The following is a 143,177-nucleotide window of genomic DNA, read 5'->3' on the forward strand; positions in this document are numbered from 1 at the left end:
TTCTAGCAAAGACAATCCAACCATACAGTTCTGTATTTGTAAATGATTTCAACATTTCTCAATAATAAAATACCTACTCAGGAGAAAACTAAGAAATTAAAGAAAAGCACTGTTTTTTGAAAAATAACAACCTTAACGATTTCTCCCGTCAACTCAAATAAACTTATGTTAAACCACAAACACCACACTGGACTACAAATCAGAACTCATGTGAACTCTGCCCAGTCTAGATGGGGTTCCCCTCTCGTGTCGTACAAATGCCCACCCCCGGCCCCGTGTATACCCTTCTCTGTAATCCCTGCTTCAAAGTCACCCACGATGGCAAGACCCACTATGTCCATAGACGCTAGAACAATGCTCAGCACCTACTACTTGATTTCTGGAATAAATGAATGATCCCAATGAGTACAGCTGTAAAATTACATGATGGCAAGCTACCAATGTGCCTTTGGAATAGACTGAAGCCACACAGCATTAAAATTAATGCACTTCACTGAAGGCTGATTTCTGGAAAACTGATGAGATAGCATAATCTATGTATTATATGTACATACCTAAATACCCATTAATCACCACCGATTTGTGTACTCTAGTAACCGGATACACTTCCAAATGAGCCAAATTTAACAAAAGAAAAGTCTTCTGGCTGCATGAATCAAAATCACCAAGTTTCATAAAATGTCACAATAATCACTTGTCAATTTTTAAAATGTAATACATTTTAAATTTTCTTAATAGTTATGTTCCTTAACTCTACGTAGCAACAGCAGAATGGCAGGTCAGCTGTGCAAGAGAAAGAGCCAGGAATTCTTTCGCACTACAGCGTAACCAAGAACGGGGAAAATTCCCATCCACAGGTTTAAAGAATAGTGCTGGTCACAATAATCTTTGGACCGTATCAGGGAAGTGAATTCTAAATTCTTGGAGAGATCAAGAAATTCCTGGAGACCCCTCTCTGGGAAGAGCACAGGTAAAGGCCGTGGGCTAGGAATAAGGAGCCAGAGTTGTGGTCTTGGCTCTCTAACCACAGGCTGTGCTGCCTCGGAATGTGTCACGCATCCCTCTGGGCCTCGGGGTTCTCTCTGTACAACGAAGGAACCAGGCTGAATGATCTCTAAGAAGTCTTCCAGCATGGCGTTTCTAGATTCCGAAACTATTACCACATGAGTAATTACATTCAATGCACTTTACGTACAAATGGGCAGGAACAACCATTACTTCCTCTTCTCGCCATTAACCTGGTCGTGGACCTAATGCTGCTTTTCCTTGAGAACCTCCCAGATGGCCTCCTTAATTTCAGACTTTCCATTCACTAGTGCATCCTTCTGTTGCCTCCCTTTCATCCTCTCATGCTCAAAAATTAAACACGCTCTTCCTCAAACTGCAACAATCTCACCTAGCTTTCACAGTTTGGCCTTTTTAAACCAGGCCCTAGAAACAGGTTGAGGGGAAAAGTGAGACTCTGAAAAAACTCACTTGCTGAAGGACCCAGGGCTAATGACGGCAGAGGAGGGATTTGAACCCAGGTCTGTCTGACTCCACAGCCATTTCACTATCACATTTTTGTGTAATACACTGCAGACCAATGATCCAGGCTGTAAGAATTTGTTAAGACCTGGGAAACTTTCAAGTGTTATATTATTAATGAAACTTAACTCCTCTAAGGGTCGCAGGACCATTAATAAAATGACAAATAAAGGAGCTGCGGTTTCACACCTTTGTTTTGAACCAGTCTTCACAGCTTCATCTGGACTTAATTTTGCATGAAAGGCAAAGAGCACAGAAGGCACACAGCCTGAAAAGTGGTCCTGGGACTCAATAAAATGGTATCATTATTCAGTTAAAGCCCACGAATACCTGTTTTGGAGGAAGTGCATCCTGAGAGACGGGATCAAGAGTCATAAATTTTTTATCTCTAACAATACTAAGGACATCATAGAGAACACACATCTCTGTCAAGGCACTTCTCAAATTGTTCCTCACGGAGTCCCAGGGCCAAAGAGAAGGTTGAAATTTTACCAGCCCTAAAAAGAGAAAGAAAAAAAGAAACACACAAGGTATGAGTTACACTGACTAGAAGGCAGAAATCTCACTGAGATGTTGTAAGTACTAAAAGAACAATGACTTTCGTTTCAAATCGCTTCCTGTTTTATCCCATTCCACGTACCCTTTCTTATTAAAATCTTTGCGTTAATATTTAAGCTAGCATTCCTACAATGGCAAAACAAACATGATATCTAATTTCCACAGCTTAAATCTAACATTCCAACATTACAGGTAAGCATTTCAGTATTTTTTTTTTCAATATATGCAAGACTTTTAAATAACCCTTTTCTTCCAGCTTTTAAAACTTGAGTAACTGGAAGGGTGCCTGGGTGGCTCAGTCGGTTAAATGTCCAATCTCGGCTCAGGTCATGATCTCACGGTTCGTAGATTTGAGCCCCGTGTCAGGCTCTGTGCTGACAGCTCAGAGCCTGGAGCCTGCTTCAGATTCTGTGTCTCCCTCTCTCTGCCCCTCCCCTACCCACACTCTGTGTCTCTCTCTCAAAAAGAAACATTAAAAAAAAAACCAAAAGTTGAATAACGAGAGAATTTCCAAAATACATTAAAGTACAAACATAAAAGTGACCTACAGGGGCACCTGGGTGGCTCAGTCAGACAAATGACTTGACTCTTGATTTTGCTTCAGGCCAAGGTTTGGCTCAGGTAGGCTTGGGTAACATTCCTGAGTTCAACCCCACTTTGGGCTCTCTGCTGACAGGGAGGAGCCTGCTTGGGATTCTCTCCCTCGGCCCTTCTCCCCGCACTGCCACACACATGCGGGCTCTCTCTCTCTCCCTCAAAATAAACCTTAAAAAAGTTTTTTTAAATGATCTATAAGGGCAGCATTCCGATATTAAAAACTGTTAACATGCCTTCCAACCTCACTTCATTAAATTCCACCAAATACATGCTCATTATATAGAGTTCAAATAGAGTTATAGAGTAAAAAAGTAAAAGTCTTCCTTTGTTCCCCATCCCTAGTTCTTTCCCATCCTGAGAAGTAATCAATATTAACAGTTGAGGTGTATCCATCCAACTGTTTTTCGATGCATTTATATACATTTACTTCCATGTTTCTATTACTTGGTTTTTTTTCCTCACTTAATATGTCCTACGGCTACTTCCATGTCAGTACATAGATCTGTTTCATTCTTTTAATGCTATTTGACATTCTGGAGCATAGCTGTACAGTAAGTTTAACCATTCCTATTTAACGGACATGTACGTTGCTTTCCATAATGTCAGTAATGGTAAACATGCTGAACACACATCTGTGTACATGGACAACTTTTTCTGTAGGTTAAATTCCTAGCCATGATTTAGTAGGTCAAAGGAGATACACATTTAACATTTTTGACATACTGAACTGCTAAACCTTCCAAAAAGGCTTTACCAATTCACATTTCCAACACTGGATACTATGTTGCTAATGCACCAGAATAGTGTTTTAATTTGCCTCTCCCTAATTGTGAGATCTGAAGTCTTTTCCTGTGAGCTGTTTATGCCTTTGGGCTGTTTTTCCAGTGCCTTGTCTCCCCCCCAGTTGGAAGGGAATCTTTGAATAGCAGGGATATTGACTACTATGTGTCCTGTATGTTGCAAATACTTTTCCCAGACATTTATTTTCTCACTTTGTTCATAGCACCTTTCTCCATTATTATTTTAAATTTTTATGTAATGAATCTGTCTCTTTGGGTTTATATTTTCTGTATTTCCTATCTTGATTAGGAAGGTATCTTCTACTCCCAAAGTTTTATGATTATAGTTTCCTTCCAATTTTTACTTTATTCTCTTCATTTGTATTTCAATCCTTGTGGAACTAATCTGAGTGTGAAGTAGGAGGCAGTATTTGCTTTTTAATCCCAAATGGACCCCCAGTTATCCTAACACCACTGTTTTGAAATGCCATCTTTAAATTCCCATTTACACAGGGTCTGTTGCACATACCTAAATCATTGTGACTATTTTTTATCCCTGACAATAATGAAAATCCAAAACCCATTCACACTTTTTCTATAGTTCTCTCCTAACCAGTCTCCCTCCTTCCGGTTTCATTTTCCCTGTAACCCATTCGCTACATAGGATCCAGAATAATCTTTTTTTTTTTTTCTTAATTTTTAAAAAATGTTCATTTGTTTTTGAGAGAGAGAGAGGGAGACAGAGCACGAGCAGGGGAGGGCAGAGAGAGAGGGAGACACAGAATCCCAAGCAGGCTCCAGGCTTTGAGTTGTCAGCACAGAGATCCACGCAGGGCTGGAACTCAGGGAGCTGTGATAACGTGACCTGAGCCCAAGTTGGACGCTTAACCCAGTGAGCTACCCAGGTGCCCCCAAATCATCTTTTTTAAAACAGAATCATCAGTCTACTTAAAATCCTTCAAAAGCTTTCAGCTGGCTTTCTAATAAAAGTCACATGCTTATCTTGGCCTACTGGCTGTACACGATTTGGTCCCAGCCTACCTCTTAGACTTTATCTTATATTCCAGTCAATACAGACCTCTCTCTCTTTTCAGTAGGTGTAATTAGCATCATCCACATTGCAAAGGGAAGCAAAGTAACTCGACTAGACGTGGCAGAGCCGCGATATGAACCGCAGGCTTCTTCACCAAGTATGCCCCATAACAGACTTAAACGCTTCATCAGTGACAGTGCCTCAAATGCTCCAATTCAAGAAAACGTGCAGAAGGATAAGGAGTATTAGGAGGCAGGCAGCGCCCTAAATCGTAAGGCTGTGAAAAGACCACAGTGAGCACGATCACTCTTCCGCACTGAAGTTACTTTCAAAGTTCGCCCACGCACCGCATCTCGTCTAGCACGGGAGACGCAGGGTGGCATTACCTGGGCGGGTACCGGGGTCCCCAGACCGGCCCGCGGACTGGAGTAGCACACACGGGCCTTACCTTCCTCGTCGTCCTGGTCTGCGCTGGACCCGGCGCCAGCCCAGTCCTGCGCGTCCCCCTCGGCCCCCGCCGCCTCCTCCTCCTCGGAGCCCGAACCCTGGCTGAAGTCGATCCGCTGGGCCAGGCGCGCCAGGTTCTGCGACATGGACAGCGGCTGCAGGTACGTTTCAGTGCCATCCAGGCCCACCTCCTGGACCTGCTTCTCGCAGGCCGACTCGATGCTGATCCGCACAGCGCGCACCCCAGACATGCTGGCGGCGTCGGGAGGACTGCCGCGCGAGCCAAAACCCGAGGTGGGAAGGCGAGGCGCCTCCGAGGAAAGCCCGCAAGCCGGGAACCGCAGTGCTTCTGCGGACCTCCGGAAACCAAACGCCGCGCTGGGGCAGGAAACAAAGCCGAGGGCTTGGAGGCTTTCCCAGAATGCACTGCAGCTCCCCGCCCCCGCTCGGAGTCTCCCGGAACCCGACTGGCAGGCGCTGGCTCTCCACGCTTCCGGGGGGAGCGCTTCCGGTGAATCCCAGTGCAGCGCCGGGAAAAACTTCCTCGTCTGTAAGGAGGCGTGGCCGGCAGAGGGCGGTGGGGAGGGATCTTAGTGCCGAGGGCGCGGGCGGGCTGGTCTGCGTTTTGAAAGTTACTTGCTTGAAGCGATGGAAGGTGGAAAGCTGGAGAAGGCCGGAAAGAAGTCGGGAAAAGGAAATGAATGGGTCCCTGGGTCTTAGCAATGAGCGTCCTTCTGTGAATGTGAGATTTGAGGGATTACACCTCAAGAAACATGTCTGAAGAGTGATAAAACCGAAGACGTAATTTGAGGAAAACAATACATTGTGCTTATCCCTACTTAAAAATGTACCGCAGGGGCGCCTGGGTGGCGCAGTCGGTTAAGCGTCCGACTTCAGCCAGGTCACGATCTCTCGGTCCGTGAGTTCGAGCCCCGCGTCAGGCTCTGGGCTGATGGCTCGGAGCCTGGAGCCTGTTTCCGATTCTGTGTCTCTCCCTCTCTCTCTCTGCCCCTCCCCCATTCATGCTCTGTCTCTCTCTGTCCCAAAAATAAATTAAAAAAAAGTTGAAAAAAAAAATTAAAAAAAAAAATGTACCGCATAGTTTATTATGTTTTCCCATTAGTGGTAAACTCCTGGAGAGGGACTATCTCCAGCAAGCTTAATAATAGACACTGGCATGTAATATGAGCTTAATTTTTACTTTATGCCTGAGTAATGGAGATCAGCAATACTTAAAGGGTTAAGAAGCAGTGGTAAAACTTAACAGTCTGAGTGCCCGACACTATGTCATAAGTATTAATTCCACAGAGGAGGACAGATATCGTTCATTCTTCTTGGACTAGCAGGCCGCTCAGGGTGTGTTCTTACGGTGATGGCCGAGGTACAAGAGAGAGGTTTTGCCTGCATTACATGTCTAACAATCACATGGCCCATGGCCAAGCCTAAAAGTCAAGGATAGGAGAGGGGACACTCAGCCTTTGCAGTTGCAGAAACTGCAGAGTTACATGGAAAGGGGGTATGGATAAACGGAGGATCAAGGCCAACAATCTGTCACATATGGAAAATAATCCAGTTACATTCCATCTCACACCATAAATAAAAATTCCAATTGGATTAAAGATCTAAGTATAAAAAAAAAGTGAAGTCTTCTGCAGACTCAGATATATATATGAGGCTAAGTCCTGCTTAAAGAGAAGTGTTCTATGAAAAATTATTTGTCACATTTTGAGGGTTCATGGAGCTCAAATCTTCCAAAGGGAAGAGATGAACCATCCTTAAGGGGTGAGGAGACAGAGATCTGCTAGGCTCTCAATTAAAACTCCACAGAACACAAGGAATAACAGGCTATAAGCAGGGGTGGCCTGAGTCTTCTTTAAAATGTAACCCAGAGTGCCTCGGTGGCTCAGTCAGTTAAGCAACTGACTTTTGATTTCAGTACCTGACTCTTGATTTCAGCTCAGGTCTCACGGTTCATGGGATTGAGCCCCATCCATGTCAGGCTCCACCCTGACAGCTCGGAATCTGCTTGGGATTCTCTCTCTCCCTCTCTCTCTGCCCCTCCCTCGCTCACGGGTACTCTAAGTAAATAAATAAACTTAAAAAAGTAAAATGCAGCCCTACCCTATTCCAGCTCAGTCTCTGATTACACTGAGGAAATGGGTCTCTCACTTTATCTACCTAACAAAAGAAAGATGGAAACCCTCACCATGGAAGATACCTGAACACACAATAACCAGCATATAATAGCAGTAAATGTAAAAAGGCAGGCAAGAGTGACTGATAATAAAAACCTAAAACAATAGGAACATATCCATGGATGATCAAAACATTGGAGATGGTAGGCAAGAACTTTAAAATAACTGAACAATAATGTTAAATGAAAATGGAGAAAATGGATGAAAGGTTTCAACAGAAACTGGAAATGATTTTCTAGGCTATTGGTTTGATTGTCATCACTGTGCCAAAACCACACTCTTACTTTCACAAGTTTATAAATAAATTTTGATATCAAATGCCCTTGACCTTGTCGTCTTGAAAATCACCTTTGTTTATCTTGGCCCTTTGCTATCCCATACATTTTCCAATCAACTGGTTCTATGGAAAGGCCCACTGGCATTCGACTGGCATTGAATTGAATTTATAGATTTGACAAGAAAGGCTTCTGATGCTTCTATGATATTGCATTTTCCTAGATAGAAGTATTTATTTTTCATGTTTTTAGGTTTTCAGCAGTTTTATAATGTTCCCCATGATGGTTATATATAATTTTTGGTAAATGAAAATATTGCTATGTACTTTTGAGAGCATTGTAATTGATATCTTTTTCAAATTTACATTTTTAACTATTTCTTATTGGTATGAAGAAATGTAACGCATTATTATACATTGATTTTATACTTTGGAATCTTCTTGAATACAGTCTAGTAATTTCACTATAAACTCTCTTGGGTTTTCTAAGAATCAATCATGCTTTCTGCCAAAAATGTTTGTCTTCCTTTTCAGTCATTATTCTTTCTTGTTTGCTTTTCCTGGCTAGAACCTCCAATAGTTGATGATATTGGACATACTTGTCACGTTTCGAATTTTAAAGTAAACATGGCATTAACATAAAACCTTAGGGGCAGAGAGAGAGGGAGACGCAGAAGCAGAAGCAGGCTCCAGGCTCTGAGCTGTCAGCACAGAGTCCGACACAGGGCTCAAACTCACGAGCTGTGAGATCATGACCTGAGCCGAAGTTGGATGCTCAACCGACTGAGCCACCCAGGCGCCCCAGCCTCTTACTGCTTCTTAAACATACCAAATCCCCTCCTATTCCTGGACCTTTGAATCTGCCAAGAAGGATGTTTCTCCAAATAACTTCATAGCTCACTTTCTCATTTCTTTCAGGTCTTTGCTCAAGTGTCTCTTTATCAGAGTCTTTTTCTGATCTCCCTATATAAAATGTGTAATAAGGAAACTAATTCCACTTTTTATGTTTGACTGCTGACCGCTGTTAGGCCTCACTCCCCTCTCTTCCCATTCTGCTCCATATTTGAGCAAGCCTGGCTCCTCCTTCTTTGACACTTGTGGGAAATTTAAACTGCATATGGAACTATCACCTTGGCCCTAACTGTTCATTACCACAGAAACCCCAAATCAGGCTCCTTTCTCTGTTCTCTCAGCCATTTTTGGACCTGCTTGGGAGCTGTCCTGCTTTCCCCAGAAAGCCTCATTATGTAAGCAGCAAATCCTTTCATACCCTGTTGGGGTGTATGTGACTTTATCAGTCTTGACACCCAAACCTAATTTGGGGTGATGAGTCCATCCTGTCTCATGTGGGATGGACTCAACAAAATAGCATCCTCCTTGGGGGCGCCTGTGTGGCTCTGTCGGTTAAGCGTCCAACTCTTGATTTTGGCTCAGGTCATGGCTCAGGTCATGATCTCACGGTTTGTGAGATTGAGTCCCACCTCGGGCTTTGCAATGACAGCATGGCTCGGGATTCTCTCTCCCTTTCCCTCTGCCCCTCCCCTGCCCACGTTGTCTCTTTCTGTCTCTCAAAAATAAATTGACTTTAAAAAAAATAGCCTACTCTTTTACAATCCATCCTGTGTTTTATTTTTCTTCATAGGACTTAATACTACCTGTCATATAACATATTTGTTTACTGTTAGTTTCCCACCCCCCCCCCCCCCCATATAAACGATTGAATGATAGAGGCCCGCATCTGGTGAAGTGTCTGACATAATCTTCTATACACTCATTCATTCAACAAATATTTATTGAGTGCCTGCTTTGGCCAGGCACTATTAAAGGCATTAGTGCTACACTGGTAAACAAAGCTCTTTTTTTTCTGTCTGGAGGCAAGATATTAAAAAGACACATCATATTGTGAATATACACTTTTTATTCATTTTTTGCTTCAAACTAGTGCTTCTTGTAAAAATAACATTTACAAATTTCTACTCACAGGACAGGTTATAGGTAACATCCAAAGAAGACAATCAAAAAATATTTTTTGAAGATTTAGTATGTGTTTGCTATTAAAGAGCTCCTAAATCTGCACATGCTTAGCATTAGCAAGATTACGATTAGACAGTTGATTTCTGGCTAATGATTATTAAAGAAGAATACTGAGGATAATGTCAACAATTTCAATCAGTAAAAGAGTATAATTTTTTATTTCACAAAGGACAGTGTCATGTGTACCAACGGCCTCACTTATAAATTAAAGTATACCCACTTCAGTGTTGTATTTGGATGTTTCTTTTCCCTTTCCTTCTGGCAAATAGCCGGCAAGATACAAACTGCTTCCAACTGGCAACCCAAACAAAGGAGGCATCATGGCTAACCACCTAGTTGACAATGTTTGTGAAAGTCAAATTGCGAACTCCTGAGTATGGTTCAACCCCACCAAAAGGGGGAAACTTGCTTCCTCTGCCCACCTTATTCCACGAAAATAAAAAAGTATACTCTGATTTTTGAAATGGATTTTTAAAATTTAATACTATAGATTCAATAACTATCAGCATTTGCAACACTGATTTTTCTAATACCCAGAAACATCCACTTAGGACTTGTGAGAGTATTTTGAAAAATTTAATAATGTTATACAAATATAAGTTATTACCGGTAGATAGTAGGTATAATCACGTGATTCCTGATCATGTTATATTTAAGGTATAAACATAAGACTGATTTTGCTGTGAATAAAGAATAAAAAAATGAACACTTTCATTATGTATGTTGGTTCCCAATAATCTCTAAGATATATCAGATAATACAGAGTACAGAGGTCAACATACCTTTCAGTTAATGGCCAAAACAATGGGATTTAAGTCGTGAGATCATTTCTACTGGATTTTATGTTAGTATCAATTAATGAGTTGACTACTTAACCTTAATTATTTCTTTTTCATTTGATTTAATCTCGCCCAATTAAATGGGTCTCTTTTGGTTGATCAATGCGATACAGAAACTCTGCAGGCAAGAAGTATCCAAGATATTCCACTGTGTCTGGGGTAGTGTCATAATGGTAGTGTCCACCTTCTCCATGATGACTGAAACAATGGGTGTGCTCCAATCGCAAATCAAACCCCTAGGACAACAGACAAGCTATCTGTCAGTATTTAAATTATCTTGGATAGGAATTGTTTAAGGGGCAGGGAGACCTTTTTATTTGTTATAATAGTTTTTATTTTATTTTCTAAGTAAGCAATATATATACTTAATTCAAAATTCAAAGAGTGAAAAAGGATATATTCCATAAAGTGTGTCTTTCCACCTTCTGCCTTTACTACTTCCTTCCTTCCTTTCCTTGCAGGCACCCGGTGTAAGGAGTTTCTTATATATCCTTCCAGAAATATTAACTTTTGTAATTTTTACTCCAATTTGCACGCTGTACATACTGTGATGAGTATTGCTTTTCTTCATTTAAAAATATAGCTTGAGATCTTAGTGTATTAGATCATAAAAGAGCTTCTGCTTTCTTTTATACCTACATGGCATTCTATTGTACACACATACCGATTCCACCATTCTCAACTAACATTTAGATTATGTCCAATTCTGCTATTATAGTAATGCTATTATGGATAACCTTTTAACTAATAATTTTAAATACTTACACATATATTTAAGGATACATTCCTAGACACGTAATCGCTGGATCAAAAGTCAGTATTGCGGTAGCTACTTTCTCTGAATTGGTCTCTCTCATATCTTTTTCTAGTGTCTAGTGTTAGAATATAAGGAATGGTATGGTGAGCAACAAATAAGGTGATAGGAGACCCGAATCATGGTCTTGATTCTACTATTTAATAACATGACTTTGGGTGTCATGTAAAATACCTGTGCCTTGATTTGCTCGAAGGTAAAATCTGCCCTGCCTAACTAACTCATAGGGGCGTTAGCCACCTGCTCCCTCATCTTTCAAGATAATTCCGGAGACTATCCTAGTTCTTAAATGACAACTCAGAAAGTGCCTAATTTTAAAAGAATATCCTAAAACCTAAGCATAATCACTGTATTATACTGCAATATAAAAGATAGACATAAACTTACTGGGTCTCTGGAGACAAAAACTGGCAGACAAACCAAAGGAGCTTTCATCTCATAAAAGTGCAACCATTTATTCACCTCCTCATCAGAGTTCAAAGGGCAGGAAGAAAATTCTGTGGGCTACAATAAAAGATCATTCTAAATATATAGAATATTATTGAGAATTAAAATGTAAATTATATCTAACTTCATTACATTAGAAATGTAAGCCTTCTTATACATTTGACTATTTTTAGAATCAAAACAAATTATATACCATAGTTTTCAAAAGGATCACCAATCAAGTGTATAAGCTAAAATGCATGAATGAATAAATGAAAGAATGAGCCTACTACTATCTTTTTATTTTTCATAGCTTCTCAGTTTTCCTGGAAATATATCCTCGTCCTAATTTTAAATCTCATTACTGCTACCAGTACATCGAGGGGTGTGTGGGTGGGGAACAAGGCACTAGAAGTTGGTAGAAGCATCAAAACGAATAAAATAAACTTATTCAAGGAAGCAAAAACAAAACAAACAAAAACTTGTACTACAAAGCACTGCGAAAAGAAATTTGGGAAGACTCCGTGAGTTTGAGCCCTGTGTTGGGCTCGGTGCTGACGGCTCAGAGCCTGGAGCCTGCTTCGGATTCTGTGTCTCCCTCTCTCTCTGTCCCTCCCCTGCTGGCACTCTGTCTCTCTCTCTCTCTCAAAAATAAAGCATTTAAAAAAAAAAGAAATTTAAAAAGACTCCAATAAATGGAGAAATATCCTGTGTTCATGAATCGAACAATATTGTTAAGATATTAATACTACCAAAAGCAATCTAAAGATTTAATGCCACCCCTATTAAAATCCCAATAAAGTTTTTTGCTGAAATAGAAGAATCCATTGTAAAATTCATGTGGAATCTCAAGAGACCCTGAAGAACCAAACCAATCTTCGGGGAAAAGAGAAAAGTTGGAGGCCTAGCACTTCCCGCTATCAAACTTACTACAAGTAATCAAAACGGTGTAACATTGGCATAAAGGCAGACATACAAATCAGTGGAATAGCACAGAGATCCCAGAAATAAACCCTTGCGTATATGGTCAAATAATTTTCTTTTTTTTTTTTTAATTTTTTTTAATGTTTTTATTTATTTTTGAGACAGAGAGAGACAGAGCATGAGCAGGGGAGGGACAGAGAGAGAGGGAGACACAGAATCCGAAACAGGCTCTGGGCTCTGAGCTGTCAGCACAGAGCCTGACGCAGGGCTCGAACTCACAGACTGTGAGATCATGCCCTGAGCTGAAGTCGGATGCTAACCAACTGAGCCACCCAGGTGCCCCATGGTCAAATAATTTTCAGTAAGGGTGTCAAAACCATTCAATGGAAAATGGACTATCTTTTCAAAAAATGGTGCTGGGAAAACTGGATATTCATGTGCAAAAGAGTGAAGTCGGCCCCTTAATTTATACATGTACAAAAAAAGAACTCAAAATGGATCAAAGACCTAGCTGTAAGAGCTAAAATATAAAACTTAGAAGAAAATTTAAGGGAAAAGTTTCAGAACGTGGGATTTTCACCATAATTTCTTGCATATGACATAAAAACTACAGGCAACAAAAGGAATAATAAACAAGTGGGACTATATCAAATTACAAACGTCTGCACTGTAAAGGAAACAAGCTGCAAAATGAAAAGGCAATCTATGGAATGGGAAAAAATATTTATCCAATAAGGGGTTAATATGCACAATATACAAGGAACTCCTACAACTCAATAGCAAAAAACAACCAACTTAAAAAATGGGCAAAGGAACTAAATTAGACATTTCTCCAAATAAGACATACAAATGGCCAGCAGGTATATGAAAAAGTGCTCAATATCATCAGGGAAGGGAAATGCAAGTCAAAACCATGAGATATCACCTCATTCCTGTGAGGATGGTTGCTATCAAAAAAGCAAGGGATAACAAGTGTTGACAAGGATGTGGAGAAAAAGGGACACTTGTATGCTGTTAGTAGGTATGTAAACCGGTGCAATCATTATGGAAAACAGTATGAAGGTTCCTCAAAAAATAGAACCCTATGATCCAGTAATCCCACTTCTGGGTCTATCAATGGATGAATGGATAAAGAAACTGCTGTGTGTGTGTGTGTGTGTGTATGTATATACGTATATATATATATATATATATATATATATATACGTATATACATATATACATATATATATGTATATACATGTGTGATTTGATTATATATATGTGTGTGTAAATATGCAAAATTATGACATATGTATACACACACATATACAAGGAATGTTATCCAGGCTTAGGAAGGAAGGAAATCCTGCAACATGGATGTAACAACATGGATGAACTTGAAGGACATTATGCTAAAATGAAATAAGCCACACACAAATATTGCATGGTATCACTTACTGGAATCTAAAGAGTCCAATTTAGAGAAACAGACACATAAAGTGGTGGTTGCCAGGAGCTGGGGAATGGGGAAAATGAGGTGAAGGTCAAAGGGTACAAACATTTTTCAGTTACAAGACGGGTAAGTTTTAGAGATATAATGCACATTATGGTTAACTACAGGCATACCTTGGAGATATTGCGGGTTTAGTTCCAGACCACTGCAATAAAATAGGGGCAAGTCAAATGAATTTTTTAGTTTCCCATTGCATGTAAAAGTGATGTTTGCATTATACTGTGGTCTATCAAGTGTGCATTATATCTTAAAAAATGTACATACCTAAATTTAAAAATACTTTATTGCCAAAAAACGCTGACAATCATTTGAGCTTTCAGCAAGTCATAAACTTGTTTTTTCAAGGCATAAACTCTTGCCTCAGTGTTGATGGCTCAGGGTTGAGTGATCAGGGTGCTACAGTGGTGAACAGTGCTGTTCTGTAGCATTTTACCCACAGAACTTTCAAAATTGGAGTCAATCCTCTCAAACCCTCCAGCTGCTTGGGCAACTTAGTTCATGTAATGTTCTAAATCCCTTGTTGTCATTTCAACAATCTTCACAGCATCTTCACCAGCAGATTCCATCTCAAGAAGCCACTTTTTTTGTTCATCCCTAAGAAGCAACTCCTCATCTGTTCAAGTTTGATCATGAGATTGCAGTAATTTAGCCCCACCTTCAGGCTCCACTTCTAGTTCTCTTGCTGTTTCTACCACTTCTGCAGTTACTTCCTCCACTTACGTCTTGAACCCCTCGAAGTCATCTATGGGAATTGTAATCAACTTCTTCCAAACTCCTATTTATGCTGACATTTTGACCTCTTCTCATGAATCACAAATGTTCTTAATAGCATCTAGAATGGTGAATCCTTTCTAGGTTTTCAACTGACTTCTCCCTGAGCTGCCATATGTCTATGGAAGCTATAATCTTATGAAATGTATTGTTTTTAATTTTTTAATGTTTATTTATTTCTAAGAGAGAGACAGAGTGCCTGCAGGGGAGAGGCAGAGAGAGAGGAAGACACAGAACCCAAAGCAGACTCCAGGCTCCGAGCTGTCAGCACAGAGCATGACATGGGGCTTGAACACACGAACCATGAGATCATGACCTGAGCCAAAGTCAGATGGTTAAGCGACTGAGCCACCCAGGCGCCCCTGAAATGTATTTCTCATATAATAAAACTTGAAAGCTGAAATTACTCCTTGATCCATGGGTTGCAGAATGGATGCGATGTTAGCAGGCATGAAAGCATGAATCTCATTGTACATCTCCATCAGACCTCTTGGGTGACCAGGTGCATTGTCAATGAGCAGTAATATTTTGCAAGGAATATGTTTTTCTGAGCAGTTTGTGTCAAAAGCATGCTAAAAATATTCAGTAACCCATTTTGTAAACGGATGTGCTATCGTCTGGGCTCTGCTGTTCCATTGATAGAGCACAGGCAGAGTAGATTTAGCATAATTCGTAAGGACCCTAGGATTTTCAGGATGGTAAATGAGCACTGGCTTCAACTTAAAGCCACAAGCTGCATTAGCCCTTAACAGAAGAGTCAGACTGTCCTTTGCAGCTTTGGAGCAAAGCATTGACTTCTCTATAGGTGTGAAAATCCTAGACGGTATCTTCTTCCAATAGAAGGCTGTTTTGTCTACCTTGAAAATCTGTTGTTTCGTGTAGCCACCTTCATTAATTACCTTAGCTAGATCTCTGGAGGATAACTTGCTGCAGCTTCTACATCAGCATTTGCTGCTTCACCTTGCATTGCTATGTTATGGAGATGGCTTCTTTTCTTAAACCTCATGAACCAACCTCTGCTAGTTTCGAACTTTTCTTCTGCAGCTCCCTCACCCGTTTCGGCCTTCATAGAATTGAAGAAGGGCTTTGCTCTGGATTAGGCTTTGGCTTAAGGGAATGTTAGGGCTTGTCTGATCTTCCATCCAGACCACTAAAACTTTCTCCATATCAGCAACAAGGCTATTTTTGCTTTCTTACCATTTGTGGTAACACTTCTAATTTTCCATCAAGGACTCTTCCTTTACATTCACACCTTGGCTATTTGGATGGGAGGTCCAGCTTTTGGTCTTCCTTGGCTTTTGACATGCCTGCCTCGCTAAGCTTAATCATGTCTAGCTTTTAATTTAAAGTGAGAGACGTGTGATTCTTCCTTTCACTTGAACACTGAGAGGCCACTGTAGGGTTAGTAACTGGCCTAAATTTAATATTGTTGTGTCTCAGGGAATAGGAAGGCCTGAGGAGAGGGAGAGACACAGGGCTGGTTGGTGGAAAAGTCAAAACAGACCAACATTTATTAAGGTGACCATCTTACATGGGTGCCGTTTGTAGCACCCCAAAGCAAGTACAATCATTACTTCAAAGATCACTGATGACAGACTGCCATAACAAATATAATAAGAACAATGAAAAAGTTTGCAATATTGCGAGAATTACCAAAATGTGACACAGAGAGGGGAAGTGAGCAAATGCTGTTGGAAATTTGGTGCCAAAAGACTTGCTTGATGCAGTGCTGCCACAAACTAACGTATGAAAAATGCAGTATTTGCGAATGCAATAATGTGAAACACAATAAAATGAGATATGCCCATAGTTAATAATAAAGTATTGTGTACTTGAGTTTTAAAAATTCCTGTAATTATTTGGTATTTGCAATTAGATTTATCTATAATTCTGTTTTTAACAATTTGGAAAATTAAGTAGTTTCGTAAATGTTGTGTCTTTCTTTGCAAAATCAGCTGACTTGCCATTTAAAATTATCAGGGTAAAAAACATTAAAACCAAACATTTTTGATGAGTTTAGTGACAGAATGAAAAGGAAATTAAGTTGTAATTACTTTTACACTTGATTCATTCATTCACCCACAAAACATTATTTTAAAACCTCGGGGTGCCTGTGTGGCTCAGTTGGTTAAGCGTCTGACTTCAGCTTGGGTCATAATCTCATGGTTTGTGGGTTCGAGCCCCACATTGGGCCCTGTGCTGACAGCTCAGAGCCTGGGGCCTGCTTCAGATTCTGTGTCTCCCTCTCTCTCTGCCCCTCCCCCACTCATGCGCGTGTGCACACGCGCTCTCTCTCAAGAATAAACATTAAAAAAAATAAAAATTAAAAAAAAAATGCCCTGGGTCTTGCTTCATACGGTATTCCATCCTTATTGTCTTATAAACTTATATAATTAGCCCATAAGATTATAATTTTCACAATGACTCCTTTCCCCAAAACCACAACCATCTAGATAGCAAAGTCAACATATGCAGTTTGGGATTCTGGCAATAAAAATGATAATCCAAAAAAAATTGATAATCTATTTCTAAGGCTTATACTCATATCTATCTACATCTTAAAAACACAAAGTTCCAATATATTAACATAAAGAAAGGACTCCAGTTAGACATTATCTTACAGTATGATTTACAGTATTGTTTGTCACTTAAGTTTTAAAGTAATACATGGGGCACCTGGGTGGCTCAGTCAGGTAAGCGTCCAACTATTGATTTCCACTCAGGTCGTAATTTCACGGTTTGTGAGATCGAGCCCTGTGTCGGGCTCTGCACTGAGCATGGAGCTGGTTTGGGATTCTCAATTCTCCCTCTCTCTCTCTGCCCCTCCGCTGCTCTTTCTCTCAAAATAAAATAAACTTAAAGGATCAAATAAATAAATAAATAAGTAAAATTAATACAATCATAGTAAAAGCATTCAGGGTGTTTTAAGGGTAGAATTCTCAATGTATATTAAAAAATCTCAAGATCTTAAGTATGTGCACATACATACCCATATATACATGTACACAAAGACTCTTACCATTATGTGAGTCTTCGCTTTTCCCTTCTGAATTACGAAAGTACCTCCCATCCCTACAGGCTTATCTCCATAATGTTTTTCAAGAGTCTGTCTCATACAAGTCACAAAGTTAAGTTTTCCAGTTCTTCTTTTGGCTTTCACCTCAATGACCTAGAGAGGACATAAATATGCATTCCATTGCTCTAAGCTGCAAAATTTTATGTGAATAACTATCAAAATGAAACATATAATCTAATGCCATGAAGCAGTCACTTGTTTGCTTGGAGCACACACATAGGAGTTGAGCGAGATGTCTCAATCCTGTCTTGATCAACAATACATAGCGTGCGTGCGTGCGTGTGTGTGTGTGTGTGTGCATGTGTGTGTGTATGATGAGTTATCATTTACTCTAACAAGTCTTATTCATGTTTTCTGGGACAGAGAGAGTTATAGCGAAGTCTTCTACTGAGCTCTAGAGATTCTTATCATTTACATGTCAAGGCGGCAAAAGGTTGAGAATTCCTGGCTCAAAGGGGTTAACCTCTGGTAATTCAGAAGGGAGGAGAAAGCGATTACATCTTTTCCTTTCCCTTAAAATTCTGGACTTGTGTTACTTCCACTTAATTAGGTCTTTTTACTTCACTACCTGGCTTCTCAAAGTAGCCGAAGTAGCTCCCTCTATTTAAAAATCTGAGCGTTCTCACAACTGCTAACATTGAAATGATCTTTTCGTGTTCTAACGGGAAGTAAATACGAGGTGAGGCATTAATTTTTTTTACCTCTTTCTTGATGTAATATTTTGCTACCACAATTTCTGTCTAGCTCAACCAATGTCTGATCAAAATCAGCAATGAACAAATTACCTACATAGTAACTGCAGGTAGGTAGTATCTGTCTATTTCAGCTGCGTGGTTCATCTATTTGACTCACTCCGCACATGAATAGCATTACCTTTTATTCCTCAGAAAACAAGGTATTGCTTACTAAGTACTCTTCACCTCAGTTTTAAATAAGACTTTCACTTACTTGTAGTACTCTCTGAATCTGTAATAAAATTTGGCTCAGCTGGTTTTGACTTTTAAGAAGACCGTACTTGTGGCAGTTAAAGTTCAAATTTTTAGCTATCTGAGAACTTCTGGAGAATACTGTGTTTTTGTGAACAAAAAATCACCTTTCCAGGTTGGCCCTCACTGGCAAAAAGATTAGCCAGTAATGCACACCCAAAATCGTGATATTTCTCACTGTATTTCTCGAGCAGGCACCCTCCATCTGCAGGGTTAACATGGGCAAAGTAACTTCCATTTACTGGAGATTTGTGTTCACTTTCTGTTTGAATAATTGGCATAAACTGAAAAGAAATGTAAATAAGAAAAGTAAATTAGTCAATCCTGGCATCAATATCCGAAGAGAATATCTTGAGGATCCTTGACTTAAGATATTTTATTTCAGGACCTATTAAGAAAACATGAAGTATGAAATATTTAATTTTAGATTCAAAATGTTGAAGATTTACAAACATCAAAAAGTTGAAAAAACATTTTATAAAATGTCTAGTATTTCTTACAGTGTTTCAAAAACCTTGTAAACTGGGCTTTAAATTTTAGACTTTTTTTTCTATCTTGAACACTAGGTAAATTATATTACTCTTTCTACAAAAGAACCTGTATGACTATCGAGTAATGGTCACATCTGAAGAGATGAGGGAATGGGCAGACTTAAGAGGTCTTTTACTTTTCTGGTCCAGAGATGGGAAGAGACCGTGGTGTTTTTATGTTGTAAATATACTAACACACACAGGAATCAATAGTATCCTTTGTAAATAATCATTATACCACTGGGGTAGGTCCTTGCTATTTAGTCTGAAAGAGGGAATTGATGAGATCATTAAATATTCCATTCATCTTCTCATCAAAAGCTGCTTTCATATCAAAAGGAAAGATTTACAGTGAAGGCAGCAATTCTCTGATGGATAAAGGATTAAAATATTGCACAATCCAGGGACCTCAGCAGACCACATTAGGATGTTAGACTCATCTAACACGGAGTGCATACCCTAGAAAATCTGAAATTAGGGGCTGGTGCTCCATTATAGTGGAGCATAGGCTATAGTCCAAATCGGTACCAAACAATATCAAATCCATAAAGAAAGAGGATACCAATTCATTCAGAAAGCAGACTTTCGGGTAGGGCAATAAAAGAAAAATAGGTAGACTAAACGTCAAATCAATAAAATAAAATAATAAAATAATAAAACAATTAAAAAAATAATAAAATAAAGTAAAATAATTATATGTATGCTGACCTCACAGTTGAACCCAACAGTCTGAAATGGGCCTGCTCCTGCTCCAAGAATAAAAGCTCCAGGAAGCTTCATTTCTTTTGCAATCTTATTTACATCATAAACCTATACAAGAAGAAAAAATATTATTTAAATCACAACTTATACAAATCTGTACTTTTTTTCACTGAGTCCATTAATACTTCCATGCCACATTGGTCAATGGGTCTTCTAATAATAAAAAGAGGAATCAACTCAACTTCTAATAATCTTCATGTGAATGTGAAGAGTAAAAGTACACTTACTTTTTCTTTATTTGCAAGAGGCAATAAGTAAGGCACACCTCCTACTTCTGCAATTCTAGTTTTCCCACAGATGCCTAAAAAAAAAGTAACTTTAAAAATAGGCAAACCTCTAACTTAAGTGTAAAATGCCAAAAGGCACTAACTTATTTATTATTTAAAGGGTACATAACTCTTCCATTCTTATAGTTTTACAAATAGTAGGGATTGAAAGACAAAAATAGCTATGATCCCTATCCTATTCTAACTACTTATATATCTAATACTGTCATTACCAAGCATAAAGGCAACGGAAAGTTGATAATAGAGCAAGGGCTAGAATTGAAGCCGAAGTTCAGATAGGATGAGAATTCTACAATTAGTCTGTAATGACCTATTCCTTTAAAAATCTGTGCTTTGGGGGCACCTGGGTGGCTCAGTCGGTTAAGCATCTGACTTTGGCTCAGGTCATGATCTCACTGCTGGTGGGATCGAGCCCTGCGTCAGGCTCTGTGCTGACAGCTTGTGGCTCAGAGTCTGGAGCCTGCTTAGGATTCTGTCTCCCTCTCTCTGCCCTTCCCCCTCTTGTGCTCTGTCTCTGTCTCTCTCTCAAATATAAATAAACATTTAAAAAAATGAAAAAAAAATCTGTGCTTTTGGTAGAGGGGGAGTTGACTAAGATTGTACTTTAGTATAACATATTTTGCTCCAGGAGAATATTAGTTCTTTAAGAAATCCATATTGGGTGGGTCACCTGGGTGGCTCAGTCCCCCGCTCACGCTCTGTCTCTCTCTCTGGGTCAAAAATAAATAAACATTAAAAAAAATTTTTAAACAAATCCATATTGGGAGATCCTCTTGTCAAAGTTGTTTATTCCCAAGGTTGTTTATAGAAATGCAAGTAATTAGAGATAACTTCAGACGTTGGGAACTTCCTACTCACACTTTTTTTTTTTTTTTTTTTTTTTTTACTGACACTTTTAATTAACATCACAGGTACAGCTAGACACAACTTGGGAAAGGCACCTTCTTTTTTTTTAATGTAAAGTAGAAAATAATTACTTTTTGTTTGAAAAAAAAGTAGTCTTGTCAGTTTTATACTAACATTATCACAAAATAAAGTATACACATACGTCGCTATTTCTTTAGCTATGCAGAAGGAAGATGTACAGGATTTTTATACATCCCATTTATAATTAGGGATTTTAGAAATTTCTTCCATGGGATCAGCAGAAATTACTCATGGATAAGAGTCTTTCTCATAAGTGATAGTAATACTGAAATTTAAAGAAACCATTAGAGGACTATTTTAGTAGTCCTGGGAAAAGACAAGTAATGTGCTAAAAATGGGGACTGTAGAGATGGAGAAGAGTAGATTAAGAAACAGGACAAGGGAGAATAGACAACTATGGTGAAGGATTGAGCTAAATTTTAGACATGCTGACCTCAAGTTGTCCTTAGCATATATAGGTGGGGATGTCCTGTGGACAGCTGGAATTACTCATCTATAGCCAAGAAAAAGACAGACCTACCTAGGTGAGATGTGCAGATTTCAAGTTCTTGTATCCACACAGTAATTTAAAATCATAGGAGTAAATGGAAAAATGCAGAGAGACTGTACAGAATAAGAAGAGGTTGAGGAAAGAATTCCAGAAAATGTCAGGATTTAAGAGCCTGCCAGAAAGAGAAAGGAGCTAGGAAAAATGAGGAAGAAAGAACATCATGGAAGTCGGAAAGGTACCAAGGAAGAGAAGGCAAAAGAATCAAGGAAAAAGGAGAGAGAACTAAGGGGAGACAGAATGTCAGGCAGCCATGGCCGAATACTATGAAATATGTGAGAAACCAAATAATACTAGTAAACATATCAAAGTCATTGGTGACTTCAGTCAGACCAAGTAGAAAGTACCTAACACTTGTAAAAGATAAGATACATATAAATGTACATCTCTAGCTTCCGTAGTGTTGCAATTTAAAGGCTTACAAGTTATCATCTAGAAACCTCTTTGGGTGACAGAATTAAGATGAATCATTTTTCCTTTTCCTTGTACTATTCTGTGTTTTCTGATTTTTTAATTTTACTTTCATTGACTACTTATTTACTGGGGAGAATATATTACCTCTGGTACACAAAACTTCCAGAATTTACAAGTATACTTAGTGCTTGTTTATTTATTTTGAGACACAGAGAGAGACTGCATGAGTGGGAGAGGGCAGAGGCGGGGGGGAGGACCCAGAATATGAAATATGAAGCAGGCTCCAGGCTCTGAGCTGTCAGCACAGAGCCCAACGTGGGGCTCGAACTCACGAGCCGTGAGATCATGTAGAATTTACAAGAATACTTAAAATTAGAGACTGTTGAAGCTGGAAAGACCCAGAAAGAGAATGAAAGCCAAATCTCTCCATTTTAATATATCTGAAGCCCAAATATATTATTTGGCTTCCTTAGGGTAATGAAATCTGTGCATGGCCGAGAAAGAAGCAGAGTCTAGAACTTCTGTGTAAAATTACTTTTTAACAAAAAATTATAATTATGTCAGTAACATAATCAAAGAGGAAGTGTGAGTGTTTATCTCCAAATTCCTCATCACAATAGGACATAATGGGAGAAGGTCAGACTTTCAGAACAGATAGACTTGGATTTGAATCCTGATTATGATTACTGTTGATCTTGCCTAGCCTCTCTGAGCTTCAGTCTTCTCATCCCTAGACTGGGGCGAGCACTTACTTTGCAGGGTTATTGTCAAAATTAAGTCACCAAATATAGGTGTTTATCTATCATACAAATTATATTTACTCAACCAATATTTTTTCCCTTCCTTCTTACTTTAAACATCGGCTGGATGATCACTTGGCAAATAAGAATTTAACAGACGACTCAAATACAAGGCTTTCAGGATTCCTTCTGGTCTTGAATAAATAAATATAAACAGCGAAATTGACATTTCCTTAACAGTCGCTCCAACAGTTAAAAAACAAAACTCTCATGTGATATCAAGGATTCTAGCCTACTGAATATCGATGATAGAACCTGTGAAAATAACATATGTGCATAAAACAGCATTTTCCCACAAAGGAATAAAACGAAATTTGCTCAATTTAAGAAAACTGCACAGAAATTCAGCACAATTTAGTCTAAAATTTGGGACAATATCCTTTATTTGTAGGTAATTTAAGACAATCCTTCATAATAATTTTAGTTTCAGAAGAAGATGGGGACTGAAAAAAGTGAATTGCAAAAACTGTTTACCTTTTACAGGAAAGGTAAATGGCTCCTTAGTCAAATCAGGGCAATCGACCACAGACACCTGGACATCAGCAAAGTTATCTTTGAGGCCCTTCTGCAGAACTGACAGAAAAGGAAAAGGGTTAACATCAGGTAAAAATTTGCCACCATATAGCAAACCTTCCCTCAACATTTTGGGTATCACGCTCTCAGTCTAAATTTGTATAATTAAAAGGCGGGGGAGGGAGAGGGCAAGGGGAGGGGCCTGGTTCAGTTGGTAGAGCAAGGGACTCTTCATCTTGGGGTCATGAGTTCAAGCCCCATGTTGGGCAGGGCTTACTTTAATTAAAAAAAAAAGAGAGAGAGAGAGAGAGGAGCACTTGGGTGACTCAGTTGGCTAAGCGTCCGACTTGGGCTCAAGTCATGATTTCACGGTTCTTGGGTTTGAGCCCCACATTGGGCTCTGTGCTGACAGCTTGGAGCCTGGAACCTGCTTCGGATTCTGTGTCTCCCTCTCTCTTTTCCCTTCCCCCACCTGCGTTTTTTCTCTCTCTCTCAAAAATAAATAAGCATTAAAAAAAAGAGGGAAATGGTCTTACTAATGAATATAACTAAACATTAGACACACAATCACAAGGTCTTATTAATTAATATAATTAGACACCAACACACAATTAATCACAAGACAGAATTAAACACAAATAATCCCCATCAAAATCACTCTAGATCTGTAGAGATTTAAACACTGCACTAAGGTGAGGACTACTTTTCTTTTGCAGACAGAATTCCAAAGACCTATTGAAATGTCTATATTTAAATTGTTAGACAGTAAGCAATTACATGTAACAACTGCATGGACACTTGAAGAGAAAACGTTGAGCAAAAGGAGTAAGACACAAAACACTTTATAGGACTTCACTTACACATACTTCAAAATCGGGCAACTCATCTAAGGTGACAGAAGTCAGAACGGTGGTTACCTCTTTGGGTAGAGATAGTGACTGGCTAAATACCTGAAGGAGTCTTCTGGAATGCCAAAGTATTTTATATCTCAGTCTGGGTGGTAGTGACATGAGTGTAAGCATGTTAAAATTCATCAAGATGTACACTTAAGATTAGTGCACTTTACTGCAGACATATTGTAACTCAATACAAAAAGGGAAAAAAGAAACATATTTCAAACTTATAATGCTAGGAGAAATGTACTTCTAAGGATGGAAAGTTTCCATAAAAACTTCTCTGATTAGTGTCAGTCATTAGTTTAAGTTTTGTAGAATCAACCTCTCCAAAACATGAAGTCACATGAAATCTAGCCACATAGACATTCCATACCAGATCTTTTATCCATATGAAAACAGAAACCAAATTGCCTGGAAAATTCCCCTAGCTAAACTAATGACAGCAGACTTATCAATATGTAAATTATAATATTTCAGCATGTGGAAATACAGTTAAATCTATTTTTTACTAATTTCAAAGAGACCAAATTCTTGCTGTAGGACTTTATGTAAAATTGAAAATCAATTGCAAGCCAAAAAACTTAGATTCCAATCTATTTTGTACTGAAAATATCCTGTACATATAGAAAGAACGTATAGAAACACAGACACACAAGCGAAGATAGATGTAGAAAGGCCCTCAAAGAAAAGATTCCTAGCTGTCCTCTCCTAACAGGGAAGACAGAAAGACTGACAGAAAGAAAATACAAGCAAAGAATACTAGTCATACAGATGATTTGTTAGCCGCCATCCAACTGAGGAAAAACTAGGAAGGTCAGGAGAAGAGAGTCACAACCAAGCAAAACCCGAGTACGCTTCTTGACTTCAACCTTAACCAGGAAGACAGATGAACTGTCAGGATGGGTGCACTTTGAAAAGTAAGGGTAGGTTTTATTTTTATTTATTTATTTATTTATTTATTTATTTAATTTAAACTTTTTTTTTTTTTTTTAACGTTTTATTTATTTTTGAGACAGGGAGAGACAGAGCATGAACAGGGGAGGGTCAGAGAGAGAGGGAGACACAGAATCTGAAACAGGCTCCAGGATCTGAGCTGTCAGCACAGAGCCCGACGTGGGACTCGAACTCAAGACCGCGAGATCGTGACCTGAGCCAAAGTCGGCCGCTTAACCGACTGAGCCACCCAGGCGCCCCAGTAAGGGTAGGTTTTATACTCGCCGTCAGAATACAAGCTAGAGGCCATCAATCAAATGTTAGCTTTCTGACAGGCTATACGGTTTTGGCTTAGTACTATTGCTGGCTTCATTTCGTAGTCCTATTTTTACCTTCTTTTTCTTACCTGTCACCCCACCTAATTCATCTTGCGAAGCTGCCTTAAATTCCTATTTGAACAAGGGGAAATGCAGAAAAATATATACAGAAATCTAAGCGAGTTTATTGGCAGTCTATCATATCAGGAGAAGGGGAAAAAGTAGTAATGTTAGGAACATGGTTAATATACCACAGATTTTATACTTAAAGAATATTGTAACTGGTAAAAAGCTAAAACGGTGTGACTTTTCGGGCATCACACATACTTAAATATTGGATTACTATATTCATTTTCACTCTGTAAAGTTGGTATCTTAACAAGAATCTTCAAGTGGTGAGTTTACTTTTTTTTTTTTTTTGGAGGGGCATAATTTTGGACTTTCTCAATAAAAATAGTACAGGAGATGGGGCGCCTGGGTGGCTCAGTCGGCTAAGCGTCCGACTTCGGCTCAGGTCACGATCTCACTGTCCGTGGGTTCGAGCCCCGCGTCGGGCTCTGTGCTGAGGGCTCAGAGCCTGGAGCCTGTTTCGGATTCTGTGTCTCCCTCCCTCTGACCCTCCCCCGTTCATGCTCTGTCTCTGTCTGTCTCAAAAATAAATAAATGTTAAAAAATTAAAAAAAAAAAATAGTACAGGAGAGACACCGAAAAGGAAAATGAGCTCTGCATTGAAAACACTATCACATAAATTATGTCTTACAATATTTTTATTTTTAATTGCTTTCCTTAGAATGATTTAAAAACCCTTCAGGTACTATTGTATTTACCTCCAACAAGCTCCTCAAGACTTGGCACGTGAAAAGAATACTCAGCGCAAGCCATTTCTTCTTGAGGTGCAAGGATGTACACGTAAAGCTATGGGAGGCTAATGGTCACAAGAGTTCCCCGTAAACGAAGCATGAACAGCTGTTGTTCTGGAAAGAAACACTAAGAGTTCAGTTATATAAAAAGGGCAGAAGGGCATTTGGTTTCTATCCTCATAGAAAGGCAATCACAACTTCTGGTATTTAATATTCCAAGCGAGAAATGCACAAGTAACCTTTTTTAATACTGATTCTTTAAACAGTCAACACTTAAAATAGACAAGAGGAAATGCCAAACCAAGAAGGCACATGATTCTTTAGTCATATATGTGAATTTAACACGTAGTTTTCTAATGGTTGATCTAAGGAATATAGGTCCTGAGGCAAAAAGTAGGTTTTAAGGTTTATAGATAACTGTTTAAACGGTTAGAAATAACAGTATAAGATGCTCAAGGAATTAATTCTCTCATAGATAAGTTGTGTCATCTATATTTAACATATAGGCTAAAAATTAAACAAGTTTCTTAGACTACCACTTTTACAAAAGAAATTTTAAATTACTAAGAAAAGTGCAAAATTCTGCAAACGAGTAGCTACTGAAATTCAAAGTATTACTTTTACTTACAAATAAACATACTTTCTTGGTAAGCAGCTTTAACGTTCAATTATTCTAACCTGATTATAGTTTGATGTTTTAAAAATATATGCTAAGTATATTTTACAATAGGGAAACATATACACAGAGATTAGTATCTTACCTTAAGAGTTCGGGTGAGGTGATGAAGCGTGCAAGCAGAGGGAGGTAAATAAAATGAAGGGAAAAAAAAAACCCCTAAAACCCAAGCAAAAATAATGTAAGGTGGGCAGGGGATCCCGCTCTAGGCCAACTGCAACAAAGAATGCTGGTAACATTCTTAAGGGTGTTTCTAAGAGCACTATTCAGATTCTCATTAAAATTGTTAATGGAACATCTCATTAATTATTAACCTGAACAGTCTTGATACAGGCTTGCTTAGTAAGTGGAAGGTGGTCTTTCAACATCACTTGAAAAATTCTCCCTCCCCATTTTTTTTTTTTTTTTTTTTTTTTTAATTTTCCAAAGTTTCGCAGGTTTCTTAGAAACTGGGCTTCTGGTTTTGGTGGTGATTTCAAACAACATGTCCTCAACAAACATGCTAGCGCATACATGTAGGACTTAACGTTCACATAAGTACTTCATCAAATACCAACTTTTATTACCCTTTAATTATATGCATAATCTAGTCTCCCAAATAAAATATAAACTGTTGATAATGGGCCCTGAGTCCTATATAATCATATTTCAATGATCTCAAGCATGTTTTTCAGTTGAACAATTTATAATTATTCAGGAATGAGACATTTTAACTTTTTCTCTGGAAATTAATTTCAGATGGACAGAAAACACACACAGATATTCCTGTATACCTTCACCTAGATTTTCCAAATGTTAACATCTTACGTTTTTTCAGAAAGCAGCAAGTAATAATCAAGAACATGTCAAAATCTGCTCAATACTATATTTATAATGAGGAAAATAAAAGCACTCTAGATATTTTTATTTATAGTAGGAATAATAAAGACAAGTTTAAATTCAAATATAATCCTAATTTTATACTTTGTGCTACCTTGAAAAGGTCAGGGGTTTTTTTTGTTGTCGTTTTTTTTTTTGTTTGTTTGTTTTTCTTTCCTCACCAAAACAGAAACAAAGTCCAAACCCAGGAGGCTACAGCTGAATAATTGGTTTGGAAATGTAGAACTTCAGGTTAGCCAACAGCCTAGAAGGCAGTGGTAGTGTGTGTGTAAGTGTTTATGTGGGAGGTAGGGCTGGAGGTTGGAGTTGGGAGTGATGAGAGAAAGGGGTTAGAAAAGGTTTTTTTTTTTTAATGTTTATTTTTGAGAAAGAGGCAGAGTGTGAGCAGGGGAGGGGCAGAGAGAGGGGGGGACAGAATCTGAAGCAGGCTCCAGGCTCTGAACTGTCAGCACAGAGCCTGACGTGGGGCTTGAGCTCACGAACTGAGCGATCATGACCTGAGCAGAAGTCAGAAGCTTAACTGACTGAGCCACCCAGGAACTCCAGAAAAGTTTTAATACAGGGGCACCCGGGTGGCTCATTTCGTTAAGCGTTCGACTTTGGCTCAGGTAATGATCTCATGGTTTGTGAGTTCGAGCTCTGCTTTCCACACAGAGCCCACTTCAGATCCTCTGTTTCTCTCTCAAAAATAAATAAACATTAAAAAAAAAAAAAGGTTCTAATACAAACTCAAGAGTGGCTCTAGGAGGACAGCTTTGGGAGCACAGGATATTTACCCTCCAGATTCCATTGCTGGGAGTCAGTGGCCCAGCAGTAGGGCCTGGAGATGGAAAAAATATAAATAGAAGGCAGTTGGGTAAGTGGAACTGCAGAGACAATGCCTAACAGGGTAGAACTGTAGCAACCAAGCTGATAACTTTTTATTGAGTGCATGCTATATTAACAGGTATGTACGATATGCCACTTTGCATTCTCTCAAAGCCTCTCACTCCAAAGAGATAATACATTTCTCATTCTACAAAAGAGGAATAGGCCAGAGAGAATGTATTATTTGAGATCACCCAGCTATTAAAAGAAAGATTAAAAAAAAATAATTGAAAATCAAATGTAGCCCACTGTAAAGCCAGAACTCTGAGGTTAACCTGAGATAGAATGACACAGCTCAGCTCACAGACGGAAGAATTTGCATACAGTCATCTTGAGAGCACTCAGAGGTGTCATCTGTTTGCTTTGTTTCTTCCGGCTAGGCAGCGATCTTTTTGAAGATAGGACTAGGGCTCTCTTATCCGTCTTCCGAGTGGGCACCATTTCAGCCTTAACTATTTATTGAACGTTTACAACGTGTCAGACACATAAGTCTCTGGGATAGGGCTGGCTTGTGGGTGTGCAACCAGTATAATTGCACAGGGCCATGTATTCAGAATGGCACTTGGTTTAGTGCTCTGCTGTCCACCACCCTGCAATTCTTAACTTTATATTTGAACTTTTAGGACCACTAGGACAATGGAGCACGTGCAGGATCAGAGGCCGGAGGTGCATCGGGCATGTCCACCACCACCATTCCTTGCTACTTCACTCCCATAATGCATTTGTGAAGCCCCAAGAACACAGAAATCTAGTGGACCCACCACCTGTGGGAGTTCAGGGAGACAAGACTTAAGGTCCCCAGATTCCATAGTGTTGGTGTTGCATACATCAAGAAGTAAAAAAAATATAGGTTAGTTTTGTGCAGTTTCCACTGTTCTGGTAAGAACAAAATACATGTTTGTATGAGCTACAAAATACATATCGTGAAATTTAAGCAATTCTGCATACGAGTTGACTTATTTCATCTGTATTTAAAACTGGCATTGCACGATAGAAGAAGTAAAACATGCTAATAATTTAAATTAAAAAATTTTTTAATGTTTATTTATTTTTGAGAGAGCCACCAAGCGCAAATGGGGGTGGGGGTGGGGGGTGGGCAGAGAAAGACAGACAGAGACACAGAATCTGAAGCAGGCTCCAGGCTCCAAACCGTCAGCAACAGAGCCCAATGCATCGGGCTTGAACTCACAAACTGGGAGATCATAACCCGAGCCGAAGTCCGATGCTTAACGGACTGAGTCACCCAGGCGCCCCCAAATTTTTATTTTGACATTAAATAGCAAATTTCTATTAACAAATTAATACTAACATGCTGTTATAATTAATAGAAAGTTGATGCTATTAGTTGAAACACTGTGACAAGCCAAAGGAGATACTACAGAAGAAAGGAGAGAGCTTACTTTTTAGTACCTTCAGTGGCGCTTCGCCCTGTTTGAACAAGGGAGCCTGTATTTTTATTTTGTACTGAGTCTCACAAATTACATAGCCAGGGCTGCTCTCAAATATAACAGCGAGTAACACGACCATACCTGTCGTGGCGTTTCCAAGTAATTCATAGACTTGTGGAAATGCCCGCCTACCTAAGGGATTCGACTTTTATGCCTGGAATTTTTCAGTATGTAGAGAGAAACTGTGTAAAGAGATCAGTTTACCTTCAAGGTCTGTTCAATCCTGAGATCACACTGACTCTACGGGACTAGGCAACTTTACGGGTCTATCATATGATACAAGAGATCTGAAAGTGGACACACCAAACCAGCTCATTCCTTTTTGTAACTCCTTTAGGAGAAAAAAAAAAAACCACCCAAACTAGACTAGTTGAAACTGTTTTAACACTCAGTAGCCGTTCGGGGAACGAAGTCAAAAACCCAGAAGAAAAAAACAATCCACCGCTGGTGTCTCTTGCGATACGCTGCCCAGCTCCAGGAGGCTGACCCTCAGTTTGGAGGGAAAGAGTGAGCTAACAAAACAAGTCCAAAGGTGGAGAGGGGAACCGGGTGTGCAATGGAGTAACACCGGCTTCCAGTACAAAGGTTACACATTTTGAGTCACGGTCAAGGCAGGGATCTGTCACAGTTGCACACAGGAGAGATTTCTGAAGACAGAAGTAGATCTAACAACACAGCCGGCACCACACTCACCTCCACGCACACACCCCCGACCAGGCTTTAGGAAATCAGACGGCGGCTCAGCAAATGCGAGACACCGGAAACAGATCAGGCTGAGTGGCTGCCTCCTGGCAGTTCACACCCACTCCGAAAAGTTGACCCCATTTGCCGAAAAGTTCTTGGCTATTCCATTTACCTATTCAGTTAGCCGAGCCGACTCCCGAACCCCGAGAAATGCGTCTGTCAACCCCGCCTCCTCCGCGTTAGGGAGCTCAGGCACCGCCCACCCCAATCGCCCCGCCCCTCGCGGCGATCAAAATGGCGCTCCCGCATCTTGCTGCTTCCCACCTTTCACGTTCCGCGTGGCGTAAAGTGTTCTCGCGAGATTTTGGGCCCACTATTAGCTGGGTGGTGCGATGGGCCATTCTTTTCTTTCGAGAGGCCGTGGAGGTAGGTGGTCCTCGGCGCGTTGGGGTGCTGCGGTCAGGAGGTTGCTGGATGCGGACCTCCGAGGCCTGGGTTGCTCATCCCGTGCCGAGCCGGCGCTCTTGGTGCAAGCCATTTGCCAGTTTGCGTGGGTAGGAAGAGGACGTGATCGTCCGGGCCTGGTGAGCGAGGGAGGAGCTAGGTTTCCCCGGGATCCTCGCGTTGCTCGGCAGGTTGCAGCCACAGCGCAGAAGGCAGGCCCTGAGGGTGGTGGGCTCGCGGCTGTGGGCCTAGTGGCTGGATGGCGGCCCACATCTACGCGTTTGTAGGCGTGCTCCGTTGTATGTTAGTGAAGTTGTTAAAATTAAGTATTACGGGCGAGCACACGTTTTGTTAATCTTCGTAAGTTGCGAGGTAACCATTTCTGACGCCATTTTCCTTGCATGAGGTTGGGTGCTTCCTGGAGACATTCTGCTCGAAGGTCAGGCATAGTGAGTGGTTGAAGGGGTTGTTACCACCACGCAAGAGCGCCGGATCGTGGGACGGAAGCGACACTTAGGGGTGCTTTCTTTAAAAATTTATTTTAATGGTTATTTATTTTTGAGAGAGAGTGTCGAGTAGGGGAGTGGCAGAGTCGGGAGACAGGATGGGGCTCGAGCTCAGGAACGGTGAGATTATGACCTGAGCTGAAGTGTACAACCGACTGAGCCCCTCAGGGGCCCCAGGAATGCTTTCTAAACCGTTTCCGAAAAAGTGGTTTTTGAGTTAATGCCACTGTGATATTTAAAAGGCAGATTTAACCTCCGGTATATCCCATCAGTGCCATTGGACCCAATTTTTGTTAAATTGCTGTTTTTGAGCAATTCATGAATTCGTAGATTTTGCATTTTGAAAATGCAAGCTGCAACAAGACATATCCTGAAAATTACCACGAGTCCGTTGGGTATTTTGCAGATACAAGATCTGTGTGACTTTAAGGATTTCCTGAGTTGAGATATTTTGCCATTTAATTCTAGGATTCCTTTCTTCCTTACTCAGTTGTCCTTCCCAAGTAAAGACTAAACACAAGAGCGGAAGAATGTAGGCATCACCTATGGGGGAGATGAGGTAGTAAACTAATAAGACAGTTTTTGCTTTGTTATTGTAAGAGCTTCCAAGGAGATTAAAACGAGAGATGAAGGGCTCCATTGTGTAGTCTGTTAGCCTTGAAAAGTTTGAGAATTCAGGACTTATCAGGAAATCCTATATGCCGAGGTAGAAATTTCACAGTGACTTGGAATCACAGTATGAATGAGAAGAGGCTACAAATAAAAAAATGAGGCCAGCGGTTTGGATTGACAGAGTAAATCGTGGGGATTATTTCTCCTGATACGCTGAGGCAGCATTGCCTCTTGCCTTCGTATGTAGTTTTTCCTGGGAGTGCTCATCTGCTCTTAACAAGTGGCTTTTTGGCTATTAACGGTGTGTTAATACTTGCACACAATATGGCTAGTGAATTTACCTTCTGTATTACGGGAAGATATTTAATACTTTTTTTTGGAAATGTACTATAATCTTATTCCACTTGGATAGATTGAGAAGACACAACTGAAAGATGGAAACCATGAATTCACTTTCCAGATTTTAGAATTTTTGATTTGAAATGGATAGTTCCTATATAAAAATATTAAAGGCCTTGTATTTGATTTTTTCCTTAATTTACATAAAATGGCATTATCTGACTACGTGAAATTTTGTTTAGATAATAGCTGTTTATGTTAGCATTCGTTCGGAGAAGCCACATCATGTTTGCCGAGTTGTCGGAAATCTGAAGCAAGTAATAAGTGATGAATAATTTGGAGAGGGGCTTGGAGAATACATAACAGGAATGAATTCTCTGAACCCTATAATGGCATCTGATTCAGCTGTGGAAATTGAAAATCACAGGTAAGTGCTTTTTAAGTTTTTTAATCAGCCATTACTAGATTTTTATCGCAAAGCTGACTAAATTTGATGGCAGTGTTTACTGTATTTGAATTACCTAGTAAGCAGTAAAGGCAATTTTCAAGAATTAGAAAAGAAAAGGAAAACCTGTTACAGGCCTTCGGCTTGTTTATATAATTAACAGTGGGACACATTCTTAACCAGGGAAGCAATACTCTTGGCCAGTTTGGTGTCTCTTCCTGACGAAATTACTCCTAGAAACGGGCAATGGACATCAGTGGGTGATCTTGCTTAAAAATTACTTTGTGATACTGCACATTATCGAAAATGCTGGCATGTATATGTATATATATGATGGAAATATCTAGTTAACAGAGAAATGAAATGGGCATTTATACTGTATTCAAGTCAAATGTTTACTTTCTTCCTCTAGTTTTATTTAGAGCAAGTTCTAGCAGTAAACAAGACCGTCTTTGGAAATTAATATTCTTTCTTTTGGAAGATCATTTTTTGGTAAATGCTATGAGATCATGGCACTATAGGCCATTTTCAGTAGTTAGAACTAAATAGTTGGCTTAGTTATGAGCCCATCTTTTTAAAAATTATTCTGAACATGTTTTCCTGCTTTTGGTCTGTGGAAGAAAAGTATATTACAGTAATCAGTATTCAGTAATAGGGTGTGATTAATTTTTCCCCTTTTTTTTTCCAGTGATAATTCTTCATCTGGTAGCAGCTTATTTAAAACTCAGTGTGTCCCTTCCTCACCTAAACCGAGGCAAAGAAACCCTATCAGAAAATTTGTTTATTCACCTGAAAGTGTTCAAGCAAAGGATTCCTCTAGTGACTCATCTTTAGAACCAAGACCATTGACTTTAAAAGCTATTTTTGAAAGGTTCAAAAAAAAGAAACGTAAAAAGAGGAAATACAAGCCAACAGGAAGACCAAGGGGAAGACCAAAAGGAAGAAAAAATACTAGACGCTCCCAAATAAATAGGAAACAAGTTAGAGACAAAGGATCTGGGTTCCCATTTGTAGAATCAGAGAATGGAAGAAAACCACTACCTTGGAGGAAGATTTTAACCTTTGAGGTCAGTATTTTATAAATGTGGATACACATAGCCAAAATGCCTGAAATGATTTGTTGGCCACTTTTAAGTGCCCCCCCCCCCTTTTTGTAAAGTTTATTTTTTTAAATGTTTACTTTTGAGACAGAGCATGAGTGGGGGAGGGACAGAGAGAGAGGGAGACGTAGAATCTGAAGCAGGCTCCAGGCTCTGAGCTGTCAGCACAGAGCCCTACGCAGGGCTCGAACTCATCAACTGTGAGATCATGACCTGAACTGAAGTCAACCGCTCAACCAACTGAGCCACCCAGGTGCCCCTGTAAAGTTTATTTTTGAGTGAAGGAGCCCACAAGCGAGCTGGGGAGAGGTATAGAGAGGAGGAGAGAGAATCCCAAGCAGTCTCTGCTGTCAGTGGTGAGCCGGAAAAAGGTGGGGCTCAATCTCAACGTTTGCCAGCCCCGTTCCAGGGAGTTTGACACAAGCATTCCAGGAGATGTCTGGATTTAAATTTCTCTAGAACTTAGCCCTGCTTGATTTAGGATAAATAAGGTCAGACAATACTTTGCTTTCAACTGTATCTCTCTATTCTTTTGGTAGTCTCTTCCAGAGTTAACTACTTGTGTTTATAGGTGACGAAATGTGTAAGGAATTCATGTCTAATATTGGCACAGCTATAAGCATGGTCTTTCTTGAACAGAGTTAAGACTTGTGGTTCTTGTTTTTTATATTCTATTCCCAGAAGTAGTTTTCACTGTAGAAGTTATCTGCAGTCGGTCTTAGGCTTTCTAGCAGTAATCTACAGCCAGTCTCCCATGACCTTGAGCCTAAATCCAGAATTAGATTCTCCACCAACTGAGCCACCCAGGCTCCCCTTGGTGGCCACTTTTAGAATTGAGATGTACCTGGAACATAAAATCTGCAACTTTGTTAATACTCTTCTGTACTAACTGCCACTTCAAGACCACAACCCATCCTTCAGCACAAATACCACTTGGGTTCCTGGGTGGATTCTTCACTGGTCTGTCCAGTGAACATATCCATATATGAGGTGTTTCAAGGCTGTTTATATAAAATCACTTGATGTAATCAGGCCTTTAAACATTCCTAAAACTGAAATGATTCCCAGTGGTTTTATGGTAACCTAAGCCAAACCTATCCACACCTTCCATGTGCAGTGGCTTTAGAATAGGCCATTTTCTTCTGATACCAAATACTCAATTTCTGATAGAACTGCCCAACAATTACTTAGCAGTAAACTCTCAAATATTTTAGTTAAATGACTGCATAATTCATAAGTCTCTTGCTCTAGAGTTGATGATATATTTGAAAGAATATTCTCTAAGCTTTTGTTTTAAGCTAATTCTCTTATAGAGATTTGTTTCTTTGGGAGCGTCTAAAGACATTTTTTAATGGAAACAAGATTTGTGCTTAGGTTTTCTTGGTATACCAATGTAGGTAAATTTGATAATGTGCTAGGTAGACCATGAATTCCTTTTAAAACCAGCATCTGGCATATGTGGTCCACATATGGCAGAGTAACTAAATCAAGATCATATAAGAGTTTTTAGCAGAGGGATCCTTTCTATTTTGGAACATAAGGCATCTGCTGAGTCAGGAAAGTTTTTTATTTTGTGAGGCCATTACTTACAATACAGCGTTTTTATGTAGCAAGCAGTGGCAAGAGGATTTTTCAACTACCTTGAAAAGCTGAAGTATGAATACTACCTCAAGGAATCCTTGAAACAAATGAATGTTGGTGAAGATTTAGAAAAAGAAGATTTTGACAGTCGTAGATATAAATACTTGGATGATGATGGATCTCTCTCTCCTATTGAGTCAGAGTAAGTTTACTCACGTGAAATAATTCTGGTCATAGGTTTTGTCGAATTAAATGTTTTTGAACTTTAATGTTCCATATCATGCTATCAATTTGTTTATATTTTACAGTAAACCATTTGGGTTGGTAGTTGAGCTATGAGTTTGGCACACGAGACATCCATTTTGGGGTGTTACACATGATAGCGTAAATTTTCTTTTTAATCAGTATTGATGTTTCAGTTGTACATCATGATAGTATACTACTAATGGGTTCTAGAAGTTTTTGTCATCTGAGTGAGGATATATTTTAATGTTACAGAGCAGAGGATGATCTTGCAACAAATCTTGAACATGATGACGAATGTGATATCAAATTGGTGGTAAGTGATATTTTTGTCTCATTTCGTCTTAGAATAGCAGTTGGTACAGGAAGAATTTATTCTACTAGTTAACTGTCTTAGATTCTGAATTTAGTTTTTGAAAAGCTCAATAGATTTGGTGCAGGAAATAAAAATAGGGATTATTTGGATACTTACCTGGTGAGAACATGGGCTTTTCAGTAATTGCTATTAGGATGTCTAGTGAGGAAAAGAAGCTGAATTTGGATTTTTAACATTTAGACCGTCTCCAGGTTTTTTCAGTAACCTAGAGTTATGTGGGATAACAAAAGCAGTAAAATTTAGTTGTTGCTCAATATGGATGTTTTTTATGCAGGACCATAATTATTTCATAGTAAGTTCTGAAGTACCAAAGAAGAAGAATGTGTATTTAGAACAAGAGGAATATACCGAAGAAGCAGCTGTGTCTAAAAGGAGAACATCAAGGTCCAAAAACATTGGACAGAGGATAGAATGGCCTGAAAAGGAGATAGGAATATGAATGTTAAGGTAAACAGCACAGAGAAAAACAGCTTTTCGTAGAAAATAAAGATGATAAATGCAAATATATATGTCAGTGATAAAAATGAATCTAAGGAGAAAATAAAAAGAACCTGAACAAATTAGTGAAACTCTGAATTATCAGGAAAAGCATTTTAAAGCTGTGGAATAGTTTACATGTAGAAAAGAATTAAGGCTTGTATAGCAAAAATAATCACCTGATAAATAATAAACCAGGATCCTACTGTTTTTGCCCATACTTTGTTTCAGACCAAGAGCTTAAAGGTGTCATTTTGAGCAAAGAAGTATGGAGATTATCTCCTGAAAACCTTTATTATAAATGTAATCACTAATGATTGACATCTCCTCAGGATACCTGAAGCCGTTTTTATCCCAGTTTTATTCAAACAAAGACCTTTAGTGTCAAACGTGTTACTGTAATAAGAACTTCCTAACTACCTAGACTGTCAACTATTTTCTTCTCATCACCACTGTATATTGCTGATTATGCCACTAAATACGCTGTATTGATTGCACTTGTGCTTGTTTTTGTTCAGTTTTGTGGACAAAGACTTAGACCTAAGTGCAGAAAATAAATCCTCTTTTGCAACCCAGAACTCATGGCTCAATATGAGTTTTGATACATGTAAGAAGGAACAAGATCCCTACAACCAACTAAAGTGATGGTGGGGGGTTTGATAAACTTGAAAGTTGGTTTCAGGACTGTAGAATAACTAAAGCACAAGACAAAAGGGAATTCTCAACTATGGTGAATTAGTATTACAATTTTAATGTTGACATAAAACAAAGATGCCTTCTTGTTGTAGGCTTTTCATTTGAGAGCACAATGTCTGGACTTAAAGGTATGTCTTCTGCTTTCAGTGAAGGAATGTCTTTTGGTGAATTTTTGGATCAGATTTATTTAAATGTACTTTATCAGATAATATAAACCTCTACAGGTTTCATTGTGGAAAGACATTTGCCCAGTTTTGTCTATGACGTGATTTCAGAAAAAGATTTGAGTTCATACATTTTATAGTGACAAATGCAAGCTTTACTTCACTTGCACGAAGGGGTCCCCAAACTGTAACTTAGGTTAGGCAATAATCAGAATACAGGATATTCCCACTTTAAGTATCTGCGTTAGCTTAAACTAATGCATAATCTAAAATGAGGTTTAGGACTTAATAGTGTAATGTTAGAAATGATTACACGAGATTTCCTAAATCTGAATGATGGAAAGGTTAATTCACAATCATCCAATTTGTTTTATTATCTTCCAGGGATTCCTAAATGGGAAGAACATAAGTAAAGCCATATTAATATTTTCCTGAAATTTTTTAAGTCAAATAACTGTAGTTCTTAAAATGAGGCAGAATCTTAAACATTTTGCTGTAATCCTGGGAATTTCATTGGAGTTTGTAAAAGTCAAGACTTTAGACATGGAAATCTTTTTCCTTTGGTGGTTCTAGAATAGCTACTTGGTACTTTGCATGTCTGTCTCAGTATACACTCTTGTAACCAACCATTCAGAAAATCCTTATCATGCGATTAAATTATGGAATAAGTTTGTTGTAAATAGGATGTTTGGCTTTTTGCACAATTTTGAACTCAGATTTAGAGCAGATCACAGGTCTAATTGTTTTCTTGTGGAATCTTCAGTTTTAAAACTGTAAAACAGTGGTTGAGGTCTATCCCGATGGGGCTTTTTCTGTAGACCTACATCGTTGGAAACGCCTCATAGAGTATATGTGTGGTTTCCTTTATTCACAGAACTATGTGTTAGATCTGTGGGAAAGAACTACAAGACATCTATCTGCTAAAACATTGAAAGACCTAATGGTCATATATTTTAAATCTTAGGTATTGGAGTATCCCAAGAATCTGTATAGTTCAGGGCGTGCTAGTTTAGGTAAGTTTTTGTTGGGGACAGTGTAATCTTGGGGGCACCGTTACAGTTCACATGATGAATTTAACTGTTCAACTGCTGAATGATTACAGACATGAACTAAAACTTGATTCTGACGGAGCTGACAATAGCTTAAAAAAAAAACCCCATGGTTGTCAATTTGGATGCTAAGCACCTATTTTAGATTTTAATCACACATTTAAATTGTTCTTAATCTTTTATTTGGTATTTTATCTGTAGGGGTGAATATGATTTGAACTCATTTACGTTTAGAGGTAGGTGGAATGTTTAATTTTTGTTGAAATTTATTAAGAATTCAAAAGTACTGAAAAAATGTGAGTTGTGAGTACGGTATCCCATTACTGTTGTGCCTCGTAGTTATTTGGGTATGCCACAGAAGTATTAGATCTTAGGGTGCCTAGGTGGTTCAGTCAGTTGAGCAGTCCGACTCAATTTTGGCTCAGGTCATGATCCCAGGGTCATAGGATTGAGCCTTGTGTCAGGCTCTGCGCTGAGCGTGGAGCCTGCTTGAGGTTTTCTTTCTCTCTCTCCCTCTGCCCATCTCCCCCACTTGTGTGTTCTCTAAAATTAAAAAGGTATCGAGATCTTGGCAAAGGTACTTGCCATGATATTTATACACCGAATTGGACAAACTGAGGAGACTGCATGTCTAGGGAATAACATGAAAATGCCCCCTCCCGTCTTGTATCCTTATGAAACCATTGCTATGGTTCATCCTAATAACCTGTGTATTTGGATATGTTACAGTACAGATATTGAATTTAAATTCTGCCTAATAGCAATCTGAGAAGCCACAATCTTGATTTCTAATGCATCATTTCTTTTAGTATTTGACTTAATAGTTCCGTATGTATAGTATAGAGACAGGATAAAGATAATGGGGACTAGATTTATAATTTCAGATGCAGTTAATGTAGTTGCCTCATTGGAATGATAAATTAGGAATAAAAGTCAAATTACATATTACAGGAACTTAAATCTCTAGAGGTAAGTTTCTCAGTGGTATTGCAACCTTGAAGTACAGGGGTTTACAATTCAGTCATGATTGCACTGCATGGTATCTGCATTCAGCAGCTTGTTCCTGCTGGGTGTTCAAAGGACAGTGCAATATCAATTCAGTATCTGGCATCGTTGGTTTTCTTGGCTTCGTGCATGTTAAACCTGGTATTTTTATTGAAACAGTATTCCTATAGTTTTTCATATTACTGAATTTGAGATCATCTTTGATAGGAACTAACGCTTCTCTTTTTTTCTAGGGTGTTTGAAATTGAGAACCAGGGGTCCATCTAGTCTGACCCTAAACATGTAAGGCTTTCTATTTCGGTTGCTTCTGGTGGGTGCTTTTATTGCTAGCAAACAGTAGGACTTCTATACGGAATCAGAAACCTTTGTATAGCTTATACATAAGCTTGAGAGGAAATTTTTAAAAGCCTCATTCATTCTAAGGTGGAAATGGGCACTATCATTCATGGTGTCCAGGAATTGTTAATGTGGCTACATTGAGACACAGGTAATGCTTGCATCACAGCAAGTTTATTGCAGTGGTGACAATGAGACCTGTAACATTTTCTGCTAGGCCTGTGGAAATAACAAGTGGAGTGGAAATAACAAGACTTTCCCATATTGGAAGCAATTAAGGGATAACAATTTTATAGATCATTTGCCAAAACAGCAATCAGTGTAATTCTTAAAACTTGATTTCTAGGGCCCTAAAGTAAAAAAAAAAAAACTGGATCCCAAAGATTGCAGGTAAGATTTCCCCTCAAGTGCCCAATCTTACAGAAGTTGAAAGCTTTTTCTTTCATAACACTTCCTTAATGTTCCTAATGCTTTGGTTTACCTAATTTTGGCAACAGCTAATCCTGGTGGTTTATTGTATCCTAATTAAAAAAAAAAAAAAAAAACACCCTAGATATTAACGTGTGTTTATACAACTTGCCAGTGATTTGTGATGTTATGATGATGGGCAAAATGTTCAACTGCTCTGACTGGGCTGAATGAAAGTAGCCTTTCTGAACATCCATCTAAATGAAATCTGGGGGACACTGGATGGCTCTGTCAGTTCAGTGACTTCAGCTCATGACCTCATGGTTGGTGTATTTGAGTTTGGGCTCTGGGCTGATAAGTGCTGAGCCTGCTTGGGATCCTCTATCCCTCTCTCTTGTGCCCCTCCCGCACTGGCATGTTCTTTCTTCCCAAAATAAATACAATATTTAAAAAATACGTGGGGGCACCTGGGTGGCTCAGTCAGTTGAGTGTCCAACTTTGGTTCAGGTCATGATCTTGTGGTTCATGAGTTTGAGGTCCGCGTTGGGCTCTGTGCTGACAGAGCTTGAAGTGTGTCTCCCTCCTCTTGGCCCCCCCCCCCAAAAACATAAAAAAAAGGAATGGGTTGAAAAATTAATTATTCCAACTCTGCATTTTTAAGCCTGGAAATTTCAATACTTATTAGTTCAGAACTGGGTATCCGGCTACTTTGGAACCTAATTAAAACCACATTTTGAGAAATTTAGTCTAAACTTTAAAATCGTCCATAGGTGGGGAATTCCTGAAGTATGTCCATATTCAAGTGGAGATTAAAGAAGCCCAAGGGAAAGAACTCTGGCAAGTTAGTTCTTTATCTTATCTTTAATCGTATAATGGTCATTACCAAGGCTTTGAGAATGTAGTTTCTCATTTGCTGTGGACATGACCATAAAAAATTTTCCACTAGGTTTGCTTTCTTTATGCTACTTTGGTAGCGTTCAGCCTATTGGGAACATTTACAACAGCTATATTTCAAATTCTCATCTGACCGTACGTAGTATTTTGAATGGTGCATGCCTAGATCTCTGTTGTTACTAGTAAACTGGGCAACTTGTAATGTTATAATAGATCTAATAGAGGGAGACTGGCTTTATTTACAGGATCATCTCTGGAAATGGAGTTTTACTTTTCTATTCCTTTTCTACAGGATAGGACTGATGGTGACAACTGTGGATTGAACAAAAGCTCCTTTTAAAAGGTATGTACACATTTGAAAAAATTTAAAAGTCTAATTTATAGGTCATTTCAAAGAGGGCTTGTGGGGCTAAAACCAAGAGCCCTTAACGCTGTGACCAAATATCGAAGTTCTCCATAGGATATAATAGTTACTCAGTGTTGCTATGTTTTCCTGAGGAGATACAAGATTTAGCTCCTTTACAGCCATGTGGGAAAGAAATGTCTCCCAAATTTAACCAATGTATACTCTCGTCCTCAGGGCTATTTTGAAGAATGTGATTCTGACTTGGAGGAACAACGGTGCTCGGGAGTGGAAGGAATCCCATGTTAAAATTCTTAAATAAAAATTTATTGACTTTAAATAACTTCACCTATGTTACACATAATTTAAACAAAGAATCTTTACACATTTTGTAGAAAGTCAGCATGTATTTTTGGCTCGAAGTTTCTCTAGTGTTTTCTGTGGAGGGAATAGAAAAATTAAATTAACAGTTGCAGTGCCCTGGACCTGGAAAGATTATAGGGGGCCTCACTCACCTTATGAAATTCTTTTGCCCTTGCTCGGTTTTGGGCATATGCATCTTGCTTTGCTTTCTCTTCCCTTTGCTGTTTCACTTCAGCTAACTGATTGTATAATCTGTAAGAAATTTATTCTTACATATTCTTCGTACTCTGAGTAATACTTAAGGAATGTAACCACACACGACACAGAAACATACATACCTTAAAGCCCTTTGACGCATGAGGGTTTGTGCAGTCTTTCTGTCTTCAGGAAGTGACACTCTGACCTTATTCACACCCTTCAGGCGACTCACAGATGAGCCTGAGCAGAGAATAAGTGATCTGGCAAATATTACCCTGCTATATGCTCTTTGTGAGAATTGATGCAGATGTGGGGAACATACCTGTTGGTTTCTCCTTAGCTGTTTTGATCTGAGATTTCTCAGAAAGGTAAATCTTATTCTTTATTTCTTTCTGTCTCTGGGAAGATCTCTCTATAAATGATTTTTTCCTCTTTACAAATGCTTCTTGTAAGCTCCCAGGTACAGCTGTAAATTTCGGCAGGGTTTCTGTTTAAAGATGAGACTTATTTTTAGCTTATTGACACTTTTGTGCTGGCAGTCTACGAGATTGTGGGGAATGTGAAGGCTGAGAGGTTGAGCAGGGGACCCTTTCAGATGCTCAAGGCATACCTGCCGAAGCTGCCACTGGCTCCTCCACACAGTGTTCTGATCCAACTGGATGATCTGAGGTTTCTTTTTCTGATGTAAGAGGCACAAATTCATTCACCTAATTGCAAGTAAATCATAGATAAAATCATAGGTAAATGATCTTCCACTAACCTTAACAGCTTCTAAACCCTTGGTTCCCTTTGGTAGAGGGAGATTTGCTGTTTGGGGGAGATGGGAAGTTGAATGCCTATTCTCAATCCCCAAATACAGCGTAGGAATCTGCGTCCAATGAATTTAGCTCCTATCCTGCTTTCGCCGCTTTGTGTGGTTTCTCACATCTAAATGGCAGGGCTGGAGTTTTCTGGGAAGGGAAAGTCCTTAATAAATGGTTCTATTCCTATTAAAATGCTTTACTCTCCAGCTCTGTTAGAGAATGGCTTTTGCCCAGCCTCCTCTAGCCCAAAGCTTTTTTCCTCACCTGATTCTTGTCAAGGGCTCCTATACCACTTCTGCATCTGCACTTCTTGTCTGCTGCCTCCCCATTACCCTTCTCAGTAATCATGGAAACAAATACTAGGTGTGGAACCATTTTTTTAAGATGAACTCTCTAATTCAGCATCAGGCTACAAAAACATTAGTCCTGCCACAGTAGTAGCACGTACAACCTGGGACTCTGGTAACAGGGCAACTTAATACACTGAAACAGTTGATGGGTGGTGACTTAGACTTGCTCAGTTTCCAACTGTAGTTCTGTTGTAATCCATGAATTCATCTATTATAACCTTTACAGCAGGATTTCCTCCAATGACTACCTTCTAAGAATTGAAGTGAGCCCCGTAGGAATGGTCTGCTTGCAGTGGAGAAAAGTACAAGGAACCTGCAGCTAATAGGACTATAAATCTGTTGTACTCAAGTTGATAATTTGAAAATAAACTTGCAATAGCACTTACTCTGTATCCCCATTAGGTCTGATTTCTTTATGTATCTTCTAGAGCTTCTCTGTGCCTCAGAACTTCCTACATCTTTTATTGGGGGATGGAAGGCATGAGTTTCAACCCTTCTAAGCCCTAATGAAATCTACAGCATCATAAATAATTCCTTATTCTCAGCTGTGTGCTGCTGTATAAATGAAGTGTGTTCACATTAAAGGGAGCTATGACCTTTACCTGAAAGCTGCTTTTTGCCTCATTTTCTTTCTTTTCTTCTAGGGTTAAGTTAGCAAACTCCATTTCAGCAATACTGATATCACTGGTGCTTACTAATGTAAGCTCTGGCTCTTCCATTATACCATGTCCAGACTCTGTCAACTGTGTGATAAGATTGAAAAAGAAATCATATTCAAAGTAACAGCCTTGAAATAGTAAAAATGTAAAAGTGATGTACATTGACAATGTGGTGCCTCCCCCATCCCAACCCACTTTTAGAAATACTGAAGACTTTGGGGATGGGCAAAATGTCTGAAGATAGCTACTGCAAGAATTATAAGCCCAAGTGTTTATATTATAGGGCTGATGCAGGTTGACAGGCAGCCGTGCAGAACCTGAGGGTGTAACTGACCTATCTAAAGGAGCAGGAGCTAGTGGACTGTTCTCAAACTACATCTTTAGAGGGAAGTATCCAACTACTGAGTAAGAATCTGCAAAAGAACACCCCAAAAGGAGCAAAATATCTGTGACCTAGATGTCACTCTTGCTCTCAGTCTGTATTACATGTTCATCTGTGGAAGGACGATACTGAAAGGTAATACTCAGGTGACCAGAGTTGAAACCAAGCAGACTAATACAATGCAGTGCCAAGAAATTCCACACTGAAAGTGCTGAAGCATAGGCCAAGCTATTCCTCAGGGAAATGAGAGGGGATATGTCGATTGGGAGCAGACCGGTTGTAAAATTTAAAGGTCAGCTTAAAACTTGAGCTCAGAACCTGCTTGGAATGCTCTGTCGTTTTCCTCTCTGCCCCTCCCCCTATGTGCCCTCTCACTCTCAAACTTCAAAAAAAAAAAAAAAAACTTGAAATTTGGGAGTTTGCTCATTTCAGTGGAAATTTCCAATGATTACATGATTGACTAGCTCAGGAATGTTAAGTAGCTTTGTTGCTTCTAAATTTGTTTCAAAAGTCTTACTTGGAAATGAATTTATTTCCACACAACACAGATTTCACTTACCCACATTGGAATAGAGCTCTGTAATGATCCAGAACTTAAAAAGAGCTCTGACTGTGCTAGTTGAGAGAGGTTTCTTAGGATTTCTGGAGTTTCTGCTTTAGCTGAATTCTCAAAATACTTTTCATTCTGAACAGAATATGGTGCTTGAACTGAAGTTCCCATCCCCACTGTTCTCAGACACAACTGTGAATCGATTTCCTCTACTTCTGAATTTATATTTAAAACCCCACAGGTTTCCTTTTTGTCTCCATTGAGTCCTTGACTTTGTAACATTGTATCAATCCCTCTTTCTGATAGTTTTTCAGAGCCCAGTGTTTCTTCTCTGCCTTCTGGTTGGGCTTTTATTGAGCATTCACTAGAGGTAGAACCACAGGGAGTGCTATGCTGTAGATTTAAGTGATGAAATACATTCGCCTCATCAGATGACCTGAAGCCTGAATTTTGTAAATTTCCTACAGAGAGCTGGAAAGGAACACTTTTTTTCCTATTTTGTAATTCAGTCTGTGCAGAGTAGTTCTGATTTTCCATGCTTTGGAAAGAACCTCTTGCTTCAATGCTAAAAATACTTGGTAGATCAACATGCTGGCTCCCCTCCTGTGAAGAAAATTCTGGCAGAAGCTGTTGAAAAGACTGTTCAGAGCCTGTAAGAAATAAGTTAACCATAATTACATGTTGTAAAACCTGGATAACAGTTTGAGTAAATAATGAATTCAGCTTACTTCCTACTACTTGGGGAGTGAAAGCTGATGTATGTATACATGAATAGAGAACGAAAGGATGGTCACAGTGATTTTTAATAACTCCACTGCTCATACCATGTATTTTCTCCTAGTCTAATAAAGAAAATATGGTCATTAGATACGCTGAGGACTTTTCCCTCATTAAGAGAGAATACCGATTTTAATAACAGACTAAATGCGCACATATGTACCTCATATATAAAAAGGTGTGCATATGTGTGTATACACAAAATTTGTACAAGAAGTATTTTTTTTTGAAAGACCAAAAGCGTGAGCAGGGAAGAGGGGCAAAGGGAAAGAGGGAAGGAGAAGAGACCGACAGAGACAGAGCGAGAATCTTAAGCAGGCTCCACACAGGGCTCTGTCTCATGACCGTAAGGTCATGACCTGAGCTGAAATTAAGGGTAAGACACTTAACCGGGAAGCTTTACTGGCCTGTATAAAAAGTTTTATAAGGATACTTAAACTGTTAACTGGAAGGGCTGAGGTAAGGAAGTTGAGGAACAAGAGGCAGTGCTTTTGCTTTTATCAAATTCTGTACTGTAAAAATGCAAACTGAGCATTATTACTCCTGTTACTTAAACGGACACACAGAGAAACAGAAGTTGTAACACTGGGGATTGGCGAGCGCAGGAGTGGAGACATACCAAGACCTGCCAGGCACAGTTTCCAAAGAAAATGGATGTAAACCATGGAAAAAGCATTGGAGTTTCTTTAACTTTTTCTAACTTAATCATACACACCCTCAGTAATGTTTTCTGTAGCAAAAATCTGAGCTGCAGCATGAGCCAAGTGAGGGTCAGGTTGCTGGTTCGGGCTTGTGTTAGAAGGATTCAGGCTGGTTCTCAGCGCTGTAAAGGAAGCTGTACTTTTGGAAGAAACGGTAGTACGGTGGCTTTCCCATGAAGAATCAGAGTTCTGACGGAAAACAAGAGAAAGGCTGAAATACTGATTATGTATTACCAACCGAATCAATAATCATGTTCTTATGATACTACTCTTCCTTATTACCACTTCTCTTTCACACCAGTAATTTGACTATTTAAATCCATTCTTCCATTTCAGTCAATATGAAAGAGGCTTTTTAAAAAAAGGTTATTTAGAAAAGAAACTGCAAATTAACCAGATAAGAGTTTAGAAAAGATGAGATCGTCTTCTAAAAGCAGGAACTATTATGTAAGGACAGCCGGGGAGGTCAGGGTATGGGAGCAAAAGACCTGATTTGAATCTCAGCTGCTGAACTATGTAGGAAGAGGCATTCATTTTGAAAAATCAAAAAAATAAAATAACAGGGACACCTGGGTGGCTCAGGGAGTTAAGCATCCGACTCTTGATTTTGTCTCAAGTCATGATCTCATGAACCGTGAGATGGAGCCCCGCATTGGGCTCTACACTGACAGTGAGGAGCCTGCTTGGGATTCTCTCTCCCTCCCTCTCTTTCCTCCCCTGCTTTTTCTCTCAAAGTAAATAAACTTAAAAGTATTAATAACAAATGACAATAAAAATGTTCTTGAGCATCCTATGGATTATAATCCTTAGCGAGATAAGGCTCACAGGACAAAATTCTAGTGCAGCTGGTTTTCAATCTTGGTTCCACATTAGAATCACTTGGGGAGCCTAAAAAAAAAAATCCTGATAATCTAAAGCACTCCTGGAGATTCTGATTTAACTGTTCTGGGCACAGTCCAAGCACTGGGGTTTTTAAAGACTTTCCACAGGATTCTAATCAGCAGCCAAGGCTAAGAACCACTGTTCTGCTCTAACAGAAGAAAAACTGTTTTTGGAAACTCACAGCAATGAAGCATCTACATTACTTTACCTGGTAAAAGTCTCTGCTGTCTTGAGAAATCCCAGAGTATGATGATAACATATCAAAATCTGGATGTGGTTCTAAGGGTTTAAATAGCTGATGATGCAGATTTGGAAAAGTGTGTTCTAATTCCGGAAAGTCAAGGTCAACTGTTAGAATTTTGAGAAAAAAAGATAAAATTTAGTTTTAGGTAACTCCCAATTCAACAAAATTCTTTCCATTTTTTTTTTCATTACCAGTAGATGCTTTCAAATTAAGTCCTATCATCATGTCCAACATACAAAACATGAGGATACTCAATGACCAAAACCTTTTGACAACATTTCCATTTTTACTAGCTCTAAAGTAAGAGGTTAATAATTAGGAGTAAGAAGCCATTATGATCACTGTTTTGCTATAAGCTTTGTTATTCTCAGTTCATTTTAGGATCAATGATTTTAAAAAAGAAAAAAAGCGTCCAACTTTGGCTACGGCCACAATCTCACAGTTCGTGAGTTTGAGTCCTGCACTGGGCTATCCGCTGTCAGCAAAGAGCTCACTTCGGATCCTCTGTCGCCCCCTTCTCTCTGCTCCTCCCCTGCTCGGGCTCTCTCTCAAAAATAAACATTAGAAAAAAATAAAAAGAAAAAAATCCTTGTTCACTGTTCTGGGTGTTACTATGGGTCAGGCATTGTCCTTCATGTGTATCATTTTGTTTAGCCTCCCAACATCCCTCTTTTAGAGAAGATGAAAGAATAACAAGCAGCCTGCCCATGGTGTCACAGCTAAAAACGATCACACTAGGACTCAATGGTCTCATCTGTGAACTCCTTTCTCAATACTGGCAATAGGGCCTCAGCTGTTAGAGCTAACTTTGCAATGGTAACGGAAGATTTGTTGATCTCTTCTGTATGTTCTTCAGTCTGATTTGTCCCAGATCCCCTCTTGCACTAAATGCCCTGTTTGCCGTGTCCATGTCATAACTGCTGCAGCAGTCCATAAAAACATAAAGCTCAGGGCGCCTGGGTGGCTCAGTCGGCTAAACGTCTTGACTTTGGCTCAGGTCACGATCTCACGGTTCGTGGGTTTGAGCCCCACATCAGGCTCTGTGCTGACAGCGCAGAGGCTGGAGCCTGCTTTGGATTCTGTGTCTCCTTCTCTCTCTCTGCCCCTCCCCCGCTCGGTCTCCCTCTCTCAAAAAATGAATTAACATTAAAAAACAGAAACACGAAGCTCAATCACTCCTTCAAACTAAAAGGATGAAAGGTTATATACAAGTATTGTTCAAAATCATTTTACCCCGCAAGTCTGTCTTCTCAGTCATCAAATTTGCTTCATTTATGTGCTTTTCCATCATCTGCTGAAAGTGTGTCTGACCAGACGTGAATTTTTCCACTGCAGGCAACACAGGTTTATGAACTTCCCCAGGGTCCTGCCTTTGATAACTGACTTGTGATGCAGGAACTACAGAACTTAATACATTTGTTTCCTCTTCTTTAGCAGTGGTAGGTTCTTGTTCCCTGTGGTCCGATGCATGCTCTGAAAATGACCCTGAAAATTGAGTTTAGGGAAAATATTTAATGGCTGGGCACTTCCTTAGAGACACATTTTGGGAGGCCCAACAATATATGTTGATAAGGGAGCAGAGCAATGAAGAAATCTGCTCAGATAGATTCCCACTGAATGGGAAAATATGACCATAGCAGATAATTGTCAAAATGTAGTTGGAGATCCACAGAGCATCTCTGTGGGTCTGCAGGCCTGTGACTTCCAATCATGGTTAGAGTATCATACTGTCCAATATTCTGTCAGGCATGAATAGTTTACTCCTGAGATTTAAAGAAACAATCCCTCTCAGCACATTGGGATGATCTCTCAATGTTTGCTCTCACCAATCTATCAAACTCCACTGATGCTGGTCCTTCAATTTATTTACAAACATTTTGACATTATTACCTGCATCTGTAAGGCTCAAATCTGTGTTTTCATAACTTAAAAAGCTCCCAGTAGAAACAGTTATTGATGATAATGGCTCATGATAAATCTCTTCTGTTTCAGCCTAAAAATTAAGGGGAACATTAGACTACAATGTAGGAAGTAATAGCTAGAAAAAACTCAAATCAGTAACAGTTCTCTTTTAGCAGTTATCAATTCTGAGCTCAGATCAAGTGTAGAAACCTTCATAGCTGTAAAGGTCAGTACTAAAACCTTTTCATCATTGCTCAGAACTGATTAGACTTTCATACGCACACGTATCTCCTCCACCCCATCCCTATCTCATTCATCAAGTTCTCGGTTATATACTATCACCTTTACACACACACACACACACACACACACACACGCACACACACACATACCAGACATAGGCCCTTACTGTTTGAAATTACTTTTGCTTCTCAGAACTACAGAGATCATGCATCAGATAGACTGGAAAGTCTTCTGATGCTCAGATTTGGCTATTTTCATCATTGATCCACTTCAGGAAGAGTAGATCTCAGAGAACACAGACTTTAACATTTCACAACTTGTACAAACTAAAGACAACGTAAAACCAAACAGGTCTAACAATGGGGTACACATTAAGACATTACTAACATTATGTGGCTTCACAGGTGGACTCAGATATGTATGTTCTTCCTCCACAGCATAACTTAATATTGCGTCATTCTCAGTCACAGCCTCCTTGACCTTGACTGAAATGGAGGGGAGGGGAGAGAATTTAGACTATTACAAATCAAGTTCTTAGCACCAAAGGACATCATTTCTGTTTTCCGACAATTTTCTTTCATATTTTGCTTTGTAAGATTGCCTTATCTTAGACCAAAAAGAAACAAAAACATTCATTTTATTATTCATTAAAAACATTTCCTAGTCATCTTTTCCCTGGAAAACTGTACTTGTTATTACTCTATGAAAAATAGAAAACTGCTAGTATGATGGGAAATGCTTTTGTTATTAAGTGAAGAATATTCTATCATGAATACAAGATGATCTCAAAGTTGAGGAAAATGCATATAAAAAAAGACAAAAACATTAAAGTGCAACAAGTGGTAGGAAAAAGAGGAATTTTACTTTTGGTGCTTTCTAAAATCACAATGAGCACATACTGCTTTTATTATGAATGCTTCTTAATTATATTTGATGTATTAAAAATATATAAACATTATTTTGCCTCACTTGATAATTCAGGTATTCTGAGTTAATTTCTCTCTTACTCCAAAAGAGTTTATGAGAAAACTGGCCAAAGCGTATAGTCATCTGTGGCTCTAAAACAGAATAAAATTAAAACTGTGCCACCAAATACATAAACTTTGTGTCTCATTATCACCGTGATTTTATTACAAGATATCATACACATTAACAGTATGTTTCTTAAATGTTTGTGTGAGAAGTGTGTTCTAAAAGATAACCCAGGCCACACATGCATATTACTCATATATTCATAATATTTATATTATGGATAATGAAGCAGAAGCAAAGCTAATACCAAATATTATAGTAAGTACAATCTGTTCTTAAACACTTTTTTATTCTCTTCTAGTTCATTAAAAAATATATCATTGTGACCTAACTGTTCTAACCAATAAACTGTTACTCGGTTTCTTCAATACACACTACAATTTTCAGTAAAGAAACTAAGAAATGGTGAATTGCAGGGTAAGTTGTTATTTTTTTCTTAGGCAGCTCATTTCAAAAGCTAGCTGGGAGATAGGAAATTAATCTGCAGTTTTTCAATTCATAATCACAACTCTACATGGATACCAAGAAGACTCTCCCAGAGGGATGATTTGGGTACTGGTAAGAGGTGAAAAATAAAAATGAGAAAGGAACAAGGTCAGAGTAATTAACGATGTTGAAGAATTCAATGGACAGGTCCCCGACGGCAGTTGGCAGAGAAAAAAGGGTCACTGGTTTGTCCCTGATAGAAGGGGCCCATGATGAGATTACTCAAAAAGGGAAGTAGCATCACCAAAGCAGAGTAATGCCTTAAGCAGAGTAATCTTCCCATGCTACCCAAGAATTTCCTGCTCTCCTTCAGAAGCAAAGCCCCATTTCCTGCTTTCCTACAAAAGCAAAGGCTACAGAGCTTGAAGTTAGTGATCCCACTTAACCTACTAAGAAACTAAGGCAAGGTGATGAAGACCTGGATAAAGAGGAAGGGAGGGAACAGAGAAGAAGTAGAAAGCTAGGACGTTCTTTTCTAAGACAGAAAAGATCTGAATCCAGGGATGATTATAAGAGAAAAGCAGTCCCTGAGAGCCAGGAGCTGACCCAGCACTATCACTGAGGCCTTGGTGTTCTGTTAAACACGAGGAATTTCACGGTACCAACAGAAAAGGCCATTCTGTGACTATGATGGATCAAGACAAAAATCAGGCCACTGGTATGCATGTCTAAACATAAACAAAACCATGAGTATTATCCAAACCATAAAAATGATCAAGCATCTCTTTGCCATGGCCTGAATTATTGAGACAGAAAGTGTAATTTTTATATATGTTTAATCTGTCAGACATAGTTAAGAATGATAATTTAGAGAGCTGTCTGGGTGACTCAGTTGGTTAAGCGTTTTGGCTTAAGAGTCTTAACTTTGACTCTGGATTTCGGCTCAGGTCACAATCTCACTGTTCATGGGTTAGAGCTCCCGTGTCGGGCTCTACAGTGACACTGTGGATCCTGCTTGGGATTCTCTCTCTCTCCCTTTCTCTCTGCCTCTCCCGCGCGTTCTCTCTCTCTCAAAACGAAAAACCTTGGATAATGTATAATAAAGGCAATAGATGCTCGTTACGATTTCAAAAGTTATGAAGAAATAAAATTCTTCCTTTTCCTACCATTCACAAGCAACCACTTACTGCACTTTGGTGTTTTCTCTCTTGCCTTTTTTTTTTTCTGAGTAACTGCTGCTTCTTTACTAAGTGTAGTTTTCATAAGCCTTGCACCATCATTCCTACCTCCTGGATAAGTTTTTATGGTACCCAATAGTGGAATTGCCCCTGTTTCCTAATAACATCCAATACTCATAAGCAAGGCCCATTTCCTTAAAGCCTCCCCCAGATCACCAAATACAGGCCCGAATCTTACAGTAAGTCCTTTCTAATACCTGTCCTGAAACACCTCACAGCTCCCTGTGCTGGGCATTCTACCTCACTGCAACAAGTCAGAACATTCCACTTTGTTCAACTATGGCTATGTTTCTGGTCCTCTTTGGCTAGAGGATGCTTGTGGGTAGAATAAAAAGGAAATATAAGTATCCTTTGGCTAAATTTAGAAGAATGGTAACAGTTTCATTTTAAAATGTCAAAAACTCAGGGCACCTTGGTGGCTCAGTCGGTTGAGCATCCAACTTTCAGTTTTGGCTCAGGTCATGATCTCACGTTTTGTGAATTCAAGCCCCACATGGGGCCCTAAGCTGACAGCACGGAGCCTGCTTGGATTTCTCTCTCCCCCTTCCCCACTTGTGCTGTCTCTGTCTCTCTCAAAAATAAGTAAATACATTTTTTAAAAACGTAAATAAATAAATAAAATATCAAAAACTCGATTTCACTGGAAATTATATCCTTTGAAGATATTTCAATCTCCAATTAAAAAGAGATGTAAAATGCTCTATAAACCCTCAAAAAGAGAATGGCTCTCTCTCATCTCTCATTCTATTAAACTATAGTGATGGCTAAAATTAAAAGAAATCTGCTTGGAAAAGGTAACTGCTGAGAAGTATTGGCACTAATGAAGCAGCACTGGAACTATGCTTTGTAGGGCAAGCAATATTATACCTATAAAACAGAAATTCATAAGTGAAAAAATTAATCTGGTTGTGTTTTGGTGGCAGGATTAAGTACTTTAAAATCTTTCCCTTGCAACTCTATTTTCCAAATATTTAAAAGTGAACATAAAGCACGTCATTTAGAATACCACAGAATTTTTTAAAGATAATATTTAACAGTATTAAGTTAAACGTGGATTGTTACAAAGAAGCGTAAACACAAAATTTGCAGAGGATGCCAACTGTGAAAACTTTATATCCTCATATGCTTCCCATCAGCATTTATTTAGTGAAACAATTTAAAAGCAAAATTACCATTCTCTAAATAAACTCCACTTCCTTCATTCAACTTTTTGTGTAAATAGTACATGTTTTTTGTAAAACAAAACAAAACAAACAACCCTACAATACATAAGCATATAAAATAGAAAGTGAAACCTGGCCTCCAACAAAGGTAAACCTGTACCAACACTTTGGTGATGATAATTCCATCCAATTTTTACACCATAAAGACAGGTTTTACCCCCTTTATTTAACAAGTACACAGAACTGCACATTACGAATGCACCATAAGGATTCTATTCCCAACCGTCATTAAAGTTATCTACCACTTGTCATTATAAATTACACTACAATAAATATCTCTGTGCACAGGAATTCCACTGGTCTCTCACCTGCTTCACTGGAGTTAGCACCACAGACGTTCTCCTGGGCAACCGGGTAAAGACAACCAAATGGTTCACAGTCCAGTGGGCTCCCAAAGAAACTTTGTTCTCGGCTTATTGAGACCCTCAGGGGATCCCTGTCTTGACAAGAATCTGCAAGGAAAAAAAAAAGATGGACTCATTACATTTCCACTTACATTTCCACAGTTAGTTAAAACAAAAATGGCAATTTAGGGGCGCCTGGGTGGCTCAGTTCGTTAAGTGCCTGACTCTTGGTTTTGGCTCAGGTCACGATCTCATGGTTCAGGAGTTCAAGCCTTGTGTCGGGCTCTGTGCTGACAGCATGCAGCCTGCTTGGGATTCTCTGTCTCCCTCTCTCTCTGCCCCTCCCCTGTGCCATCTCTCTCTCAAAATAAATAAATAAACTTAAAAAAAATTAAAAATTAAAATTAAAAGAAACCCCCAAAACAAACAAAAAAGGCAATAGAGATTACAGATAAAAATCTGAAATTTTACACACCTGATGTATGTAGCAAGGAAATAATAACCGCTTAAGTTTTTCACACAGGCCTTTAAATTACTTCGCTTCCATTTCCCTAACTTTAAGGCTGCTCCTAGTTCAAATACCAGATAATACTTCAGTATTGACCAATCACAGGATCAAGTTCCTGAAGAATTCACTAACCACTGATAGTATTCTAACATATGTGTTGATAGCATAAAGTCAAAATAACCATGGCTAATCTGTGGTATGACATCAAGACAGAGGTTTGCTCTGGAGAGAACTGAGAGGCCATAGTTGGGAGGACGCGAGAGGACAGTCTACGGAGTTCTGTAACACTCTAGTTCTTGACCCGAGTGGTGGCTACATGGGGATGGCTATTACAGCGATAATCACTGAAATAAACCCTTATGATTTGTGCAATTCTCTGAATATTATACTTTGATACAAATATAATAATGAACAAGTAAGGAAATAGAGGCATGGGAGATACCCAAAAGTAGAAGCTAATCTACTGTGCACCACCTTAGAAAAACTTGGCAGTTAAAGGCACCGAATATTACATAAGGAAAGTGTGCACCAGGGAACTGAAGACAGGGACAATGTTTAAAAATATGTACTTCGAACAGACCCATCCCACCGCCTACATTTATCCCCAGAGGAGACTAATGATTTATGCTCTGGAGAAACTGAATCCAATACACTCTGAACTCAGGGGGGCTCAGCATGAAAGAAAACAAGGGTGGGAGGAAGTAAGAGTGCCAAAAGGAAGTCAGGGGTAGTAAAGTCTGCATCCTCAATGCAGATTCCTCCCAGGTCTGGCTCCATAACAGCAACAGCCAGACTTGTATCAAGCTTGGCAGATCTTTCCTTGAAGAAACTAAACTCTATACTGCCTCAAGGAAAGAACCACAGATACTAAATTGAGGGTGCCTGATGAGAAACCACCTTTTCTAATGAAGTCCAGCAGGAAACAGGGCCGCCAACTGCACAATTTCTTTTTTTTTTTTTTTTTAACATTTATTTATTTTCGAGACAAAGAGACAAAGTCCCAGCAGAGAAGGAGCAGAGGGAGAAGGAGACACAGAATCCAAAGCAGGCTCCAGGCTCTGAGCAAGCTGTCAGCACAGAGCCTGGTGTGGGGCTCGAACCCACAAACCGTGAGATCATGACAGGAGCTGAAGTCGGACGCTTACCAACTGAGCCACCCAGGCGCCCCCAGAATTTCTAATTAGCCATGAGCATCCCACTCAAATATGCAAGATATTAGAGAAAAGCCTCTAAAAAAATCAGAAACAACAAAAAAGGAACAAAAGAATTTGGACAGAGAAAATACAGGAACCCAAACAAACAAAACACTATATCTATATATATATATATATATATATATATATATATATATATATATATATATATTCAAAGTAGTTAATTGCATTGGTGACACAACAGCAGGATGCTATGAAAAAGGAAAAAGACAGGAAGAGTAAGCTTTTAGAAAGTGCAATGTGATTGTCAAAATAAAAATTCGTAAGTGAGAAATACACTGAGGCAATTCTTCCAGAAAGTAAAACCAAAAGAAATGAACTATAGAGAAGAAAATTAGAGGATCGATATAGATCAGTGTTTCTCAACATTACTTTTATCATCAGTCTTTGTAGTCATTATTTCTTGCTCTAATTGCCTCCTACCTCCATGAAATTTTAGTAACTACAGACGTACTGCTTATCTTTTTCTGTACAACTGTGGTTTGGTACCTTTCCAAGAAGCAGTTTTTGTCCCTTCTGGAAGCGCTAACACCCTTATTAACAATGCAGAACAGCTGTCCTCCAACTTCCAACTAGGTGTTTCACAGAGAAAATAGTGTGATCTTCCCTTACATTAGAGGTATTTAACAGAAGTATTAGTGTAAGAAGACAGACATTCAACAGAAACTTTAAGCAAATAAAAAATGACAATTTACTATAGAAAAAGAAGTTTTAGGGGGTGCCTGGGTGGCTCAATTGGTTGAACATCCAACTTCAGCTCAGGTCACGATCTCGCCATTTGTGAGTTTGAGCCCCACGTCAGACTCTTGTGCTGACAGCTCGGAGCCTGGAGCGTGCTTTGGATTCTGTGTCTCCGGCTCTCTCTGTCCCTCCCCCACTCGCACTCTGTTTCTCTCTCAAAAATAAACATCAAAAAAAAAAAAAGAAGTTTTACAAAAAAGGAAATATAGCACACTAACTGAACAGTGAACAAAACTTAACACGTTAGCATGATAGTAACTTAGCTGGATTTTTCCTGAAATGTATTGTCAAGGATAGTGGTAAATATAAGAAGAAACATAAAAGACTTGAAAAGTGGCTGTCTCTGGTAAAGTTAAGGGGTGAAGGGTGGGTAGGGGCAGGAAAACATGCTGTTTCATGTTATAACCTTTTAGCGCTATTTGCCTTTTTAAACTGTGTGCCTGTCGTATTCTGACTAGAAGTATTTCCCAAAGAAGTGTGATAAAGGCTAGGATAAAAGCTCCCAAAGGCAGGGGGCGGGACACTTGATAGCTCAGGACAAATTTACAGGGAAGAACCAGTGAACCCCACCCTGAAGGAAGGGGCGAGATCACGAAGGGCCTGCAGGTGACAGTAGGGACTTTGACTTAATTTAGACTTACTCCTCGACTCGAAGGGAAACCCGGTGAAGAGTTTCAAACACGGAGATGCAGAGGGAGACTACTCTGGATACACCATGGGAAAATGAGAGTAAAGCTAGACTGGAAACAGGGAACACTGGAAGCTGTAGCAGCCACTCAGGAGTCTGCATGGAGTGGCAGTGGGCAGGGAAACAGGCAGGTGCCAGAGCGGAACAAGAACTGAGAAGTGGTGATGGGTTACTGCGTGTTGGAGAGATCGACACAAGGATCTGCTTGGATAAACTCGATCAATTATTTGCTTGAGTCTGAAATCTAAAAATCATTATGAACTCAAACAGGGCTATTTACTAAAGATCGCAGGGAGGAATTTTCCAGATCACTGCATCTAGGAAGAAGTAGAGAGAAGAACTATACCTGCTTATAACTGTTCATAAAGCCAGAATTTTAAGCATAATAATTATCCTCAAAAGATACACGAAAAGAGCAGTGAAGGTATTGAAGTAGAAAAGCAGCAAAGAAGAAGAGAAAAAAAGAGTTACTCCTAAAGAAACAGGTTTAGAAGGCAGATACAAAAGGAAGCATAGGGAATACAGTAAATAGGTTTTCACCATACACAAGAAGAAATTAGTTCCCTAATGCCACATTTCTTTAAGTCCAAATTTTAAATACTGTTTATGTAAACCCATTTTTTTTCTTTCATGAGTATTCGCAGTCTGTTGCTTCAAAACAAAAATTCAGCATCCTGAAAAAAATGTAGAAAACCGGCAAACTATTAAACAAATCACATTTTATTGGGGCGCCTGGGTGGCTCAGTCGATTAAGCCTTCGGACTCTTGGTTCAGGTCATGATCTCACGGTTCGTGGGTTCGAGCCCTTCATTGGGCTCTCCACTCACAGCACAAGGCCTGCTTCAGATCCTCTGTCTCTCTTTCTCTGCCCCTGCCCCACTAGTGCTAGTTCCCTCTCCCAAAATTAAATAAATATTAAAAAAATTAAAAACAAAACCCTATTTTATCAAACCGTATGTTTACCTAGTATAGAAGTTCTGCCACTTGCTGGTGATTCTACCTCTTGTATAGCACTAAGTTCGTGTTGGTTCAAATCCAATCCACATTTAACTTTTGCTACAGGCGGCTTGGAGGATCTCCTGCCCAGCTCTTTGTCCAGATGCTTGCCTATCAAGTCAGAGACAAAGTTAGGCCTAGTACAGATCTGTTAACATATGACAAACTTTTCTTCAGCCAGAGGGTTGCGGGAGGTGAAAGCAAAGAGTAGCCAGCAGACAGTTAACAATAAAATGCAATTATCTTACCACTTTGCTGGGCACTACTTTCTGAAAGCAGCTGATTGTCATCGCAGTTGCTCCTAGTAACAGGCCTAATGTTTTCCTGATCATCTCCTGCTAGGTCTTGGGGAAGAGGAAGCCACTCTCTGAGCTTCTGACTTTGCATGTCATTTCCAACTGTGGGCTGACTTATCTGAAAAAGTGGACAATTGAGGGTGGGGATGACACAAGATGAGAGATCATGTGAAGAATTCATCAGATGTGTACTGCCCTTCTTAAATTAGAACCTCAAGCAAATAAATAATTCCATCACTCACACTGTTACAGCTTTGTACATTAAAAAAGATGAGAAATGCTTCTTATACAGAAACCATATTCCATTGAAAAGTACAATGTTGGACTTAAAACTCAGCTTCCACTGTATCTTTCATAAGACATTCTACTTGAGTACTCCCCCCTGCTTTTCTTTCCCCATTACTTTTCCTTAAAAAGACCAGTAAATCCCTAGAACTCAAGTACTCATGAACTCATGAACTCAACTCAAGCTTCTCTTGAACATCAAAGGATTTAAGGAATTCTATTTAGACTAAACCATAGATTTAGGAAGTAACCTTTTAAAATAAAATAGACACCTTCACACTCAGAATATACTCCTGTCTCCCCTACTGAGAACATGGATGTCTACGTGACCGTGGTAGAGTCTGCCCTCTAATTCAGTAACAGGCAGCAGTTCTAACTGTCCATCAGCCCTAAAATCATGCGGTAATATGATCACTTAAGGAAAAAGATGGTACTAATTTTGACTCATATACAATTGTCCACAAAGTGCTATACAGAAAGCACAAGACTTGCTATCTGCATAAAAGAAATTCTGCTATTCTGCAATTTAACCTTTTGGTAAGCTCAAAACCCTTTATGATAAAACTTCAAATGACAATCTACATTTTTAATGGTGTTTGTACTTGGCTATGTCAAACTACTGGCCGAAATCAGTTGGGATTCCAGTAACTATTAACCTCCGAAACACCATGCACGGTGGATCAATTCTTACTTTTTAATTTCCACATTGTTTAAGGTAGAAAAATAAAGCAGTTAAGGTCAAACCACTTATTCTCAATAACTAAGAACTTATTCAGGCCTGAGATTAAAAAACATTTAGCTTGTCTGAGTTGGGTTACGTCCATTATTTAATTTCTAGGCATTCAAGTTTAATTACATACCTGACTGTATTTAAAGAAATCCTTCAAAGTCTCTTGATGTTTCTGTATCTGCTGCTGCAGTGTCGTCTGTCTCTGTACAAGCAACTCTTCTTGGGCTTTTTGGCTGTGATGCAGAATTTGCTTTTGTAGATCCAACTGCTTCTGAAATTCCAGGTTATTTTGCCGAGTTAAGACAGGTGGTGAAAAACTCAAAAGCCTATCTTGAAATCTGGGGATCACAGAATTGCTGGAGGGAGCTGCACGTTCATTCTTAGAGGAATACAATCCACAACTGTTTTTAGATTTAACTTCAGCAAAAGGCAGCGGAATAAATGAATGCTCTCTTTTGTGAGCTGAAAACAAAGAGGGAAGAGCATGCTCAGAAGACTCACTTTCAATCCACTGTGTGTGTTTGTTTAATAGAAGTTCTTCCTGGACTTTCTCATTAGAAAGCACCACTTCCCTTTGTAAGTCCAACTGTGCTGTCGAAATGTCTTGCTGAGGCAGAACGGGCTGTGATAAACTCGAAGGTCTGTCCTGTGATGTTGAGATTTCAGGGTGACTTACAGGAACAGTACTGTTACATCTGGGTACAAAAGGCTTTTGGATTCTTTCACAATCAGCAACAGGCGGTGCTACCTGGGATAAGGGTGAAGAGCCAGTCTGCTCAGATGAGACCTTTTTCTCCAGTTTACTTAGTCTTTGCAAAAGTAATTCTTCTTGGACTTCCTGTCTAGATCGAATGGATCTCCTCTGTATATCTAACTGCTGCTGAAGTGCCTTCAAATCACCCTGGTGAGGTTGGATAAAATGCTCAGCAGGTAACTTTTCCTCAAATTTATACTGTCTGGGCAAAACCAATTCTTTCTGGGTTTTCTTGCTGCACGGAAGGGGATTTCCGTGTGCAGACAAGTGTTCTTGTTGAAGTGCAATCAGGTGATCTGGCTGGGTTAAAACAGGTTGTGATAAATCTAAAAGCCTGTCAGGCAATCTTGGTATCTCCAAATTATCACTCTTAGCTGAACAAGGTTCCTGGACTCTTCGAGATTCACTAAGGGGTAATGAAGCAAATGAATGCTGTGCAACTGGGGGGAAGGAAGAGGCGCCAACCTGTTCAGGAGATATTCTTTCCTTCCACTCACTCTGTTTATGCAAAAGTAATTCTTCCTGAGCTTCCTGTCTAGATTGAATGATAGCTTCTCTCTGCATAGCTAACCTTTCTCCAAGAGCCTTCAAATTATCTTGTTGAGGCTGGATAAGTTGTGATATCCTCAAAAGCCTATCCTGCAACTGTGGGATCCGAGAATGGCTTGAAAGAATTTTAGTATCACTCTCTGTTGAAAGGGCTTCCTGGGTTGTACCAGATTCAGCAGAAGGTAATGAGGTAAATGAAGGCTGTCCTAACTGGGGCAGGAATGAGGAGTCGGTCTGTTCAGAAGATAGATTCCCTTGGGTTTTCTGGCTAAAATGAAGGGCCTCCTTCCCTGGGCCTAGCCATTTGTGGTGTTCCTCCAAATCATCCTGTAGAGGTAGTATATGTTGTGGAAACCTCAGAAGTCTTTCCTGAACTCTCAGGATCTTAGAATGGCTTACAGGAACTGTACTATCACTCTGGACTGACATAAACTCCTGCACTCTTTCAGACTCCGCTACCTGGGACAGGGATAAAGAGGTGCCAGTCTGTTCAGAAGAAACCGTTGTTTCTAATTCACTTTGTTTGTGTACAAATTCCTGGGTTTCTTGTTTAGCACCAAGTATCACCCTCTGCACGTGTAACTGTTCTTGACGTGCTGTCAAATTTTCCCACTGTGGCAAACTACGAGGCTGGTCCTGAAATGCTGGGAGTACCACGTCACTTGAAGGAACGGTACTCTCCTTCTCAGATAAAGAAATTCTTCTAGGCTCAGCTTTAGCAGAAGGTTGTGAAGCAACTGAACACTGAGCAACCACTGGTGGGAATAAAGAACTCATCTGCCCAGATGTACTGTCTCCCAAATCCCTTGGTCTCTGCAAAAGCAACTCTGCCTGGGCTTCAGGCATCGCCTGAAGAGCGCCCTTCTGTGCCGTCGGCTGTTCTGGGAGCAGCTTCATACTATCATGCAAAGGTAGGAACTGCTGTAGGAAACTCAAAGACCCATCCCGAGATTGCTGGATTTCAGGCTGGCTTGAGAGAAGTCCCTTCTCGCTCTCAGATGAATACTGCTCCTGTATTTTTCCAGAATGAGTGCCGGCAGAAGGTTGCAAAGCCAATGTATGCTGAGCCACCTGAGATGGGAGAGAGGGGAGTTCAGTCTGTTCAGACCATATTCTTCCATCCACTTCACTCTGTTTATGTACACATAATACTTCCTGGGCTTCTCGCCTAGCCTGTTGGCTGTCCCTCTGAATATTTAACTGTTCTTGGAGAAATTTAAAATTATCTTGCTGTGATAAGACAGGCTGTGAAAAACTCAAAAGCCTATCCTGAAGTCGTGGGACCCCAAGATGGCCTGAGGAAACTGCAGTATCATCTCTGACTGGAAAAGATTCCTGGATTCTCCCTGATTCAGCTCTGGCAGAAGGCAGTGTAGCAAATGAATCCAGAGGTACTAATGGAAGGGATATCGAGAGGCCAGTTTGTCCTTCCAATTCTTTTCGTTTGTGCAAAAGCAATTGTTCTTGAGCTTCCTGTCTTGACCGAAGAATTTCCTTCTGTCGGTCTAACTGTTCTTGGAGAGCCTTCAAATTACCCTGCTGGGCTGTGATATTCTCTGAGGATGGCAAAGACTTATCCTGTATTTGGCTGATTACAGAAGGACTTACAGGAACTGTACTTTTGCTTACAGTTGGAAAGGGTTCCTGGATTTTTCCAGATTCCACTGTAGCAGGCAGAGAACTAAAAGCACGCTCAGCTGCCAGTGGTTGGAATGAAGAATGTTCAGTTAGCTTAGAGGGTATATGTTCATTGTTCTCTGAGAATCTTTGCTGGGAGTCTAAAGTTTGAGAAGTTGTTGCCGTAGATGTTTCAGCTATTTCTCTAGGATCGTGTAATATCAGCGGTCTATCATATGACAAAGGCTTTGGAAGTGTATGAGAATCTTTATGAGGCAATTTATAGTCTCCCTGTTGTACTTCACTCTGTAAGAATTGCTTAGGCTGTTCCTCTGACTCCAGAGACTGCTTGGCTAAAACATCTGAACTCAACTTGGGTCTCTGACCTTGGTCCCAATGCTCTGATATAACAGTGGGTCTTTCAGATTTCTGTGGTGGTACTGTTACAACAGAATCAGATACCAACGAAGTGGCTAACACGGGTGGGTACTTTGCTTTTAACATAGTCTGATATTCGAGTAATCGTTTCCTGGCTATTTCCACAGACTGTCTGTGAAACCTACCAAAAACAAACACAAAAAACAAACATTGTTCTTTCTTGAGGAAAACATGCCCTATATTCCCAAGTGTTCAATTAACCCAAGTATTAAATTCAACCAACAGCAATTCAGGGTTGGCTATTATGACAAAAAAGGAACAACATTCATATTGACCTCTGAGAAACCTCTACGTTGTAGTTCCAAGAGAATCCCGATTAGATCTTCATATAAACCAAATAATAAATCCTGCAGATGCAGCCACACACTATCACAAGAAACCGTACCCTAGCTAATACCTGTTTTGCTGTAAAAGCTGATGTTGATAGTTACGAATCATCTGCCTGTGATTATCTTCATCAGATTTGACGGCGCGTGATGCTGGAGCAGTGCTGACCTAATGAAAGACAAAGCTACTAGTTGAAAGGGAAATCTAGAAACAAGTACTAAAGTATTTTACATAAACTGAAGTTCGGTGACTGTAAACTTTCACATAGCTTTATTTTTCATACAAAAGACTGGCACTTCCATTATGAAGAATTGAAGTAACCCACCATTCTCCTTTAGTGCCAAGCCCAAGAGCTCAATGTACACGTTACATATAAATCATGGTCATATACGATGGCACCCTCTAGAAACTGAAAGGTGAAAGCCATCAGGTTTGTGTAAGTATACCTATATCTACACACACACACACACACACATACAGCACTAAAAGAAAAAAAATTACCAAATAAGATTAAAAATGCATTTCACTTTCCCGAATGCTAAGATTGCTCATATTTTCTTATCCCTCAACAATTTATGTAGGGATGAGATTTCCTGCATCTTACCCCAGTCTGTTGAGTTCTTTTTCTTTTTTCTTCTTCCAGCTGAGCCCTGAAGCAATCAGTTTCTAATCGTAACTTCTGTTGTTCAATTTGTTCAAGTAATTCCAACTGCTTTTGCTTCTGCTCTTCGATTTCCATGATCTAAGTAACAAAAATACTACTGATCTATTAACGACAAACTCAACAAAAGTTTACCTGCATTACATTGAAAGGAAACCGATCTCATCACCAAGAGTACCAGCTGTCGAGAAGAAAGTGGTAATGTTTTATCTCTTATTGCCACTGTTTTATCTGTTATGATGCTCGACCAAATTCTGTGCTCGCACCTTTAATTTTCCAGTGTTCTCAGTAAGAAAAATGACTAGAGAAATTAAATACTAAGGCCTCACAAATAATTTGATTTCTTAGGCCCACCCATGAAGGGGTGCAGTTAACTAGAGGCCAAATAAAACATGAGCAACATTCTGTGTCTTTTCTGTCAGGTGTGAAACAGATGAAGACAATGGCAGAGGGGTAACACATAAATTCTAATAATTACACCAACACACCAACACACACACACAGATCCAAGTAATTAGAACATGCCAGAAGAACCTCGAGCTTCTTGAGGACGGGACTAGTGTGACTGGTTGCCTGCTAAAGAGGGCATCTCGTACAGTCCCTAGAACACACATAACAGATAAATACTTACTGAACAAGTAGAGCAAGGAATGAATGTGAAGTTTTATCAAGAGGAACACTTCCACTAGAGATAATGAAGAATGATCTGGTTTTGAAAATAAAAAATGTCTCAATCTGGTATTTTACCTATTCCTGATCAGGCAGTAGTGGCTACGGCCGAGTTCTTGTCTTCACCTTCCTTTCTTTCCCTCACTCATAGGAGCCACTGAATTTGGACCGTTTATATTTCAGTAGTACCTCTAGAAGTACACTGGCTACATGTGACTATTAAAATGTAAATGAATTAAAATTAAATAAAACTTAAAAATCAGTTCCGCAGTGGCGACAGTCACATGCCAAGCACTCAACAGCCCATGTAGCAGGTACCATACTGGACACAGATATGGAACGTTTCCACAGCAGAGAAAGCTCTATTGGACACTATTGCTTTAGAATATTGATTAGAAAACACTTATCTGAGAAGAAATACTGGCTCATAGCATTCTCACTCCCCAACTGTATTTATATAAAAAACTATGAGTATAAACTGACTTAGTAACAACTAACCACCTTCAAGGTAATTTGTGTTAAAAAAAAAAAAAATCTTTTATTAAAGCTGATGGGACCAAAATTATAGTTAAGGAGGTTGAATTTACAATTTTTCTTCTGAAAAAGAGTATTTCAGAAAAACTTTTGAGATTTATAAAGCCTAGCTGAGTATCTAATATTATGACAGGGACTCATTTATTCAACGAACACTTATGGAGCACTTACTATTATGTATAAGGCATTGAACCAGAAACGATGTAAAATGAATTGAATTTTTAAAAAAGACAGTCTCTGTCTTTAAAGAAAAATGGTAAGTTTTACAGGGAAAATAAGATACATACAAAAGTATTAAATACAAAACAATGTAGTAAGGGTTAAATGAATAGTTTATAAGCAGAGATGAAGTCCTTTCTAACAAGGTAGAAGAAACAGTATCAAAAGTAGCCAGATAGTAAGACAAATTTCATTGATCAAACAAAATTATGGTACCTAGCCGAAGAAAGAACCTCTACAAATAAAAAGTTCAGATTACCTGTTTCTGCCTTGCTGCCTTTCTAATTCTGGCTGCTTCTTCTTGAGGATGAAGTAGAACCGAACTCTGAGCTACAGTTGTGATGGGCTGAGTCTCATTTATTTCTAGGAGAATCCCCAAAACAAAAATTAGTTTCAATAATTTAGAATTTTGACACCAGTATTATTCTCTTTATTCATTTGTCACATATGTAATTGTATTAGACAAAGAATGTTAAGCAAGCTTAATCTGAGAATGTGATAAAAATACCTTGTTCCTTTTCATAGTCTGTATCCAATGAAAGTGGTTTCTCTTCGCTACTAAGTGGTCCAGAGTCAACTGTTAAAGTATCACTTCCAGCAACTGTAAGGATACATTATTATGAATGTATTATCACTGTCAAGCTTAAATCTGAACAAAGTAAAACAAAAAAACAAAAAAAAAAAAAAAACAAAAAAAACCCAACTTGCATTCAGATTAACAATTCAATTTTGGTTCATCTATATGTCTTATTTAGTTAAGATCCAGTCATGTTCCAGATGACCACATATTTTATCCATTAAACTTGAGCCTAATAAAAGAAGACTGATGGGAGATGAAAATTGTGAACCAAAAGGAAAAAATGAAGAATTGGTTAAAAAGGTGTACTGATAGTCCAAACACAAGAGAAAAGCATAAAAGAGTAGAATAAGCAAGGTACCAAAGTTTAAAAAAGAGAAGCTTAAGGAAAGTCCATTTTTATTTTTATTTAAAGTTTGAGAGAGAGTGCAAATGGGGAAGAGGCAAAGAGAGGAGGAGAAAAGGAATCTCCAGCAGGCTCTATGCCACCAGCACAGAGCCCAAAGAGGGGTTCGATCCCACAAACTGTGAGATCAGGACCTGAGCTGAAACCCAGAGTCAGACGCTTAACTGACTGAGCCACCCAAGTACCCTCCTTGACATTCTTAGATATCAGGATTTTGGTTATTTATGAAATCAGAGCAGAGAAGGAAGTTAAATCAGTTTTTCTGATCATATCAGGGGAGCCAGGAACGCCGCATCAAGCACTCATTCATTCACTCACTCGCTCATTTATTCAGTGCCTACTTATGTGCTGCATGCTGGGGACACAGTGGCACGTTTTAAAAAGGTGGACAGGAGGCTTTACAGGCAAGTGGGCAGACAGAAACATTACATATTCACCTTTCATCTTCAGAAAAAATTATAAAACTAGAAACTGGTAGGTGCTATGTAAGAGAAATAAAGGATTATATAATAGAGTACCATAAGCGAATCTGAATTGGGCTAGGGGCTCAGATGAGATTTGTCTTAGGAAATGACACTTAGGCAGACATCTGAGAGGTAAGGAGGAATCAGCTGGGTAGAGAATGTGGGGATGTCTAAGAATGAATATAAGGTGTAGTCGGACAAGGGGGAGAAAGAAGCAAGATGAAGCTGGAGAAAGCCCACTCATACAGGGCCTTTCAAGAAATTAGCTTGGTTCTGACTGAAGATGAATCCCCCTTTTACTGAATTCCGAAATCACATTCTCTCCTACTTGGTTGGCCAGTCCTTTTTACTGCTTTGCTGTCTGCCCTTCTTTAGTTATCTGCTAAATGCTGGAGTCCCTCAAATGGTCTCCTAGGTCCTCTTCTCACCAAATTCTTTCCCCTGAAAGAGTTCCCATGGCTTTAAACATCATATATACATCTGACTTTCCAAACTTACCTCTCTTGCTTTAAGCTACTCAATTATTTCAACAAATACTAACAGCATTTTTTTATGTACAAGGCACTTGTCTAAGCCTTGGGGATACAGCAATGAACAAAACCAAGTTCCTACCCTCAATGGAGGTTATACCAGGATTGGAGGACGTGCAGGGTGGACAGAGTGTCAAGGCAAGAAGCAAATAAGCCAAGAAAGTAAATTTATGGTCTAGGAGATGCTGGTAACAGCTATGGAGAGAAAGCAGGGTAGAGGGGATAGGGAGTGAAGGGTAAGGGGAATGCGGGAGAGGAGTAACTTGCCATTTTGTATAGAGTCAACAGAGAAGGCCTTTCTGAGAAAGCCAGGTCTCAGCAAGTATCTGAAGGAAGAGTAAGGCACAGAAATATCCAAGAGCATCCCAGCCAAGAAGACCAGCAATCTGCAAAGACCACGTGAGTCATGTCTGCTGTGTGCACGGAACAGCCAGGAAGACAGTGCGTATGGTGAGTGGTTCAGGAGGGAGGTGTGGCTGGAAAGGAAGTCAAGAGGAAGTAGGGCGAGAGAGGTGGTGGGAGAGAGGTGCATGCGCGAGCAGATTATGCAAGGCTTTGATGCCACTACAAACACGTTGGTTTTAACTGCACGAATTGGGTAGTTGTTGGAGGGCCTCCCCGAGAGGAATGACACGAGGTGATTTGTGTTTTAACAGGATGACTCTGGGATTACACCATAACAGGAAGGTACAAAATCTGAAGACAGAAGACGGTTAGCAGGCTAGTGCAAGAATCCGCACTGGACAAGAAATTTAGCTTAAACTAGGGCAGTAGGTGGTGAGAAGTGGTGGCACTGTGGACAGGTTTTGAGAGTGAGACTAAAAAGATCTGTGACGATTTGGTTGTACTATATAAAAAAGGGAACCAGAAGGACAGGCTTTTTGGCTTCGGCAAGAAAACTTTATTGCCACTTACTGAAATGTGGACGAGTGTAGGAAAAGCAGGTGGTTATTAGAGGGGATATTAAGAGTTCAGTTTTGGAAAAGTTTATGGCGATTACCCAGGAAGATGTCAAATAAGATATTTAAGTAAATGAGTGGGGTTCCAAGGAGAGGTCAAGGCTAGAAACACACACTTCGACGATGGTAAGATAAAGTCATGACACTGGCGTTTAGGGAGTGTGAAAAGATTTGAGAAACAAGCTCGGGGCAAGGACTCGTGGTTGTAGAGATGAGAAGAGCAGCAAAGGAAATTATGAAGGAGGAGCCAGTAAGGTAAGAAGACCAAGAGAAGGTGGTGTCAAGAGGTCAAGTGAAGAAACTATTTCCAGAAGGTTTCCTGTTGTACTCAGGATAAAATCCAAAATCTAGACATGAGCTATAAGTCACTTGGTTCAGAAGCTTGGTAGCAAAATATTTCCATACAAATCCAATCACATTAAAAAAAAATACATAGAAGATAAAGCTCTAAGGAAAAAAACAAATCAAAGAGGAGTTATGTCATCACGATTCATTTGTTAGTCTGTAACTTCAGACGCTGTTGTGCTTGACTTTTGTAACTTCTGGAAATGTATTTAAAATAACCTTTTTGTCTACCTAAAAACCCCCTAAATTCTTGAAGAGTAACAAAGAAGCCAAATCTCTGGTGGGAATGTGAAATAAACACGTGACGCAATATAGTCAAAAGCTGTTAACATGTTCATATTCTTTGATTCAGGAATTCAAGAGTTGTCCCTAAGGAAATAAAGATGTGGGCAAAGACTGCTAAAAGGATGCTCTCTACAGCACAAAAAATAACAAGAAAAATTAGAAATACGCTAAATATTTTAACCATAGCGAGCCGGTTAATTTTGATTCATCAATTACTGGACCTAAAATAAACAGCTGACCCTTGAACACCACCACAGTTAGAAGCCAAACCCCCACTTATAACTTCTGACTCCCCCAAAACTTTTAAAAAAATTTTATATTTATTTTCGAAAGAGAGACACACACACACACACACACACACACACACACACACACACACACACAGTATAAGCAGGGGAGTGGCAGAGAGGACACGCAAAATCCAAAACAGGCTCTAGGCTCTGAGCTGTCAGCACAGAGCCTGATGTGGGGCTCAAACCCACAAACCGTGAGATCATGACCTGAGCCTAAATCAGATGCTGAACTGACAGAGCCACCCAGGTGCCCCCTGACTCCTCCAAAACTTAACTACTAATAGCCTACTGATGGCCGGGTGTCTTACCAATAATACCATCAGCTAACACATATTTTGTATATTATAGATATTACATACTGTATTCTTTTTTTTTTTTTTTTTTTAAGTTTATTCATTTTGAGAAAGTGAGAGACCATGAGCTGGGGAGGGGCAGAGAGAAAGAATCCCAAACAGGCTTTGTGCTGTCGGCACAGAGCCCAACACGGGGCTTGATCCCACAAACCGTGAGATCATGACTTGAACAGAAATCAATAGTTGGACGCTTAACTGACTGAGCCACCCAGGTGCCCCTAGATACTATATTCTTAAATACCTAACTTTTTAATTTTTTCTGGACGTTTAGGCTACACGGTTCGTATGTGAGTTTTTTCAAATCATCGTCATCACCAAAAAAATCTTCTAATATGTTTATGGAAAAATCCACACATAATTGGGCCCACGTAGTTCAAACGTGTTTTGTGCCAGGATCAACCATATATAAACAATACTACCATGTTAGTGTGTGTGGAAGGAGATTCACTAAGGTTTTTAACATTTACTGCCTTGAAGTAGCAGCATCATGGGCTTTAAAGCATTTTCTTCCTTTGACCAATTATTCTTTGATTTTTCAGGTATCATATTTTTGAACAACTTAAAAAGGGTCTGTGTGCTACAAAATCAGACTCTTGGAGAGAATCACCTTGTTCCTGCCCAGAGGATAATATTCTATCTTCATCAGCAATTGCTCCTGATTCGACTGTTGGGGCTTTACTCTCAGTCTCACTAGCAGTGGTAATCACTTCGTTTTCGTCTTCAGACGTGGACTGAATCGTCCAGAGAGATTTTTGGCTTCGGATCTTATTTAATAGTTTTTTAAAAAGAATTTTTGAAGGAACCTGGTGGGTCTTCATTGATAAGGAAGCTAAAAGAAAAGAAAAACACTTATTCAGCATCTGTTATATACCAAGCAAATTATTCTACCATTATACTTAGTACCTGCCACACTCACTAGTTATAATAAAAGCACTTTATTATTCTCTACATTTATAAATTAGCAGCATATACAATGCTATTTGGCCCCCATCACAATTTTATAACCAGGAAGAATTTTCAATTTAAATTCAAACAAAGACACCAAAATTCGACTATTTTCCAACAATATGCATGCAACACAAATTTCAAACTTAAAAATGTTTTCAGGAAGATGTTTTTCTGTTTGCTAAACGATGACAGAATGCATACCGTTTAATTAACTTGTGGACGATTAGCATTCAAAATATGTTCTATAAGGTTTTATACTCTATTCTAGAGACGAGACCCAAATATGGGACGCTCGGTGCAGAGCCGACGACATAAGGCTCGATCCCATGACCCTGTGATTATGACCTAAACCAAAATCAAGAGCTGGACATTCAACCACCTGAGCCAAAAAGCTGCCCAGGCCCTGTACTTCCTAGTAGGCTACAGAGGAAAAGAGAACTAGCTAGAACCTTAAAAGACAATCAGGTGCTCCCAAATTATCCCCGGTACGATCGGGAAAATTTCGCTCAACTACCTTCATAAAGAGATCCCTTCAGTCAAAAACAAGATTCTTATTTCCCCAAACATCCTTCCATATGGGTTAACAGGACAACACCAAAACTCAGTATAGTAAAAACAACTCTCTAAGGGGACAGAACTGTGTTGCAAATACATAGTTCTCTGGCTTAATCAAGGAATAAAATTAAAGCAATCTACTGAAGTCAAAAACTGGCAAACTATGGTTTTGTCTGACATAGTTTTAAAAAAATGTTATAATATGGGACGCCTGGGTGGCTCAGTCGGTTGAGCATCTGACTTCGGCTCAGGTCATGATCTCATGGTCTGTGAGTTCGAGCCCCGCATCGGGCTCCGTGCTGACAGCTCGGAGCCTGGAGCCTGCTGTGGATTCTGTGTCTCCCTCTCTTTCTCTGCCTCTCCCCCGCTCGCTCTGTCTCTCTCTCTCTCTCTCTCTCTCCCTCAAAAATAAATAAAAACATTAAAAAAATGTTCTAATTTTAACTTACAAACAATAAAGTACACAAAACCCAAGAATACAGCTGAAAACATTTTACATATATCTACGTAATACAATCCAGATCATGATGTAGAACATTACCAACACCTATAAGGCTCCTTCATACTCCTTCCCAGTCAAGACACCCCTAAAGATAACCACTGTTCTAACCTTGAAACCAGATTAGTTCTGTTTACTTTAACTTCGTATAAATATAGAATTATACTTAGGTATTCTTTTCTGTCTGGCTGCTTTTACTCACCATTAGTTTGTGATTCACTCATATTTAAGAAATTAAATCTGTGGCCAATATTTAAAAATAAGGATTTTTAAACCAATGAGATTCCTAGATGCTTTCGAAAAATCAAGAGAGTTGGCAACATCAAGCGAGCAATTCCAAATGGGAACTGCAGGAGCTGAAAAGTAAGTGTTCCTTTGGATACGGCAAGAGTTACAATTCTGACAAACTAGAGATCTGAATAGTACTCCCAATTAAAAAACTGAAAGAGCTGGATGAAGCAGTAAAAATATCTTCCTCAAGGCACGGCTGATCTGGTAAGAAAATCAAAGATTCTGCAGTGGCCAGAAATGAAGTGTAAGCAGGAATTCTGGAAGGCAAGTGAGCCCTGAACCCATCTTCTCATGTTTATGAGACACCACAGTCACCGTACTGTTCAGAGGGCAGTGTGGGCACAGGGGACAGGGATAGAGCCTACAACTTAGTAAGAGTCTCACCCAGCAATCTAACAGGGGACCCACATAAAGTTGGAACGCCGAAGGGCTACCTAACCAGTGTGGGATAAAGATGATAAGAAAGCTTGAGTGGTTTTGAACAAAGGTATGGAGGGAAAAAAGAGATCAAAATAAAGAGAACTTGGTCTCTAAAGAGATGTGAAGTAAGGGGGGCAGTGTTACACGTAAGTCGCACCGGGCTGGCTTAGATAACCACAGACTGTGGGACCATTCACTAACGTTGAGGAAGACGTTTCAGTAGACAAGGGAGGATAGATTTATCATCAGACAGGGAGTTTTAAGTAACTGTGAGACAGCCAAGTGACAAAGTTAAGAATGGTGGAGACAGAGGGGAAGTTTAGAAGAGAGGCTGAAATTTGTGCTGCTCATCATGATACACGAACTATTTACTAGTTTTTTCCTATTAACAGAGTAGAAACTCTGTGGTGACTTGATGAAAGTCTAAAAATAATGCTGAGTTTTCAAATGAACTTAGAGTTGGGTATCTAACTTAAATAATCTAATAACCTCTGTACATGTGAACAAAATGACTTTCCTCCCACATACATGAAAAGGATCGTTAATGATGGAAATCTAAAAACATGGTTTCCTTCTTCCGTCACTCCCATCAGTATTAGTTATTTGTTTGCACGAAAATTAGACCAGACTTTCCTACTGGCAAATTACTAGCATTTTTTCCTATGAAATATTGTAATATTCAGCCCAGGAGTGTTTACCATCTGCTTCACTAGAACATATTATTTCGGCTTCTGTCACTGGAATGTTTTCAGTTTCTGCTAAATTTTCTTGTTCCATTGAGAGGTCCAGTTCTTCATCTTGGATCGGATCAGTCACAGTAGGCAAAGGTTCTGGTTCAAGGCGTAAAATCAGGTTTCCTTTTACCTCTCAATAAAGAAATAGAGAGATAATGTTTCCATTCTGAAATGACCAAGAAAAACTTGAGCATATAATTTAAAGGCCATCATGGTTTCCAAGTCTAACCCCTGAGAGCTTCTTTCAACCTGAGAAGTCATTTCAAAATAACGACTGCTTCAACAATACAAATGTATTTTCCCACCCAAACACTTCTAAAAGCATTGTTGAAAGCATACTGAAAGGGTCTTACTCCTGTCTGCGTCATACAGGTCTTCAAAGGCGAATTCCAGCTCCCTCTGCCGGTCTTCTTTCATCTCACTGCGCTTGTATGCAAGTTCAACTAGCTGCGGGGGCATCTGTGCCACAGTCTGTCTCCTGCGTGCCAGGTCGTCTTGCTGCAGCTGTTTGAGTTCTTTCATTACTTTCTCCTGAGTCTTCGAGAACGGAGAGACTTAATCAACAACAGTGGAGGCACAGACCTTAGACAGGACCGTTCACAGGAAGGGCCAAGTGGAGAAGTCACAAGGAACAGGGACTGGGGTTCCCTCCCCACCCCCCTCCTGTGTTCTACCACAAAAAGTCATTAGTTCTTCACTCCAAAAAAGTTTACTGGAAGCCAGATACCATGCTCGATGCTAGAACACAACCTCACTCCTAGACTAGAGGAGTCTCATAGAATAGTCTCAGAGAAGCACCAAGACCCAGAGTGACTGGCTTAACAGATATTTCGTGTTACTTCACACTCCTGTGAATCCCCATGATGAAACAGGATCTATCTATAGGTCTTTAAGCCTAAGAAGGTAGGCTAATATGAAAGTTTAAGCAGGATGTTTCAGTGAGGTTATCTAACTGAATTTTAGTGGTGTAAGATAGTAAGGGAGGATAAGGGAAGACCTCTCATCCCTTGAGTTGAGGATTAAGGCAAATAAAAGTGGGTGGAGGAGTACACATAAGAAATAATTACTGCAGCACAGAGGTATAGAGAGGAAGGCATGGGGCATTTGGAGAAAATACACTGCTATAGGTAATGGACAGAAAGGGTACCGAGGGCAAGGATGGTTAAGGGAAAAAGATAATATTGGAGAGGTATGCAGGGGCCAAATACTATTTACAACAGACACTAGCAGGAAATGAGATCCCAGGACACAATGGGGTCTGCAGCAAAAAGGTTCACACAGGGAAAAGGAAATCCTCTACCAGTGGTTTTGATGATTGCAGGTTTTGATGACCATTCTCATGTAAGAGACACTGAGCCTACAAAAAGGCAGAGAGAGAGCCGTGTAACAGTGTTCGCCAAGTGGTGATAGACACAACGCTACTTATTCTTTCTTTTAATTTTTTTTAATGTTGATTTATTTTTGAGACAGAGAGACAGAAAGCAAGCAAAGGAAGGGCAGAGAGAGAGGGAGACACAGAATCCGAAGCATGATTCAGACTCTGAGCTCTCAGCACAGAGCCCGATGTGGGGCTCGAATTCACAAATCGCGAGATCATGACCTGAGCTCAAGTCGGACACCTAACCAACTGAGCCACCCAGGGGCCCCACAACACTACTCGTTCTTATTATATCAAGTTTTATGACTCATTTTTTTTATATTAGGATTCAAACAATCCCATTAAATTTAACTTCAAAGTTCTTTGAATATACTATTTCTAGCTCAGCGCGAGTCCGGCATATTATTCTACTCGAATCATTTATATTAACATCTTCCATCGCCACTGACATTTGCTGTGAGCTTATGAAATTCCAGGCACAATTCTAAGGGCTTATTAAACTCATGTAATCTTCAAAACAGACAATGAAACAATTCAGAGATGTTAGGTAATTTGCCTGAGGTCAGCCAGCCAAGCAGTGAAGAGAAGAAATTCCAGGCAGACTGTGGAGTCTACCTTCTTAACCACTAAACATTACTGATTTGTGGAACAATGTGTTCAGTTTGATTGTCTTTCACATTTTTTTTCTATCAGTTTAAGTCTTAGTATGAGAACTATTGGTAATAATTCAGGTAATCAGTTATTTTAGTCATAATTTACTCCCAGCTTATAAAAACCTAAAAATTTAACTGAGAAGGTCGTATATGAATCAGTTAAAACTATACCAATGAATTTTAAGGCTTTTATTTCTTTTTAATGTTTATTTACTTATTTTGAGAGGGAGAGGGAGAGAGAGTGTGCACAAGCAAGTTGGGGAGGGGCAGAGGGGGAGAGAGAGAATCCCTAGCAGGTTCTGCGCTGTCAGCGCAGGGCTGAACACGGGACTCAATCTCACAAACTGTGAGATCGTGATCTGAACCAATATCAAGAGTCCAACGCTTAACTAACTGAGCCACCCAGTGGTCCCACTTTAAGGCTTTTAATTCCTACAGAAGCACTTAAAAACTCATTCTTCACATGAGTGTTTAAAACATCCAAATGCATTAGTCAAATACATAAAATAAAATCATTTGACTTCTAAAATGAATTGTTTTCTGCTATGTTCCAAGGATAAGGATAAGGATAAACACTGAACGATAATAAGCATGACAGAAGTAAAGCTAAACTCATAAAGCCAGGCTTCATTATACATATTTTAGAGCTCTGTGACACTTTTTCAAAGCTCCCTGATAGGAAGAACCATGACTCTACTTCTGAATCAATACTCTGCAAAGTCAGCAAGTGCTTTGCTCAGTAAATATTTAGTAAACAGAATCCCAAAATTCGCAGAGCACAAATGCAATTCATTAAATGAGAAAAGTGATTAATTTCTCTTCAGGCCATTTTTGGCTGATTAAAATATTAAACTTTTAACAAATTCATCATTGCAAAAAATGTTAGAACAGCAATATACTACTGTCAGTGAGAACTGCTTCATCCAACCTGAATGTGAAATGGGAAATTTGCAAAGACAGGAGTCAAAGAATGTACTTTCACATCCTTCACACCTCTGACCTCTGAGCCCGTCCACTAATCAGTTCTACAGCCTATTGGTATGTCTACAGCCAGGATTCTTACCTGAGCCAAGTGGATCTTTTTCATTGCTTGGAAACCCCGCACATGCGCCTTTTCACACTGTTCCATTCTCTCTTGTGCTGCTTGTTTTTGTCGTTCTTCCAGTCTTTTCACTTCTTCTTCAGCAGCCACATGAGGATCTGGCTAGCAGTCAATCAGTACATTTCAGAAAATTTAAAAATTGTGAAGCAAAGTGATAACTAAACAATAACTTTAAAATCATGCTTCCCTACTTATATAAAATAGAAAGAGTTGTATTTTTAAATGCCCACAATTATCAACTGTATGTATAAATGAAAAATATCAAATTGTTAGTGAAAGTTGAACAAATTCATTCACTTTAAGCCAGATTACACTATACTCCTCCAAACACATTCCTCCATTGTTGTTCTGTTCCGAAACTCCATTAAAATAACAGCGTTGTCAGCACTCACAAAGCTAGTAGTGAAGAACCCACACGCATCAAAGGTCATTTAGGGAAGCACTGAGATCTGTCTTTGGTTTTCAGTCAACAGCTGCGGCTTCACTTCAACCTCAGGGAGCCCAAGTCACCAAAACAGCTACTTTAAGATAATTTCTGACTTCCTAAAACTTGTGCATAATCAGAGATTATGTGATTGTACAGTCAGCTATTATCTCACCAAGCTAACAGTGGTAACAAACAGGAGGGGAAAGGGTATATAACCTGGATTTACTGTTGAACCTGAATGTTCACTTTCAAGTACAGGTTTAAGCATTACAAATGTGTCTTTAAGTAAACATCTTAAAAAGCATAGTAAATGCATCCTTTATATGCTGAAATTCTAAGGTGAACTAAGAACGATGACTATGAAAGCTGTTTTAGTTGACTCAACACAGGTATAAAACTGTGCAGGTCCACTTATTCATGGGTTTTTTTCCAATAATTACATTCGAAAAATTTTTGGAGATTTGCAACAATCTGAAAAAACTCACAGATGAACCAGGTAGCCTAGAAATATCAAAAATATTAAGAAAAGTTAGGTATGTCATGAATGTGTAAAATATATGTAAGGTACTAGTCTATTTTATCATTTACTACCATAACTGATATAAAAAGTTAAAATTTATCAAAACTCACACACACAAGCACTTATACACCAGATGTGGAGGCACTCACAGTCGAGAAAGGTAAACAGGCATAAAGATTTAATGTTTAAGTCATAACTGCATAAAATTAACTGTAGCACGTACTGAACTATCATCATTATTTATTTTTTATCTGTATTTTTTAGAGGCAGGGGAGAGGGGCAGAGGAAGAGAGAGAGAGAATCTTAAGCCCCAATGCGAGGCTCAATCTCATGGCCGCGGGATCATGACCTGAGCAGAAACCAAGAGCAAGACGTGCAACAGACTGAGCTGCCCAGGCACCCTGTATTAATTTTTTAGCCACTTCTGGTTGCTATTGCAGTGAGCACAAATGTTGTGTCTGCTTAAAACACTGTGACACCAATCATTTCTACGTGAGCAATTTACCTCTCCAGTTAACTGCATATGGTAAAAAGTGGTAAAAAGTGATGTCTTGTGGTTCTTGTGTATTTTTCATCATGTTTATTAGGGCAGTGTCATAAACCTTGCATAACATCATGGGACCCATACAAAGTACCACTAGTGATGGTGGAAGTACTCCCAAGAAGCAAGGAAAAGTCACGATATTACAAGAAAAAGTTGCACTGCTTCGTATGTCCTGTGGATTGCGGGCGGCAGCTGTGCTCACCTGCCATTTCAGGATAAATGAATCCAGAGTAAGAACCGTGGTTAAAGAAGAAAAGGAAATTTATATAGCTATAGTTGCAGCTACAACAACAAGCATGAAAACCTTGCACTATTTGCAAAATAACTTTTTATCTCATGCTGAAAATGAAGCTTTTATGTGGGTGCATAATGGCTAGAAGAAAGGCAGACATATAAACTCTAATACAATTCAAGAAAAATTATATCCCTTTTGAGCCAATCAATATTTGTGCAAATCTACACAGAACACCAGGCAGAACAAAGGTTAGATTAAATCAATACTATAATTTCCAAAAAATTTATTTAGGGAATTAAAATGCATTAAATTAAATAAAGTAATCTTTAAGAACACCGTTTCATTCCATTTAGGCCATGACTTAAAAAAAATTTTTTTTTATGTTTTATTTTATATTTGGGAGAGAGAGAGAGAGAGAGAGAGAGAGAGAGCGAGCACTTACACGAACAGTGGAGGGGCAAAGACACGGAGACAGAATCTGAAACAGGCTCCAGGCTCTGAGCTGTCAGCACAGAGCCCAATGCTGAGCTCGAACTCACAAGCAATGAGATCATGACCTGAGCCAAAGTCAGACTCTCAACCGACTGAGCCATCCAAGCACACCAGGCCATGACATTTTTAAGAAGTGTTGTTTGGGAATTCACCACACCATTTGAAGGTGAATTAATAGCAGAATGTCAATTTTGCTAAACCAAAACTTTAAGGGAAGGAACAATTTCAAAAATACACAACATTCACGATATTCAGTCCAAACACAATGAGGTACATAAAAGATATGAAGAAAATAAAGGGTTAGAGTGCCCAAACTTCAAAACAAGATTTTACAAGCATGCTTTAGGAAGACAATCCCTTATAGACTTGTGTTCCTGACACAAAATTTAGACAAAAACCTTGTTGAAATAATTGTTAGATTAAATTTTTAGCAGCTGAACTCAAAAGGTACATGAAATTTGCAAAAACTGTGAATCCCACACAAATTTTCTTTTTAGAAAACATGTTTCTAAAAAACTCTTCCATCAATTAAAATCTGCAGTGCACACAACGTGATATTATTAAATATACTACTTCTGCATCTTGTACGTCAGACATTTGGACAGAAATCTTTTTAAGTAGGACAGCAGGCTAACTGATGAATTCAACTGTTTCTGCTTTTCTTGTCTACAGACATTTCTGGGTCTCACAGCAAACAATACAGTGTATTTGATTGGAAAAATACTTCTAGGGACAAAAAATCCATTTTTAACAAGTTGCTACGCAACTGTCATGGACAAAGGAACAAACACAAGGAAGGCCATGAGTAATTTAGAAAACGCAAACATGTTTTTCTTTATTGTGTGCATAGAAAGTAAATGTAGCTAAACATAATTCAGAGAATAACTGGCTCTAAGTGGGGATACAGGAGACTACCTCATCATTCTTAAGCCAAAGACAAATGTTATGACATAAAAGATTTTAGAACAACTTTATCAGGCTATTCAAATGAAACATCTTATACTTGTACATGCTAAAAAGGCTGACTGAACATATGAAAGTTGTTTATTTGCAGAAAGCTGCTAAAGAAACAAGATGCAGGGGCGCCTGGGTGGCTCAGTCAGTTAAGCGTCCAACTTTAGCTCAGGGCATGATCTCACAGTTTGTGAGTTTGAGCCTCATGTAGGGCTCTGTGCTAACAGCTCAGAGCCTGGAACCTGTTTCTGATTCTGTGTCTTCCCCTCTCTCTGCCCCTCTCCAGCTCATGCTCTGTTTCTCTCAAAACTAAAAAACATTAAAAAAAAAAAAAAAAAAAAAAAAGGAACAAGGGGCGCCTGGGTGGCTCAGTTGGTTAAGCATCCAACTTCGGCTCAGGTCATGATCTCACAGTCTGTGAGTTTGAGCCCCACATTGGGCTCTGTGCTGACAGCTCTGAGCCTGGAGCCTGCTTCCGATTCTGTCTCCTTCTCTCTCTGCCCCTCCACTGCTCACGCTCTATCTCTCTCTCAAAAATAAACAAACATTAAAAAAAAAAAGGAACAAGATGCAGCTGAAAATTCAGAGGTAATTTTGTTATCCTGAAAACCAAATATGCTGCTCCACTGTCACATTTTAAACCCAAGGTTTAAAGGCAGATTTTTTTTTTCCCTAAGTAATGGTATAAAGTAGCAAATAAAACAAATATCAGAATGCTTTAGTTTATGGGACTGTTTTTATAAAACTACAAGTACTGATCCAATCTTCAACCCAGAAATTAAAGAGGAGAGAGGTCTTTTATTTACTATCAAAGAGGAAAGTTTAATAACTTACTGTAACTCCATCAGCGGTACCCTATACTACAGCTAGGTAAAAAAAAAATGTTTTCTTCATCAACATCTACTTAATACTGCAAAATGTGGTATAGTAACCACAAAAGCAAGTTAGCCACAGACTGAAGTTACTGTCCCTATGTTATAATACTATTAAAGCTGTAATAACAATATTATTTTAAACAAATCAAGATTTATTCTTTTTCTTAGAAGTTAATTCTATGATGAGAATATTCATCTATCTCAGGTTTGAACTGAATATTGATTTTAACATCTGCCAATAAGTAGTTAACCAAAATATGTATTTGCTGCACTCTAAACTTCAAAAGAAAGCTATACTGGGAAAGTTTGTTTTCTTAGTAGCCAAATATATCCAACATGAAAAGAAATTAAAATCCAGTTATAAAGAAATAGCAATTATAATAACAAGGATTACCATTTATCACTCTTGAGACTGGCAATAATTTCTAAACCATAATAATCCATACAAGGGAATAGATAAGGGTATGATAAGATGCCCATTTTCATATGTTGCTGATACTTTTTAAAAGGCAATTTAATGATCCATATCAAGTATCTGTATCAAATGTTATAATTTGGATCCAATAATTTCTCTTCCAGGAGTCTATTCTAAATATACCTCAGAATTATACACAAAAATTTACAAGATTATTATGTTTGCATTATTTACAGAAGCAAAAAGAAATGAACAAAAAAACAATGGTTAAATAAACTCTATGATGCCTATAAAAATTATGTTTTGAAAAGTATGTGTATATGGGAATGCAAACTGGTGCAGCTGCTCTGGAAAACAGTGGGGGTCCCGTTCCTCAAAAAATTAAAAATAGATCTACCCTATGACCCAGCAATAGCACTGCTAGGAATTTACCCAAGGGATACAGGAGTGCTGATGCAGAGGGGCACTTGTACCCCAATGTTTATAGCAGCACTTTCAACAACAGCCAAATTATGGAAAGAGCCTAAATGTTCATCAACTGATGAATGGATAAAGAAGTTGTGGTTTATATATACAATGGAATACTACTTGGCAATGAGAAAGAACGAAATATGGCCTTTTGTAGCAAAGTGGGTGGAACTGGAGAGTGTTACGCTAAGTGAAATAAGTCAGGCAGAGAAAGACAGATAACCATACGTTTTCACTCATATGTGGATCCTGAGAAACTTAACAGAAGACGAGGGGAGAGGGGAAGAGGGAGAAAAAAAGTTACAGAGAGGGAAGAAGGCAAACCATAAGAGACTCTTAAATACTGAGAACAAACTGAGGGTTGATAGGGGGTGGGAGGGAGGGGAAGTGGGTGATGGGCACTGAGGAGGGCACCTGTTGGGATGAGCACTGGGTGTTGTATGGAAACCAATTTGACAATAAATTACACATAAAAAAAAAAAAAAAAAAAAAAAGAAAAGTATGTGTATATACTTATATACAAAGGCTACAATGAATTCATTAATGTATGAATCACATTACTCTTTGGTGATGACATTGGTAGTTGTTTTCCTATAGTTTATGCTTATGTGTATAGTGCCAAATTACACATATAACTCACTTCAATGAACAGAAATAAAGTGAGGATCATGAACAACAATAAGTCAATCACCTGGTTTGTGTCCATCTCTCTATTCACAAAAGTGTGGAGGTGATGATAGGTAGAACTACTGGTTTTCACATGAGAAGTTTTCTTTAATTCAATGTTCTGAAAAAGGAACGTAGACAATGGATTATTAGGTTAACAGTATTTTCAATTAAAGCTGAACCCAATAAAAAAAAGTAATTTTGTATCTAACCAGTTATTCTTATTCATTTTTCTTACATGAGAATCATTCACTGTATTTCTATTAATGGGGAATATAGGTTGAGAAACTAGAGTGTACTTAGGCAAGAATACTAAATTGGTGATGCTGTGTAGTTTACTGCATCACATCAGAAGGTACATAATGGCAAGTTGCTCTCTTATTACGGATTCTAAGTTTGAGCACTTGGTTATGGTGGTGCACGCCCAGTGATGAGAAAGCTGTCCTTTTTCAAACAGAAGTAAGACAGTGAATAAACGTAGATGGATGATAGACACCTGTCTGGTGCCAAAGTATCACCTCCCAGATTACTTGATAACTGAACAGAGTAAAATATACCTTTTTAATAGAGATGTCTTGTATTCACCACCATAACCAAGTGAGACAAACAGAATATAAGAAACTAGTCTCCTCAAAAAGTCTGAAATACAAAAATTGAGTAGGGTTGAGTGAGAGAATGTTCTAGATTGAGAGAGACTAAGACAAAACACGCAGAAGCAATGGGTGAAGCCCAACTGGAATCCTATTTAAAAAAGAAAGAAGTGGGGCGCCTGGGTGGCGCAGTCGGTTAAGCGTCCGGCTTCAGCCAGGTCACGATCTCGCAGTCCGTGAGTTCGAGCCCCGCGTCAGGCTCTGGGCTGATGGCTCGGAGCCTGGAGCCTGTTTCCGATTCTGTGTCTCCCTCTCTCTCTGCCCCTCCCCCGTTCATGCTCTGTCTCTCTCTGTCCCAAAAATAAATAAAAAAAAAAAATAAAAAAAAATAAAAAAATAAAATAAAAAAGAAAGAAGTTGTTTCTACAAACCAAGAGCACACTGTATACACTGTAAGCTAACTTGACAGTAGATTTTATACATATATAAATATAAATATAAATATAAATATAAATACAAACATAAAAACGAAGTTGTAAAGTAAAACAATTTAGGGACAACTGGAGAATCTTAATTATGGACTATATACTAAATGGTATAAAAAATCAATATTAATTTCCTCAGTGTGATACTGTCATTGCATAAGAGAATGTCCTTATTCTTATAAGAAGCATAAAATATGCTACAATTTATATTCAAATGTATGCATTTATACACACAACTCTTTGAAATCTATACACACATATAGGTGTAAACAGCTATTCATTGTACTGTACTTGCCTTTTAACTTCTCTGTATTTTGAAAATTTTCATAATAAAAAGTTGGGGGGAAAAGTACAACTACACATTTGCATACAATCCCTATTTGCCAAATCACTTACACAGATAATGCTTTGTTTGCTTTTTGTAAGTATTTGACCCTGACTTGTTAGAACATCATGAATTACAATAGTAATCAAAAGGCATCATGGATAAAATACTGCTTGTGTTTTAAGGAGGTACTGAGGGAGACGAGGTACTGAGGGAGACGGTACTTGAGGGAGTGAGCGAAATCTGAAATGCTCCCATTTGAATCTTTTGGATCAAATGTCACATGGCAGATGGCTCCACATAAAAGCAGGAAGGCTGACAAAATCAAAGCCTTAAGAGGCCAACATCTGGTACCTCTGCTGATCTTACCTACATAAGATATACTTGTATATGCAATGAAATTAGATAGGCCTGTATGTAATGGTTTTTTAATTTCTACTTTTTAGATAAAAATAACTATGTAGTTGTGATAATCATCCAAACAGCCATTTCAATAACTACAACAAACTATTGTAAAACAAAAGAACCAATACCTTTTAAAATTAATTTCTACTTTGTCTTTTCTAAAATAAGTTCCAAATCACAAAAGCACACATATTACTCCCACAGAGAAATAGGCATCTCTCATGCACTTTATGTAATCTCGTGTAAATTTATTAATTTATGTAAACCAAACTTCTTTACCTCTAAAAGGCTAACCATTTACAATGCCCAAATCTTGAATGTAAAAAGTTGACAGGGTAAATAATCCAGTTTTTTCCCCCCAACAAATAAAGGGCATTTTTAAAAAAGACCAAACCATTTATAGTTTTTTAAAAATCAAAAACATAGCTTTTGAAACAACTAAAAAAAAATACAGACAACTGCTGAAAACTGAATACAGACTGGGTATTAGATATCACGAATATTAGTACTGTGCTTAAAAAAAAAAATCCTTATACATCAGAGATATATACTAAAGAAGGGGTAAAAAAGTATCTAGGATTATTTTTAAATACTCTAGATGTGTGTTACCTGCAAATTTAAAAATTAACAAATGATATTTTGACCTGCATTGAATTCTAATAATAAAGAATTATTATAAGCCAGTTCTTCTCAACACTCAAAGTAATTCACCTCAAAAAGAGTTGGAGGTGGTGGTGGCAGACTTGTAATTTTGGCAGATCTCTCTTTTTCCACAAGTAATGCTTCCTTTCGAGCTGTTATATGCCTTGAAAAAAACAAGAGATGTCCTAAATTAATCTCCCAGGTAATATTATAGCACAACCTTTAAGGTCTAAAATATAAAAGGCAGAGGATCTCAAGAAATCCTCCAGTTGGATCCCACAGGCTCAATATGCCGTTTAATAAAAAGTCTCTACACAACGGACGTGTAAGAACATGTTTACAAGTAAAAGAGGTGTAGTGTAGCTAAAGACATAAAGCCCTATGCTGAAACTGACCCAACAAACTAATACTTCTTAATTTACAATGATTTAGAGTAAAAAAACTAGAAATGTTGATAAAGGTGGGCCACTGTATAAAATGAGCACTGTTGACTAGTAAGAGGCTCCATCACTTTTAAAACATGCAAAAATACACATTAAATGATTTGTCAATAGTCTGAGTCTCTTTCCATGCTCTTAACTGCACTGATTTTTCTTTTTTTATATCGGAGGCAGACAGATTTGGGGGGACATTCATTCTGAACTAGCCATACATTCTTCCAGAAACTAAGGAATTGCTAAAGTCATACTAGAAGAGAAAGCTCATTTGTTAATTTGCTCACCTAGGCAAACCAAACCCCCACCGCATTATTTTTATTTCATTTTATTTTTAAGTAGACTTCACACCCAGCATGGAGCCCAACATGGGGCTTGAACTCACAACCCTGAGACCAAGACCTGAGCTAAGATCACAAGCTGGACGCTTAACCGACTCAGCCACTCAGGAGCCCCCAAGACATTATTTTTAAACCAAGTTTAACAAATCAATTGATATACCACATGACTTATATTTAATATCTGTTTAAATAGTATCCGATGTATTCTCTACTTCTAGCCCTATCGGTTTCAGTGGAAAATACAGTAAAAATCATTATTATTTTACCAGGTTTTTTGTTTCATTAGTTCTTCTTTTTGATTTTTCTGTAATTTCAGAGCCTCTTTATGTCTCATTTCTGCTTTTCTTTTTCTTTCTGCTGCCCGCCGTGCCAGAGCATTCAAATCAGGTTCCTAAAAATATATATTACTTAAAATGTTATGTTAAACAAGATTAACATGCCAAACAAATAATATGGGTGGTTCTCCAGCCAGGGCAAAAATCACAAAGGTATTCAAATGACTGAGGTTTAGGAAACACTGCACTTAAAGCACAAAGTTAACGGTGGCATAAATAAAACTACAAAAATCAGATGTCACAATCCTAAGGCTATTACTAAAAACAGACTAATCTCAGGGATCAAGGACCACATATCATTGTCACATACTTCAAGGATGTTTATTTTCTTCACTAATTGTTTGATATCAAAGACCTTCCTTCTTTGGAACCAGGTTGGTTATTTTGTGTAACTGTATCTGGGACCACAATCTAGTATTTTCCAACCATAAATCACAATAAACAACACATGGCTTGGGAATAGTCTTAAATACTACGTTCTACTTTGTCTTTCTGAAAGTCATCAAAGAACTGTTACTGTTTGTGAATGAAATCCAAGTGTATACATATTCCACTATACATGTTCTAGAGGTATGAAGAATCATAAATGGGAAATCTGCATTCAGCCAAATGAAATCTGTCCAAAATGCTTGCAACAAACAACTTCTGATTCAGAAGGTTATTTTATTTACCCAGATAAATAAGTACTGCAAGAGAATACTTCCAATTTAAACATCATATGTTAAAGACAGATTTTACTTTCCTAATAAGTGATTCTTCTTAGGAAATGCATCTAGCAGGATTATTAAATTATACTAATATATAAAAAATTGAGGCAGATCTGCTGGGGCAGCCCCACCATGGAGCACCCCAGGAACCCCAGCCTGCTCCAGTTCAGTCTTCGTGCCAGGGCGGCCCTGCAGTACAGCGCATCAGGCCTCTGGGCTATGACCACACCAGCTCCAGCTGGCCAGCAATAGCTGCTGGGCACACTCAGTCTACTCTGGGGACATTTCTACATAAGGCCACTCCCTCAAGACCAGGAGAGGGAATTGTTCCACCTAATTCCCAGAAACAAACACAGAAAGTCAGACAAAAGAAGGAGATGGAGAAATATGTTCTAAATAAAAGGAACAAGGCAAAACCACAGAAAGAAAAAAAACAACTAAACAAAATGGAGACAGGCAATATAGCTGGTAAAGGGTTCAAAGTAATGGTGAGGAGGAAGCTCACCAAATTTAAGAGTACATGAATTCAGTGAGAACTTAAAAAAGAGATAGAAAATATAAAAAAGAACCAACCACAGGGCACCTGGGTGTCTCAGTTGGTGAAGATGATTTCGGTTCAGGTCATGATCTCACAGTTTGGGAGTTTAAGCCCTGTGCATGGCTCCTTGCTGACAGCGCAGAGCCTGATTAGGATTCTGTCTCTCCCTCTCTCTGCCCTTCTCCTGCACTCATGCTCTCTCTCTAAAAATAAATAAATAAACTTAAGAAGAAAAAGAAAAATACACTAGAGGGAATCAACAGCAAATTAAAGGATGCAGAAGAATTAATCAGTTAGCTGGAAAAAACGGTAGCGGAAAGCACCCAAGCTAAACAGCAAAAATAAAAATGAATAATAGTAACAATAATGAGGATAGGTTAAGGGACCCAAGATACCTTCAAGCATAATAGCATTCACATTACAGGGGTCCCAGAGGAGAATAAAGGGGAACAGAAAAACACATTTGAACAAACAATAGCTGAAAACTTTCCTAACCTAGGGAGGTAAACAGACTTCCAGGTCCAGGAAGCACACAGAGGACCTAACAACATGAAACCAAGGAGGCTCACACCAAGATACACAATTAAAACATCAACAATTAAATCATCACCTTGAAACCAGCCTTACAAGAAATGTTAGAGAGATTTCTTTAACTGGAAAAGAAAAAGCCATAACTAGAAGCAAGAAAACTATGAAAGGAAAAAATTCCACTGGTTGATCACTTATAAAGCTAGTATGAAGGTTACGGGGTAAACGTAATAAAATCAATTATATCTACAATAATTAGTTAAGGGACACATGAAATAAAACAATGTAAACTATTATACCACACATAAAATGTAAAAGGGGGAGTACAAATTTAGTGTTTTTAGAATGTCTGAACTTAAGCAACCATCAACTTAATATAGACTGCTATATATACAGAATACTATATATGAACCTCATAACCAAAAGCCAAAAACCTATAATAGACACACAAAATAGAAACAAATCCAAGCATAACACTAAAGAAAGTCATCAAAACACAAAGAGAGCAAGAGAGAAAGAAAGGAACACAGGAAAAACTACAAAAAACAACCAGAAAATAACAAAACGGCAATAAGTACATACCTGTCAATGATTATTTTAAATGTAAATGAACTAAATGTTCCAATCAAAAAGACATGGGGTGCTGGGGCGCCTGGCTCAGTCAGTTGAGCATCTGACTTTGGCTCAGGTCATGACCTCAAAACTTACGGGTTGGAACCCCTCTGTGATGACAGCTCAGAGCCTGGAGCCTGCTTCAGATTGTCTCCCTTTCTCTCTGCCCCTCCCCCGCTCACGCTGTCTCAAAATAAATAAACATAATAAAAAAAAAGACATGGGGTGAACGGATAAAACTATGACCCATTTACATGCTGCCTACAAGAGACCCACTTCAGATCTAAAGACACATACAGACTGAAAGTTAAGGCTGGAAGAAGATATTCTATACAAATGGAAGAAAAAAGGGAAAAAAAGCCAGGTAACAATACTTTTATCAGACAAACAGACTTTAAAACAAAGACTATACCAAGAAACAAAGAAAGGCATTACATAATGAAAAGAGGCTATAACAACTGTAAATATATATGTACCCAACATAGGAACATCTAAATATATAAAGTAAATATTAACAGCCACTTACATACACAGATCATCCAGACAGATGGACTTGAAATATAGAGAAAACATTCTATCTAAAAAAACAAAAAACAAAAAACAACAATGCAGAATACACATTCTTTTCAAGTTCATATGGAACATCCACCAGGATAGATCACATGTTAGGCCACAAAACATGTCTCATTAAATTTAAGAAGTGATGGGGCGCCTGGGTGGCGCAGTCGGTTAAGCGTCCGACTTCAGCCAGGTCACGATCTCGCGGTCCGTGAGTTCGAGCCCCGCGTCAGGCTCTGGGCTGATGGCTCGGAGCCTGGAGCCTGTTTCCGATTCTGTGTCTCCCTCTCTCTCTGCCCCTCCCCCGTTCATGCTCTGTCTCTCTCTGTCCCAAAAATAAATAAAAAATGTTGAAAAAAAAGAAGTGAAATCATATCAAGCACCTTTCTGACCACAACAGTATGGAACTAGAAATCAATTACAAGAAAAAAACTGGGGGTAAGGAAAAAAAAAAAAAAACAACAACCACACTAAAGATAAACAACAGATGGGTCAATGAAAAAGTCAAAGAGGAAATAAAAAAATAGAGAAAAATGAAAATGGAAACACAAATTCTCGGAGATGCAGCAAAAGCAGTTCTAAGACGGAAGTTAAAAGCAATACAGGCCTCTCTCAAGAAACAAGAAAAATATCAAATAAATAACCAATCTTATGCCTAAAGGAACTAAAAAACAAGAAGCAGCAAAGCCAAATATTAGTAAAAATAAGGACATAGAGATCAGAGTGGAAATAAATGAAATAGAGATTTAAAAAAAAGATCAATGAAACTAAGCTGGTTCTTTGAAAAGATAAATAGAATTGAGAAACATTTAGCCAGACTCATCAAGAAAAAAGAAAGAGCATTTAAGTAAATAAAATCTGAAAGACAACTTACACCACAGAAAAACAAAGAATTAGAAAAGACTACTATGAAAAATTATACACCAACAGAATGGACAACTTAGAAAAAATTGGATAAATTCCCAGAAACAATCTTCCAAGACTGAATCAGGAAGAAAGAGAAAACATGAGCAGACTGATTACTAACATTAAAGTTGAATTAATAATAAAAAAAACTCCCCCAAAATAGAAGTCCAGGACTAGATGGCTTCTGGTGAATTTCTACCGAACATTTAAAAAAGAATTAATACTTACCATTCTCAAACTATTCCATAAAATAGAAGAGGGAGGAATGCTTCCAAATGCATTATATAAGGCCAGCATAACCCTGTACCACAACCAGATAGAAGCTACAGGAAAAGAAAAATCATAGGCCAAAATCCCTCATCAACATAGATGCAAAAACTCAATTACTATAATACAGCACATTAACAAAATGAAGAATAAAGACCATATGATCAATTTCAACAGAGGTAGGAAAAGCATTTGACAAAATTCAACATCTATTCATGACAAAAACTCTCAACAAAATGGGTTCACAGGGAATATATCTCAACATAACAAAAGGCGATTTATGAGAAACCCACAACTAACATCATATTCCATGGTGAAAAGTTGAAAGCTCTTCCTCTAAGATCAGAAACAAGGATGGCTACTCTATTATTCAACACAGTACTGGAATTCCTAGCCACAGAAATCACACAAGAGATAAAAGGCATCCAAACCGGAAAGGAACAGGTAAACTGTCAGTATTTGCAGATGACATGATTTTACATATAGAAAACCCTAAAGACTCCACCAAAAAACTATTAAAATAAATGAATTCAGTAAAGCTGCAGAATACACAATTAATGTACACAATTCTGTTGCATTTCTATACCTTAATAACAAAGTAGGACAAAAAGAAATTAGGAAAACAATCCCATTTACAATTATATCACAAAGAATAAAATACCCAGGAATAAATGTAACCAAGGCGTGAAGAGAATTATACTCTGAAAATTATAAAACACCAATGAAAGAAACTGAAGATGACACAAATAAATGGAAAGGTATACAATGTTCAAGAACTGGAAAAATTAATATTGTTAAAATGTCCAAACTACCCAAAGCAATCTACAGAGTCAATGCAATCCCTATCAAAATACCAACAATATTTTCCACAGAACTAGAACAAATAATTCTAAAATTTGTACAGAATCACAAAGACTCCAAATAGCCAAAGCAATCTTAAGAAAGAAGAAGAAACCTGGAGGCATCACACTTGCTGATTTCAAACTGTATTACAAAACTGTAGTAATCAATACAGTATGGTAGTGACACAAACACACACACACAGATCAATGGAACAGAATACAGAACACAGAAATAAACCCATGTTTATATGGTCAATTAATCTGTGACAAAGTAAACAAGAATATACAATGGAGAAAAGACAGTCTCTTCAATAGTGTTGGAAATTGGACTGCCACATGCAAAAGATTAAAACGGGACCACTTTCTTGCACCAGATACAAAAATTACCCCAAATGGATTAAAGACCTAAATGTAAGACCTGAAACCATTAAATTCCTAAAAGAAAACATAAGTAGTAATCTCTTGGAAATCCGCCTCAGCGTTATTTTGCTGGATATGTTTCCTTAGGCAAGGAAAACAAAAGCAAAAATAAGCAACTGGACTACATCAAACTACAAAGCTTTTTCACAGTGAAGGAAACCATCAAAAAACGAAAAGGTAATCTACTGAATGGGAGAAGATACCGATAAACGATATATCAGATAAGGCATTAATCTCAACTATATAAGGTACTCATACGACCTAAAACAACAAAAATCAAATAATCCAATTTAAAAATATGCAGAGGACTTAGACAGTTTTCCAAAGGAGACACATGGCTGGCCAACAGACACACGAAAAGATGCTCCACATCACTAATTAAAGAAATGCAAATCAAAAGCACAATGAGGTATCACCTCACACCTGTCAGAATGGCGCGTATCGAAAAGAAACAACAAGTGTTGGTGAGGATATAAGAGAAAAGAGAATCCTTGCGCACTGTTGGTGGAAACGTAAATTGGTGCAGTCACTGTGGAAACAGTATGGAGGTTCTTCAAAAAATTAAAAATAAAAAGTACCAGTAATTCTACTGCTGGGTATTTACCCAAAGAAAATGAAAACACCAATTTGAAAAGATATATGTACCCCTATGTTTACTGCAGATTTATTATAATAGCCAAGATACAGAAGTAGCCTAAGTGTCCACTGACAGATAAGTGGATAAAGAAACTATAGTGTATGTATATATACAATGGAATATCAGTCATAAAAAAAAAAAAAATGAGATCTTGCCATTTCCAACAGCATGGAAAGCCTACGGGTAATGTGCTAAGTAAAATAATTCAGACAGAGAAAGACAAATACCTTATGGTTTCACTTGTATGTGAAATCTAAAAAAACAAAACAAATGAACAAACAAAAAAATAAGAAACCGACTAATCAATATAGAGAACAAACTGGTGGTTGCCAGAGGTGAGTGGGTGGGGGATGGGTGAAATAGGTGAAGGGGATTAAGAGGTACAAACTTGTCACTATAGAATAAGTCAGAGGAATGAAAAAATACATCATAGAGAATATAATCAACACTATCGCGATAACTCTATACAGCGACAGACGGTAACTACCCTTATCAGGGTGAGCACCGAATAAGGTTGAACCACAATGTTGTACACCTGAAACTAATAAAATATTGTATGTCAACCACTTTAAATAAAGAAAAAAAAAAGACAGTAGAAAACATAAGTTTAGGCTGCCCCAAATAAATTCTACACGTGCAAACATTTATACCAGACAACACTGAATAACTGTAACTTACTTCTAGCCACTACCACTACCAGACAGGTGGTCAGTAAGTGTTCACTTACATTTTCTTTGGCTTGTTGGTGTCCCTCTCCCATATTTCTTAAACTTGCCAAATACAGTTTTTCCAAGTTCTTTATTTTCTGCGTTTGTGATTCTTTCCATTCTGTCCTTAGTTCCTCTGCCAAACGGGCTAATTGCTGATTTCTCCTGTGTTTTATATCTTCTCTTATCTGAAAGGCGATATCCCTTTCTTGTTCTCGAACCTAAAGAGTGCATATTTAACAGATTATATGAAAAGAGGCTTACTGCAAGTTTTCTGAAAAGCTGCTTGGAAATAGGAACTTAAATGAATTCTCCTCAGGTATATCAATTTTCCCGAATATCCATATATTAGGTAAGTAAGGCCTATGGAAAGCAGAAAATCCAAGTGATGTAAGAAGTTAAACCCTCAAGACTACTTCTAAAGTTCTAACTCATTAGCTACTATCTTCTCCTCTCCAATCTAAGCACTAACAGGATTACCATGGTCATTTTAATAACCTATAAGAGGTTAAAAAGGTAAGGATGATCAACAAAATTTCTAGCCCAGGTGAATACAGATAGAGCTGATGAGAAGTCCATGTTTGTGGTACATCATCCCCAATTCTAGACAGAATGGCACCTACAACACGCTTCACAAGGACTTAAATATCTTACTCTGAGAAGACCTCTAGAAAAGAAAACTCTACAACTTCTTAATCAGTCTGTTGCAGCAGCTAATAATCTTTCCAGTAAGTCTTCAAAGCCATTCTAATCTTCCTACTCGAATCCTCATCAATAACACATAATTTAAAAAATGTTTAAAGAACGATTTTTAAATAATTATCAAGTAATAATCCCTAACCTCAAACTCTTCTTCATCTGTTTACTACTTCAGCCTATTTTCGAATTTTCCAAAACTAGTTAATACACAAGAACCAGGGCTCTTGTACAGCCAGAAAAGGGCTTTATTTTTTAAAATGTTTTTAATGTTTATTCATTTTTGAGAGAGAGATGGAGACAGAGCACAAGCAGGGGAGGGGCAGAGAAAAAGGGAGACACAGAATCCAAAGCAGGCTCCAGGCTCTGACCTGTCAACAGAGTCCAACATGGGGCTCAAACCCACAAACTGTGAGATCATGACCCGAGCCAAAATCAGATGCTCAATTGACTGAGCCACCCAGGCGCCCCAGAAAAGGGCTTTAAATGCAACATTTAGAACTCTCTACTATAAACCCACTAATAATTTGGGGAAGACAAAGAATTTGAAACATTGTTCTAAATGAATCTTACCTGCAGCAGTCTTAGTTTTCGTCTTCTTTCATAATCTTCCTTTAAAGCGTAAGCTTCCTCATTAGGACTCAATCTCAGCTTGCCAGCATTCCCTACCTTTCTTTTCATTTCTGGGTACTTTAGAGATTCTGAATTTAAAAAAAGAAAAGAAAAAAAAATGTCTATTAAAATAGGGTAGCAAAGATTAGAACAATTTTTAAAATGTATTTAACAGTTCATATTTAAAGGACTATATACATATGAAAAAAAAATTTAGATAAACTAAGTCGATTTATATTTACAAGTAGCATTTACTTGGAAACGTTTTCCCCCCATTACAGCAGTGTGTTTATCTAGAGTATCTGGAACCTGACTTCTGATCAAGATTTACAGAGTTTACCTAGCTTAAAAGTAAAAAAAGCACAAAGACTTAAAAAAATGTGTTAGCATAAATGTTTTCACAATTACAATGTTACACTCGAGAACGCTGATAACTTGTTCATAACCAGCAAGACTGCTGTAATTGTAAAAGGCTCCTGCTCCCTAGATTCAACTCTCAGTCTGCTGTGTATAACTTGATCGCCAAGTGTCACTGTATCATATGGAATCACATCAACCTTCAACAATTCTTTAATAATTACTATGGTGCGATTTTTTTAAAAATCAACAACCATTTAAAAATTTTCTGAGAATAATTCTGTTGTTTGGATGAGTCAGGTGTTTAGGTTCTCAGATCTACTCTTCTAATGCCATTGACCAGGTGTTGTCACTCTCCACCCTAGGTTATAACATGGATACTCAGAGCTTTCGGAAGTTAGCTTATGACCCACTTCTTCATGAGACTCTATCAATTTTTGCCTTACCCACCCACCACCCCATTCCTGACTTGCTCACCTATGATGAATATTACCTTTACACTCACATGGGGACCAATCTAATGTTGTCTTGGTATTTCCTTCCTCTAGTTTTTCATCTATTACAGTGTGCCCTTTCTAGCTAGATTCTTAACAACTGAAGGACGGAGGTTATCGTTTTATTTTAATATTCAAACTAATTTAACAAATAACTACCAGGCAGTATTGCACATGCTATGGATGGATACTGTCTTGGGCTAGGAGGATTTAAAGTTATCTAATAGGACTCTGAGTCCAAAAAGAAATAACGGCTTGCATTTGAAAATGTTTTCCAATGCATCCCATTTATCTGATATTCACAGGGCCTTGATAACCGTAGGTGAAGTGCTGTCTCCCTCATTTTTTTTTTTTTTGCAAGTGGGGGAGGGGCAGAGAGAGAGAGAGGGTGAGAGAATCCCAAGCAGGCTCTGTGATGTCAGCGCAGAGCCTGATGCAGGGGTCTTGATCTCACAAGATCATGACCTGAGCTGAAATCAAGAGTCGGCAGCTTAAATGTTTGTTTATTTTTGAGAGAGAGGGAGAGAGAGAGAGACACAGAGTGCAAGTCAGGGAGGGGCAGAGAGAGAGGGAGACACAGAATCTGAAGCAGGCTTCAGGCTGAGTTGTCAGCACAGAGCCCGATGTGGGGTTCGAACTCATGAACCGTGAGATCATGACCTGAGCTGGAGTCAGAGGCGTAACCAACTGAGGCACCCTAAGAGTCGACTGCTTAAAGATGCTTAAACAACTAAGCCACCCAGGCAACCCTGTCTTCCTCATTTTACAAATGAAGAATCAAAAAGCCTTTTGGGTTAAAGGACTTGACCTAAGCGACAGGATCTGTTGGCAGATCCAAAGGAAGAATCTGGTTTCCTTATTCCATATGGCTCCTAACTTTCTGACATGCTAAAACATGTGGAATGAGGAAATTTTGGCTTAAACTAGTATTTTTTGTGAGTGGAGACTGATGAACAAGGAAGTACTAAACAAAGAAAAAATGAGCAAGATTAAATTCAGTCCTCACAATTTTTCTGAAGGTCTCTGAAAATTCATATACAAACCTGATAAATCTCACAAAGTATCAAGGGAAAAAAGACAAAAAAGAGAACACACTACAAAATTCCATTTATATGAAGCTCAAAAACAAGCAAGACCAATCTATGATTAGAGAGGTTAAAATACGGGTCATCTTTCTGTAGGTTAATGACTAGGATGGGACACAAAGGAGCCTGCAAGGGTGCTAGAAATGATCTGTATTTTGATCTGTATAATGATGACACAGGTGTATACATATGTAAAAATTCCTCACACGTTACATTTGGATGGTTATACTTCATTCTAAGTTAAACCTCAAAAGATGGGGGGGGGGGGTGACACTATTTTCTCAGATTGCTTTGAGTATTTCTCATCTTATTTGCTTCAGGAGCATAGGAAAACATAGGTTATTTTTACCTCCTTAGATGTGATAGAGTGACTTTTCTCTTGCATATAATTTTTTTAATTTTTTAACTTATTTGTAGGTAATTTCAGACTTAGAATTCCCATATACTGTACTCTTTCCCCAGCTCCTCTAAGTGTCAATCACAGCACAACGACCAAAACCAAGAAATTAACATTCGCACAATCCTTTTAACTAATCTACAGACCTTATTCAAATTTTGTCGAGTACTCCACTAATGTCCCTTTTCTGAACCAGGACCCAATTCCAGGACAACCCATTGCTTTCAACAGTTGTATATCTCTGGATCCTCCAAGAAGCAGAGGACAAGACAGGATTAAACCCACAAAGATTTTGTTAGGAGATGCCTGTGTTTGGTAAAATGGGAGGGAGCCAGTAAAAGCTGGGAGCACTTCAGACAGACTTCCATGCAAATCCGACAATTAATGGAGAGAGGGAAATTTGGGCAGATGACCGCCATGCAGTCTAAAGAGACTGATTCAGTAGGACCTCTGAGGAGTTCTTAAGCGAAAGTCCCTGTGTCTCAGGAATAGGCCTGCCTTAATGTCCATGCCATGTTCAGTCACTGGCCAGAAGCAGCCATGCAAATGGATTCAGAATACAGGAGCTGAAGGTCGGTGAACTACATTTTCACCACTGCTGAAATCGTAATGCCTCCTTTGACTCCTCTAATCTGGGACAGTTCCTCAGTCTGTGCCTTTCTTTTCAACCTCTTGATTTTTTTTTTTTTAAACCACTGGTCAGTTATTTTGTAGAACGTCCCTCGATATGGAGTCACTTAATCTTTCCTTGTAGTTGCGCTGAGAGTATGCATTTTTGGCAAGAACACCGCAGAAGTGATGATGCGACCTTTCTCAGTGTATTAAATTGTGTTAACATGTCTTACTGCCAGCTGCTGATGTTAATTTTGATCACTTGGTTGGGTGGTGTCTACCAGGTCTCTCCACTTCGCCTTTGTTAAGTATCTGGTGGAGAGACAGTTGAGGCTATATATGCAAGTATCATGTTCCTTACTATACGTTTGCTCCTGAGTAACCACTGATGGCTGTTTGAAACATTAACTGTGGCCTTTGCCAAAAAGCATTTTCTATTTCCATTCTTCCTCCTACACTTACCAATCGTAATCCTACTGTACGGAAGTTTCCCCTGCTCCTTCTCTTATTCATTAAGTCATTTATTCCTATCAATATGGATTTTTAAATTCTGCGTATTAATACCATCCAATAACAGAGATGATACTAATTTATCTTTTAAGAATTTGTCCCGAGGATTAAATGGCACATACTGTAGTCACAAAATACTAGCCCTAGAAGATTTGCGTTCAAGACTCATCATGGCCATTTACTGCAAGAAGACACTGGCCAAGTCACTTACGTTACTTTGGTCTCGTTTTCTTAAACTATATCGGAAATCACAGCATCTACCCCAAAAGGTTGTTCTGATGATTACGTGACTTAATAAATGTGAAACTGCCAATACTGTTTTAGTATTAAAGACTCAAACGTTCCCCCACTGTTTTAAAAGCTCAGCTTGCGGCCGGACTTAATACCTGAGAAATTAAAGGTGAGAGACACCAAAACAGAGCACGCTGTCTGCAAGAAACAATTCCAGGCAGCGCTCTTAAACGGGTACAAGGTTTCAGGCCAAGTCCGCGGCTGACACGCGGGAAGGGAGGGCAGGACGCACCGAAAAGCGTTTCGTTTACAGCAGCAACCGCGGAGGCCTTCCCGGCTGCCCCCGATTCGCAAGCCCAAGGACCTCGCGCGACAGCACCCCGGGAGGGGGCGCAAGGCCACACGCGCCTAAGGTCCGGGAGCAGCCTCTCGCAGCAAGCAGCGGGTCTGCGTCCGGACGCACCTCCAGTCCCCCCACTCCTTACCGCCGCCAGCCCGACCCCAGGCAGGGCCCGGGGCCTTCAAGGCATCCCCTTCCGGAGGAGCACACCTCGAGTTCCGGGGCTTAAGGAGTTCTGCACGGCCGGGCCGCGGGAAGCAGGCGCGTCCGTCACTTACCCGTGAACCAGAAACCCGGGGTCAGGAATCACAGCTCAGACAGAAAAGGCCCCGGCGCCAGGGGCCCACCAGCTTCCCAACAGCCGTTTGTGCGCCTGCGGGGCAGCCATCGCCGACCTCCCGTCACTTCCGTCATTCAAACAGCCCGCCAATGGCTGGGCCAAGCCGCGGGAATCGGCCTAGTCCCGCCTCCCCCGAGGACAGCCGGGACTGCCGCGCCGGAAAAGCCCGCGCAGGCGCACGCGCCCGCGTCAAACCCTACGCCTTGGCCCATTATTTCTCATACCTGCCGCGGATTTGAAGTTTGCTGCCTTTCTCTCAATGCGCTCATGTTATAGATCAGGAGGCAGAGGTCCAGAAAGGGGAAAATATTTGCCCAGAGCGTTGAGGGTGACTTTAGTTTTAAGCCCTGTTATGAAGATGCCTTGGGATATATATCCTTTTGTGCACTGCCTACACAATTCATTCGGTACATTATGCCGCAGTGTCTCACAGCGTTCCTTCAAGGCCTCCAGTTTGTACAACACTGAACCGTATCATGACACTCTGTGCCTCCAAAGGTCCGATACATGTAGAACATGTTACAAATTTACTCACTATAAATAACCTGTAATCAGAAAAGGGATGCGTCCAGGTTCGTATTTATTGAGCAACTATTATGTGCCAGGTACAGTGTGGTAGGTGCAGGGGAGACCAGGGTAAACGGATTATGGCCCCTCTCCTAGATTTTGTAGCCTGCAGTTAAAACACGAAAAATCAAACAATTAGAAAATGGAGAGTGGGGAAGAGGGAAGTTGCTGCCATGATCAGATTCAGCATCATTGTGCAGAAGAGGCCAAAGGGACTGAAGGCTGAACACTATCAATTTAGGATACTACTACAGGAACTGAAAGATGATCATAATGAGAATGGAGATAAATGAGTAGATTTAAGAAGCAAACGAGGCCAAACATCAGAAATTGGTGGTTACCTGGTTATGGAAAGCAAAGGGAGGGAGAAATCAACCATGATGCCTAAGTTCTATGTATGTTTGGCAAAATACAGTGCGTGGATAAGGATAACATCCTGCTAGAACTCATGAAAAGCAGATTTGAGGGGGAATCAATGAGTTCAGTTTTGAATATTTTGAATTTGAGCTTTTTATGGGATATCTAGACGAAGGAATGAATTGTAGAAATATTTCGAAGGCAAAATTAGTATTACTGACAAAGGACTGTGGGTGAGGTTGGGGGGAAAGTTGAGAGTGAAATTAATCTCATAGGTGGTGCCACCAACCAAGGGAGAAATCAGAAGTGGGAGTCAGTTAAAGTGGGCAAGGAGACGAGCTCAGCTCTGGACGCATTGAACTTTACTTGCCTGTGGAACATTTAGTGATGGGCAGTAATAGATGACTACAGAGGTAGATAGCCCACAGAGCTGGGCTAGCATATAGACTTGGGGTTCATTTCCATATGAGTGACAACCAGAGCAGAGTGATAACCAGAGGACGAGATCACTTGGCAAGGGTTTGCAGAGTGAGAGGAACAATGAACTAAGGACCAAACTCTGAGGAACGTCAAAACTTAAAGGGAGTTAGAGAAACAAACTGTCCAAGGACACAAAGAATAAATAGTGTGATCCCACCTCAGCTTTGCAAATAAGGAAGCTAAGTAAAGGGGAAATTCAGTGACTTGGCCAAAAGCACATGTGCGTGGAGGGTGAAACCAGGACTAGAATTCATGTCCTTATCCTAAATACTAGAATTTTTCCTCCCTTTCCATTTCCTGTCATAGTTATCTTGATGAATAATTGCTTCATTCTAAACATATTCTTCAACATCCTCAACATAGACTCAGAAATACCCTCTTACACCCAACAAAAAATGTGCCCATTATTTCATGCTGTTCATGTAGGTTTAGTGCCCACCATGTTTTTCAAAAGTACTCTGTACATTTCCCATCATAGCACTTACCAGTTCTTATTGAAATGAGCTGTCAATAGGCCTCTCTATTGATTAGACTGAGTTCCTCAAGAACCAGTAGTGCATTTTGTTCAGTTGCTGGCCACATACATCTTCTTAAATGCTTGCTGAGTGAATTATATGCTTCACTTCCCCAACCTGCATCCTGGGCAGAAATTCTGCAATCGGAGATTTTAAATTAAGGCTTGTTCTGTTTTCAATAGAAGGCAGTTAGGAATCAAAGAAAGCCCAGTGGGCTTAGAGTCAGAGCATCTGGTTTAGCATTACAACTCTAAGACTTTCTAACTGTAGGACACGAAGCCAATGAGCCCTAGTTTCTGTTTTGCTTCTCTGTTGTTGCCAGCCAAACCACCCTAGAATGCCCACAATGGCTCACTCTTTATGGCTGGCAGTTGACTCTGGCTGTCAGTGGAAGGGTCAGCTGGATCCGGTGAATGGTATGACTCTTTGTGGCCATTCTCTGTGGGTTGACTTCTTACTAGCAGAGTTTAAAAGGGAGCATCGTAAGTGTGAGTATTCCCAGAGAAAGAAAGTGGAGCGTGCAGGGCCTTTTAAAGACAAAACTGATAAGTAGTTATTGCAAGTTCAGCCGTATTTTATTAAATATCACAGGGCAAGCCCAGATTCAAGAGAAGAGAAGTGAACCCTGTCTCTCAATGGAGAGAGTGATAAAGAATTAATGCCATTCATCACCATTTTTTTTTAAGTAATACTCGGCGTGCCCTCTTTGTAGGCTGGTTGTGAGACTCAAAAGGCAGGAATCATGAGAGCATTTTGCACACTCCAAAGAGGCGCCTGGGTGGCTCAGTCGATTAAGCGTCCGACTTCGGCTCAGGTCATGATCTCACGGTTTGTGAGTTCAAGCCCCGTGTTGGGCTCTGTGCTGACAGCTCAGAGCCGGAAGCCTGCTTCCGATTCTGTCTCTGTCTCTCTGCCCCTTCCCTACTCGCTCTCTGTCTCTCGGTCTCTCTCTCAAATATAAAAAATAAAACATAAAAAAATTAAAAAACAAAAATAATATGAAACTGGAGCTTCTCCAGCGAGGTTCCTAACATGCGGTAGTTGAAAGAACGAGACTGACATTCATCTCAAACACAGAGAATCCTGAATGTTCAAGTCCCTGGACACAGTTCATTCTCTAGTTTACTGATAGGAGCTATTAAATCCACCCCCTTTTATGCAAATTGAAAGAGCCTGTAGATTTATTTATTTATTTATTTATTTATAGTTTATTTCTTTTTGAAAGACAGCGAACAAAGCCGGGGAGGGGCAGAGACAGGGAGACAGAATCCAAAGTAGTGTCCAAGCTCTGAGCTGTCCATGCAGAGGCTGATGCAGGGCTCGAACCCCCGAGCTGTGAGATCATGACCTGAGCTGAAGTTGGGCACTTAACTTACTGAGCCACTCAGGAACCCCTGATTTTATTTTTTAAAAGTAGGCTTCACACCCAGTGTGGAGCCCAACGCGGGCTGAACTCACGACCCTGAGATCAAGACCTGAGCTGAGATCAAGAGTCGGACACTTAACTGACTGAGCCACCCAGGTGCCCTTGTAGATTTACATTTAAGTTCTCGTGGACAAACAACATCTGGGCATCCCAGGAAATAGTATAGAATAATAGTTAAGATCTTGGACCTCGAGTCCCAATGCCTAGATTTAAATTTCTGGTTTAACAACTCTTTGACCTTGAGCTAGTTCCCGAACCTCCTCAAAAGTCAATGTGCTCGGCTTTAAAAAGGATGTAGTATTGTTGTGAGGTTTAAAGCTCTTGAGACAATGCCTGGCACAAAGTATGCGATAAACGTTAAGTTTTTTGGCTTCTATTTTAATACATTTATTTCAGACGACAGGAGGCAAAAACAAAAACAGAAACACACACACACACACACACACAAACCCCAACCGCATTTAAGTGTCTATTGGTGTTTTGGGCTTAATTTTTAATTAGGTCCTTTTGTATTTTGTGGGGTAGAGGCATGTGTATTTAGCTTCTCGAGTGTTGTTCGGCCATCAGGAATGAATGTTAGTGTGCGGTGATGAAGAGGAAGAGTGGCCGTAGGCAGTGATGACTTGAGTTAGTCTAGTGAGTTGCCGTGTGATGCTGCCCCTGCTTAAAACGCAGCTGGAGCCCTCCAGGGTTGGAGCCCTTTAAGACATTTCTCAGATGGCAGGAGCTTTACTGTTCTGAATGCACAGGAACCTTTGCCCACATCCAGTGTGAGTGTAACGTCAATTACAGTGGTGGGGAGTGGGGAGCAGGGACACTTTCAATAATTGTCGCGTGTCGACTCCGGAAGAAAGAGAATCTCTGCAAGAACAGAAATCATGAACCATCCTACCATCTGCCAACTGCCCTCTCTCTCTCTCTCTCTGGCATAAACACCGTGAGAGTTTAACGAGTGATAGTATCTCAAGAGGATAATTTAGAACTGCTACCAGCCGTGAGATTGAGAGTGCCCAGCGGGAGAGGAAAGATGGGCTGAGAAAGGCTTTTGAAAGCTATAAATATTTTTTTTTAAAGGTGTGTGGGTAGTTCTGGGGTGGTGAGGAATTGGGCCATTTATTTGAGGAGAGTGAGAAAGGAGAGGAGAGTTTGGGGAAGTTGGTTGGTCGCGTTTCGTATTTCCAGTCTTTTTTAGCACATCGCTGATACAGTATTTATTAATATACTAATGTTTATTAAGCCATTAGTGGGTAGACTGTGAGTTACATACCTAAAAAGTGAGGGAAGTCTAAGTGAAAAGTTGTGGGGTGAGTGGGAAGGAGATTATGTACAACCCAGACGAGTACATAGCAGTTGAGGAGATGGCGTGGGAAGAGTTTTGCAGCTGGAAGCAGCTGATGTGGGTTTGAACATCTGCTGGACAGTTAACTCTCTGAGGCTCAGCCTCTCTATATAAAATAGAGATAGAAATACCCAACGTCTATTAGGCACTCTGTGTGCCAGGAATGTTAGCACCCACGCTATCTTGCGGAGAAGTTGTGAAAATTACATTTTTAAAATTTAAGCTGTAAACATCCTACATAAAAGCAAAAACATAACTCTAAAAACATCATACTGCAGCTTGGCCACCAGTACAGGCTTGGGGCAGGCAACTTTCACAGGTTTCTTTGTTACTGCCATTCGACCTGCTTTACTTTTTTTTTTTTTTTAACGTTGATTTATTTGTTTTGAGAGGGGGGAGGGGCACAGGGAGAGTGAGAGAAAGAATCCCAAGCAGGCTCCATGCTGGCAGCGCAGAGCCCAACTCAGGGCTGGATCTCATGAACCGTGAGGTCATGACCTGAGCCGAAATCAAGAGTCGAACTCTTGACCAACTGAGTCACTCGCCCCTGACCTGCTTTAACTGATCTAGCTTTATACACACGAATCACCACTGTTTGCTCAGAGTTCCCTTCATCCAAAATCATTTTCATTTACCTGTGAACGTAATGGTAATCTACACCCATGCTTCCCAAGTTGTGGTCCAAAGATCAGAAGCATTGGCATCACCTTGTTAGAAACGCATCCATTTCAGGATCCATCCCAGGTCTACTGACTCAGACCCTGCACTTGAACTAGATCTGCAGGCAATCGTACGCACATTGAAATTTGAGAAGCGCTGCCTTACACAGGGCCCCACGTGAGGTGAAGTGAGGACAGAGCAATTTATTATGTCCAAGTAGGAAGAGAGAAGCGGAAGCAAATGGGTCCCAATATGAATAAGTGATCGAGGTAGATCATGATACTATCTAAAACGTGGGTAGTGTTTTCCTTTACTGATGTAGACCTTGGCCACTTGCTGGTACAGGCAGGTGGGTGGTCGAGTGAGTATACTGAGTTTGGAGTTCTTACCCTAGCTCTGATACTTACTTATTTAGGAAATGGGTCACCTTGAGGTCCCCATTTTACAAACGAGGAAGCCGAGACTCAGAGAGGTCACATCCTAGGAAGTGAGCACAACAGACTTCCAAGTTAGGACTTTTTAGTCCAAAGTGAAACACCTAAGCTTGATGCTATACTGTATATTTTGGAATCAACAGATCCGTTGATGGTCATTTCCTAACTGACATTGGATTATGGCAGACTCCTCAGTGCCGGTCTCATGTTTCCAGATCTTATCTTGGTAGTACTGTTACCTGTTGCTGTTCAGAGTCAGAGTCATCTTTTTAAAATGTTTATTTCTTTTTTGAAGGAGAGAGAGAGAGACAGAGGGCGAGTGGGGGAGGGGCAGAGAGAGAGGGAGACACAGAATCCGAAGCAGCGTCCAGGCTCAGAGCCGTCAGCACAGAGCCCAACGAGGGGCTCGAACCCACGAACAGTGAGATCATGACTTGAGCAGAAGTCGGATGCTTAACCGGCTGAGCCACCCAGGTGCCCCCCTTTCTCAAATTCTTAGCACCTTTCAGTATTAGTTTGCTAGGGCTGCCATAACACAGAACCACAAACTGAGTGGCTTAAACAACAGAAATTCCTTGCCTCGCGGTTCTGGAGGTTAGATGTCTGAGATCAAGGTGTCAGCAGGGCCATCTTCCCTCTGAATGGAAGGAGCTATTCCATGCCTCTCTGCTAGCCTCTGGCAGTTTCTTGACTTGTAGAAGCATCACCCTGATCTCTGCCTTCAGCTTCACATGGTGTTCTCCCTGTGTGTGTGTCTATGTCCAAATTTCCCCTTTTCATAAGGACACCACTCAAAGACACCATATTGGATTAGGGGCTACTCTACCCCTAGTGTGTCCTCATTTTAACCAGTTATGTCTGCAATGACCCTATTCCCAACAAGGTCACATTCTGAGGTGCCAGGGGTTAGGACTTCAACACAGATATGCTTGGGGGGTACAATACAACAGAGAATGCTTCCTCCTGAAGCTAGTGCAAGGGTGTGAAATACATGAAACAACTCTCTTCATTGGCTCATCACTCAGAGTTTCACAGGATAAAATCACAACATTAGAGAGGTGCAAAGTGTGCGGGATTCCTTGTTCCCTAGTAGTGTGGGACCAATGTTGTATGACTTCCGGGGCTGCTCTCCTCTTCCTACCATGCCTCTGTGTTGCTAGCTTATAATATGAACATCTTGACGGCAAGGATGATTCCTTCGAGTATCAAGACAAGTGTATGTTTGATAAGTCATGGGACACAAATGCCCTTCCCTTCTTTTCCACTCATCTATAATCTGCCCATCTTTCAAGGCTAAGATAGTCTTTTATTTTTTAGTATTTCTTTTTCTTTTTTTTTTTTTTTTAATTTTACGGAGGGAGAGAGAGAGTGTACGAGTGCGGGAGTGGGTCAGAGGGAGAGGAAGAGCATCTTAAGCAGGCTGCATGCTCAGCACAGGGCCTGATCCCGGGCTCGATCCCACTACCCTGGGATCATGACCTGAGCAATCATGAGTTGGAAGCTCAACCGACTGAACCATCCAGGCACCCCTAGGCTACAACATCATAATAGCTACCATTTTATTGAGCCCTTATGTTGCCCGGAGGACGTGGCTCAAGTCACAGGACTGAGGTTTTCACCCAGATGTTTCCAACACCAAATCCATATTCCCATTCCTCTCTGTTAATGCCATTGTTTTCCATTCCACTCTAATCACTCAGTATGTATTTACTGAGTAGTTGTGTGAACAATGCTCTGTACTTCCTGTGTTTCTCTTCTAGCCAGCTATGATCCGACTGTATCCCAAACTTTCTCTGCTCGACGTTAACAACCCTTCTACCTAGTTTTATAATTATTTTATAACTGTGCCATAGCCTCTGGTGGACTGCAAACATCTTGGAGGAAACTGCCACGTCTAATTTATTTTGCACTTGTATGGGGCTGGGTAGAGCACAGGGTTCAAACCACTGGTGGTCCTAAATATATTTCTAATAAATAAGTGAAAGAAAGTCTGCACCCACAAACATTAGATATGAGACTGTTTTCAGCTCTGTGTTCTGATTGTTATAATATGATCTAGCTTCAGAAATAACTGAGCTTTAATTCATTGGTTAGCAATGAATTGCTATATTTCCCTCTATATTTCTCATGTGATAAAACTTTGGCCATGAGACCATTTCTGGCATACCACTTTTTCCTTGACTTATTTGTAAGTGAATGGCATTTGATGACCCAATATTCCGTCAGATCAGTTAAGAATGAGTTTGACACCACTTATTACAGAACCACCTTCTCTGGAGCTCCCCGAGCCCCTTCCAGCAGTTTCTGTCTCTCTCAGACCATGTCTGTGGCTTTCACATTTGGGATTTTGTTGACTCTTCTGTAGACAAAGCCCTTATCCTATTTCTGTGAGTTGAATCTCATCTCCAGTAGCTTTTCCTAGATTTCAAGCTTCTGTGTTCTTTTTTCTCCTTTTCTTTCTCTTCCCTCCCATCTTTGCTCCTAAGACTTCACTATTGGGATTCTACTACTGGAATTGCACCCGAATCTTCTAATAGAGATCTATTCATCTTATACTTCCTCTCCTTAGTTTTTCCAAGAGCCTAAAGACTTCATAATCTATCCCCTGATGTCGTCAAGCCACCTGACCCAGGTCAGAAGAGGTGTGCATACCCCCTCTCTGGTACATGCCCCCATCTTCAACACTGGTCACAAACATACCACATTCAGGAAGACTTAAAGGAACAAACAAAACCATTACATGATCTATGGTTTGCCAAGTATTTCACCAAGAGCACGGTGATCACCATTGTCCCCATTCTACAGATGAGAAAGCTCATGCTCAAAAAGACTAAATAGTTTGCCTGGTATTACACATCTTGTCAATGGGATGAGTAGCATAGGTCCTTTATGCCGGCATGAGTGCACACTAACATAGTAAAGACAGTCACCTTCCAGGCTAGATAAGTTTTGCATTCCTTTCCTTTAAGACCTAATTTCCAGTATTATTATGTTAACTCCTGTTTTGAGGTATTACTCCTAGATAGACAATTACAATTTTTGAGGGAACAGAGGAAGCATTTGGGGGAATCATGCCTCCTGCTTTCCGTCCTTTGAATAGCCAGCAGCCCCCTTTAGGGTTCACCTGAACGGCTAACTTCCCATAGACTTTCTCGACCCTTATATTACTAGGTTTCATTCCTCTGGCTGTCTAATCCAAGCTCAAAGATTCACAGGCAGACCACTCCTTGAAGGCGTAGGCACAGGTTTGCATTTTAAGGTCTTTCAAAGCCTTAACCCAAGGAAGGGAGCAATGAGCCAGTTTTAGGCACCTTCTCACATTTACATGGTGGTGGCAGGACAGAGGCAGCACCTCAGATAGTTCAACTCCAATTTGGGGGGTAAGTGGTAGAAATTATAATGTCTGCCACTAGAGGGCGGATTTGTCAAATTTTGAAATGATGGCGGACAATGGGAAACTGGGAATTTTTTTTCTTCCTTTCACAAGTCCCCTTGCATTAGACAGAGAAGAGAGCAGGGTCACCAGAAATAGGAAGAAGCAAAGGCAGTGCCAGTGTTATTGATAAGAGTGGGTCCCCTTCATCATCTTCTCTAAGTGCGTATAGTGTAGTTGGACTGCCCTAGGGAAGCAAACCGGACCACACCAGATAATAATAGCCTAATGTACTATCCATATGCCCATATGCCCATATGCAGGCACCATACTAGGCGTTTTACCTACATTATCTTCTTTGATCCTCACAACAGACTTCCGAGGAGATGTGCCTGGGTGGCTCAGTCTGTGAACGTCTGGCTTCAGCTCAGGTCATGACCTCACAGTTCGGTAGGTTTGAGCCCCAGATCTGGCTTTGTGCTGACAGCACGGAGCCTGCTTTGGATTCTGTCTCCCTCTCTCTCTGCCTGCCACCCCCCCCCCGCCCCCACCACTTGTGCACACACTCTTTCTCAAAAATAAACGTTAAAAAAAGCCAGCAATTTTTGAAGTCATTATTTTACAAATAAAGAAATAAGCTTATTAAGATTAAAAAATATTGCTCAAAAGCAAGTAGCTAATAAATGACAGATTTGAATTGATGTTTGTGGGGAAGGAGTTAAGTGGGAAAAGAAGTCTTGAAAGGGCCTGACATTAAATGGTAAATCACCATTCAAAGCCTCTAAGAGGGCTTCAGGGCAGGGCATTTTCTGTTTTAGCAGCTCTAAGTAGAGAAAATACCTTTGAGTAAATTATATGTGTTCTTTGTAAAAAAAAAAATGTTATCAACACAGAATATCTAAAGAATAAAGTGAAAACAACCTTTAAATCTTATCATCTAGATAAAGCATTTTTAATCATTTTTAGTCCGGATCCTACTATACTGTTTTTTTTTTTTTTTTGGATATGTTATCATGTAGATAAATACAGAATCCTCACTATCAATATTAAAGATTGTGTTTTATTTTATTGTACTTAGATCCCTTAAATCACTTATCCAGTTCTTATTGATAAACTATTCCTTAATTTCCTTTTTTTTACCATTATAAATAATTGTGTAACCATTTTTTGTGTCTAGTTCTATCCAAGAGAGGCTCACCTTTGTTAATTGGATCCCATCTTATCTCTCTGAATTCCTTTGTCATTTTTCTTCTCTGTCATATCATTTCTTTAGGAGCAAGATTCAGATAATAGCTCCATCTTTTAAAAAAATTCTTCCCTGATGTCACCCCACCTCTAGCTACAGCCTGTTTTCTTCTTTACCTAGACACCTAGGAATTCTTGAGAGCACTGTTTATACTTGCCAGCCTCACTTTCTACTCACTTTCTACTCACTTTCTCTTGAATCCACTCCAATCGGGTTTTCCTCCACCAAGAGTTCTTGTCAAGGTTCCCAGTTGGTGACCCAATGGTTGGTCCTCCATTTATATCTCTCTCGCAACATTTCACCTACTGACCATTCCTTTCTCTCCTGGAATTCTTCACTGGCCTTCCAGAAAACCACTTCTAGTAGGAGTGTTTTGCTCCTGTTTCATTGGCTACTGCTCTTCACACTGCTTGTTTCCCCTGGCCTTCCTGATCTCTAAATTTTGGAGCAACCCAGTGTTCACATCTCAGACCTCTTCTCTGTCTACATTCATTCCTCAGGTGATCTCATCTGGCCTCAGGACTAAATGCTATCTATATGCCCGGACCTGTCCCTGAGCACCAGATTCCTAATCCAACTACCTCCCTGACGTCTTTACTGCAAAGTCTAATACATACCACACACTTGATGAGTTGAAAGCCCTTTGTTTCTCTGACTTCATTTCACCTAATTTCTCCTCCTAAAGGCTTTCCCATCTTGATAAATATCATACTTTTCAGCCAAAACCTCGAGTCACCCTTGACTCCTTTCTCTTCTAACTCACATCTGCTTTGTCAGGAAATCCTGGTGGCTCTACCTCCAAAACGTATCTAGAATTCAGCCACCTTCAGCCGCCTCCACTGTCCCCTTCCCCATCATATTTCAGCTGGTTTATTGCAATTACAACCAAGTGGTCTTCGTGCTCACGCTCTTGGTCACTTGCACCCTATTTTCCACCCAGCAGCGAGAGAGAGTCTTTACAAACTCATGTCGTTGACCATCATCGCTCTGCTCAAAGCCCTCTGATTCTGCCTATTTCGTTGACGGTAAAACCCCAATGGCCTTACTGTGGCTGACAAGGCCCTGAGTGATTTTAGAGCATTGTCCTGTCAGGTTCCACATCTTTACCCCTCCCCCACTCTGCTCCCATCTCACTGGCCTCCTCACTGGCCTGCCTTTGCTGCTACCCTTCCCTCTGCCTGGAATCATCTTTCCCCAGGTATCCCTACACGCTGCTTCTCTAATTCCTTCAAGGGTCTGTTCAGTGTCTTCTTGTCGGACAGGCGTTTCTAATCACCCTGTTGGGAGCAATACTTTCCACCGTCTGTTGCCTGTACCTTTTTTTTCTTTTTTTGCCCTGCTTTATTTTTCTTACCATTATCACCACCACCACCACCCCCCCCCCCACACACACGCACATCAAACACATACACAATTTATTTGTCGTTTGTCTCCCCTGACTATAACATATGCTCCTTGAAGGCAGGCATTTTGTCTGTTTTCTTTTTGGTTATAACTCTAACTCCTCATCTAATGCTTGACAACTATAGGAGCTCAATACATATTTGTTAAATGAATGAATATTCATCTTGTAGTGCAAGTATCTCCTTAGGGTAGATTTCTAGGAGTTGAATTACCGACTCAAAGGGTATGAATATTAGGGTCCCTGGGTGGCTCAGTCGGTTAAGCATCGGACCTCGGCTCAGGTCATGATCTCACAGTTCGTGAACACGAGCCCCACTTCGGGTGAGCTCTGCTTCTCTCTCTCTCTCTCTCCCTCTCTCTCTCTCTCTCTCTCTGCCCCTTTCTCACGTGTGCCCTCTCTCTCTCTTAAACAAGGTATGATGGGGCGCCTGGGTGGCTCAGTTTGTTGGGCGTCCGACTTCGGCTCAGGTCATGATCTCGCGGTCCGTGAGTTCGAGCCCCGCATCAGGCTCTGGGCTGACAGCTCAGAGCCTGGAGCCTGTTTCGGATTCTGTGTCTCCCTCTCTCTCTGACCCTCCCCTGCTCATGCTCTGTCTCTCTGATTCAAAAATAAATAAAACGTTAAAAAAAATTTTTTTTAAAAAGGTATGAATATTAAAGACACATTTGACACATTTTGTCGTTATTTGACATATTTGACCAATTTATGTTCCCATCGGGACCTGACAGTGCCATTGGCTCGATGCTCATTAAAAAGGGTTTTGTCAATACTTTTCATCTTTAGTAATCTCATAGGGAAAATATTTTCTTTCTGCCTGCATTTTGGGATTATTTGCATATTTTAGGTATAGATTTATCGAGCATTTGTACATGCGTTGTTTGTGTGAATTCCTAGGTGATGTCCTTCACCTGGGCTTCCACGAGGAGTCTTTCCCTTATTGATTTGTTTTTTTGTGTATTAAATCTTTTTTAAATTGCCAACCTTTTTTCCTGTTTCTTATTTGCCTTTCATCCTTATTTTAGGTGTTTTTGACAAAAAGAAGTTAACAATATATTATGCAGTCACATGTATTCATTTTCCCTGGTGGTTTTTGATTTCTCCAATAAGAATATAGTTATGTGATGAATGTTTGAATATTGAGCTTGCTGAGGCTTTCTTAGTAGTGTTTACTCGGGACATTGTCTTCTTGGAGGTCAATTTCTTGCTAAAGTATTATGAATCCAGGTAGAAGGAGGTGGTACCACACTACCCGGCCCATATACCCCCAGGAACCTGGGAAGTAGGAACACTTTACCAAGGCCAAGTGTCATGAAACCAGTTCCCTAGGGAGTTCGCGGAAGGGTGAGCTGCCACGGTTGTTAAACATCTACGCGTAAAGCAGGTGCCAGGGAGAGAACCTTGCGCGGCTTCTGGAAACTGTGCACTTATGGTCTTGCTCCAAGGAGACATATGCAAAGGAACCCAAGTGCAAGGTCCTGGGGAACCAGAAAGGTTTACCTTGACGGGTTTCCCAGATGGCACCGCCATGTAATCACTGGCTATTTCCCTCCCTGTCAGCGCTGTTGACCGACATACATCTCACCACAAAGTGGTGCTTATACTTGTGCACCGGGCAGGTGTCTTCCCAGCCAGCCACCCTCACCTTGTGTGCATTAGGACTAAAGATGTCCCCAGGAGCAGGAGCGACCCTCAAATTAATGTGAGGATACAGCTTCCTATCCGTTGTACCCCGGATATGTTAAGGTGTACGCAGATATTTCTTTTTCCCTGGCCCTCAGGGCCGCCGGTATGGGGCCTGGGGGGCCTGGGTCCTCACAGCTTACTCCCTGAAGTACTGTCCATGCACGGGCATCATCTGGGAGCTTGTTCAAAACGCAACGCTTCAAGCGTCATCTCAAAATCTGCATTCTTGCAAGACACCTAGTGATTGCCTGCCCATTTAACTTTCAGAAGCTGTGCCCAAGACAATTGATCTGGGCTTGAACAATCCCATCCTTTTATCCCACCGCAATGTGTAACTATTATCATTATTTGCTCCTCCATCGCGAAAACATGTGGAAAGCGCTGACTATTATAATCAGAGCTGGAAAGAATGTCAGCTAATGGTGCTGTTGCTGCTGTCGTTTTCTGGAAACGTGTGGACACTAGCGAGCACTTGATTTGGGTGGCTTCGTCCTCATCTCTCATTGTTCATGTATAATATAAGGCTTGTTCCTTTCAATGAGAATGTAGGGCTATTTCTTCTTATAATATCTCCCTCCAATTTTTTTTTTTTCCAGCATAATGCAGGCTTTTGTAAACTTTGCATTGGAATCACTGGGTGGGTAGGTGTATCTTGTTAAAATGCAGATGCTTATTCGGTAGCTCAGAGGGTCAACATTTTAAGCAACCTTTTGGGTGATGCTGATACTGCTGGTCCATGGACCACACTTTGAGTAGCAAGGCTTTAGAGTATTCCTTTGACTCTCATAACGAGCTTATGAGGTGGGTAGACTAGATGTTATCCCCATAGCTTATAGATGAGGTATTTGAGGAGCATGGAGTTAAAACACGTGTCTAAGATGCCATAGCTATTAAGTGATGGAGTTGGCCGCCCTGTGGTGTTTGCCTCCTGCAGCCCTCTCTTCCTTTGTACCTTAAGGGACAGAAAGGAACTGAGACCGGCCCTATAATGAATTGCTAGAACAGTCTAGGGGCTATGACCACTGTTCCCTCTTTTCCCTACTAATGGCCATGACTCGGGCAGTACACTTTAGACTGGCATCATAGTGTCGGTATGTTTGGCTGCTATAACAAAATACCACAGACAGCGTGGCTCATAAACAACTGAAACTTATTTCTCACAGTTCTGGAGGCTGGGAAGTCCAGACAAAGGCACCAGCAGCTACGGTGTCTGGTAGAGACCCTCTTTCTGGGTTGTCTTCTTGCTGTATGCTTACATGGTCGAAGGGGCAAAGCGACTCTCTGGGGCCTCTTTTGTAAGGGACAGTAATCCCATTGATGAGGGCTCCACCCTTATGACCCAATCACTTCCCGAAGGCCCAATTCTAAATACAATCCCCTTGGGAATTAGAATTTCAATCTATAAATGTCGGGGAAGACACAAACATTCAATCTGTAGTAAGAGTGAATAAGAGTTTTGTACTAGGGGGACATTTTGACATTCTCTCAGTGGATGCAAAATAAATTTCATCAAAGATACTTACAACTTCAGAATCAAGATTTCTCAAACCTGGCTCACTTGCTGCACTTTATAAAAATTTTTTTAATGTTTATTTATTTTTGAGAGACACAGAGCATGAGCAGCAAGGAACAGAGAGAGAGGGAGACACAGAATCTGAAGCAGGCTTCAGGCTCTGAGCTGTCAGCACAGAGCCCGATGCAGGGCTTGAACTCACAGACCGCGAGATCATGACCTGAGCCAAAGTCGGACGCTCAACCGACTGATCCCCGCCGCCCCCCCCCCCCCCCCACCCAGGCACCCTTCATTTGTCGCACTTTGAAAACATAGATTCCTAGGTTCCACCATAAAAATACTGAATTAGAATCTTTGGAGATGGGAGCCCAGGGATCTTTTCAAAACACCACAGGTGATTATAATGGATGATCAGGGTTTAAAACACAATGACACTGCTCCATCTTTTCACCCTTGCCCAGCGAGTTCTCGTACGGTGGCCCTTGCCTCTCTTAGCCACAGGGGATATGTTTCAAGATCCCCAGTGGATGCCTAAAGCCACAGATAGTACTGAAACTTACATGTGCTATATTTTTCCTGTACCTACATACCTATGATAAAGTGTAATTGATAAATTAGGCATAGTAAGAGATTAACAACAGTAAGTAAGCACAACAGAAAAATTCTAACAGTATACTGTAATAAAAGTTATATGATGTGGCCTCTCTTTCTCAAAGTATCTTATGGTACTGTACTCACCCTTCTCGCGATGACGTGAAATAATAACAAGCCCACGTGATGAGATGAAGCGAGGCGAATGACATAGGCACTGTGACGTGGCATTCGGCTACCATTGACTTTCTGACCATAGGTCAGAAGGATCACCTGCTTCCAGACCGCAGCTGACCACAGATAACTGAAACCCTGGAAAGCGAAACAATGAATAAGGGGGCAATTGAAATGGAACAGTTAACATTTATTCAGAATGTACCCTGTCGGGCAGTCTCTCCAAGTGTGGCCGGGGGGACTGGCAGCGTTGGCTTTACCAGGGGGCTTATTAGAAAAAGTCAGAATCTCAGGCTCCGACCCACATTCCCTGGATCAGAATTTGCACTTTCTAAAGATCCCCAGATGATGTTTCTATCCACGTGGAGTTGGAGAAGTACAATATGCACAATTGCATTTCATTTTATCTTTCCAACACACTGTGGGGCACTTTTTCGGGTGTTTGGGCACTGGGGTCTAAGGAGGTTAAGTAACTTGCCTAAGGTCACACAGCTAGTCCTAATTCAAACTAGGTCCCATCTGACTCTGGAACCCAGGCTCCAAACAGATATACTAACAATTTTCACAACTGCATGTGCTGAAGATTTCCCTAGGATGCTTATTAAAAATAGTGATCCCTGTACTTCCTTCTCTTAAAATTCTGATCCAGCCCATCTGGGGTAGGGCCCAGAAATCAGCATTGAAATCCACCCATCCCAGGGATTTTGAGGCACGGGGTCAAGGAATACGATTTGCAAAGCACTGCACTTTACTTTCTGAATGCGCTCTTGGGGAGAGAACCGCCGTGTATTTCCAACACGCTTTTCCAAAGCGCTTCAAAACGAGGGCTTGGCTGACTGTGATAAAGACTTTTTTCCCACCCAGATGGACCCAGATCCCCTGGAAGCCTCTGGAACCCATGCCGCGCTTCGGAAGAGAGCGCGGAAGAGTCCCACTCCAGCTGAACACACGTACCAAAGCAGGGTTTGGTTGGATGCCGGGCAGACACCGAGGCCAGGGAAGATCTGAGATCTATTTAAGAACAAAACCAAACGCTTGGTATTTTTCACAATCTACAAAATTGCAGGCAGGGGTGTTGGTTACCTTTTTAAACTTTTATTATGATTTCATGTATAATTTAGATCACTGGATGGCTGTAAGTCCTGCTAATAAATTGTGTACACCCTGAACACAATGAAGATCAGCCGACACAGCAGAATCGATGTGTTCTTTGCAGGACCCGGGGGACATGGCGGAGTCGAAGTGGGGTAGGCTGTGACTCGCCACGTGGGTGCAGGGGCTCTCCTCTCCAATTTTACTTTAACAGAATACATTTTTGGACATACCTTTTTTCTTCCTTTTTTTCTTTTTGACACAAGACTCTCCTGAAGAGCTCAGGGCATAACACACGTACACACACATGCACACACATTCACATTTCCTTCATTTGATGACTGACACAAGTGAACACAGGATTGACATACGAACAGAAGGAGAACTAAGGGTGAAGAAGTGGAAGGAATAAGTAGTTGCATATTATTTTGTAAGGCTCACCATTCTGGGTCCATTCATTCATTATTTTATTTCACAGCCCGTACTGAACATTTATTACACTCTGAGCCATCTGGTAGCTACTTGAGTCTATTACGGCCTCTATCCTCCTGAGGTGTGGGGTGAGGGTAGGAGAGAAAATACTGAAATACACAATTTTAACACATTACCTTAATGAAGGAAAGGCCTCCTTAAAGATAGCTTTTTCGAATTTATCTGTTGCCAGTAAGGAGGAAATGCAGGGCTTGGAAAATGTGATACAGTGAGCAGCCCCTATTTTGGGAATGCCTTCTTACTCGGTGTCAGAACCACCATCCAGCAAGTCTCTGAACGGTTACCCCAGATTTACAGGCAAGGAACGGGAGCCCCAGGAAGGTACAGATGTTCTCAAGGTTACACTGGGGGAACATGGCATAATCAAGACATATGTTTGTCAGATCCTAGAGCTATGGTCTTTTGACCTTGCCACCTTATTTTTATGGTTGAGAACGTGATAAAGAGAAGAAAGGAAAATCTATACGTGAAGAAAACTTGACATAGAAAGGAGCACCTCTAATGATTACTACTGGGTTCTTAGAAAATTCATCTCTGTAGCGTCGGATAGAGTTTGGTAATTTTCTAGACAAGTAGATGGTCTGGGCAAGGCCAGATGGATGATTCCCTCTTATAAAGCCTGAACGAGACCCATGCCATGACATTCTACCTTAGCTCACCCACAGGGGACCTTAGTATCATGTAGGGTTCTAGATTCTGGGATGAGACTTTGTTAAGGGACTTAAACCCAGAGAAACAGATGAAATCTAGGGACTCAGAACATTACATACCGCTGCCCAGGTGCTGAACCGTCATAGAACACATGAGTAGGTTGCTTTTCCCTGGCTGATGGGTCTATCCTCCCTTTCTGAATATCATGGTGGACTGGGGCGAGAGCCAAGTCTGGCAGTCTGTCTGGCAATCTGTCTAAAGTTGCCGTAAGTGGTGGGAATCCAAGGGGATGTGAATCAGTTGTGCTACAGTAACAAATAAGACTCCCAAATCTCAATGTTTATGATAACAAATGTTTATTTCTCACTTCTGTATCCTACATGGATCAGCTGCCACTCTCACATCTGCATCTTGAGACCAGGCTGATGGAATTGCCTCTCCCTTGAATGTTTCCTGTCACTGAGACAGAGGGAATGTTCCTAGTGTCCTTTCTGCCCACTTTTTATGGGCCAAGTGAGCCTATAGCTACTCTGGGGTTCCACAGGGCAAGCTTTTATAATCCTCTCTCTCGGGGAGAAGAATCAGAATATTGGGTGATGAGTAAATCCAATATATTACAACGAGTACAGAGTTCTGAGCATCAAATTTGGGATCTCAATTCAGAGGTCAAGTGAGTTACTCTAAGGCCAGAATTGGGAGGGAAGACCGGTGAGGTTAGAACCCACCAGAACTGGAGGAGCAAAGGAATTTGGAGCAACGGTGGGGTCAAGGGTGATTGCCATGGATACCCTGGATCATTTGTGTTCATGACCAGTGACTGGCTGGGACATGGAGGACCTGGCTGGCTGATTTAAAGGTTCACAAGTGTGCAGGCTTGGGGGACAGAACCCATTAGGGTCCATCAGGGAAGTGTGAGCTATTCATTTTGTGTTTGCTTGGATCAGTGCTGTCCTCTGTAGTCTGATCTTTAGCTCGCCAGACACTGATCACCCTGGGAAAACTGAGGTAGCATGTTACACCCCTAAAGGGTTCTAGAACACTTCCCATGCCTACAGCCTTTGAGGATCATTTAGAACCCTGGATGCTTTTTTTTTTTTTTTTGAAGGTAGCTTATATTGGACCAAAGCCTTCTAACCCACTTTAAAGAACTTTTTGATAAAAACAAGGTACACTTGGCAAGTCTTACAGATAATTGCTCGTCTGCGATAAATAATGATTTGCAATGAGCAACAGTCGGGATTGTTAAATTAGCTTTGTTTTCCCACTTTCTGAAGCAATAGCAAGCTAAACTCTGCCACAAAGAGGAAAAGGCAAATAATTGGCCCAAAGAGGGAGGCAGATCAGGCAGGGGACCACAGGATCCAATTCTCCTTTTAGACCTTGAGAAAAAGTAGAGTGAATTTGGCTCAGCACTCTCTACACACTTTTATTTAGTGTTCACCTCACTGGTTTGGGGCTTTTACCTCCCGTGAGGCACCCAGTGGCTCCTCGCATCCCTATTCAGGTGGTGGGTCTCAAGGCAGGGTCTCAGCCTCCAAAATTCTCTCTTTTCTCCACTATCGAAATCACCATTCAATTCCCTTCGTTGGGAAATTTAAGAACATTATCTGAGGAATCTGTGGATAGACTAATTCAGACTAAAGTGCCAGAGAGTAGTTAATATGTTAACCTTTTCTGGGAATATTTGCATTTCAAAGCTCCCCAAGGACAATGCTTCAGGGAAGCAAATATAGCCAGAATAGTGGAATACGAGGCAATGTGACTTGCCAGTGGGGCTGCCTTAGGGGGCTTTTCTGGATTATTCCCTGTCCCTTCTAAACAACCTGTGTTTATTACACCCTCTAGTGTTTGTTAGCACCTAGTTTGACACACAATTCAAGCAGCCCAGAAACTAATGGCTTCTGCATAGCGCAGGGCCATTTTTCAGCACCAGTGTGAATTTCAAGTGTCTGTGCCTGCATGGCCAAGAAAAAAGTAGTAATTATATGCTATACATATTATCAGACTCCGTGATGATAAAATCATGAACTCCCAAGCACTTTTGCATGGATTAACATAGCTAATACTCAAAGAAGCTAACATAGTTAACACTCAAAGAATCTATGGCGGACAAGACAGGGTTGTTATCCTCCATTTTAAGGATGTAGAAATGATTTGGAGACATTAAGTGACTTATCTAAGGTCACACAGCTAGTTCATCTTCCCATACCTGTTCCAGTGCTTTTCCTCTGTGTAGTGCTATTCCTTCAGCCTCTGGCACTGCCTGGATCGTGGGTGCTTAGAGTTTGGATCAGGCAAGGCAAAAATGCAAGACGGTGGGGGTGATATCATCAGTCAGAGCCCCTGCCCTGCGTTTGGCCCAGCTAGGACCTGGCCAGTGTTTTGCTGCAGAACATCACCCCAGCAGCAGGGGTGAGGGGGGCAGGGGTGTTTCCTATATTGGTATTCTGCATCTGTGTACGTATTGATTTCTTTCTCAAAGAGTTCCGTCTGCCTTCTATCTAATTATGTTACTAATCTTCATCCCAGTCCTTTGAGGTTTTTTATCCTTGCTCTATAGAGGTGCAGGTTTCCAGGGTTACCAGAAATCCATAGATTGAAGCCTTTCTCCAGCTTTCTTGTAGAGGTCCTTCTTGGTGAAAATCTTACTTTTTTTGTCATCTTTATTTCCTGGATGCTGTGTCTCCCACAACTTTTCTCTTTTACTTCCGCTTGCAGTTTATCTGTTAAGAATAATCCCTGCGAAGCTGCTTCATGCTAAAGAGGATGCAAAATAAATTATAGACACCATGTCCTCAGTGACAGTTCAAACAAACAAACAAACAAACCCTACAAGGAGTTCTATGTCATGAGCCGGAAAGTGCTCTGCTGTTGGAATCAGCAGATCTGGGACAGTCTCGGTTTGTCCATAAATAACGGTGTGGTCCTGACTGAGTCCTGGACCTAGCCGCTCCCATCTGAGTCTCAGTTGATTCATCTGTGAGATGGGGAAGTAACTGCCACAGTGGTCTGTGAGGATCTGATGAGACAATTCTGTCAGACAGGGCTTCATGGCATAAGAATCACCTGTGGGGAGATACAGGTTAAAAATGCAGATTCAGAGACTCTAAGTGTGAGAGGTGGGGCCTGAGACTCTGCTTTCTACCAATTCCCAAGTGATGGGGCCAAGACTGAGTGCCACTGTCTAAGGAAATGTTGGAACAGCGTGCAGTGACAGTCCCTCACTTCAACTTTCTTGATGTTGAAAACCCTCCACAAAGTAGTGTTTAAATGCAACACTTATTGTTTTCCCTTATAACAGACGTAATGGGTGGTTTTTGTGAACGCAGGGCTGGCTTACATCTCAACACTTTTCTTGGCTGACATTCAGGCTGATTTACAGCGCCAGGGGCTAAAGATTTGAAAATATCCTAGCATCCTACCGCACAGGCAGCTAAATTAAACTCAATACCCAGGGCCTGCGTGATTAGAATAATGAACTATTCCAATCTACCTCAAAGACCTGTTGGTGGGGGAGCATTGTAGGAGCTGGAGGAAGCCAAATTTGGGAAGCAGAAACCGTATTGCAAAAATAAAAAGTCCCACTAGCTGTTTATATATCAGATAAATCGTTGTTTGGGACGGTGAGGAATTTGCTGTTTCAATTTGCCTTGAAGTCTGATGGATTTTTGACCCAGAGAAAAAAATTATCTTTTCTCATTTGGAGAACGTCTTTCTCAAAGTCTTATTACAGTCCACACCATGTCCCTCTGTATGCCCAGACTCTCCATCCCAACTCTCCATCTGGCCCCAGGGCCTGGACAATCTTGGGAAGGTTTGTAGTTAACCATGACGCTAACCCAAGACTTTGTCGCCTCCGGAATGATAACTTAAAATTGCACAAGGTCTGATGGTTTCAAAAGCACTTTCGCCAACGTTATCTTTTTTGATCTGTATGACTACCCTTTAAGCCAAATAATATTATCTCCATTTTCAATTTTGGAGAATCTATATGATGTGTCCAAGGTCATACTGAAAGTGGCAGAGCTGGAGGGCAGAACCATTTTATTTATTACTCTTTCTGGAATAATATATCTGTCCTTGTTCTAGGACAGTATCTTTTCAATCCTGGACTCATCTTAGAAGCTTTTTAAAAATCCTGATGCTCAGGTCCTATCCCAGATCAATTAAGTCAGAATCTTTGAAATGGAGCCAATATCCATCTGCATTAAAAAGAAAAAATTCTGAGAGTGACTTTCATGTGCATCCAGAAGTGAGAAGTCACTGCTCTGGTAGAAGTTTTCAGGACTGCTAGGGGGAAAAATGTTTTCATCCAAAGGGAGGTATCTTTATGAAGGGCTGGATACTGTCATGGTAATTGATTCTTTGTATGTGTGATTTCTAGCATCTAGCTCAACGCCTGGCAGAGTGGGGAAGAAAGAACCAAAGGTACTGTACCCCTACTATGGGTCTGGTGCCCTGCTTGTCATTTAACTGCCCTAGACAGTCATTTTCCTGGTGAAGGCACTGAGACATACCCAAGTTAAATGATGTATTAAAAATCATGCCCCTCATCAGTATCATGGCTGGGATTTGAACCTACAACCCGCCACGCCCAAATGTGTTCCATCGTGCCAGTGGTTTTAAACCCTGGCCAAGACTCTGATTGCCTGGACTGAGTAAGGGCAAGACATTGGTAAGTTTCAGGAGCATCCCAGATGATGCTAATCTGTAGTCAAGATTGAGAGTCACTTCCCCTCACCTCTCTGCCTTTCCAAATACATTTGTTGAAATTGAAAGGTCCTGGGAAAGGACTTCCTTAGGCACGTAGACACATGCATGTGCCCACATCAACATACACATCTCTTCACCTAAATTAGAAGGGACAAAGTCGTTCATTCCACAGCGAACACTGTTTGGAATAGGAAATCCAGGCACCTGAGTTTGCATGCCAAGCCTTTCCTGAGAACTTGTATCTGAAGGCCTATTTAAGGGTGGTTGGACAGAGGGAGGGGGCATGAAGGGGCTAGAAAGTTGAGTTGGAGGGGCCACAAAGAGAAACTTGGACATCTTTACAGTTTTACCTGGAGTCAGGAAGCACCAGGAAAGCAGCCAAGTCTTGGTAAGCAGAGGGGATCTTTCAGACTAGACTGCAGTGTGGGAGATCACTTGGAGGGTTAGGAAATATCTGACTAACTCCCTGGATCTGGGCATGCTCTCTGAGAGAATGGACTGATATTTTGAGGAAAATATGCCAGCTTTTCCCCCCTGGGATCGGGTCCTGGCTCCGCTAATATTCAGTGGGTCCCCTGTACGTGTGTAACACTGTCTGGGTTTCATGAAAGAGGTAGACGCGTTTCAGTCTCAGATAAAGTGGTTCTCAGGCACTGCCCCTGCTTCCAGAAGCCATATCCAAGTCATCGTTGTTATTCAAGAATCCAATTAAGTGCTTCGGAATTACTCTTTAGAGAGAGAGAAGAGAGAGAGAGAGCGTCCTGCATCTCCCCATTAACATTCCCATCGTGTTAGCAGGAAACACAATATAATTTTTACATCATTGTTTGAAATTTGTCCACATGAAAAATTCTCAGTCAATTCCATTCAATTGTTTGCTCTTAACCTTAGCTGAACCTGAGGCTCCGACCTTTGAATACTAGACTATTATCTGAGGGTCACAGCTCAGTGACACCAACCTTACGAAAGGAAACCTTAAGATCCAGACTCTATTGGATCCAAATTAATTTATTTTGGGCCAACGATGATATACGCTTCCTAAGCAGAAGGAGAACCACTGCTTTAGTTAAACATTTTGGGTCTCCTAAGCCACGATTTTAGAAAGGCCCCCTAACCTCTGTTAGTGATACTTGAATTCGAGTTGATAAGTATTAATTGAAGGAATACTTAATTGGAAGATTCAGAATGGAGTGAAACAGAGTCTTAATCATTTGTTCATCGAACATTAATCAAGCTATTACTACATACCGGGTATTGGCCTAAGTATGGAGGTATGGAGATATGTAAGCTGCTGCCTCCAGCCTAGTGGCTTCTAATCCAGTGGGGAGACTGACAATATTTCCTCAGCATCCCCCTGCAGAGTAGGTCCCGCATTCTTATATCTAGTGTACCTATCAGGAGAAAGAGAAGGAAGGTAGCTAGCGTGGACTGTCCCCCCTGTTGGCTCCACTGTTCCTTCCTCATGCAGACCCAAGCCACACAATCAGACCTCAGTAAACCCAGCCTGCTCGAGCTCCTAAACATTTAGAGGGCTTTAGCTGTGGTACTTCTCGGACTTTTTCAATGTGTAGTTCAAGGTAGGCAATACTTGCTGACTTCCTCTGTGGTGTTAGTTCATTTTGTAACTAGAGAAAGGCAGAGACTCACTCTGGTGTGGTGACTCCTTGGTTGGTCTCTTAAAGCCACAGAAGCCTATTTCTGGATGCCAAATCTTAAAGGGATTGGTTGGTTGGGTCATTTCCCTATTTTTCCATTATTATCATGTACCTCACTTAACTGGGGCAAGAAGGTTGGATCTTGACATTCCACCGACAAGCCATAACTCGGACTCCATCAGGCCGAGGGCAGGGGAAGGTAGGAAGTGTTGAAGTCTGGGCATTAGCCAGATCACTAGGTGGGGGTGAGCCAAAAATCTGCGAGAGTGGGATATCAGTGGACAGGAAGAGCCGAAAGTCAGCCATCCCTAACGTCCAGGCAGGGGCCAAGGAATGAATGGGTCATTCTGGTTCGAAGTATGCAAAAGTGAAAAGTCTGGGGAACCACAAGAGACCAAGGGGCTATCAGCTGCCAGGGTCAGGGACAGGCTAGAGACCTCAGAAGTGAGGAACCTGCAGCTCTCTTGGCAGAAGTCATGTTGGCATTTGGGTGGGTGTATGCCCACACATGGGAGCTGGAGGTGAGAACGGAATGCAGCTGCTTAGGGCAGAAGACAGTGGGGGCCGTAGATGGTTAGGAAGCTGTTTCTATTCATTGAAGCAGAGTGACTTCTTCTCCATATTTTCTTAACCTTATCGTTGCACTTATAAGTGTGTTTGTGTGTATTTATAAAGGTGTATATATATATATATATATATATATATATTAACATGCTATTAACATAATATATATAATCTATATCTATATCTATATCTATATCTATATCATCTATATCTATATCTATTAACATGCTACCTCCCCAGCAGAGTTTGCAGCTTCCAGGGCGAGGGTCTGCAAACTTGCCCCCATAGATTTGGCACACAGCACACGTCGTTGGCTTTACCTGACTCCCAATCCGGTATTCTTTACTGTCCCCCCGAGGTTTCCACACGGATGCTCAAACCCACAGAAATCATATTGCTAAAACTTATCCGGGTTCTTTTTGTCACTGTCATCTCTGACACAAGGGTCACACTGGCATGCAGATCAGCGGCATCATGTTGGAGACCTTGCGTATATGTTCTGTCCAGATATCCAAATGAAATACTATTTATTGAGAACTGGTGCAAGCTTGGCCATGTGCTCATGGTGTTAACCTCGGTTAACGTACTCTGAGGATCTGTGAGTATCTGTTTCCATCCCCTCAGCCGATGAAACAAAACTGCCCCCAAGGATGCAGCCCTCCCCATCCCAGTGATTGTGAGTGGCTCTCTGACAGCTCCTGGTATTCTGTTTCCAGGTCTCTTATTTGGATCCCTCTTTCTGGGCTGACGGTCTCCTAATGAGGTATGGCATTTGTTTTTTTCTGATTCCCACACACTGTGATAGAGGGAAAGCAATGTTATTGGCTGTTCTGTCTTTTGTTTTTTTGTAAAGAAAGAAAAAAGAGAAGAAGAGTAGAAAAAGGAAAGAGAAGGGCGTGCATTGGGGGAGAAAAGAAAGAAAAAAAGCAAAGAAAAATGAAAAGAAGGGTGAGGGAAAGTAAGAAAGAAAAACAATGTAAATCTTCTTGACAGTTTTGAGTTTTGCCTTGCGCAGAAAGCTGTTTAAATCCTTCAGAGTTTCTCTTGTATGCCAGTCCCCTGTCAGAAACTTGACACGCCTCTTCTGCCTAGATGCAAGCTATAGGAAACTTAAGTGATATAAAGATACCTATCTAGATACTTGTATTTAAGTTCTCTGTGGTGTGCATGTTCCTTAGTAGGGTTGTGATGACCCTTTCTGAGTTTGAAAACCAAAGATAAACTCGGTGGAATTTTTTTTGCTTTTTGTTTTTTTTTTTTCCAGGACGTAACCTCTGCTTGTGGTTTTGTTTCACTGTGTAAAGGCTGAGAGGACAGTATTTCAGTTATTTATTTTCAGTTCGTTGATTAGGGAGGGGGCAAGGGGAGGAAGATGATTAACTTTCTTATGTCTTGAATTAATTTGCACATTTGGAAGACAGAAAAAGATGTCCTTTCCTCCTTCTGTCCGGTTGAACTTCCCAGACCCCGGTTCTTTTCTTCTTTCCTGTTTTAGCCTCTTGCTGGCCAGCCTTTGTTTCCATGCCCTGGACCGCACCTGCTCCCAATCCCGCGCAGCCTCCGCACGTGAGGAGGTCTTCCTTTTGGTCCATTCAGCGGGAATCCACCAGGTATGTCTTTCTGTTCCCCTTTCCAGGGAGTCTTTTCGTGATGCTCCTGATAAAAGATGAAATAAAAAGTCAAAGCACAAAGTCCTAGGAAGAAGAGAAACAAAAGTCTGAACAGTGGAACCTGTGGATGTCAGGGCTTCAGTGTGGGTGTTTGTGATTATGAGTGTGTGTGTGTGTGTGTGTGTGCGTGCGCGTGTGCATCCGCATGTTGGGGAAGATGTGATGATAGACAATGAGGAGGCAGTGCTTGGATATTCGTAGTGGTGATTTTTTTCCTGATTGTTTTAATTCTGCTTGCCTCCATCCAGAGTGGCCCTCCAACCTTCCCTCCCGGCCCTTCCACACTCCCGTCCCTCACTCCAGGATAAAGGTGAGGTCAGGAGAAGAGGCAAACACCATGTCACCCGGAAAACTCTTCAGTGAATGTGGGGGTGATGCAGTAAACAACCCACGAGGAAGGGAAGGGAGCATCATGATGGAATTAGGAGTGCAGGCGTTAGATACACCTGGGTTTGAACCCCAGTATTAACACACGGTAGCCAGCCAGTCACTTAACTTTACTTGTTTCAGCTTGCCCATCTATAAATAAGAATAAATTGGAGTATTTAGAGCATTCAGAATGCTATACATTTAGTAAAATCTCAGTAAATGTTGATACTATTGGCACATAATAATATGTGCAAGAGTGCAAGAGTTTTGAAGGGCGAGTTTTTATTTGAAGATGCACAAGCAATGATTTGGCAGCCGCATGAAGGACACTGACCCCAGCCCACCCCCCCGCGCCCCCACTCCCCCACTCTTGAGACAGTCCTGTGGGCAAATGCGGGGCTTGGGCCGGACTGTCCCCATTCGAGAGGACTTCAGAGAGGTCTAGGGGAGAGGCAGGTGAACAGTCGTCAAGGATCCTCTTTTTAAAAAATCGTGCCTGACATCTTAGCTTCAACTAAATGACCCTCGAGGTCCTTTAAAACCTAATTAAAAAAGAAAAAGACCAACACACAATACAAAATCCGAGCTCTGGAAGAGGATTTAAAGACAGTGACAATCAAGTTCTGCCTCCACCCCCCAGTCTTCCAGTTCCTCTCCCCAGAGGCAACCACTGCAAGCAATTTTTTTAATGTTTATTTTATTTTTTTTTATTTTTTATTTTTAAATTTTTTAATGTTTATTTATTTCTGAGACAGAGAGAGACAGAGCATGAGCAGGGGAGGGGCAGAAAGAGAGGGAGACACGGAATCAGAAGCAGGCTCCAGGCTCTGAGCTGTCAGCACAGAGCCCGACGTGGGGCTCGAACTCATAGACCGCGAGATCATGACCCGGGCTGAAGTCGGACGCGTAACCGACTGAGCCACCCAGACGCCCCTTTAATGTTTATTTTTGAGAAGGAGTGTGTGCTCGTGCAAGCAGGGGGAGGGGCAGCGACAGAGGGGAACAGAGGATCTGAAGCGGGGTCTGTGCCAACAGCAGCAGCCGGATCGGGGCTCGAACTCACCAACGGTGAGATCATGACCTGAGCTGAAGCCAGATGCTTAACCAGCTGAGCCACCCAGGCGCCCCTACAACCAACTTCTTATGTAGTCACATGTAGTCTCAGGGTTCTAGTCTGAAACCACTTTCACACTTTTTTTTTTTTTGAAAACTTCCACACGCTGTCATAGCTGGTCCGATTAGGACCCGGCCAGCTGCTCAGAAATACAGGGCACTGTGCTTTGGGAGCATTCAACACAAGAACGTGGAGTAGGTAGGAACGAACCTGAGCCGCAAGCGGGCCGGCTGCTGAGTGTCCTGCCCACGCGCCAGGGCGGCCTGCCCACCCGCTCTCCCACCGGGGACGTTTGCTTCCTGCCCTCTGATCCCCTCACTCCCTATGACCCAGACCTCAGTGAAGCGAGATAATTCTAAATTCTGCCAACACGGTGGTGAGGAAAAGAGAGGCAGAAAAGCAAGCATTCGTGCTGAGGAGTGAGTGCACAGAGGCATGGAGGGGTGTTTCCTTCTGTTTAAGAGCCTGGGAAAAAGGTCTGTTGGGCCGAGGAAAGGAAACGCTCAAGGGGGAAGGCAGAAGGCAATGCAGGGGACAGAGTGTCACTCACGGAGGTTGGTGAGAATGAAGCTGAAAGCATAAATGCTTTTTCTTCTGTTGCCCCAAACTACCTAATCTTATATTTTTGCCAAAGGTGACTTCATTCCTTCTGCCATTCCACATGGCACTGTCCCTGTGCAGTGACACAGCGTTTCTCGCTTGTTGATTTTGTGGGGAAGCCCTCACAGGACTGGTCTGATTTCACTTTACAGCATGGTCTGATTTCACTAATTTTATAGGGTCAACTCATTAGAGGTAAGTCGGGAGACCCCAGAACAGACCAATAAATAGTCTGCTAAGCCATCCGTTTAAAATGACAATAATAAAAATGTTATGAAACATCAATATTTGCACCATGGCTTATGATCACTTTTAACAAGCAATTCTGCTGTGATCTTTGAATGATTTCCGTTAGTAGATGACTTCCCTGTTGTCAGCTTTGATCTTGACTCGGTATGATTATGTACCCCCACCACACGTGTGTTTGAGTTAAAACGCCTTTGGCTTATTTCCACAACTGAACTCAAGAGTCAGACTCCCTACGGATTTTTATAAGTGGTCATCACCTCTCTGCATGATTTGGGGGTGGAGGTTGTTGCTGATTTAAATTAAAACCCATTTAGAGGAATGACTAATTCAGACCCTCCAAAATCCATTTCTGGGTCAGAATCATTTGGGTGGGGTCTCTGGACACTTTTCACTTTTATTTTCTGCCTTTTAAACATTGACTTATTAGGCCACAAAAAGTCCTTAAAATCAGATTGGGTTGGGTAATCAAAAGGTTTTATTCAGTCTTTGAGAGTCAGTTTTCTCATCTGTAAACTGAGGGTGACAATAACTCCTTCTCAGAGTTATATATAAGACATAAATGTATATGTATGTGTACGTGTATATGTATATGTGTGTGTATATATATGTATATGTCTATATGTGTCTTATTTCCATAAGATATTATATACTAAGTACCTAACATTGTAGTGCCTGGTGTGTTAACCATCATTATAATTACTATGCCGTGGTCCCCAGTAAGATTTTCCCAAAGTTCCTCAGTCAGATGCATAAAAACAGTAGGCTCGGTTTGGTGTTTCCCTATCTTGAGATGTCGTAACACAGTTTAACAGGTGCCTGTAGGTCACGTAGGCAGCAATTAATCGGATTGTATGTACTATCAAACGATCTTGCTCCATGAGGTTCTTTTTTGTTACTGTTGTGTTTTTGTTTGTCTACTCTCATTGACGCAAATCTTTTACAGTAGGGGCTTCGATGGGGGAACGAAGTGTTCTGTTTAGTAAGAGGTTAACTGAAAATTAACCATGAAGCCTCTTTCGTCCTGATCTTATTAAAAATTACTTCCAACTGGATAAGTTCATTTTCCCACCCTCAGTTCGATGGACATGGAAGTTTCTCTTTCTTGGTGATAGAAGCTCTTTGGGTACCTGGGTCATGGCTCTGAAGGCTGGCCTCTATCCTACAGGCTTGAAAATATAAAATCTGAACAGCAGATGTGGGCAGCCTGTGACCTGTGCCAAAGGAGGCACCAAGACTAAATTTTGGGTTTATTAGAATTGTTTCTTATCCCGTTTTGTAGTGTAGACACTCAGTAAACATTTGTTAAATAAATGATCATTGTATATTTGCTCCCCAACATACTCAGCCTCTCTACCCACTCTCTCTCCCATCCCTTCCTAAAAGTGTTTAAGAGGGGCGCCTGGGTGGCTCAGTCAGTTGAGCGCCGACTTCGGCTCAGGTCACGATCTCGCGGTCTGTGAGTTCGAGCCCCGCATCGGGCCCCTGTGCTGACAGCTCAGAGCCTGGAGCCTGTTTCGGATTCTGTGTCTCCCTCTCTCTGACCCTCCCCCATTCATGCTCTGTCTCTTTCTGTCTCAAAAATAAATAAACGTTAAAAAAAAAATTAAAAAAAAATAAAAGTGTTTAAGATAGCTTACAAGGATTCCTAGAATATAAAGAGACACTACTCTGTAGGAGACATTACTTAACGATAAACCAGTCTCAGGCACCTCTTCCCTTGCTCTCTGCTGTGTGGTCAACTGTATCGGGCCCAGTTCTGCAGCCAGTGCAGACTAAACTGGGCACCAGGGTGGGCAAAATGTTGGCTGGATAGAGCTAATCAGATTCTGTCTCCTGAGAGAGAGACAGTTCTTAATGTCAGTATGATATTTCCTTGCAGAAACTTTCTTTCTCAGTTTAGTTAGCTTGAGTGGGTCCTGTTCTTTACAACAGAACAACCCTTGAGTAAATCTGAACATCAGATTTGGTTCTCAGCTTTCCACAGGATGTTCAAAGTCCGGAAATGCAGAGTAAGCTTATTTTCATACAGTACATCAGTTACATTTTCACATAACATGTTCAACCTCCAGACACCTTTGCAGGTGAAGTACCTCTAAATTTTAAGCAGTGGATCCAATTGTTAGCCTGGAAAGAAAATACAATAAATATACAGCAGAGGTGGCAAAAAACAATTTCAAAACACCAGGACAATAGTGTAGTCATTATAATTTTTTTTCACATGAACGGTCTGATATTCTATGGCGCGTTTAATTTGGACACAAAGCCATGTTAGCATACTGTTTTTAAAAGTAACTAACATTCTGTTTAAAAATAAGTTTATCCTACATTTTTCAGATGTTTCAGACACCCTTTGGTAGCCGATGCAGATGTGAAAACTTCCTCGTTATATGTTCATAAGAAGGTCATGGGATAAAGCAGAATATTACCGCTCAAGTAGTGATAGTCTACCCGGAGAAAGAAATTTATTCTGAACATCTTCATAAAGTCTCACTGTTTAACACAGTGAACAACATCCTCAACTACATCTTTTATAGTAGCACTAACACAAATTTTTCTTGTTTCTTGTATTATCTTCTGATACAGGCAGATGGTGTTATTTAGGCAATTCAGGAAAAGTGCCTAAGGTGACAAAGGGGCAGTGGGCACCACTCTCTTTTCATTGGCCTTGCTTCAGGGCATCTTGCCAACTTTTATTCAATTCATCTCAAGAAATATTTACTGAACGCCTACTTTGCATACTGTTCTTATTGCTAGGGATGCACATGTAAATAAGGTAGAGTCCCTGCCTTCATGAAGTTTGTAGTCTGGCAGGGATTGGAGACATTAACAACAGAACACCGCTGTGATGCATAAAAAGCACCTCGGCCTTCTCATGGACAGTTCACATCCACTACCTCTGTTAAGTAGATCTTATTATGGCCATTTTAGGATACTGGTGCTCAGAGAAGTTAGGTCACACACATTTGGGATTTGAATTCAAGTCTGCCTGATGCGATTGTCTAGACTCCTGTGCTATCCAATATGGTAGCTGCTAGTCATGTGTGGGTATTTAAATGTAACTTTAAAGCAACACATAAGGGGCGTCTGGGTGGCTCAGTCGGTTAAGCGGCTGACTTCGGCTCAGGTCATGATCTCGCGGAACGTGAGTTCGAGCGCCGCGTCAGGCTCTGTGCTGACAGATCAGAGCCTGGAGCCTGCTTCAGATTCTGTGTCTCCCTCTCTCTGACCCTCCCCCGTTCATGCTCTGTCTCTCTCTGTCTCAAAAATAAATAAAGTAAATAAATAAAATAAAGCAATACATATTAAATAAAAACATATTAAATACAAATTTAAAATTTAGTTGCTTTGTCCCACTAGCCACATTTCAAGCGCTCAATAGCTACATGTGGCTAGCAGCTAACATATTGGACAGGGCAGATTTAGGGCATTTCCATATCATCATAGAAAGTTCTATTGGTCAGCACGGGTCTAGACTCTAAAAGTGAGGGATTGACTTCATGTCAACTTCAACATCCTAAGTCCGGAACAGATTTCCAAAATCCAGGAACAACTATAATTGGCATTGTTTCTTTTCCCTGAGCCATCAGAAGAGAAGCTTCTGAACAGGGACCTATGCGGCACCCTCTCGGAGTGTTGGTCACCTTGAATGTAGACATGTGGAGGTGAATTGGAGATTTTTTAACAGCAGGGAGTGTGGAGAATTAAAGTTCATTCCTTAGCGTGAAGCCTGGGACACAGTAGGCGCTCAATAAATGCCAACGCGATTGGCTATTAGAGAGTGTGGACCGTGGTGTCACAGTGATGCTTTGAAGCCCAGTTTACCACTTTCTAACCACATGGCCTGGACGAAATCAGTCAATTTCTCCAAAGCCCAGTTTCCTTCATTGTAATTGGAGGTAATACCTGACCTTCCTATCATGGAGGGTGGTGAGACGACCATGAGGCAACAGACACGAAAGCACACTCTGCCAAGGCTTTGTAAAGTAACCTCTTACTTCTGCCCTCCTTTGTGCCCTGAAAAAAAATGATGAAAATAGTAAATCCCCAATCTTAGCCTGTTTAGCAGTGATTTACCTCTTTTCCCTGAAAACAGAGGACAGAAAAGATATGGTTTATCGAGGGCCAGAATTACATGAGATGACGCAGATTTTACGGCAGGAGAAAGAGAAAAGAAAGCAGCGGGGGACAGTGTGAGCCAGAATAAATCTTTGTGAATTCCCTAGCAGTCGGGGCCGGGGCTGGGAAGACTGCCAAGGTGCCTGGGGAGTAGATGCTGTCCCTGGGTCTCGTGCTCTTAGCAAGACTCGATAGACTTCAGTGGAGGGCTCCAAGTGGACCCCGCTGACCGCCCATGATAGCCTAAGGGTCCGCACACGGTCGTGGAGAACAGCACGTCTCTGTGGGTCTCTGTCCTCTCCTAAACAGAGCTGTGTCCTGAGAACCGCCAGGCCGAGACTGCCCGGCATGCAGGAGAAATGATCCACGTTAAATCTAGCTCTTTCCATTCAAGATGACAAGTAACAGTCATACAAAAGCAATTCAGGTTAATTATCATTTCATGAGGAATTTTTAGCCCGCTTTTGAAAAGACTACTTAGGACAATTCCTTTCCCCCCCCCGACCTGCAACTCACACTTGTAACCCTAAAGCCAGGCTCGTGTTCTGAAGGCCACTTCCCTCCAGTCATGCCCCGGAGTCACCCAGATCCTCATTTCTGTGTCACCCATCCTTCCTCACCGCTTCCCAGCCCTGGTGTGGGTCACCTCTCACTGGGCTGTCTACCTGCCCCCCTGGAGTACAGTCCTCCCAGTAGGACGCACCCCTTTGTGTGGGCATCCACAGAGGGGTACGATTGGGTGGTGTACCTATCCCCTCTACTGTCCAACCCTTTGCTACCCACGGCACCGTCACCCAAAGGTCGATGAGTGAGTGTGTCAGACATTACCAAAGAGCTGGTATAACTAAAGGGAATTATAATAAATAGGGCATGAAGGGAAAAATATCTTTTTAAAAAATATTTATTTGTTTTTGAGAGAGAGAGAGAGACACAGAGCATGAGTGGGGGAGGGGCAGAGAGAGAGGGAGACAGAATCTGAAGCAGGCTCCAGCCTCCGAGCTGTGAGCATAGAGCCCCAAGCTGGGCTCGAACTCATGAACCACGGCATCACGACCCAAGTCGAAGTCTGATGCTCAGCCAACTGAGCCACCCAGGCACCCGGAAGGGGAAAAGATCTTAAAGAAAAACTTCCAAGTGACTGTCTTGAAAGGCAATGGAAAAGCATGAACAAAGTCCACTCGATCACAAGGGGATGCTCAGGAGTACGCCCCAGTTCCCCGCTGTCATCCCCATCCTGAGGTGGAGCACACTCTCTTCTTCAAAACTCCCAGGTCACAAAACCATCACCCTTAGGGGTTTTCCAGCTCTCAGATCAGTTCCCTGACCCTGAAAAAGCTGCAACGTGGAAGTCCCATCAGTACATTTCACAAGCTCTGAGTTGTGTGGTCTGGTCTCAAATTCAACGGAATAGTTCAGGATGGACTTTAACTGGCCCTCCCAAGTTCTCTTAGCTGAGATGAGGTGCATATGGGCCTCTTCAGTCTTCTGAGAGACCCTACGTACAACTCTGAGGACTTGCACACTAACGACACACTTGCACACTAATAACACATGCACACCTACCTAAATCCGTATTGAAGGGGCGCCTGGGTGGCTCAGTCGGTTAAGCGTCCAACTTCATTTCAGGTCATGATCTCACAGTTCGTGAGTTCGAGCCCCGCATCGTGCTCTATGCTGACAGCTCAGAGCCTGGAGCCTGCTTCAGATTCTGTGTCTCCCTCTCTCTCTCTGCCCCTCCCCTGCTCATGCTCTGTCTCTCTCTGTCTCAAAAATAAATAAAACATTTAAAAAAAAATAAATCTGTATTGAAGAAACAAAACATTTCTTATTGCAATATGGCCCACTGAAATGCAATGATGATTGAACATTCTATCGTTACAAAGAGTTTGGTCAGGCTAAGTTCCTTTTCCTGTGCTTTCTTGGTACAGAGGAAACCAGACTCATTATGGCCATCTACCACTTAGAGGCCGTCACTCACTCAGAATACCTTGCCCGTGTTTGAAAATTAAAGTTGTTCAGTTTTTACTTTTGGGAATGCATCAGTTTGCTAGACTCCCATAACAGAGTACCGCAGACAGCATGGCTTAAATAGAAGAAATTTATTTTCTCTGTTCTGGAGGCTGGAATTCTGGGATCCGGGCATCAGCGAGAGTGGTTTCTTCCGAGGCTTCTCTCTGAGACATGTAGATGGCTGCCTTCTCCCTGTGCCTCCACGTCATATTCTCTCTGTATCAGTGTCCTAATTTCTTCTTTTTATAAGGACACCAGTCATGTCGGATCAGGGTCCGCCCTAAAGACCTCATTGTAACTTAATTACACCTTTAAAGACTCAATCTCCAGATACAGTCACATTCTGAGATTCTGGGGGTTAGGACTCCCACATACGAGCTCTGGGGTGAGGGGGGAGACCAATTTTGCTCCTTCCATTTATTTAATCCAAATGAATTTAATCTTTAATCCAAGATTAAATTCTTGTGTTGGATATTTTTCAGGGTGCCTCTGAAATCAGCGGCAGGAGGTGCTGTCATCCCCCGGTCCTAGTGACCCCCAGGGGCACAGAAGGATTAGAAAGGGAACAGAATTGCTCTGGTGTCTTCACAAACAGCCAATTCATCCTGCACAAGACCGCCAAATCCTTGTTCTCACCAGCAACGTATCACTGAATGCCCATTCTCCAAGAATGCCAGAAGATTCTCCGTGACCTCTAACCTCAATTTAAAGTTGGATAATGAGTTTTCCTCTTTCTCTCTCTTTTTTTTTTTTTTTGCTGAAACAATGCTCTGCATACTATTACTCCTTGATAGAAAGCCTCGAATAGAGCTTTGGAATCAAACAGACCTGAACTGGCGTGTTAGAAGCCTCACCCCTTACTAACTGTGTACCTACGGGCAATTCACTCAGTCCATTCCCGAAACATTTACCAAGCACAGACCATACGCCAGGGATTGTGCTAAATTTGAGGGACACAAAGATGGGTAAGATCAAATTCCTCTCTGCAGGACTCTAGTAGCGGCTGGCGGAAAAATAAACAAGGAATTTCCTCAGAGCGTAAAACAAGGGTTTTAATAGTGCTAAACGCAGACTGCTGTAGTGTTCAGAGGCCCAGGCGAGAGGAGGTGGTGGAGAGGTGGTAAGGACCGAGCCAGTCCTTAAGGATAAAGGTAACCAGATGATGGGGGGCGCCTAGGGGGCTCCGTCGGTTAAGTGTCTGACCCTTGATTTTGGCTCAGTTCATGATCTCACAGTTCATGAGTTCAAGCCCCACAACAGACTCTGCACTGACCGCGTGGAGTCTGTTTGGGATTCTCTCTCTCTCTCTGCCCCACCCCATCCGTGCTCTTTCTCTCTCAAAACAAACAAACAAACAAACTTAAAAAAAAAGTTAACCAGGTGAAGGGAACTCGGGTTGGTTAAGGAGGAAGGTGTTCCTGGTAGAAGTGAGGTAACCACTCAGAGCACGGGGCTAGGAACACCCCACTCCCAGCGCTGCCGTGGAAAGTAATGGTGAAGATTCTGTACCAAGTGTCTAGCACAGTCCACAAGAAGTGCTGCAGAGGAGCCCCATCCCGTCCCTCTCCCCTGCTGTTCTCTCGACTTTCCTCTCCGGCAAATCTGAACTTGGGACTTAGCAAGCCTCCCCACGGGCCATGTAAGTGCAGGGTCTGGCAAAGATCCTACCTTCTCCGCTATGTCGAAACTGCTTCTCTTCCGTGCATCTTAATTCGGAGGTTGCAAGGGAATTTGGCCACCTTCTCAACGTTTCCCCACAGCACATAAATTATGAGTCCAAGAATGCGAGTAGAATCACGATGGAAAGGTCTGAGTGGGCTGATGCAGGCACCAGCTTATTCTCTGCATGATAATTTCTACCACTGTAATTAGACTCTGTAATTAAAAATCACTAATGTTTCATGACAGCCCGCAATTGGATCTGGGGCACAAAGGAAAAGGTTGGGGCGTGCTGGTATGTGTGGGGACACCACACACAGAGATGTCTGGGCTGGGAAATGGTATCACCCTTCAGAGCCATTTGCTAATAAAAAGTGTTCCCATTTATATACGGAAATAATGAAGTAAAGGAGCAGCTGTTTGAAGAAGAACGCAGAAAGAGAAGATAAGCAAAAACCCTGCAGTTCACTTAGAAAGCCACAGTAATTTACCTGCCTGCTTTCCTTTCCTGGGAAGATTTTTATCTCTGTTGGCATTGTTGTAAATTACTTAGTAAAGCTGGAGTCAAAATTGGTTTTCAGTTCGTTCCACCTCCATTTGACCCCTGTGTAAACAAGAAACCACACTGGATTTTCTCACACTCTTAGCTGTGTCACAGCTCCCAGGAAACCAGGATTTCTGTTTCCAATTGACCATGACTCTAGGGCTAAGAGATCAGTGATGGCGGGGAATCAAAAGCAGGCTCCTGGCCGAACCACGGAGGGATTCTCCATGCTTCCCACACACGGGGCCACCTGCGGGGATAAGCAAGGCCTGTCCTTGGGATCCCTGACACGTGCCCAGGAGACAGAAGGAAGGGAACCTTGGAGGAAATCTAGTTCCATTCTCACCCTTGTCGGAAAGGGATTTTTCCTCCGGCCTCTGAGAAGGTCTTCGTCCTGTGAAAGTAAATTAGGTAGAAAATTACTTTTTGACAAACTTGAGTGAAGCAGTGAAAGTCATTCTGCCTAAGTTTGAAAAGTGGAACTGAAGGGTGTTTTTTTTTTTTTTTTTAAAGATTCTTTCTTTCTTCTTCTCTTTAAAAAGCAGATTGCCCTAGGGCATTGACTAGGAATTCAAGTAGATTGTGAATGCTCTTCTAGTTTGTCTGATTCTGATGGGGAGTGCTCTTGTCTTCATTTGCATGTCAAAACCCAGGGCCCTCCTGAATTTTCTCGCCATTCTGGATCAGTATATAGAATTTTCTGTTATTTCACATTGCAAAGTGTGTCCTGTTTAGCGATTAATCGGGCTTTCCTGCTAGTCTTAGGGGAATGCAGCCATCATATTTAAGTGGTTATGTCTCTGATGGTTTCTGTTATCTACTGCCAGGTAACAAAACACCCCAAACTTAGTGTTTTAAAATAACAATGATTTATTATCTTCCTCTGTTCTGGGGGTCGACTGGGTGATTCTTCAGCCACACGTGGCGCTGCTTGAGGTCACTCCTGCAGCTGCATTCAGCTGGCAGATGGATGGGGCTGGAAGGTCCATGAAGGCCTCTCTCACATGACTGGGGTGTGGGTGCTGACTGTCAGCACGGGCGCCTCTGATTGTCTGTGTAGGCTGTCTCCCCACAGGGGTGTCATCCCCCAGGCCCTCTGCACCTCCAGCAGAGCAGGCTGGATGTCATCTGCACCCCTCCCCCACCCAACCCCCTACCAGCTTTCCACATTGCCGCATCTCAGCTCTTCACCTGCCTGACTCTCGTCACTGGTTCCTATATGAAGGCCTCTTATGTTGAGGATTTTTTTTTTTCAATGTTTATTTATTTATTTTTGAGAGAGAGAGAGAGCGAGAGAGAGCGAGTGCACACTGTAGGGGAGGGACAGAGAGAGAGGGAGACACAGAATCTGAAGCAGGATCCAGGCTCTGAGCTGTCAGCACAGAGCCTAACACGGGGCTCGAACCCATGAACCGTGAGATCGTGACCTGAGCCGAAGTCGGATGCTTAACAGACTGAGCTACCCAGGTGCCCTGAGACTCTTTCTAAGCCTGCTTTTTGCTCAGTGACAAGAAGTACTAATGGGTTTTTAGTTAAACTTATTCCATCTAATATGTTATTCCTTTAAGTTGTCAGTTACTCTTGAATTACTGAGTTAAAGTTCTTTATTAAGAAGTCACTTGGCCCAGAAAAGTCAAGGGAATTTGGAAGACGTTAGAAGGGAACTTGCTATGTAGCTATTAAGACTTATTATAAAGTGGGGCACCTGGGTGGCTCAGACTGTTGAGCAACCAACTTTGGCTCAGGTCGTGATCTCATGGTTCGTGGGTTTGAGTCCCACATCGGGCCCTCTGCTATCAGCACAGAGCCTGCTTCGGATCCTCTATCCCCCTCTGTCTCTGCCCCTCTCCGGCTCTTTATCTCTCCCTCAAAAATAAATAAACATTAAAAAGGCCTTATTATAAAGCTACACTAATTTAAAAATGTGGTATGAGGGGATGCCTGTGTGGTTCAGTGGGTTAGGCGTCTGACCCTTGGTTTTGGCTCGTGGGTTCGAGCCCTGCATTGGGCTCCGTGCTGGCAGCGTGGAGCCTGCTTGGGATTCTCTGTCTCCTTCTCTCTGGCCCTCCCCTGCTTGTGTTCTCTCTCTCTCTCTCTCTCTTTCAAAATGAATAAACTTAAAAAAAATAAAAATGTGCTATGAATTCTCAAGAAGACAAGTGGGACCAAATAAAGAGCTCAAGGTGAGCATCACCCCTGCTTTAGAACGGTTACCCCTCAGGTTAAAGCACGTATCACTGGAGAAAGAATGACACTTCCAGGAATGGTTCTGGACAACCAGCCATTCAGATGGAAAAGCACAAAATTAGACACTAACTTCGCACCAGGCACAAAAATAAATTTCAGGTGGATTAAAGGCCTCAATGTAAACAGGTGAAAAAAATATGTGACTATTTCTAGAACCATAAGTGTTGAGAAGGATTTCTTAAATAAGACCCTACAGTTCAAACCTTCTTGAAGAAAATGATTAATTCAAATGGCATTAACACTCAATGTCTGTGAGGTTGAAGATGCACATACCTATAACCCAGCAATTTGGGTTATGGATAGATCTAGAGAAACTCTCATACATAGGCATGAGGAGGAACACAAAAGGTTGTTCACTGGTGCGTTGGTTATAATATAAAAAATTAGAAACAGCCTAATTGTTCCTCAGCAGGGGAGTAGGAAAAACAAACTGTGGTTTATTCATGTAATGCAATAATATTTAGCAGTTGAAATGAATAGATTTCTATGTAGCCACACGGATAGATTTCAAAATCATGGTGAGTGAAAAAAAACAAGTCCAAGAGGATATGCACAGAATGATGCTTTTTTATGAAAAGTTTTCAGTGTAGGAAACAACACTGAGCATTTTTCTTAAGTTTGTATTTTTAAGTAATCTCTACACCCAGTGTGGGGCTCAAACTCACAACCCTGAGATCAAGAGTCGCATACTCTATGGACTGAGCCAGCCAGGTGCCCTGACATTGAGCATTTTTTAATCTAGCTATCGACATTTGGAGAAACATATCAAAACATGCAAGCAAGATACACACAATCTTCAAAGTAATGGAAAGGAGGGAGGAAAATGGGATTTTATGTGTAGGGGGCTTCAGTTGCATTTTTATACTTTGTTTCTTAAAGAGAATATGGATTGAAGATGGTGAAATATTAACGTGCTAAATCTGGGTAGAGGCTACATGTGCTTTCATTAACTTACTTATTATATGTTTCTTACATTTTAAAAAGTGAATGTTTTTAGAATCCCTAAAGAATGATAACAAGGCTGTGAGGTCCAGGGTAGTATGGAAGCTTCAACTGGGAAGAGCTTGTGCAGTGCCTGGTGGCCTGCCACCCTTCCATCTCGGGGTCATTTCCTGCAGACTCAGCCATGGTCCAACCACTCTCTTCCTTTGTCCTGACCTGCTCTGTTTTCGGGAACACCCCCTGCAAGCAGAAGATGTCTCGACTTACTGATTCCAGCTCCCCAAGCTCATTCCTTTTTTCCTTTTCACCCTTAGGCATTGCAAAGCCAGAGATGAATGATCATGATGCTCTTGAAGAAGGAGAGGAAGTCCAGAAGGCCTTACTCCTTGAAAATCTTCGTGGTTTTCAAGGCTGTGTCATCTACATTATCTCAGTGGCTTTTCTCATCAAGCTTGTCGACAGAGCAGGTGTTTTTATTGCTGTGTTATGATAAAGAAACCGAGTCACTGAAGACCTAAATTACTTGGCGAGGGCATAGAAATGATTAGTGAGGTGACTGAAATTAGAACTTGGTCTGAAGTCCCAGCTTGAGGCTCTTTCTGAAATAATGAGTTGAGTGTCATATGTGGTAATGTAATACTATGGGTCCCCAAGGGGACAATAGGAGGGAGTCCATCACTGTAGGTGGGTTGAATTGTATCCTCTGAAAATGGTTTCAAGCTCTAACCTCCAGTACCTGTGAATGTAACCTTATTTGGAAATAGGATCTTTGCAGATGTAAAGGGTAGGCCCTAAATCCAGTGACTGGTGTCCTTATTAAGAAGACAAAGGACAGAAATACACACACAGGAAAGAAGGGTGGGTGGACACAGGCCGAGATTGGAGTGATATAACTGTAGCTGAGGAACACCACGGATTGCTGGGAGTAACCAGAAGTTAGGCGAAGTGCCTGGGGGATAGTTTCTCCTTCAGGGCCTCTTGAAAAATCAATGGACAATCAATCAACTCTACTGACACTTTGATTTTGGACTTCAGGCCTCTTGAACTATGAGAGAATAGATTTATGTCGTGTTAAGCCAGTTTGTGGCAATTTGTTTTGGCTGTCCCAGGAAGCAAAATATTCACCAGGCTTGGGGTGATTCCAGTGGGGGTGTTGCCTCAGCTGAGGGCTGAAATGCTAGTGGGCTTGTGTAGAGACAGAGCTGGGAATGGGTTCAGCCAGAAATAACAGAAGACGCATCCAAAGTGGCTTAAGCAAACCGTGTTCATTTATTCTCACATAACAAAAAGTTCAGAGGAAAGCAGTCTGGGGGGTAGTGTAGTTGAGCAATGCCGTAGGGGACCCAGGCCCGTCCCATATTTCTACCCTTCCATCTCTAGCTTTGTCAGCACCTTTTATTCTCATCCTTGTTGCTTCATGATCTCCAGATGGCGATGGAGGCACTCAGCTACACATCTGCCTTCCAGGCAGAAAGAGGAAGGAAGAAAAAGGTAGTCTTTTTCAAAAATCACCAGTGGACTTCTCCTTTGATTTCAATGGCCAGAACTGGCTTACATTTCATATGGCTTTCCTAGCTGCAAGGAAGGGAGATAGGTATTTGTATACATAGGTTTCAAGCCTTTGTAAGAGAAAAACACAAATGAGAAAGTTGATCACTGGTGTTGAGTAAGCCATTCTACAATACCTCTAAAATACCGTCATTCTAAATCAAGGTCTGGTAGCATACAATAAGAAAACTAGAATAATAGTGGTTTAAACACATAAGAGTCTGGATGTAGATAATCTAAGATTGATATGGAGGATCCACAATCATTAAGATAGCAGATTCCTTCTTTTCCTTCATCTTTGGTGTTAGCTTCCATTCTCATTGTGGTCTCATAAACCAAAGTGGCTGCTGAAGCTCTAGACATCACAGTTTCATTCCAGAAAGCAGGAAGGATGAAGGGGAAGGCGACATAGCACACCCCAGGCAACTGTCTTTTTGAGGAGTCTTCCAATCACTATCTCTCATTATATTTTATTGACTAGTGTTAGAGGAGAAGGTGAAAAATGTTCCCTTTACTGAATAAAAACATGGCTGCTCTACTAAGTAAGAAGATAGTTAGATACTGGGTAGGCAATAAGCGGCTTCTTCCTCCTGGAGTAAATAAGTTTCACCTCAAGTGGCAATTTTGATTTATTTGTAGTGATTTCCTAGAGCACTGTGTGAAGCAATATTCTGAGGCAATAATCTGGGCTCAGTGGGTAGAGTGCAAGGGTTGACTATGGATCTTGATCATGGTCATGAGAGTTGGGGTATAATGACATGTATATACACATACCTTGAATTTGCTATTCCTGGATAGGTGGGGAATTAAGAAAGAAAAGAACACACATCGTGATACCACTTTCCTTTGTAGCTCCTGTGCCTACACACAGTGCCTGATATCCTACTGGTTACCGTACAACAACTCGTTGTTGCATGGGCTCTTCTTCCTTGGAAAGAGGCAGAGAGGCTCATTTGCTGGTGACAGGGGTGACAATGCGGAGATATATTTGTTTGCTAGGGTTGCCATAATAAAGTGCCATGCATGGGGTAGCTTAATAAGAGACATATATTTTCAGGGCACCTGGGTGGCTCATTCGGTTAAGTGTCCCACTCTTGATTTCAGCTCAGATCATAATCTCCTGAACCATGAAATTGAGCCCCAAGTCGGACTCTTCACTGACAATGAGGAGTCTGCTTAGGATTCTCTCTCTCTCTCTCTCTCTCTCCCCCTCCCCTGCCAAAATAAATAAATAAAACTTAAAAAAAAGAAAGGAAGAGATTTATTTTCTCATGGATCTGGAAGTTCAAGGACTGAGATCAAGGTGTCAGCAAGGTTGGTTTCTACTGAGAGCTTTGAAGGAAGAACCTGTTCCAGGCTTTTCTCTTTGGCCTGCGTCTAAATCCTCCTCTTCTTAACAAGAACACCAGTCAGATTAGATTAGGGCCCATCCTAGTGACCTTATTTTAACTTAATGTCCTCTTTAAAGACCCTATCTCCTAATAGAGGTACATCCTGAGGTATTGGGGGTTAGGACTTTCACATATGAATTCTGAGGGGGCTGTTGTCCAAGAAGATGTTTCTTCTCCCTGACTGAACCCTGTTCTGTCTGATGTCAGAGACCACTGCAAAATAGGGATGTGTGCCTGGAGTGGCCACTCCGTATGTGTGCACAGGGAATGCAGTTGGGTACAAACTGGGGGTGCGTGGTACTCGCCTACTCACCTCACCACGATTTCCTTAGTGACTGATGCTGTGGCTATCATTATGCTATCCCCTCTTATTTTCACTTACTAGTTTACTTATGTTGAAATAAGCAGACCTTGCCCTACTAATCATGGGAGTATTATAAGCACATGACTCTGGCTGGAGCAGTTATAATAGCCTGTTCTCCTGTTCTCAGAGACTGGTTCATGCATGGTCATGTCGCTCAAGCTAAGCCAACCAGCGCCCTTCCATGGAAGTTTTCAACTACCTCCAGGATGGGGAAGTTCTCCTTCCTTGAGGATCGTTAAGCTAGAAGCCTGGAAGCCCAGAGCAGCCTGTGCTTTGTCTCCTGTCTCCCTTGCCATGTGGAGAAATTCCACCTGCAATAAAATGTATGAAGCCAAAATACAGAAAAATGCAGAGACAGAGAGTGAAGTCTCCAGAGCATTTGAGTCCCTGACTGTGGGCGTCCCTAAGACCAGCTGCATTTTACTCCTTCCATGACCGTGTAATCCAGTACATCCCCTAGCTTTGGATGGTGGGGTTGGGTGCCTGTCACTGGCAGTCAAAGAATCCAGATGATCCCCCACTAGACGTAATGCGAACACGTTCAGCAAACTTTCTATCTAATTGGTGGGATAATGAACCACAGGCCAAAAGCTTACATTTCTAGGTTTGTTTCTTTGGAGCCCTTTTAAATTTGTGTTTCCCTAAATTTTAGTGAGCCTATTTAGAGCAGTAGCTAGTCTATAGCTATGGGCCGGTGGTTCTCAGAGGAAAATATTGTGCCTTTCATTGGTAAGATGTTTTAGGGAACAGAAAATGGGATAGTATCAATATTAATTCATACAGGAAACTTATTATGTAAGTGCCATTTAAATATTTCTCTTTAAAGTAACCTTGTGACTTTGAACCTTTTTTTCTTTATAGATGTGGAGTTTCTTCGATGGGCTTCTTAACAGTGTCCAACTCATGACTTCCTTTTTTTGCTTTCAACTATCAGATATTTAACGCAATTAAAAATCATTTACATCTGAGTGCTGGTTATTAGATATGATGGCCAAATTATATTTTGGATAAAGCATCCCGTCTAGATTAACACGCTTCTATCTCTGCTCCAAAAAATATTTGTAAGAAAACCTCGTATTGTGACAAAATATGCAAATTGCATTCTGGGGAGGAGTGACATTGCTAATAGCAGACAACAGTGGCCTGACAAGTCTGTTTTCTCACTTGCCATTGAAGATATGTAGAAACACTTGCCATTGAAGTTTTGTTTGCCCTTTAAGTTAATGAATTGCATGATCTAATAATAACTAATTGTACCTTCCTGCTGTCATAAAGCTCTTAAAGCATTTCACAATCAATTAGCAGCTCAGGGACATCATTATTATTGGCCATTTTGCAATATGAATGGACTCAGAGTTAATACAGAGTAGATTTTACTGCCAAGCAGCTCATGGTGGAGCTAGGCTG

General features: G+C 40.6%; 4 protein-coding genes and 11 non-coding genes across 40 annotated transcripts in view; 9 read left to right on the forward strand and 6 right to left on the reverse strand.

The window, feature by feature from the left end:
* Window positions 1-5,445, reverse strand: part of MED17 (mediator complex subunit 17) — a 23,251-nt gene extending 17,806 nt beyond the window's left edge. The window contains exons 1-3 of the mRNA XM_007079028.3: window positions 4,943-5,445; window positions 1,858-2,024; window positions 1-2 (exon numbers count right to left, since the gene is read on the reverse strand). The exon at window positions 1-2 is cut by the window's left edge and continues 218 nt beyond it. Of these exons, the coding sequence (XP_007079090.1) occupies window positions 1-2; window positions 1,858-2,024; window positions 4,943-5,192 (419 nt within the window). The 5' untranslated portion in view covers window positions 5,193-5,445. The remainder of the gene's footprint in view (window positions 3-1,857; window positions 2,025-4,942) is intronic.
* LOC122231609 lies at window positions 739-874 on the reverse strand. Its single transcript, XR_006208866.1, has one exon. It is a non-coding gene; the product is annotated as a small nucleolar RNA SNORA46 (small nucleolar RNA).
* Window positions 5,446-9,308: 3,863 nt separating the features above from the next.
* Window positions 9,309-31,523, reverse strand: CD1H11orf54 (chromosome D1 C11orf54 homolog). Of its 6 annotated transcripts, none has more exons than XM_007079015.3 (9): window positions 31,440-31,523; window positions 26,529-26,675; window positions 23,517-23,615; window positions 20,295-20,368; window positions 20,014-20,115; window positions 18,883-19,059; window positions 17,733-17,882; window positions 11,485-11,601; window positions 9,309-10,519 (listed from the first exon to the last, which is right to left on the reverse strand). In XM_007079015.3, exons 2-9 carry the CDS (start codon window positions 26,581-26,583, stop codon window positions 10,346-10,348), a joined length of 948 nt encoding a protein of 315 aa, XP_007079077.2. In that variant the 5' UTR covers window positions 26,584-26,675; window positions 31,440-31,523; the 3' UTR covers window positions 9,309-10,345. The 6 variants fall into 6 exon arrangements, with proteins under 6 accessions (XP_007079077.2, XP_007079076.2, XP_007079075.2 ...); XM_007079014.2 differs by lacking the exon at window positions 31,440-31,523 and adding an exon at window positions 31,288-31,365; XM_007079013.3 differs by lacking the exon at window positions 31,440-31,523 and adding an exon at window positions 31,125-31,345.
* On the forward strand, window positions 31,461-42,473 carry TAF1D (TATA-box binding protein associated factor, RNA polymerase I subunit D). Of its 14 annotated transcripts, none has more exons than XR_006208768.1 (12): window positions 31,461-31,541; window positions 33,259-33,443; window positions 34,150-34,528; window positions 36,172-36,344; window positions 36,641-36,701; window positions 37,036-37,208; window positions 38,027-38,062; window positions 39,349-39,383; window positions 40,386-40,434; window positions 41,667-41,737; window positions 42,083-42,133; window positions 42,371-42,473. XR_006208768.1 is itself a non-coding variant. In XM_042959681.1 (9 exons), the coding sequence occupies exons 2-8, from the start codon at window positions 33,385-33,387 to the stop codon at window positions 42,111-42,113; spliced, it is 783 nt and encodes a 260-aa protein (XP_042815615.1). In that variant the 5' UTR covers window positions 31,614-31,699; window positions 33,259-33,384; the 3' UTR covers window positions 42,114-42,133; window positions 42,371-42,473. The 14 variants fall into 14 exon arrangements, 4 of the variants coding, with proteins under 4 accessions (XP_042815615.1, XP_042815614.1, XP_042815613.1 ...); XR_006208767.1 differs by lacking the exon at window positions 31,461-31,541 and adding an exon at window positions 31,614-31,699; XR_006208771.1 differs by lacking the exons at window positions 31,461-31,541; window positions 38,027-38,062 and adding exons at window positions 31,614-31,699; window positions 39,063-39,111.
* On the forward strand, window positions 37,732-37,860 carry LOC122231620. Its single transcript, XR_006208877.1, has one exon. It is a non-coding gene; the product is annotated as a small nucleolar RNA SNORA40 (small nucleolar RNA).
* LOC122231616 lies at window positions 38,883-39,013 on the forward strand. The gene has a single exon (XR_006208873.1). It is a non-coding gene; the product is annotated as a small nucleolar RNA SNORA18 (small nucleolar RNA).
* On the forward strand, window positions 39,157-39,229 carry LOC122231626. The gene has a single exon (XR_006208883.1). It is a non-coding gene; the product is annotated as a small nucleolar RNA SNORD5 (small nucleolar RNA).
* On the forward strand, window positions 40,176-40,313 carry LOC122231607. The gene has a single exon (XR_006208864.1). It is a non-coding gene; the product is annotated as a small nucleolar RNA SNORA8 (small nucleolar RNA).
* On the forward strand, window positions 40,558-40,697 carry LOC122231610. Its single transcript, XR_006208867.1, has one exon. It is a non-coding gene; the product is annotated as a small nucleolar RNA SNORA1 (small nucleolar RNA).
* On the forward strand, window positions 41,079-41,151 carry LOC122231606. The gene has a single exon (XR_006208863.1). It is a non-coding gene; the product is annotated as a small nucleolar RNA Z40 (small nucleolar RNA).
* On the forward strand, window positions 41,770-41,893 carry LOC122231615. Its single transcript, XR_006208872.1, has one exon. It is a non-coding gene; the product is annotated as a small nucleolar RNA SNORA32 (small nucleolar RNA).
* LOC122231608 lies at window positions 42,173-42,299 on the forward strand. The gene has a single exon (XR_006208865.1). It is a non-coding gene; the product is annotated as a small nucleolar RNA SNORA25 (small nucleolar RNA).
* On the reverse strand, window positions 42,439-98,123 carry CEP295 (centrosomal protein 295). Of its 8 annotated transcripts, XM_007079027.2 has the most exons (30): window positions 97,956-98,123; window positions 93,613-93,740; window positions 92,364-92,564; window positions 85,553-85,677; window positions 84,581-84,674; window positions 82,090-82,185; window positions 76,430-76,570; window positions 73,689-73,872; window positions 73,300-73,467; window positions 70,496-70,717; window positions 66,185-66,277; window positions 65,936-66,039; window positions 64,198-64,335; window positions 63,664-63,761; window positions 60,039-63,387; window positions 58,846-59,011; window positions 58,565-58,708; window positions 54,415-54,558; window positions 50,575-50,672; window positions 49,933-50,035; window positions 49,276-49,527; window positions 48,007-48,146; window positions 46,931-47,105; window positions 45,448-46,088; window positions 44,450-44,590; window positions 43,305-43,401; window positions 43,017-43,181; window positions 42,835-42,934; window positions 42,649-42,748; window positions 42,439-42,571 (listed from the first exon to the last, which is right to left on the reverse strand). In XM_007079027.2, exons 2-30 carry the CDS (start codon window positions 93,718-93,720, stop codon window positions 42,533-42,535), a joined length of 7,626 nt encoding a protein of 2,541 aa, XP_007079089.2. In that variant the 5' UTR covers window positions 93,721-93,740; window positions 97,956-98,123; the 3' UTR covers window positions 42,439-42,532. The 8 variants fall into 8 exon arrangements, with proteins under 8 accessions (XP_007079089.2, XP_015391625.2, XP_015391626.2 ...); XM_015536139.2 differs by having other exon boundaries at window positions 42,439-42,748; XM_015536140.2 differs by lacking the exon at window positions 97,956-98,123 and adding an exon at window positions 97,823-97,850 and having other exon boundaries at window positions 42,439-42,748.
* Window positions 50,131-50,200, reverse strand: LOC122231618. Its single transcript, XR_006208875.1, has one exon. It is a non-coding gene; the product is annotated as a small nucleolar RNA U2-30 (small nucleolar RNA).
* LOC122231619 lies at window positions 50,374-50,453 on the reverse strand. Its single transcript, XR_006208876.1, has one exon. It is a non-coding gene; the product is annotated as a small nucleolar RNA U2-19 (small nucleolar RNA).
* Window positions 98,124-143,177: the final 45,054 nt, after the last annotated feature.

Source organism: Panthera tigris, chromosome D1, assembly GCF_018350195.1.
Source record: "Panthera tigris isolate Pti1 chromosome D1, P.tigris_Pti1_mat1.1, whole genome shotgun sequence".
In the NCBI taxonomy this organism is placed as follows: domain Eukaryota; kingdom Metazoa; phylum Chordata; class Mammalia; order Carnivora; family Felidae; genus Panthera; species Panthera tigris.

Excerpts from the sequence above, each read along its gene's own strand:
- TAF1D (XM_042959680.1), top strand. The coding sequence starts at position 33,385 with ATGAATTCTCTGAACCCTATAATGGCATCTGATTCAGCTGTGGAAATT. Across the intron at positions 34,529-36,171 it reads GGAAGATTTTAACCTTTGAG|CAAGCAGTGGCAAGAGGATT; the intron begins GTCAGTATTTTA and ends GTTTTTATGTAG. Across the intron at positions 36,345-36,640 it reads CTCTCTCCTATTGAGTCAGA|AGCAGAGGATGATCTTGCAA; the intron begins GTAAGTTTACTC and ends TTAATGTTACAG.
- CD1H11orf54 (XM_007079015.3), bottom strand. The coding sequence starts at position 26,583 with ATGGCTTGCGCTGAGTATTCTTTTCACGTGCCAAGTCTTGAGGAGCTT. Across the intron at positions 20,116-20,294 it reads CTCTTGCAAATAAAGAAAAA|GTTTATGATGTAAATAAGAT; the intron begins GTAAGTGTACTT and ends CTTCTTGTATAG. Across the intron at positions 19,060-20,013 it reads CTGTTGGGTTCAACTGTGAG|TTTATGCCAATTATTCAAAC; the intron begins GTCAGCATACAT and ends ATTTCTTTTCAG.
- CEP295 (XM_015536139.2), bottom strand. The coding sequence starts at position 93,720 with ATGAAAAGAAAGGTAGGGAATGCTGGCAAGCTGAGATTGAGTCCTAAT. Across the intron at positions 58,709-58,845 it reads AAGTAGTGCCCAGCAAAGTG|GCAAGCATCTGGACAAAGAG; the intron begins GTAAGATAATTG and ends CTGACTTGATAG. Across the intron at positions 50,673-54,414 it reads TGCTAACTCCAGTGAAGCAG|TCAAGGTCAAGGAGGCTGTG; the intron begins GTGAGAGACCAG and ends CCTCCATTTCAG.